The sequence below is a fragment of the Heterodontus francisci genome, chromosome 8 (assembly GCF_036365525.1).
Source record: "Heterodontus francisci isolate sHetFra1 chromosome 8, sHetFra1.hap1, whole genome shotgun sequence".
NCBI classification, from domain to species: Eukaryota; Metazoa; Chordata; class Chondrichthyes; order Heterodontiformes; family Heterodontidae; genus Heterodontus; species Heterodontus francisci.
In genome coordinates, this window is record NC_090378.1 from 8719656 (window position 1) to 8848977 (window position 129322).

The following is a 129322-nucleotide window of genomic DNA, read 5'->3' on the forward strand; positions in this document are numbered from 1 at the left end:
TCGGTGGGCCGAAGGGCCTGTTTCAGTGCTGTATCTCTAAAAAAAAAAAGAACAAGCATTCAGCTGCAAGAGGGGCCCAGCACTAGTGTTACCTAAAGGGTCAGGCATCCAGCTTGCAGGTAAGATAATTTGGAATAGCCTCTGCTATTGCAAAGTCTCTGGAAGTAGTGTGGAGTGTTGTTGGATATGTTGCAGTGAGCTCCTGGATTTTGCAGGGAGTGTTCCTGCATCCTCACTGGGAGGGCAGAGGATTTAATGACCTGTCCAGACAAATACTGCAACAGGTATGGAGGCTGCAGTGTAGTACCTCTGGGTCTGCAGCATAACAGGGAAATGGAGTGGAGGCTGTGGAAAAGACCAGCTCTGTACGATGCACTCTGCCAAGCTGGACTGCTCCAAGCTGTTTGACAGTGACAGGGGGCTGTATAACAGGCCAGCCAATGTACCCAGCATCTTGGTGTGCAATTCTGCTGTATACTGCCCCATCGAGGTCCTTATCTGATTTCCCATGAAGCCGAACTCATCTGAGACCTCACCCTCCAGTGAGTTGGTACATGAACCATCCATTACCTTTGGCCTAGCTGCAGCCCACTCATGCCCAGTGACTGCCAGGTGCTGATCCCAACTCTATATCGGCTTTAAGTTACGTGCAGTTCCAGTATCTGAGCTGGTGGCTACAAGAGTCAGCTCAAGTGATGGGGCTTCTTCATTGCTACAGTTTTTCTCTCTCTTCCTGGGGTTGCTGTGACTGGGCAGGCGGCAGGTCTTGTGTGTCTGAAAGCAGGAAATCAGAAGGGGAAGGTTGGGGTGAGGGAGGGGTGGTGTGGGTGGAAAGTCCATGGTTATACCATCAGCAGCTTGCACATCATGCCAGCTGGCAGGCTGAGGGTGAGCTGCGAGTTGAGAAGGGGCATCAGACAGGAACATAGCGTCATCCTGAATGCTCGCAGCAACGCTGGATGCCACAGGCTCTATTACAGCCGGCCCCATGATGCTGAGAGCCATCTCCTCGATTGGGCTCAGTAGATGCAGGTTCTCTTGTCCCCCTCCAGTTTTGTTCTAATTCCGTTTATTCAGTGCCACTTTGTTCTGCAAGAGAGAAGGCAGAATGTCGGTGATTGTGTAGCACTGTGGCTGGGTGATATGCCTGCCACAGCTGAATAGCCAGAGGTATGTGGAGGCAGCAAGAGGTGGGTGTGAAACTGGCAGCATTGGTAGGTGTGTAACAGTAAGATGGAATATCTGGGTGTTAGGCATGTGTCCTGAGTGCCAGGGGCTGTCGATGGGTGAGTGATGGGGGTGTGGTGCATTGAACTAGTGGAGCAGTGGGTAGAAGATGTCATGTGAAGACCATTAGTGAGGTCTTGTGGCACTGCTGCCAGGACCTTGGGGCCAGAATCCGGGAATTAACCTCCCTGGTCAGCTGCTCCCGATCCCTTCTGATGGTGAACCTTGAGGGCCTCTGGGCCCCACGTGGCACCATGGCACCTCTCCTCTTGTCTAGCTCCACCAATAAGGCCTCCAGTGCCACATCTGTGAACCTGGAGCCCTTGCTAGGCCCTGGTGATCCATTTCTCTTTCATCAGAACTGCAGCAATTCAGCAACAGCCTCACATTTAAGAGGAACAGACTTCCTAAAGAAGCCGAGAGTTCAGGGCCCGCTCAGACCAACGTTACAATCAGATAAATGAGGGAGTAGCACCAAGCTTGTATGCTGCCTACCTCCATGCAATGGACGCGGGCAGGTCACAAATCGCGAGCCCTGTGCCCAGAACATTTTCAGCCCCATGTACTTTCCTTTGCTCCATATCCCTCAATCCACTTGATCACTTAGATAACAAAAATCTATAAATTTTAATCTTGAAATTTTCAATTCACCCAATATGTACAGCCTTTTGGGGGAGAAAATTCCACATTTTCGCTTCTTTTGTGTGAAAATGTGCTTCCTGATTTGAACCCTAAATGGATTCCCTCACCAGTGGAAATGTTTTCCCTGCACCTACTCTTACTGAATTCCTTTATCATTTTAAACATCTCAATTAGATCACTCCTCGACATTCTAAAGTCACAAATTGAGTTTAGGTAGCATGGCCTCGTGATTTAATATTCGTGAATCTGCGATGCACTCTCTCCAAGGCCAAATAATTATTTGCTGCGGCACCCTAAACTGAGCACAGTACTCTAGATAGGGGCTTACCAAGACCCTATACAACTGAAACTTCACTTTTGAATGTCAAACACCTTGGGATAAAGACTATTCTATTAGTCTTTTTAATTACATTTTGTACATGTGTTAGCTGTGGCACAGTTGGTCGCAATCTCAGCTCTGAATCAGAAGGCTTTGGGTTCATAGTCACACTCCAGAGAGTTGAGCAAAAAAATCAAGGCTGATGCTTCAGTGTAGTACAGAGGGAGGGCTGCACTGCCAGAGGTGCTGTATCTTGGATGAGATGTTAAACCAAGGCCCCATCTGCCCTCTCAGGTGGATATAAACGACTCCATGGTAGTATTTTAAGTAGAGCAGGGGAGTTCTCCCCGGTGTCCCGATCAATATTTATCCCTCGATCAACATCACAAAAACAGGTTATCTGGTCATTGTCACATTGCTGTTTGTGGGAGTTTACTGTGTGCAAACTGACTGCTGTGTTTCCTGCATTACGAACAGTGACTATACTTCAAAAAGTACTTCATTGGCAGTAATGTGCTTTGAGATGTTTGGTGGTCATGAAAGGCGCTATATAAATGCAAGTCTTTCTTTCTGCGCACTAGCTTATAATAATTTGTGTGCATCGGCACAGTTGCTCCACAGTTCCTGCTCTCTAACCATTAAGGAAATATTGCGACTTGCCTTTCTCAGACCCAAAGTGGATGGCCTCATGCTTGCCTATATTGAGCTCCATTTGCCACCTGTCTATGTGTTTCTGTTGGTTATTGTTCCCATCTACACAACTCAGTGTGCCTCCTAACAGTGTAATATACCTATTCCTTCATCCAAGTCATTGATATATATGGTGCTGAGCTGCTCCAGTAGAGATCCTTGGAGAAACACCACCGTCACACTCTACCAATCAGAGAATGTTTTCTTTATCCCTATTCTCTGTCTCCTACCTCCCAACCAATTACCAATCCATGTCACAAGGTTACCTCCAATTCCATGTGCTTTCATTTTTCCTAATAATGTCTTGTGTGGAACTTCAGTTAATGCCTTCTGAAATACACATGAATAATATTCATAGACACTCCCCTCTCCACCATGCTAGTGACCTACTCAAAAAAAAAAATCAGCTAAGTTAGTCAGACGTGACCTACCCTTCACAAATTCATGTTGTTCTTTGGTTAGCTCATACTTGTCCAAGTGCTCGGTCAACAACAAAACCTTATTAAACAAAACATGCACCCTATGTCCCAACAAAAACTCCAACCAGGTCACTGTAACCTGTGCGCTTAATCTATGTAAAGTCAATGATCTTTTATATCAAATCATACTGTTTCAGAAAGAATTTGACTTTGGGATCGATAAGAAGTCAATTATTCAACCAAAGAACGTAGTCATGTGGTACTGAATTAACTGCTATATCACTGGCTGGGATTCACCAAGTCTCATTTGATAGTCAACATGAGGGTCATCATTTTCATGTTGATTGTATCCCTTGTGGGTGAGTTCATAAAATTGTTTGTTATTCACATATTCAATGTAATTTTATCCTCATTTTAAAAGGTAGATTTTGATATTCAATATCAAATTATGCTCACTCTTTTTCATTTATTCTTCTAGGCAGTCAAAAGTTAAAGTATGGTAAGTGCCACTTTCTTTAGTTAAACAGAGTAATGTCTTGAACACATGTTTCACTTAGTAGATTTTGCTGCCAGTATCTTACTGTTATTTTAACTTGCCCATAGAACCCAGTTTCACCGAAGGCATGATGCATGTTTACGTATACGAAGGTATTATTCTGACTGGACTTCCAGAAAGTGGTTTAAACAGAGCTGGTGTGAAAATCAGCTGTGGACTGAACATTATTCCACTGGGGCAGAACACCTACCTTCTTAAGGTAAACTAATCTAGAACTATGTTTGGTAACTGTCACATCATTAAAAGAAATGTGTATGGACATTTAGAAGCAGGGAAGGTATTGGGTTTCTAGAGCACAGTTTCTGTGCTGTACAATCGAGTAACTCGATGTGCAATTGGGTGATGATTGATCGGCAGATAAGTTCAATCGCCGCAGAAAACAGATGTGGGGATCGCACTGCGGGATTAACCCACGCCTGTTGCTTTATGATGCAGGGAGCACATCAACTTTGTGCCGCTTTCTAATGAACCTGATTGCAGTTGCAACCAGTGCTGATCGTGCTTTTGAGTGATTGCATGTCTCAGCAGCGGGTCAAGATTGTGACAGACTAGCGACAGCTGAAGGTATCTGGCACCTCTTAAAGGGCAGGTCCATTGTGGCTGAATCAGGTGGTGAAAGTCATTGAAGAAATCATTCTGATGTGGAAAAAGTTATAATAATGGCAGGACATGGGAGATCCAGTAGAGACTTTGGTCAAGGAGGCGCAGAGGAGGACCAGGAGACCCTCTGGACAAACTCTCAGAAGGCGGTAGCACCAGATAGCCATGGCAGTCAATACCCGATATGCAGCCCTGTGGACCTGGATGCAGTGCTCCGAAAAAGTTCTGTGACCTCACTTAAGAAGTCAAGGTCAGTGAATACATCTTCAAATACCATATCCTACCACCTGCACCACTGGCCTCACATACTGCTCAATGTACCACACCCCCATCACTCACCTACCAACAATGTCAATCAATCACGACTCATATCTCACATTCATATGTGTCATGCACGCCCCCACCTGCCAAGAATGAGGAATATTAATTTCACCACATGAACGTTAATTTTAAACTGTTACTGGAGTGAAGAAAGAACTGGTTAAAAAAAACCCACAATGGATCCTTGGCTGGAGAGACATTTTTGCATATTAACAGACAGTTCTTGGAAAGACAAAGGAGCTACTCCCTGCTCCAATTTAATCCACAATAGACTTTTGATTACCAGACATTGAGGGTGGAGGTGCTCGCATTCCAGTTTGACTATTAAGATGGCCGAATACACAAACGGCCGTAGTCACACCCATTAGTCACATGACTAGCCTGCTGGGCAACCTGAGCTTTTTGAATTTGAACTTGCCACAGAGTTTTGAACTGGCCGAAAGCTCCTGGATCCTGGACTGAGAACGTCTCTCTCCTGTCTGCTCTCATCTTTCTCACCAGCTTTGGAATCCATTGAAGACACAGGAACCCCAACAGCGAAAAGTCTCCTACAGTGAACAAGGTTTAAGAAGAATACTAGGCCCCAACGAAAAGCAAGAACTACCTACAAGCAAGGACTCTACCGTGAGCTCGAAGCACAGTAACAAGAAACTCTTCAGATATTGCCTCAAACCTCTCCACTTTACTTTTTCTTCTGCTCTTTTCTGTCTCTATTTGCATGTGCGTATCACGTATGCATGCTAACGTGGTGCATGGCATGTATCCGTAGGCGTTAACTGAATTAGAGTTTAAGTTTAGTAAATTTCACTTTTCATCTTTAAACCTCAGAAACCCTGTTTATGCTCATTTCTTTCCCTTAGAGCCGTAGAGTCATACAGCACAGAAACAGGCCCTTCAGCCCATCGTGTCTGTGCCGGCCATCAAGCACCTAACTATTCTAATCCCATTTTCCAGCACTTGGCCCGTAGCCTTGTATGCTATAGTGTTTCAAGTGCTCATCTAAATGCTTCTTAAATGTTGTGAGGGTTCCTGCCTCTACCATCTCTTCAGGCACTGTGTTCCAGATTCCAACCACCCTCTGGGTGAAATTTTTTTTCCTCAAATCCCCTCTAAACCTCCTGCCCCTTACCTTAAATCTATGCCCCCTGGTTATTGACCCCTCCACTAAGGGAAAAGGTTTCTTCCTATTTAATCTATCAATGCCCCTCATAATTTTGTACACTAGAATCAGGTCCCCCCTCAGCCTTCTCTGCTCTAAGGAAAACAGCCCTAGCATTTTCAGTCTCTCTTCATAGCTGAAACACTCCAGCCCAGGCAACATCCTGGTGAATCTCCTCTGCACCCTCTCCAGTGCAATCACATCCTTCCTATAGTGTGGTGACCGGAACTGTACACAGTACTCCAGCTGTGGCCTAACTAGCATTTTACTTTCACCCCCACCTCCCCATGCCTCAATCTTACTATTGTGCCTTTCTCTATTCAGATACCTAAGAACTGCAAACTGACCAGGCAATTGTGGAAGAGGCAAAAGAGCAGAAGACAGTGATAATGAAAAATCATTGTCACACAATCTCACACTACCAGCCATTGGCTCAGAGGTAGGGCAGGGGGCTGGGATAGCACATGGGCTAGCTCCCTGGAGGGTGAGGTCACACCGAGTTCGAGTACAGAGGACTCAGATGAGCACTTCAATGGAGCAGGCTACAGAAGAAGGCGATTGGGTAAACACAATGAGATAGTTGGTGCATTGGGAAGCCTGCCAGAAAGCCTTTTGTCAATATCAAGAAGCATGGAAGAGTCTAGCACTAACTTTGCACAGGACTTTGCACAGAGCTTGGAGCCCATTCTTTCCATCATGGAAGTAGTGGCCAACTCCATTAGCACACTTGTAGACTGACCATGATAGCCAGTGTCTCAACTTCCATTACAGTACAAGGAGAAGCCACCTTACATCTGAGGGCTGCAGTGGAAGTTCAAACTTCTATCATGCAAGGTCAGTTTGCCACCATGCACGTTCAGATTGCTGCCATCATGGCTACAGATACCAGTTTGAAAGGGGCTTTCAGGGTGTCACAGCAGTCCGCCAATCTGTCCTCCAACAGATTACTAGGATTGCTGAGGCGTCCCCCACCAGGAGAGTGACTGTGGCTCCATGGAGCCCGAGCCTGCTGTCATCTCTCAGAATGACAGCATTTGTGTTCCCAACAGTGCCACGCCAACAGTGCCCTTGCTGTTGCCTGTCAGCCAGCCAGTCCAGACTGCTGCTGCCCATGCTGAGGTGATGCAGTCTGAAGCCAGGCTTTCTAGACCCAGAGCTGCTCGAGGGCATCCTCCAAGGCCATCTGCAGTATTCCTCCCTCTTAAGGTCAGCAGCCTCCCACCAGCCATGCTGCAGCCACTGGGGTAGCACTGCATAGGAGCAGTAGGGCAGGCAAAAGAACACGGAAGACAGGCATGAAGGGAATGCACAAAGATGATGAGTTAACATTTATATGTAATTGGATGGTTTGATTCGTAAATTTGGTTTGGAATGTTTATTTTGTGGTGGCTTTTATTTTTGCATTGTGGTCGCTGCGATGGTCAGTGAGAGAGGGAAGGGAAGGTGTAGGATTTAATGGTAAAGGGGTAATTCTGGTTGGAGTTACCGGTTTTGCAGCCTGATGAGTTGTTCATGCTCAGCCCGGCCAGAAAGGTGCTGTCTAGGTTGTCTCCCACTTTCCTCTTCCTCATGCTCCTGTTCCTCATCTAGCTTCTGATAAGGGCTGTTCCCTCATGATGGTGAGACTGTACAGTATGCAGTAGACCACCACAAATCTAGACACTTGCTCTGCCAAATACTGCAGAGCTCTTCCAGAGCAGTTCAAACAGTGGAAGTGTTTTCATCACACCAATGGTTTACTGTATCACTGTATGTTGTAGCAAGCCTTTCGTGTAGGCATGCTGCTTACATGTGCGTGGGATTTTTTTTATTCATTCGTGGGATGTGGGCCTCGCTGGCAAGGCCAATATTTGTTGCCCATCCCTAATTGCCCTGGACAACTGAGTGTCTTGCTAGGCCATTTCAGAGGGCAGTTAAGAGTCAACCACATTGCTGTGGGTCTGGAGTTACATGTAGACCAGACCAGGTAAAGATGGCAGATTTCCTTCACTAAAGGACATTAGTGAACCAGATGGGTTTTTACAACAATCGACAATGGCTTGACGGTCACCGTTAGACCAGATTTAGAGCAAACCGATGAAAATCTCACCATCTGTCATGGTGGGATTCGAACCCATATCTCCAAAGCATTGGCCTGGGTCCCTGGATTACTAGTCCAGTGACATTACCACTACACCACTGCCCAACTTGTAAAAGGAACCCATCATTTTGAAATCTTCTAAAATCTATCCGTGTCTTCAAAAACCTCCTTAAAACCCTTCTCTGGACACACCTTTGATTATTTCCACTAATTTCTGCTCGGCGTCCATTTCTCTCCACTCCACCCTTTGCAACATGCCTTGGCAGGTTTCACAGCATTGAAAGGTTCTGCGTAAGTTCTTTACTAACACCTTGGCAACCTTTGAGTCTGACAGCGCCACACAGCTTTCGGCATCTATAATAAACACACACTTTCTTCATTTGTTTCTCAGATCACACATGCTCAGACTCTGGAGTACAATGGCATTTGGCCAAGGGACCCCTTCACCTCAGCACGTAAACTGTCGCAGAAACTGGCTGCAGAGCTGATCAAGCCCGTGAAGTTTGAGTACAGCAATGGCCGAGTGGGAAACATCTACGCCCCTGCGGACTTGCTAGAAGATGTCCTGAATATCCACAGAGGAATCCTCAACATTTTTCAAATCACCATGAAGAAGTCACAAAATTTCTATGTGTTGCAAGAGGTACCATTTTTTTAACCTACATCGGCAGCCCTTGCCCTGGTACTACTTCATGTATTACATAATAAATGACATAAGAGCATAAGAAATCAGAGCAGCAGTAGATCATATGCCCCTCGAGTCACTCCGATCCTGGCTGAACCTCTGCTTAACTCCACTTTCCTGCCCACTCCCCATATCCCTCGATTCCCTGATAGACTAAAAACCTATCTATCTCAGCCTTAAATATATTCAATGATGGAGCATCCACAACCCTCTGGAATAGAGAATTCTAAAGATTCACAACCCTTTGAGTGAAGAAATTTCTACTCACCTCTTGTTGTCTACCCTGTCAAGCCTCTTCAGAATCTTGTATGTTGCAATAAGATCTCCTGTCATTCTTATAAACTCCAGTGAGTATAGGCCCAATTTTTTTTTAAGAGAATACAGCACTGAAACAGGCCCTTCGGCCCACCAAGTCTGTGCTGACCAACAACCACCCATTTATACTAATCCTACATTAACCCCATATTCCCTACCACATCCCCACCATTCTTTTACCACCTACCTACACTAGGGGCAATTTGCAATGGCCGATTTACCTATCAACCTACAAGTCTTTGGCTGTGGGAGGAAACCGGAGCACCCGGCGGAAACCCATGCGGTCACAGGGAGAACTTGCAAACTCCGCACAGGCAGTACCCAGAACTGAACCCGGGTTGCTGTAGCTGTGAGGCTGCGGTGCTAACCACTGCGCCACCACTCAGCCTTTTATCATAAGACAACCCATACATCCCAGGGACCAATCTAGTGACCCTTTACTGCACCGTCTCCAATGCAATTATATCATTCCTTAGATATGGAGACCAAAACTGTGCACAGTACTCACGCACCTAAGCCCTATACAGTTGTATTCTTGTACTTATTCTTGTACTCCAATCTCCTTGTAATAAAGACATTTCTTTTCCTACCTATAGGCTGGAATTGAAGGTGTTTGCCTCACAAATTACATCATTCAGGAAAACAAGAAAGCTCAACGAATTACTGTCACCAAATCGAAAGACTTGAACGACTGTCAGGAGAAGGTTATGACGTACACTGGTGTGGCTTACGCAGATCTCTGTCCTACCTGTCAACAGGTAAACCTCATCAATTAAGATTTTTCTTCTCTGTAACTCCAAATGTTATCTACAAAACTCATAATAAAGACCAGGGGTAGAGTTTCCGCTCAGGTGCAGTCGGGAAATTGCGCCCAAAATGCGCTCAAAATTGCGGTGGTTAGGTTAGGCTTCAAGTTCTCTCTAAGATTGCTTTGCCTTCTCACAAATGTAAACTCTTCCATGAAGCGGCACAATTGTGCATCGTAACAGAACATAATTGTTTCTTTTTCGTTTGAAAAGTATTCCTCGATGTATTTAAGAGTGTTAACCTGCTGGAACTGTATAAGATGCTGTTAGGCCACAGCTGGAGTATTGCGTACAGTTCTGGTCACCACATTACAGGAAGGACATAATTGCTCTGGAGAGAGTACAGAGGAGATTTACAAGAATGTTGCCAGGGCTTGAAAATTGCAGCTCTAAGGAAAGATTGGATAGGTTAGGGTTGTTTTCCTTAGAAGAGAGGAGGCTGAGGGGTGACTTAATTGAGGTGTACAAAATTATGAGGGGCCTAGATAGAGTAGACAGGAAGGACCTGTTTCCCCGAGCGGAGAGGTCAATTACCAGAGGGTACAGATTTAAGGTGATTGACAGAAGGATTAGAGGGGACATGAGGAAAAACATTTTCACCCAGAGGATGGTGGGTGTCTGGAATTCACTGCCAGGAATGGTGGTGGAGGCAGAAACCTTCAATTCTTTTAAAAGGTACCTGGACCTGCACCTGAAGTGCTGCAAGCTGCAAGGCTACGGACCAGATGCTGGAAGGTGGGATCAGATTGGGCGGCTAGTTTTTCTTTAGCCGGCGCAGACACAATGGGCTGAATGGCCTCCTTCTATGCTGTAACTTTTCTTTCGTTTCTATGGTGCAGTTTGATTAATACAGCCAAAAATGGATTTACCACCAAAAATAAGTATTTTTAATAAGTGTGTCCAGTCTACAACCTGTGAGTGATCTGTTTTAAAATCGTGGAAAATGACTTTATAAGCACTGTAATGAACTGTTTAATAGTTTCACGGATGTAAACTAGTCAATTTCTTAGTAAATGACATGATTAAATGTTTAAAACATGTTGACTCGTGCCTGCACACCTCAGAAAATGCGCGTACTTCGAAGAGCCTTCCTGCAATCTCAGAATTTCGACAAGGGGACGTGACCAATTTTGTGGGCGGGGCCTGATCTGGGCGAATTGCATCTTGAACGAGCAGAAAGGGTCACAGGAAACATGAGCTTAAGCGGTTTTGGGCGTAATTTATTTAAAGTTAAAAATTCCCTGATCTTTATGCCTGTTTCAGTTGTAAAAATGAGTGGAATCTCTATCCCAAGATGATCATATATTCTGATCCATTTCCCTAGTGAAAACTTCGCTGTTTCATCTCTATGATGGGTTGGGGGAGTTAGGTACTTGACCTTGTTTTCTGACTCCCCACCCCCCCCGCCCCCCCACCCCCATCTCAGCTCATCTTCTGCTGAAACCCTCATCCATACCTTTGATACCTCTGGACCTGACTATTCCAATGCACTCCTGGCTGATCTTCCACATTCTACCCTCTTTAAACTTGAGGTCAATCCAAATTCTGTTGTCTTATCCTATCTCACATCAATTCCTGTTCCCCCATCACCTCTGTGCTCAATGACTTACTTTGGCTCTTGGTCAAACAGCGCCTTGATGTTAAAATTCTCATCCTTGTTTTCAAATCCCTCCATGGCCTCACCCCTCCCTATCTCTGTAAAGTCCTTCAGCCCCACAACCCTCCGAGATCTCTGCACTCCTCTAATTCTGGCCTCTTCAGCATCACTGATTTCAATTGCTCCACCATTGGCGGTCGTGCCTTCAGCTGCCTGGGCCCTAAGTTCTGGAATTCTCTCCCTAAACCTCTCTGCCTCTCCAACTCACTTTCCTCCTTTAAGACTCTCAAGCTTTTGGTCATCTGCCGTTGTATCTCCTTACGTGGCTCAGTGTCAAATTTTCATTTATAATGCTCCTGGGACGTTTTATTACATGAAGGGTGCTATACAATTAGAGGTTGTTGTTATTGAACCTATTAATAAAGGTAGACAGAATGGTAACCATGATGCTGTTTCCATTTTGCAGAGAAGCAGGAATATACGTGCATCTGCTACTTTCACCCATCTCCTAAAACCTACGGCAGCTGGTGCGATCCTTCAAGAAGCCAAAGTTCAAGAAGTGCATCAGTTTACACCATTCCATGAACTTGATGGAGCTGCTATAATGGAAGCTAGGTAGTGTTTTGGATATGGCTCCATTGTACCATTAACTTTAATTTCTTCACTTAAAATTTTAATTTCTCTTGATCTCTGTAACGGAGTTTGCTTTCTTCTGTTTTGCTGCGAAACAAAAGCTTCTTGGTTTTTCTCACTTGTAATAATCTAATCCTGATTTTCTCCTCTGTAATGTTGTTTGAACTTCTCCTGTTGCTCACATTGCCTATAGCTTTTCTACATTCGATTTACAGGCAAATCCTCGTGCTGGTTAATATCAAGGCTGCAGTAATGCATCAGCTGCAAGTTCAGTTTGTAGAACGAGGAACCTTGAAATATAATTTTGACAAGAATGTACTTCACAGACCAATACAATTAATGAAACCCCAAAATGTGGAAAAAGCGGTAAATATCACCAAAATACTATTTGCATCTTACTTCCTCCGGTGAAACTGTAAAGGATGTAATAGGAGCATTAGTAGGCCTTTCGGCCCTTGCCATTCAATAAGATCATGGCTGATCTTCTACATCAACTTCACTTTCCTGCCCTATCCCCATATCCCTTGATTCCTTTAGCACCCAAGAATCTATCAATCTAAGTCTTGAATATACTCAACGACTGAGCATCCACAGCTCTCTGGGTCAGACAATTCCAAAGATTCACAACCGTCTGAGTGAAAAAATTTCTCCTCATCTCAGTCCTAAATGGCTGACCTCTTATTCTGAGACTGTAACCACTAGTTCTAGGCTCTCCAGTCAGGGGAAACATATTCTCAGTATTTACCCAGTCAAGCCCTCTCGGAATTTTATATGTTTCAATGAGATCACCTCTCATTCTTCTAAAATCCAGCTAAAACAGGCCCAATCTACTCAATCTCTCCTCATAGGCCAGCCCTCTCAGGCCAGGAATCAATCTCGTGAATCTTTGCCCCACCTCTAAGGTAAGTATATCCTTCCTTAGGTATGGAGAGCAAAACTGTGCAAAGTTCTCCAGGTGTGGTCTCATCAAAACCCTATATAATTCCAGCAGGACTTCCTTCTCCATTGAAATAAAGGCTAACATTCCATTTACCTTCTTAATTGTTTGCCGTATCTGCATATTAACTTCCTGTGATTCGTGTACAAGGACCCTTTCTAAAAATTTCGGCGCAGGCTTGGAGGGCCGAATGGCCTGTTCCTGTGCTGTACTGTTCTTTGTTCTTTTGACCCCTAAATCCCTCCGAATGCCAACATTTAATAGTCTCTCACCTTTTAAAAATTATTATGCCTTTCTATTCTTCCGACCAAAGTGGATAATTTCACATTTCCCCACATTATACTCCATCTCCCCTCATTATACTCCATCTCCCCTCCTCCTTGTCCAATCCCTTAACCGGATTATATTCCTTTGCAGCTTCCAAACAGCTTAGTTTTCTTAATATCATAGACTTCTGACATGTGATAAATGATAGAGGGATAGAGGTCTTTAATATTATTGAAGCAATTTTATAGGGTAAATGTAGAGATGCGGGGAGATCAAAATTAGGCATTATTGTTATTGTAAGATAGTCCCTAATAATTCCAATGGGGAATTTAGTATCAACCAGAGAGTGTTGAGGATGTGAAACTTGCTACCACATGGAGTAGTTGTGGCGAATAGTACAGAGATACAGTTAAGGGGATGCTAGATAAATACATGAGAGAGAAAGGAATAGAAGGATATGCTGACGGGATGAGCTAAAGAAGGGTGGGAGAAGGCTTGTGTGGAACAGAAACACCCAGCATAGACCTGTTGTGCCGAATCCCTGTTTCTGTGCCATAAAATTCTAATTCTATGTAACTTCCTTACTTTTGTAGATACTTGAAACCCTGAATAACTTGGAACTGCACAACCAAGAGAAGATCCATTCTGACACCCCAGCGAAATTTCTGCAGCTTGTCCAGCTTCTTCGTTCGGCACCAGACGAAACCCTTGCATCCGTGTGGAGAAATACCCACAACAACCAGCTCCGGTAAATAACTCACTTTAACATTGCTAATTTACTGGTTAAAACAGAAAATGGAAAAAATTGTTGAGCAACACCGCTGTTCCGCCATTCAATGAGAGCATGGCTGATTTGTAGCTTAACTCCATTTAACTAATAATCTTGTCGAGCAAAAATGTATCAATCTCAATTTTCAAATTTTTAATTAACCGCAAAGTATTTTTGGCGGAGAGAGTTATAGATTTCCACTGTCCCTTGTGTGAAGAAGTGCTTCCTGAAATCATCCCTGCGTGGCTGAGCTCTTGTGCTTGACTCCCCCACTGGAGCAAATAGTTTCTATCTACACTATAAAATCCTTTAATCATTTTAAATATCTCAATTTGTTCACCCCTTAATCTTCTTTACTCGAGGGAATATGAGCCTAATGTACGCAACCTGTCAATTTGAATCCTTTCAGCCTCGGTAACATTCTGGTGAATCTGAGCTGAACCCACTCCAATATATCCTTCCTGAGCTACGGTGCTCAGAGCTGAATGCAACGCTCTAAATGATGCTGAGCTGGTTCTGATTATAACAAGCACAGCAAGATAGTGGTCAAGGGGGAGAAAGTAGATTAGTTTTAACTTGCTTGAGGAAGAAGCCAACACAGACAGGATGGGACAAGTTGTGTTCATTTCTATGGTTCTACCATTATGTGGGATCCTTGTTTCTACAGGTAGAGTTGAAGTATGTTGCACCAGGTTAGAGGGAGCTCTACTAAATTGAATTGAGAAAATACCTCCCTGGATTTACTGTTTCTTCAGTATGACCATCTCTCACCTTGATCAATGCAACTTTATCAGCAACTTAAAAGTGGTATATTGCCCACACAGGCTGTTGAACAACTGGATGCTAATATAGGACCGTAGGAACAAGAGATGGTCATTCAGTCCCTCGAACCTGTTCAGTTGTTGAAGTAAGATTGTGGCTGCTCTGTATGTGAATGTGAAAGGAAGAAAACCAAAACTAATTCTATAAAAACAAGAAAAAGAGAATGAGACTGGGGAAATAATAATGGGAAACAAGGAAATGATGGAGATTTTGGTGGAGTATTTTGTATCTGTCTTCACAGTAGAAGACATAAAAATCATCCCAAGAATAGCCAAAAGATCAAGAGGTAAAAGGGAGGGAGGAACTTAAAACAATTTTATCAGCGCGTGCAGAGGCGCACTGTGAAGTCGGCAGCCTTTCGACACGGAAGTGCCACTGCTGAGCCCCCGCGATAATTGGGGGAGGCTCATTTAAATGGAGGGGGCAGAGCGGCCTCCGATGACAGAGAGGAGGCAGCCACTAACTCCCTGGCAATGGCATCCGGCAGACGCCAACGCCAATTTTAAAGGCCTTCCATGCCCTTAGATGAAATTTTAATATTTAAAGGGGAATTCATTTACACCTCATCAAAAAGATTTATTGAAACCTGGAGGCCCTTTCAACCCACCCCCAAATGGCTGCTTTAGGGCCACCCCGACCCCGAATAAACTTTATTGACATTGTGAACTTTCCTCTCCAACCTTGTAACATTTGCCCGTCAACCCCTTCCAACCATCCCCACAGCCAACAAAAAATGTTTTCTCCGTTTCCCACCGCCCCCCCCCCGCCAACCCCATCCTGATCATTTTAGTCCTCCCCCCTCCCCACCAGTTTCTCGCCTCAGAACTCTGTTCCGAAGGCACGCGGGTTGCAATGGGCAGCCGTTAAAGCGATGTGGGACGGCCACTGCCAACATGTAAGTTCATTTGCATTTTAAGTAATCTCATTTCCATATTTTAATGAAGGCCCCGCCGCCAAGCGGCCGGAGGGGGGGGGGGGCCGCACCACAGCATCACCACCGCCGCTAATGTCCGGCGGAGCCTTCTTGGTGTTGTGGCGGGTCGCTCCTGTAAGCATTTTACAGGTCTCTCTGCCACGATCCACACGCCGAGGGGCTGGTAAAACCCAGCCCACTGTAGCTACAAGAGCAGGTTAGAGGCTAAGAATCCTGCAGTGAGTAGCTCACCTCCTGACTCCCCAAAGCCTGTCCACCATCTACGAGGCACAAGTCAGGAGTGTGATGGAATACTCTCCACTTGCCTGGATGGGTGCAGCTCCAACAACATTCAAGACGCTTGACACCATCCAGAACAAAGTAGCCGGCTTGATTAGTACCCCATTCACAAACATTCACTCCCTCCACCACCGACGCACAGTGGCAGCTATGTGTACCATCTACAAGATGCACTGCAGCAACTCACCAAGACTCTTTCAACAGCACCTTCCAAACCTGCAATTTCTTCCACCTAGAAGAACAAGGGCAGTAAATGCATGGGAACACCACCACCTGCAAGTTCGCCTCCAAGTCTCACACCATCCTGACTTGGAACGGTACCGCCGTTCCTTCACTGTCACTGGAACTCTCTCCCTAACAGCACTGTGAATTTAGCTGCACCAGACGGACTGCAGTGGTTCAAGAAGGTGGTTCAAAACCACCTTCTCAAAGGCAATTAGGGATGGGCAACAAATGCTGACTTTGCCAGCGACACCCACATCCTATGAAATGAACTAAAAAAAACCTAAAAGCTGACAAGTCCCCTGGACCTGATGGCCTGCATCCTAGGGTCTTAAAAGAAATGGCTGCAGAGATGTTGGATGTGTTGGTTGTAATCTCCCAAAATTTCCAAGATTCTGAAAAGGTCCCAGCAGTTTGGAAAACTGCAAATGTAACACCTCTATGCAAGAAAGTGGTGGGGAGGGGGGGAAGGGGCGACAGAAAACAGGAAACTATGGGTCAGTTAGCCTAACATCTGTCATTGGGAAAATGCTAGAATCCATTATTAAGGATGCAGTAGCAGGACATTTAGAAAATTATAATGCAATCAGGCAGAGTCAACATGTGAAAAGGAAATTGTATTTGACAAATTTGTGGGAAAATGTGAGGTTGTCCACTTTGGCAGGAAGAATAGAAAAGCAGAATATTATTTAAATGGAAAGAGACTGCAGAATGCTGCGGTGCAGAGTGATCTGGTGTCCTTGTACACGAATCACAAAACATTAGCATGCAGCTTCAGCAAATAATTAGGAAGGCAAATAAAATGTTGGCCTTTATTGCAAGGTGGAATATAACTGGAAGACTTGTTATAACTGTACAGGGCATTGGTGAGATCCTATCTAGAGTACTGTGTACAGTTTTGGTCACCTTACTTAAGGAGGGATATACTTGCATTTGAAGCAGTTCAGAGAAGGTTCACTAGGCTGACTTCTGGGTTGAAGGGGTTGTCTTATGAGGAAAGGTTGAGCAGGTTGAGTCTAAACTCATTGGAGTTTAGAAGAATGAGAGATGAGCTTCCTGAAACATATAAGATTCTGAGGGGGCTTGACGGGTAGATGCTGAGAGGATGTTGTCCCTCGTGGGGGTATCTAGAACTAGAGGGCACAGTTTCAAAATAAGGTGTTTCCCTTTTAAGATGAAGATGAGGAGGAATTTCTTCTCTCAGAGGGTCCCACCTCGCAGGAAGATTTGCAAGTGCTGTTGGGGAGGGTTTAAACTAGCTTGTTGGGGGATGGGAACCTGAGGGGTAACTCAAACTGGAAGGAAGTAAAGCTGGTAACAGGCGGTAGAAAAGTAGCAAGTGACATTAGAAGGCAGGCGAAACAAAGGCGAGCATCACCTCGGCTTAGAATGTATAATGTCAAGAAGACAAGGTTAAGGGCACTCTACCTGAATGCACACAGCATTTGCAACAAGGTAGATGATTTAAAGGCCCAAATAGAGGTATGGTTTTCTAGAGCAGTATGTTGAGGAATCGACTACAGAACAGGCTATTTTAAATCTAGTATTATGTAATGAGAAAGGGCTAATTAATAATCTTGTTGTAAAATAACCTTTAGGGATGAGTGACCATAATATGATAGAATTTTACATTATGTTTGGAAGTGAGGTTGTTCAATTTAAAGCCAAGGTGTTAAATTTGAACAAAGGAAATTATGAAGCTATGAGGGACAAATTGGCTGAGGTGGATTGGGAAAATACATTAAAAGGTATGACAGTGCATAGAAAATGGATAGTCTTTAAAGAAATATTACATAGTTTACAGCACAAAAGGCAGGAAAACCCCAAAAGTTAAAGGCATTGAACCATGGCTAACAAAGGAAGTTAAGGATTGTATAAGAGTAAAAGAAAAGCCCTATAAAGTTGCGAGAAATAGTAGTAAACTTGAGGATTGGGAGGATTTTAGAATATAGCAAAGGAGGACCAAGAAACTGATAAAGAAAGGGAGAATAGAATATGAATGTGAACTAGCAAAAAACATAAAACGGACTGTAAAAGCTTCCACAGGTACGTAAAAAGGAAACGTTTGGCTAAGACAAATGTGGGTCCATTACAGGCAGAGTCAGGAGAATTTATAATGGGGAATAGAAAAATGGCAGAGAAGCTAAATGATTACTTTGTGTCTGTCTTCACTGAGGAAGATACAAGAAATCTCCCAGAATTAGAGATCCAAGGGACCCCAGGGAGAATGAGGAATTGAAGGAAATTAGTATTAGTAAAAAGGTTGTATTGGAGAAATTAATGGCGATGAAGGTTGATAAATCCCCAGGACCTGATATTCTACATCCCAGATTATTGAAAGAGGTAGCTATGGAGATAGTGGATGCATTGGTGATCATCTTCCAAAATGCTATGGATTCTGGAACAGTTCCTGCAGGTTGGAAGGTAGCAAATGTCACCCCAATATTTAAGAATGGGGAAGCGATTAACCTGTTGGAGTTTTTTGAGAATGTTACTAACAGAATTGATAAAGGTGGACGTAGTATACTTGGATTTTCAGAGGGCTTTTGATAAAGTCCCCCAGAGGAGGTTGGTTAGCAAAATTAAAGCACATGGGATAGGAGATAATATGCTGGCATGGATTAAGGATTGGTTAACATGCAGAAAGCAGAGAGTAGGAATAAATGGGTCATTCTCGCATTGGCAGGCTGTGACTAGTGGGGTACCGCAGGGATCAGTGCTTGGGCCCCAGCTGTTCACAATATATATCAATGATTTGGATTTGGGGACCAGTTTGAAGATGACCCAAAACTAGGTGGGAATATGTGTTGTGAGGAAGATGCAAAGCAGCTTCAAGGGGATTTGGACAGACTTAATGAGTGGGCAAGAACGTGGCAGATGGAATATAATGTGGAAAAATATGAGGTTATCCATTTTGGTAGGAGGTACAAATGTGCAGAGCATGTCTTAAATGGTAAGAAATTAGAAAGTGTAGATGTACAAAGGGACCTGGGTGTCCTTGTCAATAAGTCACTGAAAGCTATCATGCAGGTGCAGCAAGCAATTAGTAAGGCTAATGATATATTTGAGTACAAGAGTAGCGAAGACTTGCTTCAATTGTATAGAACCTTGGTTAGATTGCACCTGGAGTACTGTGTGCAGTTTTGGTCCCCTTACTTTAGGAAGGATATTATTGCCATAGAAGAAGTGCAACAAAGGTTCACCGGACTTGTTCCCGGGATGGTGGGACTGTCTTATGAAGAGAGAGATTGGGGAAACTGGACCTGTTTTCTCTAGAGTTTTGATGAATGAGAGGCGATCTCATTGAAACCTACAAGATACTTAAAGGGATAGACAGGGTAGATGCAGCTAAGATGTTTCCCCTGGTTGGGGAGTCTAGAACCAGGGCACACAATTTCAAAATAAGGAAGAAGCCACTTAGGACAGAGATGAGGAGAAATTTCTTTACTCAGAGTGTTGTGAATAGAAACATAGAAAATAGGAGCAGGAGTAGGCCAATCGTACTTCGAGCCTGCTCCGCCATTCATTATGATCATGGCTGATCATCCAACTCAGTAGCCTGTTCCGGCTCTCGCCCCATACCCTTTGATCCCTTTAGACCCAAGAGCTATTTCTAACTCCTTTTTGAAAACATTCAATGTTTTGGCCTCAACTGCTTTCTGTGATAACGAATTCCACAGGCTCACCACTCTCTGGGTGAAGCAATTTCTCCTCATCTCAGTCCTGAAAGGTTTACCCCGTATCCTTAGACTATGACCCCTGGTTCTGGACTCCCCCACCAACGGGAACATCCTTCCTGCATCTACCCTGTCAAGTTTTGATGGAATTTTATAGGTTTCTATGAGATCCCCCCTCACTCTTCTGAACTCCAGCGAATATAATCCTAACCGACTCAATCTCTCCTCATATGTCAGTCCTGCCATCCCAGGAATCAGTCTGGTAAACCTTCGCTGCACTCCCTCTATAGCAAGAACATCCTTCCTCAGATAAGGAGACCAAAACTGCACACAATATTCCAGGTGTGGTCTCACCAAGGCCTTGTATAATTGCAGCAAGACATCCCTGCTTCTGTACTCGAATCCTCTCACTATGAAGGCCAACATACCATTTGCTTTTTTTACCGCCTGTTGCACCTGCATGCTTACCTTCAGCGACTGGTGTACGAGAACACCCAGGTCTCGCTACATATTCCCCTCTCTCAGTTTATAGCCATTCAGATAATAATCTGCCTTCCTGTTTTTGCTACCAAAGTGGATAACCTCATATTTATCCACATTATACTGCATCTGCCACGCATTAGCCCACTCACTCAACTTGTCCAAATCACCCTGAAGCCTCTCTGCATTCTCCTCACAACTCACCCTCCCACCCAGCTTTGTCTCATCTGCAAATTTGGAGATATTACATTTAGTTCCCTCATCTAAGTCATTAACGTATATTGTGAATAGCTGGGGTCCTAGCACCGATCCCTGCGGTACCCCACTAGTCACTGCCTGCCATTCGGAAAAAGACCCATTTATCCCTACTCTTTGTTTCCTGTTTACCAGCTAATTTTCTATCCATCGCAATACACTACCCCCAATCCCATGCGCTTTAATTTTTCATGCTAATCTCTTATCTGGGACTTTGTCGAAAGCCTTCTGAAAGTCCAAATAAACCACATCACAGAATCACAGAATAATACAGCGCAGAAGAGGCCATTCGGCCCATCGAGTCTGCACCGATGCATTAAAGACACCTGACCTGTCTACCTAATCCCATTTGCCAGTACTTGGCCCATAGCCTTGAATGTTACGACGTGCCAAGTGCTCAGCCAGGTACTTTTTAAAGGATGTGAGGCAACCCGCCTCTCCCACCCTCCCAGGCAGTGCATTTCAGACCGTCACCACCCTCTGGGTAAAAAGGTTCTTCCTCAAATCCCCCTTAAACCTCCTGCCCCTCACCTTAAACTTGTGTCCCCTAGTAACTGATCCTTCACATCCACTGGCTCCCCCTCATCAACTCTACTAGTTACATCCTCGAAGAATTCTAGGAGATTTGTCAAGCATGATTTCCCTTTTGTAAATCAATGCTGATTCTATCCGATTCTACCACTGTTCTCCAAGTGCTCTGCTATAAAATCTTTGATAATGGACTCTAGAATTTCCCCCACTACTGACATCAAGCTGACTGCTCTATAATTCCCTGCTTTCTCTCTACCTCCCTTTTTAAATAGTGGGGTTACATTCGCTACCCTCTAATCTGCAGGAACTGTTCCAGAGTCTATGGAATCTTGGAAGATGACCACCAATGCATCCACTATTTCTAGGGCCACTTCCTTAAGTACTCTGGGATGCATACCATCAGGCCCTGAGGATTTATCGGCCTTCAATCCCATCAATTTACCCAACACCATTTCTCTACTAATACTGATTTCCTTGAGTTCCTCTCTCTCACTAAGCCCTGTGTTCCCCAACATTTCTGGTATGATATTTGTATCCTCCTTTGTGAAGGCAGAACCAAAGTATGCATTTAGTTGGTCAGCCATTTCTTTATTCCCCATAATAAATTCCCCTGTTTCTGACTGTAAGGGACCTACATTTGTCTTCACCAATCTTTTTCTCTTCACATACCTCTAGAAACTTTTACCGTCAGTTTTTATGTTCCCCGTGCTCTATTTTCCCCTTCTTAATCAATCCCTTGGTCCTCCTTTGCTGAATTCAAAACTGCTCCCAATCCTCAGGTCTGTTGTTTTTCCTGGCAAATTTATATGCCTCTTCCTTGGATCTAATGCTATCTCTAATTTCCCTTGTAAGCCATGGTTTGACTTCCTTTCCCATTTTACTTTTGCGCCAGACAGGGATGAACAATTGTTGCAGTTCATCGATGCGCTCTTTAAATGTTTGCCATTGCCTATCTACCATCATCCCTTTAAGTAACGTTTCCCAATCCGTCATGGCCAACTCGCGCCTCATAGCTTCATAGTTTCCTTTACTAAGATTCAGGACCCTTGTCTCAGAATCAACTACATCACTCTCCACCTTGATGAAGAATTTATTTATTTATTTATTTAGAGATACAGCACTGAAACAGGCCCTTCGGCCGATCGAGTCTGTGCCGACCATCACCCACCCATTTATACTAATCCTACACTAATCCCATATTCCTACCACATCCCCACCTGTCCCTATATTCTCCTACCACCTACCTATACTAGGGGCAATTTATAATGGCCAATTTACCTATCAACCTGCAAGTCTTTGGCTGTGGGAGGAAACTGGAGCACCCGGCGAAAACCCACGCAGACACAGGGAGAACTTGCAAACTCCACACAGGCAGTACCCAGAATTGAACCCGGGTCGCTGGAGTTGTGAGGCTGCGGTGCTAATCACTGCGCCACTGTGCCACCCATATCTATCATATTATGGTCGCTCGTCCCCAAAGGGTCTCGTACCACTAGATTGTCAATTATTCCTCTCTCATTACACAATACCCAGTCTCGGATGGCCTGTTCTCTAGTTGGTTCCTCAACGTATTGGTCCAGAAAACCATCCCTTATAGACTCCAAGTATTGTGACTAATTTGATTTGCCCAATCTATATGCAGATTAATGTCACCCATAATTACAGATGCTCCTTTATCACATGCATCTCTAATCTTTGGAATTCTCTGCCTAAGAGGGCTTTGGAAGCTCAGTCATTGAGCATGTTTAAAGCAGAGATTGACAGACTTCTAAATACCAATGACATAAGGGGATATGGGGACAGTGTGGGAAAAAGGCGTTGAAGTGGATGATCAGCCCTGATCATATAGGTCAGGCGCGATGGGCTGAATGGCCTGCTCCTATGTTCCTATATTCCTCTGTTCATATTCTTTGGAACCAGAGAGCAGTGGAGGCTGTGTCATTGAGTATATTCAAAGCTGAGTTAGACAGATTTTTGATCTACAGTGGAGTCAAGGGTTATGGGGGGGGGGTGGGGGAGCAGGAAAGTGGAGTTAAAGCCATAATCAGATCAGCCATGAGCGTATTGAATGGCGGAGCAGGCTCGAGGGGCCAAATGGCCTACTCCTGTTCCTATTTCTTATGTTCTTATTTCTCAAGAAAATGTTCTCATTTCATTTTGTAGCACTAGGCGCTGGATTATTTTTGCACTTCCTGCTGTTGGAACAACTGGCGCACTGAGATTCCTCAAAAGCAAAATTGATCAGATTGACATCACAATGGGTGATGCAGCTCAGGCTTTAGTTGTTGCAATGCATCAAATCACTGCCGACCTTCAAAGCCTATCAGTAGTCAGAGTGAGTATGAACACATTTTACTCGTAGAATCATCGAATAATACAGCACCAATGGAGACCATTCAGCCCATCATGCCTGTGCTGGCTCTTTGAAAGAGCTATCCAATTAGCCCCACTCCCCTGCTCTTTCCCCAATTTTTTAATCTCAAAGTATTTTTTCCATTCCCTTTTGAAAGTTATTATTGAATCTTCTTCCACTGCCCTTTCACCCTGTGCATTCCAGATCACAACAACTCACATCTCAATTTGGTTCGTTTGCCAGTCGCCTTAAATCTTGTCCTCTGGTTATTGACCCTTCTACCACTGGAAACAGTTTCTCCTTATTTGTTCTATCAAAACCCTTCATGATTTTGAACACAGCTAGCAAGTCTCCTCTTTGTCTTCTCTGCTCTAAGGAGAGCACCCCCAGCTTCTCTACAGATAACTGAAGTCCCTCATCCTTGGTACCATTCTTGCACCTTTCAGAAAACAGGTGACAGAAAGGCAGTTTTGATGTTCACCTTTTCCCTAAGTAGTAATGTCTAACCTGTTTATTTTCTCTGCAGGAACTATTTGTTCTGCCTCAAGTGCAGCAGTACTCCATTCTTCGCCGGATTGTCTACCTTGGATATGGCTCCATGGTTTTCAAATATTGTACAGAGCAGGCAACGTGCCCTGATAATCTGCTTCAGGTGAGCTGATGCGACTTGCTGACTGTCCGTACTGAACTGTGTTGATGTGGACTTCTACATATTGCTCACGGAGGCTCTCTTCTTCCAGCCTCTCCATGACTTGCTCATTAAAGCTACTGCTCAGGCCAATGAGGAGAACATAGCCCTCAGCCTCAAAGCGATTGGCAATGCAGGGCAGCCAGCGAGCATCAAGCCTATCATGAAACTGTTACCTGGATTCGGGACAACGGCTGCAAGACTCCCACTGAAAGTACGGGTTGATGCTGTCATGGCACTGCGTAACATTGCAAGGAAAGACCCAGAAAAGGTAAAGCAAAAAGTCATGCTGTTCTATACAAATTAAGAAGTAACAGTAATGGGGTTGGAGTTTGTGGTGTTCAACTTTTTTAACTCTTCTCAGCACAGACAAATCCGCTGTGTTCTGGCAGCTTTTTCACTTCAAGTCAGACCTGTATAGGTTTGAAATTGTTTTTTTTCCTCTCCATTTTATCACCTATTTTGTTTGTTATTGGTCCTCCTCTATTTGCATGACATTGTCCTTTTTAAATATCGGAACATACAATAGGATGAGGCCATTTAGCCCCTTGAGCCTGTTCTCGCATTCAATTAGGTCATGGTTGATCTGTACCTCAACTTCATTTACCCACCTTGTATCCACATCCTTTACTGAACAAGCATCCACTCCCTTTGAGGGAGAGAATTCCACATTTCTGCTAACCTTTGTGTGAAAAAATGCTTCCTTATTTCACTCCTGAATGGCCTTGGTTTTATTTTATGATTATTGCTGTTGTTCTTCATTCCCTCACTAATTTAATTCTCTATTGAATCCTTTTCACATTTTAAACACTTTAATTAGATCACCCCTCAACTTTCTAAATTGAAGAGAATACAAATCAATTTTATGCAACCTGTCTTAAGCTCCTTAAGCCCTTCTTGAGCCACTCACTAATGATCTTTTGTGTAATATAATCTGAAATATTTCATATGGGCAGTTTGTAGATCATTCAACCCATTATCTCCCTCTGTAATTGGTGCATTTCCCTCTTGCTCTTTACGTTTTCTAACCGCTGGCGTAGTGGTAACATCACTAGGCTAGTAATCCAGAGCCCAGGCTAATGCTCTGGGCACATGGGTTCAAATCCCACCACAGCAGATGGTGAAATTTGAGTTCAATTAATAAATCTGGAATTAAAATCTAGTCTAATGGTGACCATGAAACGATTGCCAATTGTTGTAAAAGTCCATCTGGTTCACTAATGTCCTTTAAGGAAGGAAATCTGCTGTCCTTACCTAGTCTGGCCTACATGTGACTCCAGACCCACAGCAATGTGGTTGACTCTTAACTGCCCTCTGAAATGGCCTAGCAAACCAATCAGTTCAAGGGCAATTAGGGTTGGCAATAAATGATGGTGATGCCCATATCCCACAAAATGAATAAAAGAAATTGCCTGTTTATCTTTTAGTGTTCAATTCTGACAATGAGTACAAACAAAAGTCATGGCCCATTTTTCCTCTTTTGCGATACTGTTTGACTTGTTCTGTATTTTCCAACATTTGCCGTTTGATTTCAGATTTTCAGCTTTCACACTTATTTCCTTTGTTACATGTTTTGTTTACTGTCAGTTGGTTAAATGTAATATCACACATCAGTTTCACAAAATGGGACAAAGACTGTCGTGTGTATGCTGCTATGAGAACACAGTTAGTTCAATGGCTATTTCTTTCTGTTGACACAGGTACAAGCTATCACTATACAGTTATTCATGAATCAAAGGAATCACCCTGAATTGCGAATGTCTGCTTGTGCAATATTCCTGTGCACCAAGCCACCTATGAATTCGTTGTTAGTCCTAGCTAGTTCACTGTTAAAGGAGACCAGTTTGCAAGTGGCAAGTTTTGCTTATTCGCAGTTCAGATCTCTGGCAAGAAGTTCACTCCCTGATCTCAATTCTCTGTAAGTGTAAAGACTTCCCATCAGTTCAGGAATTTCAAATCATTCACAGATTACTGAACGTGATGTTTTTATGGTTGTAATACACCTACTGTTCATTTTAACAGGGCGGCTGGCTGCAATATAGCTGCAAAACTCTTGAGACCCAAGTTTGACCGACTTGGCTTGCGATTCAGCCAGGTTTTTCATCCTGACCTATTCAACTGTAAGTATGCTGCCAAACTGCCAAAAGAAACGTTTATCTTTCCCACTGAAACAGTTATGAGTTTAGTGGAACATCCCGTTTAAAGGAAAGCTCTAATAGGAAGAAAAAAATAGTACAAAGAATAGCAGAGAGAATACAGGGGCCCAGAAATTTCCAATCGAAGGTCTTGTTGCTCTAGATATTTCAGCTTCCATATTTTAGATTACATAGAATTACATTGAAGTCACGACACAGAAACCAGCTCAGCCAGTTCATGTCAGCAATGGCACAGTTGCTGCCTCACTTAGGAAGACTGGAAGTGAATTCCACAGCCTCAAGATGCTTTGTGTAAAGACATTTCACCTGCTCTCTGTTCTAAATCTCTTACATTAAATCTTCCATCTATAGCCCCTTGCTCTTGAACCCCCTGCCAGTCTGCCACTTTCTACCCTGTCCCACCCGTTCATTATTTGAAACACTTCTCATGCAGTGAGTTATTGTGATCTGGAATGCACTGCCTGAAAGGGTGATGGAAGCAGATTCAACAGTAACATTCCAAAGGGAATGGAGACATATTTGAAAGGGAAAAATCTGCATGGCAATGGAACTAATTGGATAGCTCTTTCAAAGAACTGGTACAGACATGATGGGCCGAATGGCCTCCTTTGCTGTGTCATCCTACGCTTCATAATCAGATTACTATCATATGTAAATCTTAATTACTATCATAGGTGAGACTGAACTTTTTGTAACCTCAAGAATATCTTCACTGACCCTGATATGCTGAGAGGTTTTAAGAGCAAGCCCTGGATATGAACAGAGAATCTTTTACTTTACTTGTTAGATTTATCTCATATCTCCACAACATTCCTCCTCATCCTTAACACTAACAATTTAACACTCAGAAAGATTTTTTTTAAATGCTGAAACAAATTCATTAAAACTGTATATCAACAAGTGGATAATGGCAATAATAGTGGTGATGGCACTGGACGAGTAATCCAGAGTGCAGCCGAATGCTCTGGGGACTCGGGTTCAAATCCCATCACGGCAGATGGTGAAATTTGAATTCATTTTAATAAATCTGGAATTAAAAAGCTAGTCTAATGGTGACCATGAAACCATTATCGATTGTTGTAAAAATCCATCCAGTTCACTAATGTGCCTTCAGGAAGGAAATCTGTTGTCCTGACTTGGTCTGGCCTACGTGTGACTCCAGACCCACAGCAACGTGCTTGACTCTTAAATGCCCTTCAAGGGCAATTAGAGATGGGCAATAAATGCTGGCCTAGCCAGTGATGCCCACATCCCATAAAAGAATAACAAAAAAAAATACATAAAGTAGGAATAATAGCCTAATTCCTTATACAAGGAAAATAGTAAATCATTTTCAATCCCTATGTTAAGCTAAATGATCAAATAACTTTCTATTTATTTCTCTTTGTTGTTTCCAGATAAAACTCAAAGAGTTCTGAATGACTCGGAGCTAATAAATGTACCCAAAAGACTTACTGCTGCTTGCAGGATATTGAACAAGAGACTCCTAAATTCAAAAGGAGCTGCCAATCAGTCCAATATCTCAATCAATCACACAACATGTTTATGTCTGAATGTTGTGGCATGGCTCCTACATCAAGCAAGTTTGGTCACAGCCAGATAGCTATCCTTTTAAGAACATAAGAAATACAAGCAGGAGTTGGCCATTTGGCCCCTGGAGCCTGTTCCACCATCGAATAAGATCATGACATGTCACCTCAACTCCACTTTCCTGCCTGCCCCTGTGCAGCCCTTGACTCCCTTGTAGATCAGAAATCTGTCTAACTCAGCCTTGAATATATTCAATGATCCAGCCTCCACTGCTCTCTAAGGAAGAGAATTCCAAAGATTAACGACCCTCTGAGAGGAGAATTTCCTCCTCAGCTTCATCTTTAAAACCAGTTGTTTTGAAACTGTGCCCCCAGTTCTAGATACCCCGAGGGACAATATCCTCTCAGCATCTGTGACCGTATCAAAGTAGCCAATACCATATGCTAAAAATTAACAAAATCCTTAATACTAAGCGCAATTTGGCTCTGAAAGTTGCATCCAGTTTTCTCTTTTAGGCACTGCCTGACTTGCTGTACATTTTCACATTCTCTTTCTTACTGCAATTCAAATCACATTTTTAATTTTCAACCATCCTGAGTATGAAAATCCATCAGTATTTTACACAGAAAGTTGATATAAATTCGAAAGTTAGAGCTAACAAAGTGGTGAGCAGACCCTAGTTTTGGCGGATAGATCATTGAAACCATTGATTCAGCATTTTTGCAGAGAGTGAAGAATTGAAGTGAACAGTTGGAGCTGTATAACCAGGGTTGTGAGTCAGAGTCTAAAGACATGATGGTTAAAGGTGTACCTGGCCTTAGTGAGGCCTTACTGAACACTGAGTCCTCTTTGATCTCCATATTATGGAAGACGTGGAATTATTAGAGGCAGTCCAGAGGACTGACACTGAGGCCTGAATTTGGAATGGTGAGTTAGAACATAGAACAGCACAGCATAGTACAGGCCCTTCGGCCCACGATGTTGTGCCGAACCTTTAACCTACTCTAGGATCAAACTACCTACATACCCTTCATACTACTATCATCCATGTACCTATCCAAGAGTCGCTTAAATGTCCCTAATGTTTCTGCTTCTACTACCACCGCTGGCAGTGCATTCCACGCACCTACCACTCTCTGTGTAAAGAACCTACCTTTGACATCTCCCCGAAACCTTCCTCCAATCACCTTAAAATTATGCCCCCTGGTGATAGCCCTTTCCACCCTGGGAAAAAGTCTCTGGCTATCCACTCTCTCTATGCCTCTCATCATCTTGTACACCTCTATCAAGTCCCCTCTCATCCTTCTTCGCTCCAATGACAAAAGCCCTAGCTCCCTCAACCTTTCTTCATAAGACATGCCCTCCAGTCCAGGCAGCATCCTGGTAAATCTCCTCTGCACCCTCTCTAAAGCTTCCACATCCTTCCTATAATGAGGCGACCAGAACTGAACACAATATTCCAAGTGTGGTCTAACCAGGGCTTTATAGAGCTGCAGCATAACCTCGCGGCTCTTAAACTCAATCCCCCTGTTAATGAAAGCCAACACCCTATACGCCTTCTTAACAACCCTATCAACTTGGGTGGCAACTTTGAGCGATCTATGGACATGGACCCCAAGATCCCTCTGTTCCTCCACACTACCAGGAATCCTGTCTTTAAGCCTGTATTCTGCATTCAAATTTGACCTTCCAAAATGAATCACTTCACACTTTTCCAGGTTGAACTCCATCTGCCACTTCTCAGCCCAGCTCTGCATCCTGTCAATATCCCGTTGCAACCTATAACAGCCTTCCACACTATCCACAACTCCAGCAACCTTCATGTCATCGGCAAACTTGATAACCCAGCCTTCCACTTCCTCATCCAAGTCATTTATAAAAATCACAAAGAGCAGAGGTCCCAGAACAGATCCCTGCGGAACACCACTGGTCACCGAGCTCCATGCTGAATACTTTCCATCTACTACCACCCTCTGTCTTCTATGGGCCAGCCAATTCTGTATCCAGACAGCCAACTTTCCCCTATATCCCATGCCTCCTTACATTCTGAATGAGCCTACCATGGGGAACCTTATCAAACGCCTTGCTAAAATCCATATACACCACATCCACTGCTCTTCCTTCATCAATGTGTTTTGTCACATCTTCAAAGAATTCAGTAAGGCTTGTGAGGCATGACCTGCCCCTCACAAAGCCATGCTGACTGTCTCTAATCAAACTATGCTTTTCCAAATAATCATAAATCCTGTCTCTCAGAATCCTCTCCAATAATTTGCCCACTACCGACGTAAGACAGACTGGTCTATAATTCCCAGGGTTATCGCTATTCCCTTTCTTGAACAAGGGAATAACATTTGCCACCCTCCAATATCTGGTACTACTCCAGCGAATAGTGAGGACGCAAAGATCATCGTCAAAGGCGTGGCCCTCACTTCCCGTAATATCCTTGGGTATATCCCGTCTGGCCCCGGGGACTTATCTGTCCTCATGTCTTTCAAAATTTCCAGCACATCCTTCCTCTTAACATCAACCTGTTCGAGCATATCAGCCTGTTTCACGCTGTCCTCACAAACGACCAGGTCCCTCTCACTAGTGAATACTGAAGCAAAGTATTCATTTTGGACCTCCCCTACCTCCTCCGACTCCAGGCACAAGTTCCCTCCACTATCCCTGATCGGCCCTACCCTCACTCTGGCCATCCTCTTGTTCCTCACAAGTGTGGAACGCCTGGGGACTTTCCTTAATCCTACCCGCCAAGACTTTTTCATGTCCCCTTCTAGCTCTCCTAAGTCCATTCTTCAGTTCCTTCCTGGCTACCTTGTAAGCCTCTAGAGCCCTGTCTGATCCTTGCTTCCTCAACCTCAAGTAAGCTTCCTTCTTCCTCTTGACTAGCTGTTCCACATCTCTTGTCATCTAAGGTTCCTTCACCCTACCATCCATTCCGTGCCTCATTGGGACAAACCTATCCAGCAGTCGCAGCAAGTGCTCCCTAAACAACCTCCACATTTCTGTCGTGCATTTCCCTGAGAACATCTGTTCCCAATTTATGCTCCCCAGTTCCTGTCTAATAGCATTGTAATTTCCCCTCCCCCAATTAAATATTTTCCCATCCCGTCTGCTCCTGTCCCTCTCCATGACTATATTAAAAGTCAGGGTGTTGTGATCACTATCACCGAAATGCTCTCCCACCGAGAGATCTGCCACCTGGCCTGGTTCGTTGCCAAGCACCAAGTCCAACATAGCCTCCCCTCTAGTCGGCCTATCTACATATTGAGTCAGGAAACCTTCCTGGACACACCTGACAAAAACTGCTCCATCCAAACTATTTGCACTAAGGAGGTTCCAATCAATATTATGGAAGTTGAAGTCACCCATGACAACAACCCTATTACTTCTGCACCTTTCCAAAATCTGCCTCCCAATCTGTTCCTCCGTGTCTCTGTTGCTATTGGGGAGTCTATAGAAAACTCCCAACAAAGTGACTGCTCCTTTCCTGTTTCTGACTTCCACCCATAATGACTCAGTGGACAAACCCTCTTCGACCTTCCTTTCTGCAGCTGTGATACTATCCCTGATTAACAATGCCACTCCCCCACCTCTTTTACCTCCCTCCCTATTCCTTTTGAAACATCTAAACCCCGTAACATCCAACATCCATTCCTGCCCCTGTGATATCCAAGTCTCCGTAATGGCCACAACATCGTAGCTCTGAGTACTGTTCCATGCTCTAAGTTCATCACCCTTATTCCTGACACTTCTTGCGTTAAAATAGACACACTTCAACCCATAATACTGGCTGCAGCTTTGCCCTGTCAACTGTCTAACCTTCCTCACAGACTCTCTGCACTCTGTATCTGCCTGTTCAACAGCTACCCCATCCACTGATTCGTAGCTCCGGTTCCCATCCCCCTGCCAAACTAGTTTAAACCCTCCCGAAGAGCTCTAGCAAACCTCCCGCCCAGGATATTGGTGCCCCTCCAGTTCAGATGCAACCCGTCCTTCTTGTTCAGGTCCCACCTTCCCCAGAAGGTATCCCAATGATCCACATATCTGAAGCCCTCCCTCCAACACCAGCTCTGTAGTCACATGTTCAGCTGCACTCGCTCCCCGTTTCTAGCCTCACTAGCACGCGGCACCGGTATCAATCCTGAGATTACTATCCTGCTCGTCCTGCCTTTTAGCTTCCAACCTAACTCCCCATATTCACTTTTCAGGTCCTCATCCCTTTTCCTAGGTCATTGGTACCGATATGTACCACGACTTCTGGCTGCTCCCCCTCCCCCTCAAGAATCCCGTAGACTTGATCCGAGACATCCCTGACCCTGGCACCCAGGAGGCAACATACCATCCGGGAGTCTCGTTCGCGACCACAGAATCTCCTGTCTGTTCCTCTAACCATTGAATCTCCTATCACTATCGCTCTCCTATTCTCCCCCCTTCCCTTCTGAGCCACAGAGCCAGGCTCAGTGCCAGAGACCTGGCTGCTGTGGCTTTCCCCTGGTAGGTCGTCCCCCACCAACTGTATCCAAAACGGTATACTTATTATTGAGGGGAACGGCCACAGGGGAAAAGGTTGTCTGCCTTCAGACTTTAGTTCCTACGGCGAGTAACTCACCTCCTGACTCCCCAAAGCCTGTCCATCATCTACAAGACACAAGTCAGGAGTGTGATGGAATACTCTCCACTTGCCTGGATGGGTGCAGCTCCAACAACACTCAAGAAGCTCGACAACATCCAGAACAAAGCAGCCAACTTGATTGGCACACCATCCATAAACATTCACTCCCTCCATCACTGATGCACAGTGGCAGCAGTGTGTACCATCTACAAGATGCACTGCAGCAACTCACCAAGGCTCCTTAGACAGCACCTTCCAAACCCGCGACCTCTACCACCTCGAAGGACAAGGGCAGCAGACACATGGGAACATCACCACCTGCAAGTTCCCCTCCAAGTCACACACCATCCTGACTTGGAACTATATCGCCGTTCCTTCACTGTTGCTGAGTCAAAATCCTGGAACTCGCTTCCTAACAGCACGGTGGGTGTACTTACCTCACATGGACTGCAGCGGTTCAAGAAGGCAGCTCACCACCACCTTCTCAAGGGCAATTAGGGATGTGCAATAAATGCTGGCCTGGCCAGCGACGCCCACATCCCATGAATGAAATAAAAAAAAGTCTTTCTCTGGAGAATGAGGAGGCAGTCAACAGAGTTCTTAAGATTTTCATGGATGAGGACAAATGGGATCCAGGAAAACTCTTCTGCCAAGTGCAGGATTAATGGACACATTCTCAATTAAGGATGTCAAAAGTGAAGAGGAAATTGGCCCTTTTTTATAGGGTCAATAGAACTGTGGAATAGACTGCCAGTAGAGGTGGTGGAATAGAAAGCAATGACAGATTTTGACAAAGAAATTGATTGTATTCCATTCGGGAAAGGAGATGCAGGGCTACTGGTTCCAGAGACATGGTAAGGAGATTGATGGATGGTAGGTTAGATGGAGCAATGGCCTTTGTCTGCCCAAAACATTATGATGTCATTAATTTTAAAATTATCGCCATAGTTTTCAAATTTCTCCTTGCACCTCCATATGTCTATAATCTCCTTCAGCCCTACAACCCTCTGAGATATCTGCACTCCTCCAATTCGGAGGCCCAAAACTCTGGAATTCCCTCCCTAAACCTCTCTCTCCTCCTTTAAGTCGGTCTTTAACACCTACCATTTTGGTCAAGCTTTTGGTCATCTGTCCTAATATCTCCTCTGTGGCTCAGTGCCACATTTTGTCTGATTATGCTCCTGTAAAATGCCTTTGGCCCAAAGTTCCTTCCAATCTTTATGTGGAGGGTGTGGGCGATTTGCTTAAGCGCGTGGCTCCTTCAAACTTCTTTGCAGGCTGCGCACACATGGTAATTTAAAGGAGCCGACTTGTGCGTGGCCTGCGCAGGGACGTTTTGGGTTGTTGCATGCCCACGCTTAAAGGACATTTTACTCCATTAAAAGCACTAGATAAATGCAAGTTGTTGTTGTAATTATCATTTCTTCTTGATAACACATTCGAGCAACCAGTTAATTTGCTGTCTGTCTTTATGATGTAGATAAGCTGATGGCAGGAGTATCTGTCAAAGCTATTCTAATGAACAATGCGGGCAGCATCATCCCAACAGTAGCAGCAGCCAAAATCACAGGTCATAGTTTGGGATCATCCGCCAATCTTGCAGAGGTAATACACCAGTCAGCTGGAGAAATTATACTGATGTGAAGCTTTGTCTTCTCCATGGATTCATCTTGTATGTGTGGTTCATTCCAGGTTTTATTTCTTTTTAAAATTCATTATTGTTTTAATTCACAAAGGTCGGTTTACGAATGGAAGGTCTCCAAGAGGTCATAATGAAAAGTCGTGCATCAGTCACCGGAGTTCCTGACATGAAACAAATTCAGCGTCTCTTAAATAAGGTACAACCAATGGCAGTAATATCAAAGCAGAAAAATGCTGGAAATATTCAGCAGGTCAGGCAGCATTTGTGGAAAGAGAAACAGAGTTAACGTTTCAGATTAGAATTGGCAGAAGTTAGAGATTTAATCAATTTTAAGCAAGTTCAGACCCAAGGAAAAAAAATAATGGGGGGTAGAATAAAGGGAAGGCTTGTGATAGGGTAGAGGGTGGCAGCGATTAAATAACCAAAGGAAATAAGGTTGGAAGGTAAAAGTGAGTGGTAATGAGACACAAAAGGAACGAAAGATGGCTCCTATGGAGGCCTAAACGGCTCAGCAATGTCACTCATTGGCAGATTCAGTCTAGGCCTTCAGAGGAGAATTGGACAATTATCTAAAGAGAAACATTTTGCAGGGCTATGGGGAAAAGCGGGGGGAGTGGGACTAGGTGAGTTGCTCTTGAAGAGAGCCAGCATGAACACGGCAGGCCGAATGGCCTCCTTCTGTGCTGTAACCATTGTTATGACCGAGGTGGGAGGAGTATACTGTCTTTTCTAGTCCCACTTCTCCACAAGTCACAACATATATTTTAAAATGCTTACCCAGTCAATCATATACTCTTCTCCTATCCCAGAATAAAATACACCAACCAAGTTTCTTTAATAAGCAACAAAATTATCAATTTGTTATAAAAGCAAGACTTATACAGTAACAAAGCAAGCTATTAACACACAGATTAAAATATGAAAGTTCCTTTTGTTAAACCCCCCACACACTAACACACACTGAAGAAAATAAAGAAATTCTCTCTGCAGAGCTCTGTTACAAAAAAAAGACAAAAAAAGAATACTTTGGCCAAATAGTTGCTAATTCTTAAAGAGAAAGATATGGAAAGATGTCACCTGTCCCTTTTTGTCTGGCGTCCGAGTACACATAGACGGGTCACTGGGATTTCCTCTGGATCAGTTCTTTTAGGCCGCGTCGAGAATTAATCTGGCAGGTTTTTTTCCAGCTTCTCAGGAGAAACGTGGTATCAAGGGTTTCGGTTATCACACTGAATACGCAGGGTTTTTCAGCGATGGAGGAAAGAGATGAGTTAGGTTTTTTCCCTTGGCAGGCTGATCTTCAACTGTCTTCAAAAATAGTTCACACACCATCAGAACTGAAAACAATATCCAAACCCCAAACAGAAAGTCAACCTCCTGACCTCCATAAGCCTTGACATGTGGCTTCTCTGTAAACATCTCCCCTTAGTCTCAGGTTCCTGTTGTTTATTTATCTTAAGGCAGGTGATCTCCAGTAGAGGTTGTTTTTAGCATACCTTGATTCTTCCAGTAATTGTTTTCACAGTCGAGTGTCCATTAAAAGACCCCAGTGAGAAAAACAAAATCCAGCATTTCTTCAGACATCCAAATGAATCCATTTCCACAATTTAAATATGAGTCCTTAAAAACATATTAAAAAAAACCAGGAGCACTTTCATAACACCATGCTATGATTCTACAATTCTAAGTGCTGACTATGCATATTATATGCGTCTTGTGAACTATTAACACTGTGTATTCGTACAAAATACATTTTTCTTTTTCAGTTTCCAGATTGGAAATCCTTGCCAGAAAAAGTACCTCTAGCTTCAGCATACATGAAGCTATTTGATCAAGAAATAGCTTTTGTGGAATTCAGAAAGGATGATATTCACAAAGCCATTCAAGTAAGAGTGAAGTATAGCAAATATGTGACTTGTGAAAAAAATGCATTTGACTGAGCTGGTCTGAGGGGAATTCTGCCTGGTATGTGCTGGTCACATGAAATGCTGTATTTTTTCTTCATAGTCAGTCACTGACACAAGTGAAAAACACAATACATTGAGGAAGCTTGTAAACCGACTCCAAAACCCGGTCGAATTGCGCCCTGAAGCGGGTTTACTGACCGCTGAGCTGCGACGTTTTGTACCTACGTGTCTGGGTCTGCCCATGGAGCTGTCCTTCCTTTCAGCCGCTGTGGCAAAAGCCAATTTTTATGGTAAGGGCTTTTGTTACATTTTTCTTTCCCTTTTCAATCCTTAGAAAGTTTTTTTTAACCCTCTGCAACATCCTTGCAGGGCAAGTGGACAACACTCCAACCTCTCAATAAAATCTTTATTGCCGTTAGTACTCTAAACTCTGCCAGCGGGAGGGCATGTCATGTTTTTTGAGTTGAATGCCAGGCATGTTCTGATCCAGCGTTGTCCTTGGGCTGTTAGCATTCCCCATTGCCGCCCTGACCTCTGAAAGGTTTGCTGGGCCACTTCAGAAAACATTAATAACCAACCATGTGCTATGGGTTAGATAGCCCTGGCATGTTGCCTTCTTTAGTGAACCAGTTAGCTTTTCACAACAATCCATTAGTTTGATGGTCTTTCTATCTGGTGTCAGCCCATAAATTACCAGATCTATTGAATTCACTTTCACAATGTGCAATTCTTCACTAACAGCTGGGGACTTGTGCCAAAATTCGGAGAGCTGTCTCACAGACTAGTCAAGCAACAGCCTGAGATAGTCATACTCACAAAATAATATCTTACAGCCATTTTCTCAGACGCCTTCATCTCCATCTCTGGATATGTCCTGTCCAACCAACAGATCAGACCCACCAGGGATGGCGGCACAGTGATCTCGAGTCAGGAAAGAGTGGCCCTGGGAGTTCTCAACATTGACTCTGGACCCCATGAAGTCTCACAGCATCAAGTCAAACAACGGTTGCTGATTGCCACCTCCTGCCGTCCCTCAGCTGTTGAATGAGTAGTCCTCCATGTTGAATACCAATTGGAAGAAGCTCAAGGGTAGCAAGTGCACAGAATGTGTGGCGCAGTGGCTAGCACCGCAGCCTCACAGCTCTAGCGACCTGGGTTTAGTTCTGGGTACTGCCTGTGCGGAGTTTGCAAGTTCTCCCTGTGTCTGCATGGGTTTCCGCTGGATGCTCCGGTTTCCTCCCACAGCCAAAGACTTGCAGGTTGATAGGTAAATTAGTCATTGTAAATTGCCCCTAGTGTAGGTAGGTGGTAGGAGAATGGTGGGGATGTGGTAGAGAATATGGGATTAACGTAGGATTAGTATAAATGGGTGGTTGTTGGTCAGCACAGACTCGGTGGGCCGAAGGGCCTGTTTCAGTGCTGTATCTCTAAATAAAAATAAAATAAAAATGTACTCTGGGTGGGGGGCTTCAATGTCCATTATCAAAAGTGGCTGAGTAGCACCACTACTGACCGAGTCCTAAAGGACATAGCTGCTAGACTGGGTCTGCGGCAGGTGATGAGAGAACCAACAGGAGGGAAAATCCTACTTGACCTCGTCCTCACCAATCTAACTGCCGCAGATGCATCTCTCCATGACAGTATTGGTAGGAGTGACCACCACACAGTCCTTGTGAAGACAAAGTCTCTTCTTCCTCATCTTCATACTGAGGGCACCCTCCATCGTGCTGTGTGGCACTACCACTATGCTAAATGGAATACATTCAGATCAGATATAGCAGCTCAAAACTGGGCATCCAGTAGCAGCAGAATTGCACTCAACCGCAATCTGTAACCATATCCCCCACTCTACCATTACAATCAAGCCGGGGGACCAACCCTGATTCAATGAGAAGTGCAGGAGGGCATGCCAGGAGCAGCACCAGGCATACCTCAAAATGAGGCACCAACCTGGTGAAGCTACAACACAGGACTACATGCATGCTAAACTGCAGAAGCAGCATACAATAGACAGAGCTAAGTGATCCTACAACAAATGGAACAGATCAAAGCTCTGCAGTCCTGCCACATCCAGTCATGAATGGTGCTGGGCAAATAAACCAGAGGAGGAGGCTCCACAAACATCCCCATCCTCAATGGTGGGAGAGCCCTGCACATCAGTGCAAAGGACAAGGTTGAAGCATTTATAATCATCTTCAGCCAGAAGTGCTGAGTGGATGATCCATCTCGGTCTTCTCCTGAGATCCTCAGCATCGCAGATATCAGTCTGCAGCCAATCTGAATCACTCTACGTGATATCAAGAAATAGCTGAGCCCACTGGATACTGCAAAGGAATAGCTGAGCCCACTGGATACTGCAAAGGCTCTGGGCCCTGACAACATTCCGGTAATAGTACTGAAGACCTGTGCTCCAGTACAGCTACAACACTGGCAAGGTGGAAAATTGCCCAGGTATGTCCTGTCCACAAAACTGCAACCCGGCCTATTACCACCCCATCAATCTACTCTCGATCATCAAAGGGACGGATTCATCGACAGCAATAACCTGCTCACCGATGCTCAGTTTGGGTTCCTCCAGGGCCACTCGGCTCCAGACCTCATCACAGCCTTGGTCTAAACATGGACAAGAGAGCTGAAGTTCAGAGGTGAGGTGAGAGGGAATGCCCCTTACATCCAGGAAGCATTCAAATGAGTGTGACACAAAGGAGCCTTGTAAAATTGAAGTCAATGGGAATCAGGGGGGAAACTCTCCGCAGCGCAGTGCCCTGGGCCCAACCATCTTCAGCTGCTTCATCAATGACCTTCCCTCCATCATAATGTCAGAGGGGGATGTTTGCTGATGATTGCACAATGTTCAGTACTATTTGCGACTCCTCAGATACTGAAGCAGTCCATACCCACAAGCAGCAAGACTTGGACAATATTCAGGCTTTGACTCATAAGTGGCAAGTAACATTCATGCCACAAAAGTGCCAGGCAATGATCATCTCCAGCGAGAGAATCTAACCATCTCACATTAACATTCAATGGCATTTCCATCGATGAATCTCCCACTATCTCTGAATTCCTCCAACATCCTAGGGTTACCATTGACTAGAAACTGAACTGGTTCAGCTATATAAATACTGTGGCTACAAGATCAGATCAGAAGCTTGGAATTCTGCAGCGAGTAACTCATCTTCTGTCTCCCCAATGCCTGTCCACCATCTCCAAGACACAAGTCAGGAGTATGATGGAATATTCTGCACTTGCCTGGATAAGTGCAGCTCCAACAACACTCAAGAAGCTCAACACCATCCAGGAAAAGCATTTTGCTTGATTGACACCCCATCCACCACCTTCAACATTCACTCCCTCCACCACCAACGCACAGTGGCAGCAGTGTGTACCATCTACAAGATGCACTGCAGTAACTCACCAAGGTTCCTTCAACAGCAGCTTCCAAACCCATGACCTCTACCATCTAGAAGGACAAGGGCAGCAGCTGCATGGGAACACCATCACCTGCAAGTTCCCCACCAAGCCAGACACCATCCTGAATTGGAACTATATCGCTGTTACTTCACTGTCGCTGGGTAAAATCCTGGAACTCCCTTCCTAACAGCACTGTGAGTGTACCTACCCCACATGGACTACAGCGGTTCAAAAAGGCATATCACCACCACCTTCTCAAGGGCAATTAGGGATGGGCAATAAATGCTGGCTTTGCTAGCAATGCTCACATTCTGTGAATGAAAAGATTGGTGAAGTTTGAACACTTGAGCTCCAACTGCTAGTGCCATAATCACCAAATGTCAAACATTACGAAGGCCATTGGCCAATTGCAGTAGCTACAGCTTGCCTCATACTTTGCACCCTCTGTAAACATGAGGTCATCCTAACTCATCCATCGCCCTTGTTGTGCTTGTTGGCTTACATTGGCTCCCCATCCGGCACTGTCTCAATTTTTTATGCCTCAAATTTCAAATTTTCATATCCCTCCCCAGTCTCACCCCTACCTATCTCTATCACCTCCTACAGCTCTACAATTCTCTGAGATCTCTGTACTCCTCTGATCCTGGCCTCTTGCACATCCCCAATTTTAACCGCTATACCATTGGCGGCCCTGCCATCAGCTGGCTGAGCCCTAATCTCTCTAATTCCTCCTCTCCTCCTCCTCTCTACCTCACTCTTCTCTTTGGAGACACTTCTTAAAATCTTCCTTTCTAATCAAGCTGTTGGCCACTGTCCTAATGTCACCTTATGCGGGTCAGTGTCGAATTCTGAATGATAATGTTCCTGTGAAATGCCTTGAGACATTTTACTTTTTAATGACTAAAATAAAAGCAAAATACTGTGGATGCTGGAAATCTGAAATAAAAACAGAGAGTGCTGGAAATACTCAGCAGTTCTGGCAGCATCTGTGGAGCGAGAAACAGATTTAATGTTTCAGGTCTGTGACCTTTCATCAGAACTGGCAAAGGTTAGAAATGCAACAGGTTTTAAGCAAGTGAAGCTGGTGTGGGGGGGAAAGAGAACAAAAGGGGAGGTGTGTCTTAGGGCAGAGGCAGGAGAGATTCAGAGCTGGAGACAGTCGCTAAGGAAAGAGATGTGGCTGTGAAAACGAGTTTTGGTAGACACCTTATCAAACACCAGGAGGGAAATTGAAAGCAATGAAGGTGAACAGGGTAAAATAGACAAATGGAATTCCCATCGGAGAGAAGAACAGAACATCTCCAAGGTAGGCCCGCTTCTACCTCCTCCCAACATCCACAAACAGGACTGTCCCAGTCGAGCCATCGTTTCAGCCTGTTCCTGCCCCACTGAACTTATTTCTTTCCATCTTGACTCTATCTTTTCTTCTTGGTCCAGTCTCTTCTCACCTACATCCGCGACTCTTCGGACACCCTGAGTCATTTCAACAATTTCCAGTTTCCTGGTTCTAACCACCTCCTCTTCACTATGGACGTCTAATCTCTCTACACCTCCATCCCCTACCAGGTCTGAGGGCTCTCCACTTCTACCTTGAACAGCGGCCCAACCAGTCCCCATCCACCACCACCCTCCTCCGTCAGGCTGAACTTGTTCTCACATTGAAGAACTTCTTCTTCAAATCCTATGGGCTACATAGGATTTAAAAGGTGTTGCTATAGGTACTCGAATGGGTCCTGGTTATGCCTGTCTTTTTGTGGGGTATGTCGAACATTCTTTGTTCCAGTTTTACTGATTCCGGTACATTGATGACTGTATCGGTGCAATTTCCAGCTCTTGCCCTGAACTGGAAAACTTCATCAACTTTACTTCCAATTTCCACCTTTCTCTCACCTGTACATGGTCTACCTCCGACACTTCCCTTCCCGTCCTCGACTTCTCTGTCTCCATCTCTGGGGATAGGCTGTCCACTCGTATTCATTATAAGCCCACCAACCCCCACAGCTACCTCGAATACGCTTCCTCACACCCTGCCTCCTGTAAGGACTCCATTCCATTCTCCCAGTTTCTGCGTCTCTGACGCATCAGCTCTGATGATGCAGCCTTCCACAACAGCACTTCTGATATGACTTCTTTTTTCCTCAACTGAGGATTCAGCCACGCTGTGGTTGACAGGGCCCTCAGCCGTGTCCGGCCCATTTCCCGCACTTCTACCCTCACCCCTCCCCCTCCCTCCCCTTGTCCTCACTTTCCACCCCACCAGCCTCCACATCCAAAGGATCATCCTCCACCAATTCCGTCACCTCCAGCGTGATGCTACTACCAAACACATCTTCCTCTCCTCTCCCTTGTCAGCATTCAGAAGGGATCATTCCCTCCGCAACACCCTAGCCCACTCCTCCATTACCCCCAGCACCTCATCCCCTTCACATGGCACCTTCTCATTGCAATCGCAGGTGTAATACCTGCCCATTTACCTCCTCTCTCCTGACTATCCAAGGCCCCAAACACTCCTTTCAGGTGAAGCAGCGATTTACTTGTACTTCTTTCAGTTTAGTATACTGTATTCGCTGCTCACAGTGTGGTCTCCTCTACATTGGGGAGACCAAACGCAGATTGGGTGACTGCTTTGCGGAACACTTCTGCTCAGTTCACAAGCAGGATCCCGAGCTTCCAGTTGCTTGCCATTGCCTTTTGCTCTCATGCCCACGTTTCTGTCCTTGGCCTGCTGCAGTGTTCCAGTGATTTATATAGCAAGCTTGGAGAACAGCACCTCATTTTCCCATTAGGCACTCTACAGCCTTCTGGACTGAACATAGAGTTCAATAATTTCACAGCATGACTGGACTGCCCTTTTTTATTATTATGTTATTTTATTATGTTTTATCTTTTTTTTAACCATGTGCCTGCCTTAAACTTGTTTTTTCATGTTTGTGATTTTGGACAGAGCTGTTCATTATTCTGTCATTAACACTCTCTGTACTAATGCTTTGTCTTTCACCACATCATTAGCACACTCCCTTTGCCTTTGCCCCATGACCTCCTAGTAAGCTAATTTCTCTGGCCCTTTACCCTATCACGCACCTCCCTTTTTGTTCTCTTCCACCCCGCAGCACCTCACCCCCCACCCCTGCTTCACTTGCTTAAAACCGATTCACGTTAACTCTGCTTCTCTCCCCACAGATGCTGCCAGATTTGCTGAGTATTTACAGCATTTTCTGTTTTTATTAGTTTTTGATGACCTTGTTAAATGATGGAGCAGGCTGAAAGGGCATGGGGCTTACTCCAACTCTGTTTCTTATGCCCTTGTGTTCTTAAAGGCTATATATGAATGCAGTTATTGTTGCTAGAGAAGCATTTGATTATATATCAGGAAATAAAAGATGAAATTGTGACTGACACGTCTCACTCCCTTTTCTCAAATAGTTGATGCACATATCCCTTCTTCCATCTCTTCCTTTTCCCAATTGCTCAATGCCAACATTCAGGTGAAGGCTCAGCTCAAACCAAGGTAAGCATTTCAAAGCTCTTCTTTAAAGATATCTTAGGTTCCAAAGACTAGATGTAATATAATCCAAATTACCTAAAGAATTATTATTCAACAAAGTGATTTCATAATTTCAACAGTCTCTGCAGGTTTCCAATTGAATGTTTTCCTGTTATTTTTTTCAGTGTGGCTTTATATAGTAAAGCTGTCATGGGAATAAATATGCCCTTCATCCAGTCTGGTTTGGAACTCGAGGCAAACATCCATTCAGCTTTTCTTGTAGACATATCTGCGAAGATAAATGTTAAAGAAAGAAATTTGAAGATTGAGAGTGCAGCACCTCAGGAGGAGAATCAAATAATAAATTTCAAGTAACGAATACTACTTTTATATTTCTGTAATTGTCTTCCTTTATCCTTCTTGTTTGGAAAGACTATATCCTAGGATATAGAGGAAACTTTACTTTGCTGTAGCTCCCTGTATCACCCCTGTGCTTGGTGACCTACATTGGCAAAGTAACGACTCAACTTTAAAATTCTCATCCTTGTCTTCAAGTCCCACCATGGCCTCGCCCCACCCTATCTCTGCACCCTCTCCACAACCCTCCAAAGTATCTGCACTCCTCTAATTCTAGTCTCTTCAGTATCCCCGATTTTTATCACTCCACCATTGGCTGCCATGCCTTCAGCTGCCTGGGCCCTAAGCTCTGGAATTCCCTCCCTAAACTTTTCCACCTCTCTACATCTCTTTCCCCCTTAAAGAGGCTCCTTAAGACTTGCCTCTTTGACCAAGCTTTTGGCCATCGCCTTAGGCTCTGTGTCTAATTTTGCTTTATAACGCTCCTGTGAAGTGCCTTGGGAAGTTTTATTGTATTAAAGGTGCTATATAAGTCATGTAGTCATAAAGTCATTTACGGCACAAAAGGAGGCCACTCAGCCCATCAAGTCTATGCTGGCTCTCCAGGGAGCAATCCAGTCAGTCCCACTCCCCCACTTGATCCCCATAGTCCTGCAAGTCTATTTCCTCCAAGTGCCCATCCAATTTCCTTTGGAAATCATTGATTGTTTCCGCTTCCACATCCTCGTGGGCAGCAGGTCATTAGCACCTGCTGCATAAAAAAGTTCTTCCTCATATTCCCCCTGCATTTCTTGCCCGAAACCTTCAATCTGTGTCCCCTAGTCTCACTTATCTAAGTCTGTCATAATCTTGTACACCTCTATTAAATTTCCTCTCAATCGCCTTTGTTCTAAGGAGAACAATCCCAGCTTTTCCAACATAACCTTGTAACTGTCCCTGGAACCGTTCTGGTAAATCTCCTCTGCACCCTCTCAAGGACCTTCACACCCTTCCCAAAGTGTGGTGACTGGAACTGGACGCAATACTCCAGTTGGGACCTAACCAGAGATTTATAAATGTTCAACATAACTTCCCTGGTTTTGTACTCAATGCCTCTATTTATGAAGCACAAGATCCCATATGTTTTGGTAACCACTCTCTCAATATGTCCTGTCACCCTCAAAGATCGATGCACATGCAGCCCCAGGTCCCTCTGTTCCTGACTACTCTTTAGAACTGTGCCATTAAGTATATTTGCCTCTGTTCCTTTTGTAAAAAATGCATCACTTCACACTTGTCAGTATTAAATTCCATCTGCTATCTGTCTGCCCATTCTGCTAGCCTATCTATGTCCTGTTGCAGGCTGTTCATATCATCCTCACTGTTTGCCACACCTCCAAATTTTTTTTTATTATTCGATCGAGAGATGTGGGCATCGCTGGCTATGCCGGCATTTACTGCACATCTATAATTTCCTTTGAGAAGGTGGTGGTGAGCTGCCTTCTTGAACCACTGCAGTCCTTGGGATGTTGGTACACATTGTTAGGAAGGGAGTTCTAGGATTTTGACCCAGCAACAGTGAAGGAATGGGGATACAGTTCCATCAGGATGGTGTGTGGCTTGGAGGGGAACCTGCAGGTGACGGTGTTCCCATGCATCTGTTGCCCTTGTATTTCTAGGTGGTGGAGTTTGCGGGTTTGAAAGGTGCTGTTGAAGGAACCTTGGTGAGTTGCTGCAGTGCATCGTGTAGATGGTACACACTGCTGCCACTGTGCGTCAGTGAAGGAGGGAGTGAATGTTTGTGGATGGGGTGCCAATCAAAGTGCTTTGTCCTGGATGATGTTGAGCCTCTTGAGTGTTGCTGGAGTTGCACCCATCCAGGCAAGTGGAGAGTATTCCATCACACTCCTGACTTGTGCCCAGTAGATGGTGGACAGGCATTGGGGAGTCAGGAGGTGAATTACTCGCTGCAGAATTCCCAGCCTCTGTATTGCTCTTGTAGCCACAGCATTTATGTGGCTGGTCCAGCTCAATTTCTGGTCAATGATAACCTCCAGGATGTTGATAGTGTGGAATTCAGTGATCGTAATGCCATTGAACATCAAGGTGAGATGGTTAGATTCTCTCTTGTTGGAGATGGTCATTGCCTGGCACTTGTGTGGTGCGAATGTTGCTTGCCACTTATCACCCCAAGTTTGATGTCAGTGGAAAATTTTACTCTGTATTCCAAGATCCAAGTCATTTATATCTAGCCAAAAAAGCAGTGGTCCTAGCACTGGTCCTTGGTGAACATCACTGTCTATCATCGTCCAGTCTGAAAAACAACCATTTACCAAGACTCGCTGTTTTCTGCCCTTAAGACAATTTTTTACCCAGTTGCACACTGACCATCCTATTCCATGAGCTTCAATTTTGTCAACCAGCCTTTTATGTGGTACAAGTATACAAGTTGTTGTTGTGGTAGCTCCCCATGTGTAAATGTGGACGTCAAATGTAGGTAGACTATTTGCCAATGAACCTCGTCAAATTCGGACTCTGTCTATCCTTCACAATGTCCGCTTCAGTGCATTTCTACTGGTGATCAGAAAAAGGAAATTGCTAACCAGTTTCTGCCTCACTTTTGCCCGGTTTGGGGGGAGCAGAGGTTGGTCGTTATGAGTAGTCGAAGCCAATGACACTTTCCTCACTCAGCACTGACTGGAGATTAAACGTGAAACTTGCTCGGTCAGTACAGCGCAGTACCAAATCACCAAATGTATTTAATTACCAAGTCTTCAGAGGAGCTTTATTTATTTAACTGATAAAAAACTAAACATAGCATTGACTGGAGAAGCTGGGATTGTTCTCCTTAAAGAAAGGCTAAGGGGAGATTTGGTAGAAGTGTTCAAAATTGTGAGGGGTCTTGAAAGAGTACATAAGGCAAAACTGTTTCCAGTGACAAAAAGTACAGCTTTGCAGGTGGCAGGACAAGTTGAGAAAGCAGTTAAAAATGCAAATGGGATCCTTGGCTTTATAAACAGAAGCATTTAGTACAAAAGTGAGGAAATTATGCTAACCCTTTATAAATCACTGGTTAGGCCCCAGCTGGAGAACTGTGCCAGTTCTGGGCATCATACTTTAGGAAGGATGCCAAGGCTTAGAGAGGGTGCAGAAGAGATTTACTGGAATGGTACCAAGGTTGAAAGACTTCAGTTATAGGGAGATACTGGAGAAATTGTGATTGTTCTCCGTAGAGCAGAGAAGATTAAGAGACAATTTGACAGAGGTGTTCAAAATCATGAAGAGTTTGATAGACTAAATAAGGAAAGACTGCTTGCAGTGGCAGGAGGGTTAGTAACTAGAGGACACAGATTTAACATAATTGTCCAAAAAAACAAAGGCAACATGAGGAAACTCACAGAGAGTCACTATGATCTGCTATGTGTTGCCTGAAAGGGTGGTGGAAGCAGATTTAATAGTACTTTCAAAAATGAATTGAATTAATACTTGAAGTGGTAAAGCGGATCCTGGGGAAAGAGTAGGGGAGTCGGCGTAATTGGATAGCTCTTTCAAAGAGCCAGCACAGGCACGATGGGACAAATGACTTCCTTCTGTTCCTTCTCATTCTGTTGATATATTGTTGATGACCAAAATTATATTTAACCTACAGATCGGAGGTTTTTGCTGTTTCAAGAAATATTGAGAATTTGGCTGCAGCAAAATTGACGCCGATTTTACCTGAAACAAAAGAACCGAGCATTACAAGTCAAAAGTTCAAGTCATCATGGCACAGTCAGATTATTGTAAGTTTACATTAAATAGCATGAACTAAGCCTTAACTGTAGGTGTCTATTGTTGTGGACTTTGCTTGTGTCTTGTCACACAAAGGTTAGTAGAAATCTCCTGCCAAAAGGCTATGGATGCCGAGGGACGAGTGGAGCTTTATAGCCTTGGGGACATTAAATTTCCATTAGGTAGGAGGATTACAAGACAATTTTTATCTGGCAAAATAAATATGGTTGCAATGTAATCCATTTATTGCGTTTGGCCAAATTAACAAAAATGCAGGGCTGAATGTTCTGCTCTTGTTGAAGGCGAGATCATTGGCGTGGGGGTGGGGGGGGAAACATGTTGGGGGCGGGCTGGAGAATCCCCGCAGAGCCGTCCGCCATGGAACCCAGTGTTGTAACGCCCTTTTCCGATTTTGTTGGAGGTGGGAAGGCACCATGGCAGTTTTGTTGCCCCAATGCGATGGCATCATCATTTAAATATTTTACATACTGATTTAAATACATTTGAATGTCATTCTCCGCAATCCAACGAAGCGTTCTCAATTTTATCTTTGATATGCGGCACTCATGTGCCTTCAGTTTCTCGGCTTTCAAAAGCTGGTGCCACCGAGGCGAGAGTATTTGGTGCCTCGAAAGGGAAGGTAACCTCGCCGTGGTTTTTTTCAGGAGAAGTGGGGTTTGCAGCTGACATTGCCATTATGTTGTATCTGCAAGGGGATTGTGTGTGATGTGGGGGAGGGGATCTCTGCATGGGGATTGTGTGTGATGTGGGGGAGGGGATCTCTGCATGGGGATTGTGTGTGATGTGGGGGAGGGGATCTCTGCAAGGGGATTGTGTGTGTTTAGGGGGGATCTCTGAAAATGTATAGGCTATGTTTGACAGAGGGTAATGGGGGCCCATCAGAGGGAAATGTAAATGATGTTGGTATGGTTGTGAAGGCTCACACTTTCGGAAATGTCAGACCAACACTGATCTCAACTATAGAGCTACTGCAGGCATCCTGCAGAGCTAAAATTGACAAACTCAGGGAGGCATCACTGAACAATGGGGCCACCCTTGCTCTGACATCTGACATGGTTGCCTGGTGGCTTTTTAAAAATTCTTAAACGGGATGTGGGCATTGCTGGCTAGACCAGCATTTATTGCCCATCCCTAATTGCCCTTGAGAACATGGTGGTGAGCTACCTTCTTGAACCACTGCAGTCCATGTTTGATAGGTACACCCACAGTGCTGGTAGGAAGGGAGTTCCAGGATATTGATCCAGCGACAGTGAAGGAACGGCGATATAGTTCCAAGTCAGGATGGTGCGTGGCTTGGAGGGGAACGCTGGTGGTGGTGTTCCCATGTGTCTGCTGCCCTTGTCCTTCTAGGTGGTAGAGGTCGCAGGTTTGGAAGGTGCTGTCGAAGGAGCCTTGGTGAGTTGCTGCAGTGCATCTTGTAGATGGTACCTTCTTGTTGATGGAGAGATTTAATTCAAAACACAGGAGTATTGCCTGAATACACGGCTGCTCAATGCTCAGAGAGACTATATGCAGGGCTGGCAACCTTTTAAAGATGGTGCCAACAGCTGCTCCAACATTATTTGACACCATGAATGCTGTCATGCCACATAATTGGGCCGTCTCCATGATGCAAAATGGCCAACTGTGTAATCGTGGCAGCACAGCCACTGACATCACATGTGGGACCTCCGCCGTTTTGCACACCTGCTGCTGCTCCCAATGTCAGGCTCATAATAATCCAGCTCACAATGTCTTCCAGCAGTCTGTATGTAAAGAAATAAATGCAATTATCCCTTTTCTTCCTGGGTAAAGAGATAACCTTCACCAATCCTTTCATTTCAACCTCGGCTCAACAAATTGTAAAGAAAAGTTCAAGATCTTTGTAGGTTCCTAGTCACGCACCCTGTCCCTGCTGATTCATTATGGCATGACAAGTGTTAGGTGAATACCTCCCTGAAATGATGCCAGATACGAATTTGTTTATCATGCTGACCTATTGCCCCACTTCCTGGGCTGGATTTTATAAGCTTGCGGCTGATCTCGGCAGTGAGCTTCAAAGCTGGCAGCCTGCCCGTGTGGGCCGTACTCCAAAGAGTGCGACAGCTCATTTAAATAGCCGGGGCGGGCCCTCCCCCATCTTGTGGAGGGGGGGTGCGGGCTGTCCGTTCCCGGTGATGGTGTCAGCTGTCTGTGCTCAGGCGCTGCCGCCATTTCTAAAGGGCTGTTAGCCCTACTGGCATATTTAAATATTTTAAAATAGATTGAATGAAATTAAATAAATACATTTCTTTTGCCCCTCCCCCACCCCATAACAATTAAATTAATTATTTGCCTTTGCCCCCAAAAACACTTACCTTTACCATCTGACCTTCCCCGCACTCTGCACAAACTTTAAACTACAACCCTTCCCACCATCCCCTACACCCATGATGTTAATTTGACCCTGTCCCCCCCTCAATCCCTCGGACTGATAAACTTACCTCCTTCCGCCTCCCCACCAGCGTTGCGTGTTGCACCTTGTCTGCCAGGTTGTGGATCCAAAGGCGCGGGAGCTCCAGCCGCCAGGCCGACGATCACGGCGGGCCATCTTCAGGTCCCCTCCTGCCATGGATCCCGACGTCGAGGTCTCCTTAAAATCCAGCCCCCTATCTCAAGACTGTCTTGCTATCTCATTTCACAGTGCGGCCACAAAAATAAGTCAATCCGCATGAATCACACATTCTGCAACCTCGGCAGAAACAAAAGAGCAAACAGTCAGCTAAATTGTCCCCCGTCAAATTAAACTTTAAAACAACCTGGGATTGAACTATTTCAACCATTTTCATTATTTTGAGCTACAGTAGAAATCCACAAGCCATTTCTAATCATATGAGATTAAACCAAATTCAAACCCGACATATTTATGTATCCATGAGTAGAGTACCTGACAGCATCAAAAGATATGGAGCAAAGGTAGAACATAGGACCATAGGAAATAGGAGCAGGAGTAGGCCATTCGGCCCCTTGAGCCTGCTCTACCATTCAACTAGAACATGGCTGATCTTCTACCTCAAAGCCATTTTCCTGCACTATCCCCATATCCCTGGATATCTTTAATATCTAGAAATCTGTCGATCTCTGTCTTGAATATACTCAATGACTGAGCCTCCACAGCCCTCTGAGGTAGCGAATTCCAAAGATTCACCACCCTCTGGGTGAAGAAATTCCTCCTCATCCCAGTCCTCAATGGCCTACCTCTTATTCTGAGACTGTGTCCCCTGCTTCTAGACCCCTCCAACCAGGGGAACATCCTTCCTGCAACAACCCTGTCAAGCCCTGTAAGAATTTTGTCTGCTTCAGTGAGATCATCTCTCATTCTTGTAACCTCTAGAGAATAGAGGCCCAATCTCCTCAATCTCTCCTCATAGGACAATCCTGCCATCCCAGGGATCAGTCTAGTAAACCTTTGTTGCATGCCCTCTATGGCAAGTATATCCTTCCTTAGGTAAGGAGACCAAAACTGTACACAATACTCCAGGTATTGTCTCACCGAGGCTCTATACAATTGCAGCAAGACTTCTTTACTGCTGTATTCAAATCCTCTTGTAATAAAGGCCAACATACCATTTGCCTTCCTCATTGCTTGCTGCACCTGCATATTTGCTTTCAATGATTTATGAACATGGACACCCAGGTCCCTTTGAACATCAACACTTCCCAATCTCTCACTGTTTAAGAAATACTCTGCATTTCTGTTTTTCCTACCAAAGTGGATAACTTCACATTTTTCCACATTATATTCCATCTGCCATGTTCTTGTCCACTCACTTAGCCTGTCTAAATCTCCTTGAAGCCTCTTTGTATCCTCCGCACAACTCTCATTCCCACCCAATTTTGTGTCATCAGCAAACTTGGAAATATTACATTTGGTCCCCATATCCAAATCATTGATACAGATTGTGAATAGCTGGGGCCCAAGCACTGATCCTTGTGGTACCCCACTAGTCACAGCCTGCCAACCTGAGAATGACCCGTTCATTCCTACTCTCTGTTTTCTGTCCGTTAACCAATTCTCAATCCATGCCAGTATATTACCCCCAATCCCATGTGCTGTAATTTTTAAAATTATCTCCTGTGTGGGACCTAATTGAAAGCCTTCTGAAAGTCCAAATATGCCACATATTTGGTTTCCCCCTTTCTGTTCTGCTTGTTACTTCCTCAAAAAACTCTAACAGGTTTGTCAAACATGATTTCCCTTTCATATCCATGTTGACTCTGCCCAGTCCTACCGTTATTTTCTAAGTGTCCAGTTATCCCATCCTTTATAATAGATTCTAGCTTTTTACCCATGACTGATGGCAGGAAAATAGAATAGAAGTGTAGATCAGTCATGATCTAATTGAGTGGGGGAGCAGGCTTGAGGGGCTGAATGGCCTCTGCCTGTTCCTATTGTTCCTACTCCTGTTTGTGTTCTTATATATTAGTTGGTGTACAGATAAAATGAGTCAACTTGCATTTGTACAACACCTTTCATATCCTCAGGAATGGCAAGTGGTTCCACTGGCAATGGACTACTTTGGAAAGGTAGTCAGTTGTAGTTATATGCTTTTTTTCCCAAATGCCTGACCAGTTGCGATATAAAATCATGTGACAAGAAAAATAAATCTCCTGCCACTCTCACCAGTGAATTGTTTTTGCTTGTTTATCTACAGCCAGAGCTTTATTCAGGAATAATAGCAGATGGAGTTGAGTTTCATCATGAAGCGCCACGATTGGCACCAAGGCCCACAGTAACTAACGGTTGTACAAGAATGACTACATTTGGCTTTGAGGTGTGTCTGAATGCAAAAATGGCAAGTGCTGTTTTCGTTCGCCATAGTCCACTCTACAGGCTGATCGGAGTCCACCACGCCAAAGTTTTAATCAGACCAGGTGAAGATATGGCAAAAAGATCTTCCACTGTGATCAATGTTACTCATTGCACACAACACACAATTTTTAACAAAACCTTTCTTTTGTTTTCCAGTCCAGCCAGAGACGAAAATTGAAAGGTTGCTGCTCGAAATACAGACAGGCCCCAAAGCAGGATCCAAAATGATTCGACTTCTAGAGAAAGAGGAACAGCTATCTGAAAGAATCCATAGCCACGTGGTCCTGTTGAAGGAAACCCGCTCACAGGTACCACATCAACCTATTATGTCATTAACACATTTGTTGAAGCTTGAAATAACACTTCCAATTTTAACAAACAGTTGCATTTATATAGCAGCTTTCACAACTTCCGGATGATCCAAATCACTTTACAGCCAATTAAATACCATTTTGTGGTGCAAGCACTGGAAGTGAGAATAGGAGAGGGGAGGAAGTGAGTGTTTGTTATATCTTTACAATGCCCTTTGTGGATTGTAAAAAAAGTGTAGGTTGAGGAAAATGGACTTTTCCTCCCTTTCTGGATCACAGTATTATAGCACAGTCTAGGTATTATGGGGGAGGGGATTTTGGTTGCTGGGGCAGTGGGGAAAGTGATGAGTATCCACCTCACCATTATAGACTTCTTACAAAATGATAAACTGATGCCAACTTTGATCTGATTCAATGCCACATTAGAGAAATGAAGCCAATGTTATGTTTCACACCCTCACCATTGTGGAGCTTGTATGTCAGATCTCTTGAAGGAATTCAAATGTCATAGAGTCTATTGGCAAGTCCACTAGGATTTTCAAATCCTCAGTCAATTAAAGGCCAGATGGTGGGCTAGCCATCCAGTTAGGGACGATGGGTGGGCTCCCAATGCTGGAGGGTCAATGGGAGGCCCTCCAGCACTCAATGACCATCAGTCCCATCAGCCAAGGTGGGAGTTACCGATCTGAAGACGGAGAGAGAGAGAAATGGAGAAGGCCAGGTAATTTTTTAAAAGTCACAACTGCCTGGCCATGATCCTGAAGGGGTAACCCCCTCCCAGGAATGGCCAGTGGCCGCACCTGTGGCCTGGCGACCATTATGGGTCCGGGGAGGGTGGTCCCTCACGTGATTCATCCTGCCTCACCCCCCCCCCCCAACCACCTTCCACCCTGAGCCCACCATGTTGGCCAGGACGTGGCCTGCCCGCATTGTCAATTGGAAATTCCAATCGGTGTGGGAACAGCACCTTAATAGCCCCGTATTTGCCAATAATTGTCCTCAATTCGACCCCGAGCCATCCTCATTCAAAATGGCCCGGGGTCAGGATCGTGGTGCTGCTTCAAATTGCACACCTGCCTGCCTCTGATCCAGACCCACAAACGGATTTAAAAATCCAGCCCAGAGAGTCGTAGAAACATTTTGTTTTTTGTTGCTTTAATCTCTGTGATGGGATACGGAAATCTGCCTTATTTCCTGAAATGGTATCTTGTTTACAGGCTAGAATGCAAAACCACACTTGGACTAAAGGTTCCTCGTCCAGTTCGCCTTCCCGACACTCCTCAGGAAACAGGCCCACCTCTCGAAGCTCTTCATTGTCGAGTGACCAATCACTCAATCGGCACCACAACACTCACCATAAGGACAGCCGACCGGGTCAGATATCCAAAAAGCGAAATAACAGCACAGATCATCGTCCCAGCTCCAGCACCAGCGCATACAATAGATGGGTACAGATTCTTTTACTTATCCATTTTCAGAAGCTTCAGTTTTGAAACGGTTGCAGACTTGTAGGGGAGGACTGGGTTATTAACTTCTCTGTGTGTGTGCACTGGGAACAGTATTTAAGATTTGAGGCAGGGTTCGATTGGGTAAAGGAGTGGGGAAGCCTGAATGTTTTAGTCTGTCATCTCAGCAGTTGAGTATGCTTTCCTGGTTTGTTACACTGAGCTGCCTCTGGCTTAACCTCCCCTCCTACTGGGATGTGGTTTCTTCTGATGGGAGGAATGAGGAACAGGCACGGTTGTCCCAATGGGAAAAAGCCAAAACTATGAGCTTCAGTTACAGACAAAAGCCCGAATACCACATCCTTTGATCAACATATGTCTCCTACAAGTTTAATCCGCACGTTAGTTAACGCTTCACCGCACTGAGCACGCACCTTCTTCCTAATTAAACATCTTAAATTGCATCCTGGCTGATTGCTTCCACTCGTAGGTTGAGACAGCACAGAAGGAGGCCATTCGGCCCATCATGCCTGTGACATGCACACATTCTCGTCATGTCCTGCATCCAACCGTGCTGAACAGCAGTACAGGAGCCAACAAAAGAACAAAGAACAAAGAACAGTACAGCACAGGAACAGGCCATTCGGCCCTCCAAGCCTACGCCGATCTTGATGCCTGCCTAAACTAAAACCTTCTGCACTTCCGGGGCCCATATCCCTCTATTCCCTTCCTATTCATGTATTTGTTAAGATGTCTCTTAAACGTCGCTATCGTATCTGCTTCCACCACCTCCCCCGGCAGCAACTTCCAGGCACTCACCACCCACTGTGTAAAACCAAGAATGATCCAGCCATCTAGCCAATCCTTACTTGTGGAGTCTATAAGTAGACTCAGCTAGCATGGTCTATGGCCGCAGACATTGGAAAGTCAGTCACGGTCTTCCTAGACTACCTATACCCACTTGATGCAGCATTCAGGCTTATGTAGATCTTATTGCTAACTGCAAGAAGGTAACTGTGTTAACTGGAAACCATTCTGGCCAATTCAGTACTGCATATGTGCAAACATCTGCACCATACGACAGAGCAATATGTAAATAGGTCTGTAAATGTTGTGAAAGGTTTGTAAGTGGAAAAATAAGATTAAGCTCCCGTGCAGTTTTGTGGATTGTTTAGGTTGCTAGGCAATGAATTGGAATTTTGAGTTGCCAGGCACATAACAGAAATATTCATTTATCTGGTCTGACATTCACTTTTGTGGAATTTGTGGCTCTTCGTTAATCTGCCTGAAATTGTTGGAATTACTGGGTAAATTTAGCAATTCGGGCTGGCAGTGGTGACAGCTGGGTGGGGGGGTGGGGTGAGGGGCATGCTCAAAGGGCAAGCAGGTCAGATATTGCAGCTACAGTGAAAGAATGTCCTGACTGGAGCTGGGTCAGGGGAATTGCTAAATTATCATACCTCTATTATTTAGCCACGCATTGTTAGTTGTGACATATAAATGTATCTTCATCCTTGTTTCAGCGTTTCAAACTGTTCACACTATTCTTGAACCAGAGATCGAATGGTTTTTTCTGAGCCTGGACATTTAAGCCTGAATTTGTTGCGGCCGCCCACTTAATAGAGACAGCAGAAAAATATGCCCTCCCCTTGAACTGAATTGAGGCCTGTTGCCACTTCTCCACCTCGATCTTAAATTTCCTCCAGCCCCCCACTCCCCGCACACCCACACCAGGAAGGCGAATGGCCACCTGGGTTCCCCACAGATTCAATTGAAATTCAAGGTGGGGCCTAGATTTCCTGCCTGGTTTCTTTTATCAATGCTGCTGCCTCTGCCAGCCTTAGGTGACTGTTACTGGTAGACGCCGGGACAGCGAAGGCTAATACTCCCCTCGGTAACTGGAGGGATAGAAAAGGCCCAGTAGTGTCCTCCTCTCCCTTTCCCACATAGGCTACAAGTACTGACTTGCTGAAGGCCTCAATTCAGTTCAAGGGGAGGGCAGGATACAGTAAAAACATTGCCGTGCCCTCGTTAAAGCTATTTCCATTCCCCCAAATTCCAGGATAACAGTGGAGTCGCTCTTGGTGGCGATGGTTTTGCTGACAGCTAATGAGCTCCAACTCAGGAAACTAGGCCAGGATCACGGCTCAGGAGTAACAGACAGGAGTCCGGCCCCAGCCGTATCGGGCAGGATTAAGAAAATCTAGGCCTTGGTCTGTAAGGAAGGCTGTGATTTTTCCATTTATATGTATACCAAAGTGGTGGTGATTACCACATGAGTATAATTTGATGGATTCTGTAGAAACGATTGAGTGATATTATCTTAAAAACATATTTTCACAGGGAATAACCCAGGAGTTCATGGAACTTGAGTTCAAAACAGTTCAAAACAGAGAGGTAAGATAATATTCTGCCTTGATATTTCAAGTTTATAATTTCTTTCCTGTGTATTCCCACTCCAGAGACTTGCAGTTCCGTCTTTCGGATGTTAAATTGAGGCCCTGTCTCCCCCCCCCCCCCCCCCCCCCCGACCACCCCGCCAGCACCACATGTGGTTGTAAAAGATCCCACGTCCACTATTTCAAAGAAGAGCAAGGAGATTATCCCCAGTGTCCTGGGGCCAATATTTGTCCCTCAATTAACATCATAAAAACAGATTATCTGGTCATTATCACATTGCTGTCGATGGGAGTTTGCTGTGTGTAAACTGGTTGCCACATTTCCTGCAATAATGATCATGCTTCAAATGTACTTCTTTGGCTGTAAAATGTCATGATGTCATGAAAGGCGCTATATCAATGCAAGTCCTTTTCTTTGAAAGTAAATTTATGTAACTTTTCAAAAATTGACACACTGTAGCTTGTTTCCCCTAAATTAAAATAATCTCAGTGACTCACAAACCTTTTCAGACTGCATGCACCTTTACTTCATCCCTAATGTTTAAATAGTGTTACGACTAGTCGAGGAAGGGGTCTAAGGGTCCCTCACAGCCTTCACCTGGTCTTACTGTAACAGGGTTTAATTTTAAACACACCATGTTTTTAGCTCCCCCTTGGTGAATCCTTGTTCACTGTTTTCTAATTATAAGGCAAAGAAACCAGCACAAACTGGCTTTCTTAGGTTTAAAGAAGAAAGATGGAAATTTTGTTAAACTTAAACTCTAATTCGGTTAACGGCTACAGATATACGACCCGCCCACACTCGCATGCATATGCAATACACACATGCAGATAGAGATAGAAAAGAGCAGAAGAAAAATAAAGAGGAAAAGTTTGAGGCAATATCTGAAGAGTTTTTGTTACAGTTCTTCGAGCTCACTGTAGAGTCCTTGATTGTAAGGAGATCTTGCTTTTCGTTGGGGCGCAGTATTCTTAAACCTTGTTCGCTGGAGGAGACTTTTTTCTTTTGGGGTTCATGTGACTTCAGTAGATTCAGAGGCTTGTGAGAAAGAGATGGGAGCAGACAGGAGAGATCTTATCAGTCCAGGAGCAAACAGACTGAGTTCAAACTGTTTGTACAATTCAGAAAAACCCAGGTTGCAAGCAGGTTAGTCATGTGACGAACTGTTCTGACCACATTTTGGATTGTATCACCTTAGCAGTCTCTGAAATGCTCCTCTTGCACACAATACCTGGTGATCAAGGTCCATTGTAGGTTGAATGTGTCAAGGAATGGTCCTTTATCCTTCCAAGCACTGGCTGTTAATATGCGAATGCCTTTTCCAGCCACGACTGATCTGTTTAACAAGTCCTTTCTTCACTCCAGTAACAGTTTAAAATCAATGCTTATGACAAAATTAATGTGCCTCATTCTTGACAGATGGGGGCCTAGCATGACAATAGGTTGCTCTGTTGTCCTTTGGCTAGCACAGAAAAAGCCCTGTAAAAGCAGGGTTCCTCTTTCATCCATTATTTCACTGCTGCTGTCTTTTAATTCTGAGTAGCACAAGTAGTTGCACAAACCCTCGAAACCCTCAATCATAGCATCATTGTGTGTGCTATTTTCTGCACTTATGTATTCATTAAAAAACACACCTTTTAAACCTGTTTTAATCATTTATTTTAATTTAAAAAATATGGTGGTGGGTGAACGTGCTAAATTTGAAAGGTTTTTAGGATATTTGCACCTGCATTAATAGAAGCGACCAATCAAAAAAAACGAGAATGGCAAAAGGAAAAATACGCAGCATTAAATAAATGTATCACATACCTTCAGCTTCTTGACAAAGAAAGAAAACAAAGACTTCATTTATATAGCACTTTTCACGACCACTGAACATCTTAAAGTGCTTTGCAGACAATGAAATAATTTTGAAATGTAGTCAATGTTGTAACATAGGAAACGCAGCACTAATTTTACACACAGCAAATTCTCACAAACAGCAATGTGATAATGACCAGATAATCTGTTTTTTGCGATGTTGATTGAGGGATAAATATTGTCCAGGACACTGGGGAAAACGCCCCTGCTTTTCTTCAAAATAGTGCCATGGAATCTTTTACATTCATCAAAGCAGGCAGATGGGGACTCAGTTTAATGTTGCATCTGAAAGACAGCACCTCCAACAGTTCAGCACTCTCTCAGTACTGCATTCGAGTGTCAGCCTTGATTTTTGTGCTCAAGTCACGGAGTGGGACTTGAACCCAGAACCTTATTGATGTTAAGGCAAGAGTGCCACCTGCTGAGCCACGAAAATATTGTGCACTCCTTCACTGGAAAAACATTTAACAAAAACAAAATGCTGTATAATTAATGTAACTTTCAGAGATGTGATGGTGTTTTTTCCTGCTGCATGATCTGTTCTTTCGTGCACCAATCTGTCATTTTTAACTTTGTGAATTCAGCACACAGGTGGAAGGCAATCTGCTGGGACCAGGCCAAGCTCCAAGCGAAGACACAGACAGAGTAGCAGTAGCAGCAGACAATCTTCTGAGCAGGTTAGTCTTGCACTGAACAGCCTTTATCTCTGGCAGGTTAGAATGCAAACGGATATATAAAGTTCTGGTTAGACCACAGTCGGGACTACTGCATTCAGTTGTGGGCTTTGCACCTTGGGAAGGATACATAGTGAAAGCTGTAAATCACAGAAGTCTTAGGAACTGCCAGCAGGGGCCTTATTTTCAAAATGGCCATTGAATATGGTGTAAAAATTTTCAGTAGAATCGGGAGTTCTATATCCAGTACCTGATAAACCACTCGATCCCGAGGACAGAGCACTCCCAAGCATCGATCCCAATGGTAGGGCAGTTTCCCTACCACTATGCATGCTGGGTAAAGAGCTCTCCATTCCAGAAAAGCTGTTTCTTGCACAAATTCCACTGCTGCCTTGTAATGACCGACAAACATCGACCACACAAGGGGCAGAAAGGAAGTAAGCTGCAAGGGGAAGCACCAGTGATCCCGACTCCGTGAAAGAGCTTGATGCATTGAAAGCTGTCCGTAGTTCATTATTTACCAGTATCTGTGGTTCCAGGGTGCCTTGTATATTTACCATGTATGTAATTTGACTCCGTCAATAAGAGTCAGCTGTTTTTTGTAGCAGTGTCCGTTTATACAATTTTAACTGTCTTGGCCTTGGAGAGGGTGCAGTACAGATTCTGTAGAATGTACAAGGGCTGCCGAGGTTAAATTACGAGGATGGGTTCCAGGGACTCAGTTTGTATTTCCTTGTGATTAGGGGATTAAGGGGTTATCTAATTGAAGTATTTAGATAATTAAAGGAGTTGACAGGGTAGATCAAGAGACATTATTTGGGGGATTCCAGAACAAGGGGGAATAACCTTAAGATTAGAGCTAGGCTGTTCAGGGGTGATGTCACACAAAGGGCAGGATTTTTCGGCCGCATTAGGGGCTGGCACGGAGGCAGGTGGGTGCTAACAATAGCGCCTGCGTGCTGGTTCCCCAGTTCCATCCCAGAGGCAGGATGGAGGGGCCGAGGGTGGCATCAGGGCTACCCGTACTTAACCTGCTTAAGGGCCTATTAAGACCAATTGCAGGAGGCCGACTGGGGTTTTCCAGTTGACCTCCAGGTCCCCAAAGGTGGTGGGGGACAGTGCAACTGCCTGGAGGTGGCACCCCAGTGGCAGACTGGGAAGCCAGTGCTCCAGACATGCTTAAAGGCCCTCCCTACCTGCCGGGCTTCAGTTGGAGCTGCAGGCCACCTTGTGGAGGGACTTCCCTCCACCCCACAGTGCTGGCCCAGCTGCAAAGGCCTTTTTAAAATGTTAAATTTGAAACATTTGAAGCGAGGGCGCCTCCATTTTGGGGTTCCCTCTCTCTCTCTCACACTCACCTGCTCCCGAGCTGAAGGGCCTCCTATTGGCCCTCCAACTTTGAGAGCCCCACCCACCGTCCTTAATTGGATGGCGAGCCTGCCCTCTGGGCAGTAATTGGCCAATTCAGGGAAAATCACAGGTGTTTCCCCACACAGTGTCGGCTTCTGAGCCCCATTTGAGCCTGATGGAGGGTTCGGAGCCCACAGGAAAATTCTTCCCATGATGCTTGTTTGGTTGCCTACTAATTCGTTTTATGTTAATGTTTGTTTGCAATTCTAGCGCGATCTCATTGGAGACATAGGTGCTCCGTCACTCATCATCCTTGCTCGAGTTAGAAGGACTGACAGCAAGCAGCAAGGTTATCAGCTCACTGGCTCTGTGGATCGTTCTGATGGCAGGCCTAAAATAAACCTGCGTATTGTTGAGCTGCAGGAAGATAGCAGGTGGAAAATGTGTATCGATGCTGGCATCCCTAAAGCACACAAAGCAATGGTAATGTATAAATCATAGAATGATACAGCACAGAAGGAGGCCATTCGGTCCATCATTCCTGTGCCAGCTCTTTGCGCTATGCAAATAATTCCATTGCCCTGCTCTTTCCCCATAGCCCTGCAAATTATCCAATTCCCTTTTGTAAGTTACGATTGAATCTGTTTCCACCACTGTTTCAGGCAGTGCGTTCCAGATCACAACAGCTCGCTGTTTAAAAAAAATTCTCCTCATCTGCCTCCCCGTTTCTTTTCCTACTTCCAGCCCTCATAGAGTCAGAGTTATTTACGGCACAGAAGGAGGTCATTCGGCCCATCAAGTCCATGCCGGCTCTCCATGGAGCAATCCAGTTGGTTCCATTCCCCTGCACGATCACTGTCACCCTGCAAGTTTATTTCCTTCAAGCGCCCATCCTATTTCCTTTTGAAATCACTGATTGTCTCCACTTCCACCACCTTCGTAGACAGCGAGTTCCAGGTCATTACCACTCGCTGCATAAAAACGTTCTTCCTCATATTCCCCCTGCATCTCTTGTCCAAAACCTTCACTCTGTGTCCCCTAGTCCTTGTACCTTAGTTAATGGGAACAGTTTCTCCTTGTATAACTTGTCGATGCCTGTCATAATCTTGTACACCTCTATCAAATCTCCCCTCAATTTCCTTTGCTCCAAGGAGAACAACCCCAGCTTTTCCAACCTAACCTTGAAACTAAAATCCCTCATTCCTGGAACCATTCTGGTAAATCTCCTCTGCACCCTTTCAAGGATCCTCACATCCTTCCTAAAATGTGATGACCAGGACATACGAATTAGAACCAGGTGTCGGCCACTCAGCCCTTTGAACCTGCTCCACCATTCAATAAGATCATGCATGGCTGATCTGATTGTAATCTCAGCTCCACATTCCCGTGCACCTCCAATAACCTTCTACCCCCTTGCTTGTCAAGAATCTATCTACCTCTGCCTTACAAATATTCACTCTGCTTCCATCACCTTTTGAGGAAGAGAGTTCCAAGACTCACCACCAGAACTGGACACAATACTCCAGTTGGGGCCTAACCAGAGCTTTATAAAGGCTCAGCATAACTTCCCTGCTTTTTTACACAATGCCTCTATTTATGAAGCCCAAGATCCCATATGCTATGCTAACCACTCTCTCAATATGTCCTGCCACCTTCAAAGATCGATGCACATGCACCCCCAGGTCCCTCTGTTCCTGCACACTCTTTAGAACTGTGCCATTACGACTAAATTGCCTCACCTTATCCCTTCTGCCAAAAGGCATCACCTCACACTTACCTGTATTAAATTCCTTCTGCCACCTGTCTGCCCATTCTGCTAGCCTATCTATGTCCTGTTGCAAATGGTTTGTATTATCCTCAATGTTTGTCATACCTCCAAGTTTGGTATCATCAGCAAATTTTGAAATTCTATTCTATATTCCAAGATCCTAGTCATTTACATAGAGCAAAAAAAGCAGTGGTCCCAGCACTGACCCTTGGGGAACACCACTGTCTACCATCCTCCAGTCTGAAAAACAACCATTTACCATGACTTGCTGTTTTCTGTCCTTAAGCCTATTTTTTTATTCAATTGGACACTGACCCTCTTATTCCATGAGCCTCAAATTTTGTTAATCAGCCTTTTATGTGGTACTTTGTCAAATGCTTTCTTAAAATCCAGATAGAGAACATTCACCGCATTTCCTTCATCAACCTTCGGTCCATCTCCTAGGACATCACATAATTTTGTGGGGTTGGGGAGTGTTTCTATTGTGATACACAAGATTTTGCAATTGTGTGAGGCAGGCTGGATCGACCAGGGGGTCTTTACCTGTTTGTCATTGCTTATATGCTTGTATGTAGATTAAATTTGTGTCCTCTAGTTACCAGCCGTCCTGCTAGCCAAGATAATTTCTCCATATTTACCCTTTTCAAAACCCCTTACAAATCCACTACCGTGCATCTGTCCTTTGTACACTATCTGAAGCATTGAACAGGTAATCAGGTAGAAGCTCTATTCCTCCGCGGGTGAAGTTCTGTCATCGGCTTGGCGGAGGAGATCAGGACAATCCCAACCTGGGGCAATGGGTGCTTCTCCCATCTCCACACCCCCACCCCTCCTCTCCCCTCCTCTCCCCAGCCCTGCCTGACAGCAGTTTGGGGTGTACAGATGGGCCCCACCAAGAATAATATCAGCTGGCTCTCTGTGATCAAGGCCAAGGAAGACTGAGGAGCAATTAGCCCCGGGTGAAAACCTGCCTGGATGACTCCTTAAGTCATTTGGCAGATGTTTAGCTTTTTTACCGGACTGGGTTGTGGCACCCCCTCTTTGATGGGTGAGTGCCCCTGTGCAATGCAAATAACACGCACCAGAATTTTTATCCTAAACATGTCTTGCTGACTGTGACAAACAGTGTCTTTTTAAATTTCCTAGGTAATGTACCGTTGGGGTGAAAACTGTCAGAGCTTTAAGATTTCTCATAAAGCATCGATGGGATATCTTGCAAATCACCCAGCTATGAAAATTAAAACTGCGTGGTCGGAAATACCTAATGTGATGATAACCAGCGGAAGAATGTAAGCATTATGTTATATAATTATTCTACTCTTCTGTTTTCAATGTGCACTATATCCAACACTAAGACTATCCTCTTTTTAACCAGGATTGGGTCAGGAGTTGCTTATCTATTAGGATTTTGCAATAGATTTAAAGGTAATCCTTCACATCAGATCACAACGCTGATAGCCTTAACCTCACCACGGACCATCGATACAATTGTTAAATTACCCAGGGTATTGCTTTCTTTATTTACTTTCATTAAAATGTGCTCCAAGTCATGTTTTCTTAATGTTAGACCTGCTATTTCTTTAGTTGCATAATCTTGAATCTTATTGTTTTGGTTCCAGTTTACAATCTATTATCAAGGCTTCGAGCTCCCTTTGCCAGTGCACGTTCGAACAATGGCCCCAATTGTACGGGCACGAGGCTTCAAAAGCATCGCTGAAATTCCAAGACTGCTTCTGACAATGAATCAAAGTAATTATTATTTCTGCTTGTTCTCTCCGAATTTTCTGCGCACGATTTCACCTGATAACCTGTTCTTACTTTGAGTCAAAAAAGCCACGTTGTTATGACCGAGGCAGGAGTAATGCGCTGTCAATTCAGTCCCAATCGTCCACAGGTCGCAGCATATTATTAAAGTTTTTAGGTGGTACCACTATCTGTCCAACAACTGTCCAGTGTTCATCTGCAGATCTATGAGGCAGTCTCTGTTTCCTCCTCAAAACCCCATTTTCCACATAATAGCCTTCTGGAACTCCTTTCGCCTCAGCTTCTGTCAGAGCCATCGGTGCTATTCTGCATATCTCTGGATCAGCTTGCTGTACTGCAATTATAGAAGATCTGTTAAACATCTCATTTGGATTATCTAAATTCCCAAACAAGGTTTCAGATACTTGGCTATCTGTTTGTGGTGCCACTTTTACCTCCAGCAATGGAACTTGTTTAGCCCTTGCTCGGATAACTACACACGTAGGAAATATTCCTGGAACTTGTTCCTGTAATTGTTCCATTTCCCTAACTTCACTTGGTTCCTCTGTAATTCTCGGAGAAACTGATACTTTTGATCCAGCCGAATAATTTTGCTCGGAGTGGATCAATTCCCTCTACTGACAAACTGTGGATAGCACCTACAGTTACCATCCCAGATATTAAGTCACTCTCTAGGTGTATTTTATATAAAGGTTTGGGTATATACTCCCCGCCAATTCCATTAACTAAAACTTTAGTGTTGAGGGCGCTTTCTGGTGAAAACGTTATATCTTTCCCCAGCAAGAGTGTTTTGGTTGCTCCTGTATCCCTGAGTATAATCATAGGTTTTCCTGCCTCACTTAAAGGATATGGAGTTACTTTTCCCATTAACAGGAATTCATTATAACTTTCGGGTATCTTATTCTTAACCTCTACACTCACTTTAGTTTTTGTATCTGGTTTTGCAGCTGCCGTTAAAGCTATAGCCTGATCTACTATACTCTCAGTCAGAGTCTCTTCTCTGCATTAGCTTTGTGGACCCCAACAAATCCTATGGGGTCACCTTGAAATTTCCAGCACTCTGAACGAAGATGACCCGTTTTGTTGCAATGATAACACTTCGGCTTGCGAACCTCACTTCTACCCTCAGCACCTTCCATTCTGGTCTGAGGAGGTGATTTATTTATTTTATTTAGAGATACAGCACTAAAACAGGCCCTTCGGCCCACCGAGTCTGTGCCGACAAACAACCACCTATTTATACTAATCCTACATTAACCCCATATTCTCTACCACATCCCCACCATTCTCCTACCACCTACCTACACTCGGGGCAATTTACAATGGCCAATTTACCTATCCACCTGCAAGTCTTTGGCTGTGGGAGGAAACCGGAGCACTCGGAGGAAACCCACGCAGACACAGGGAGAACTTGCAAACTCCACAGAGGCAGTACCCGGAATTGAACCTAGGTCGCTGGAGCTGTGAGGCTGCGGTGCTAACCACTGCTGGGGCATTCCCAGCTGTTCCTTGAAGTCCCCGGCTACTTGCCTTCCTTTCACTCTCCCACTTACTATCCTTCTCAGGTTTATGGGGTGTCGGATAAAAGGTTTTAGCTTATTCACAAGCTCAAAATAATCAGCAATTTCTGCTGCTTGCCTGGCTTTTAAAACTTTCAGGTTATCTACATGAGTTCTCACTACTGAAGGGATTGAATTTTTAAATCCTTCCAAGAGAATCAATTCTTGAAGGTTCTCATATGTGGTTTCCATCTTTAATGTTTAACGTTTAATCCAACGATCAAAATTAATTTTCTTCACCCTCTCAAATTCTACATACATCTGTCCAGCCAATCTCCGTAAATTCTGAAACTTCTAACAGTAAACTCCAGGGACTAACTCATACGCAGCGAGAAAAGCCTTTTTTTCCATCTCATAATCTGCAGAAGCCTCTTCAGGAAGCATGGCATAAACTTCATGAGCTCTGCCCATCAACCTGCTTTGCATAAGCAGTGTCCAGCTTTCCTTTGGCCATTTCATTTGCTTGGCTATTTTTTCAAAAGAAATGAAAAATACCTCTACGTCCCTTTCCTCAAACGTAGAAAGAGCCTGTATGAATTTAAACAGCTTTTTGCTGGGTCCTGGGCTGAATTCAGATTCTTCCTGACCAGAACTTTCCCTGGATTCAAGACTACCCCTTTGTCTTAGTTCCATCTCTTTTAACCTAAATTTCCTCACTTCTGTTTCTTTCTGGAATTCAAGCATAAGTCTTTCCAATGCTATTGCTGTTTCTTTTTCTTGTTCAAGTTTTCTTAAGTCTTTTTCCGCCTCAAGTTTTTTAGTTTCTAACTGAATCCTAGCCAATACCACTGCATCACTCTCTGACTTACTATCTTCTTGTTCCTCATCTTCTTCTTCCTCTAATTTTAAATCTTGAGCTATTATGTCAATTATATCTGCTTTTTTAGCACCTGATTTCAATTCTAACCCCAGTTGTGCTGCCAGATCATTTAGTTTATTCTTAGTTAAAGTTTTCAAGTCACTGAGGGACACATTCTCCTTTCCCAGAAAAACTGCTGCAACTGCTAATGCCATTCTGATGGTATAGACTACCTTATTACACAAGAAACCTGGTTCCTTTTATTTCTCTCTTTCAAATTATTACTCCCCTTATAATTAACCTAATTGGCATTAGATTTGGATCCTAACAATTGAGTCTTCAATTAAAATGATCCCAGACACGAGACAAATTAATATGATCCCAGGGACAAGAGAAATTAATGTGATCACAGAAGCAAGACCCCAGTTTATATGTTATGATGGAGATGAGCCCCCAATTAATATGTTATGACCGAAGTGGGAGTAATGCACTGTCAATTCAGTCCCAATACGCCACAGGTTATTAAAGTTTCCCACCTACCAGAAATAAGCCAAATTAAACACTTTAGTAACCCCCCAGAATAAAACAGACCAAACCAGGTATCTTTAGACAACAACAATTTAACTATTTATTAATAAATTAAATCTTAAACACTATTAAGATAAATTTATGTCAAAAGACCTTATAACTTATTTATTCTAACTCTCCCACTCACACATATATTTTGAAAAAATCAACGGTTAACCCATTTTAAAAATAGTGTTTTAAAAAATTAGCTGAATAAATAAATAACTGGATTGTAAGTCTTTGTGGGCTACGTTCCCGATGGGTGAGGTATCCTAGTGGAAAAATAATCAGATGTCAGTTGAAGTCTCCAAGCAGATTTGATGAACAGTCTTTACTTGATAGACAGTCAAAGCACTTCGGCTGCAGCAGGTGTTACACAGTTCTTTCAACACGGAGTATAACGACAGGTCTATATTTGGATTTTAAAATTGGTACTCTTTCAGCCGAAACTTTATTGCGAATTCCAAAAAACACAATCGCCCAAGAGAGAGTCAATCTTGAAGCAAAGACTTCTTAGATTGGAAGTAAAGAAAAGGAATTTTGCCACCTCCAGCAATACAAATGTTCTCTTCAAAGGGTTTTTTTTCCTCCTTAGGGAATTAACACAGCCTGTGGCTCATTGTAGAATTTCTGCTGAGAGAATTATCTTCCTTCAAGGCAAGCACGTTTTGCTGTTGTCTCTAGTTCAAACCGGTTGAAGCTGGTTTTTACACACAGTCAAAAGTTACAATACACCATGTGACCTCGCTCTCCTGCTGTGGCCTAGGGAACAGATGCAGCTGGCACACTGTGTCTTTTAGTTTTTAAAGGCACACTGTTTTAAACAGAGGAGGAAAAAAAAGTTCTGTGACAACGTAAAAAAGCATTGCTAGAGTGAACATCAGTTCATGCTGTCATATGTTAACCAAGGAAAAGATTTCTTAGATTGGAAGTAAAGAAAAGTAACTAAAATCCCCCCTCCCTGGAACCATTCTGGTAAATCTCCTCTGCACCCTCCCAAGGACCCTCATATCCTTCCTAAAGTGTGGTGACTGGAACTGGATGCAATACTCCAGTTGGGACCTAACCAGAACTTTATAATGGTTCAGCATAACTTCCCTGCTTTTGTACTCAATGCCCCTATTTATGAAACCCAATATCCCATATGCTTTACTAACCACTCTCTCAATATGTCCTGCCACCTTCAATGATTGATGCACATGCACCCACAAGTCCCGCTGTTTATGCACACTAATAAGAATTGTGCCTTTAAGTATATATTTCTTTATTCGTTCATGGGATGTGGGTGTCGCTGGCAAGGCCAGCATTTAATGCCCATCCCGAATTGCCCTTGAGAAACTGAGTGTCTTGCTAGGCCATTTCAGAGGGCATTTAAGAGTCAACCACATTGCTGTGGATCTGGAGTCACATGTAGGCCAGACCAGGTAAGGACAGCAGATTTCCTTCCCTAAGCAATGTTTTTGGTTCCCTGACCTTTCACCCTTGTTGGAATATACTAGCCTGTACCTGAAACATCTCTTCCTTAAAAATAACCCATTGTTCTGATACTGCTCTTCCTGTCAGTTTTTGGTTCCATTCTACACTGGCTAGATCCCTTCATATCGTGTTGAAATTAGCCTTCTTCCAATATAAAGGTTCTACCATATTTCATTCCTTGCTTTTCTACAATACTAACCCAAACCTTATGACAGGATGATCACTCTTACCCAGTACTCTCCGACAGACACTTGGTCCAATTGGCCCACCTCATTTCCCAGCACCAGATCCAGCAATGCCTCCTTTCTAGTTGGACAGAGAACATACTGATCAAGGAAGTTCTCCTGAACACATTTCAGAAATTCCTCCCCCTTCTCAACCTTTACTCTAAAATTATCCCAATCGATATTTGGGTAATTAAAGTCCCCAAATATCACCACTCTATAGTTCTCGCATATCTCTGTGATTTCCCTGTAGATGTACTCTTCTATCTCTCTCTCTCTCTCTCTCCCTCTCTCACTATTTGCAGGCCTATAGAATACCCCAGTAACATGATCATAACCTTTTTGCTTCTCAACTCTAACCAAATGGAATTTTTTCCTTGCCCCCTCAAGGATATCCCCTCTTTTCAACACTACAATTCCTTAATCAGTACTGCCACCCAGTTCCCTTTTTTTCCTTCCCTATCTTTTCTGAACACTTTATATCCTTGTATATTTAGCACCCAGTCCTTGCCATTTTTAAGCCACATTTCTATTATTGCCACTACACCATATTCCCACATTTCTATTTGTGCTTGTAGCTCACCAACCTTATTCACCATACTTTGTGCATTTACACACATGCATTGTAACCCTGTCTTTGCATTCCTCGTAATGCTTCTCAATCTGCTCCTATCTAATAGGGAACTACTCCCTTCTTTAGTACTGTCTACCACTCTCACTTTAGAGTCATAGTCATAGAGTTATACAGCACAGAAACAGGCCCTTTGGCCCATCCTGTCTGTGCTGGCCATCAAGCACCTAACTATTCTAATCCCATTTTCCAGCACTTGGCCCGTAGCCTTGTATGTTATGGCATTTCAAGTGCTCATCTAAATACTTCTTAAATGTTGTGAGTGTTCCTGCCTCTACCATTCCTTCAGGCAGTGTGTTCCAGATTCCAACCACCCTCTGGGTGAAACATTTTCTCCTCAAATCCCCTCTAAACCTCCTGCGCCTTACCTTAAATCTATGCCCCCTGGTTATTGACCTCTGCGCTAAGGGAAAACATTTTTTCCTATCTATCCTATCAATGCCCCTTACAATTTTGTATATCTCAATCATGTCCCCCCTTAGCCTTCTCTGCTCTAAGGAAAACAACCCGAGCCTTTTCAGTCCGACTTCATAGCTGAAATGCTCCAGCCCAGGCAACATCCTGGTGAATCTCCTCTGCACCCTCTCCAGTGCTATCACATCCTTCCTGTAGTTTGGTGCCCAGAACTGTACAGAGTACTCCAGCTGTGGCCTAACTAGTGTTTTATACAGCTCCATCATAACCTCCCTGCTCTTATATTCTATGCCTCAGCTAATAAAGGCAAGTATCCCATATGCCTTCCGAACCACCTTATCTACTTGTGCTGCTGCCTTTGGTGATCTATGGACAAGTACACCAAGGTCCTTCTGACCCTCTGTACTTCCTAGGGTCCTACCATCCATTGTATATTCCCTTGCCTTGTTAGTCCTCCCAAAATGCATCACCTCACACTTCTCAGGATTAAATTCCATTTGCCACTGCTCCGCCCATCTTACCAGCCTATCTATATCGTCCTGTAATCTAAGGCTTTCCTCCTCACTATTTACGACACCACCAATTTTTGTGTTATCTGCAAACTTACTGATCATACCTCCTGTATTCACGTCGAAATCATTAATGGACACTACAAACAGCAAGGGCCCCAGCACCGATCCCTGCGGTACACCACTGGTCACAGGCTTCCACTCACAAAAACAACCCTCGACTATCACCCTTTGCCTCCTGCCACTAAGCCAATTTTGGATTCAAATTGCCAAATTGCCCTGGATCCCATGGGCTCTTATCTTCTTAACTAATCTCCCATGCGGGACCTTCTCAAAAGCCTTACTGAAGTCCATGTAGACCACATCAACTGCTTTACCCTCATCTGCACATCTAGCCACCTCCTCAAACAATTCAAGCAAGTTAGTGAGACACGATCTCCCCCTGACAAAGCTATGCTGACTATCCCTGATTAATCCCTGCCTCTCCAGGTGGAGATTAATCCTGTCCCTCAGAATTTTTTCCAATAGTGTCTGTACCATTGATGTTAGACTCACCAGCCTGTAATTACCTGGTTTATCCCTGCTACCCTTCTTGAATAATGGTACCACATTTGCTGTCCTCCAGTTGTCTAGTACCTCTCCTGTGGCCAGAGAGGATCTGGAAATTTGTGTCAGAGCCCCTGCTATCTCCTCCTTTGCCTCACATAACAGCCTGGGATACATCTCATCTGAGCCTGAAACAGCTAATACTTCCTCCCTTTCAATGCTAATATGTTCAAGTATATCACAATCCCCCTCCCTGATCACTACACCTACATTGTCCTTCTCCATAGTGAACACAGATGAAAAGTAATCATTTAAAACCTCACCTATGTCCTCCGGCTCCAAACACAGATTGCCATTTTGGTCCCTAATGGGCCCTACTCTTTCCCGAGTTATCCTTTTGCCCTTAATATACTTATAAAATGCCTTGGGATTTTCCTTTATCTTGCCCGCCAGTGTTTTTTCATGTCCCCTCTTCACTCTCCTAATTACTTTTTTAAGTACCTTCCTACACTTTCTATACTCCTCTAGGGCCTCTGCTGTTTTCAGCTCTCAGAATCTGCCATAAGCCTCCTCTTTTTTCCTTACCCAATCCTCTATATCCCTTGACATCCAGGGTTCCCTGGACTTATTGGTCTTACCTGTCACCTTTACGGGAATATGTTGGCCCTGAACTCTCACTATTTCCTCTTTGAATGACTCCCACTGGTCTGATGTAGATTTTCCTACAGGTAGCTGCTCCCAGTCCACTTTGGCCAGATCCTGTTTTATCATATTGAAATCGGCCGTTCCCCAATTCAGTACCTTTATTTCCTCACCTTATTCCTCTTTTCTACTTCTATAGGCTGGAACCCATCCCCTGCCAATTTAGTTTAAACCCTCCCTGACTGCATTAGTGAACCTCCCCACGAGAACATTGGACCCAGTCTTGTTGAGGTGCAACCCGTCTCTTTTGTATCGGTGCATCCTGCCCCAGAACTGGTTCCAATGCCTCAAGAATCTGAAGCCCTCTCTCCTGCACCATGCATCAAGCCATGCATTGATCCTCCCTTTCTTCCTATTTCTACTCTTAGCGGCAAGTGGCATTGGGAGTAATCCAGAGATTACTACCTTTGAGGTCCTACTCTTTAACATCCTCCCTAGCTCCTGAAAATCTGACAGTAGGACTTCAATACCTGCCCTTGCTATGGTATTGGTACCAACATGTACCACACCTTCTGGTTCACTCCCTTCCCCCTGCAGAATATCCTGCACCCTCTCCGTGATATCCTTTACCCTGGCAGCAGGGAGGCAACTCAACATGTGGGACTCATGATAACGGTTACTGAAATGCCTGTCTGTCTTCCTGACTATGGAATCACCTGTAACAACTGCATTTCTGCACTTTGCTTCTCCCATGTCCAATGGTGCCATGGTCTGGACTGCACTCCTTCAAGGTATTGTTACTCCCAGCAGTCTCCAATGCTGAGTACCGATTTGAAAGTGGCACACACCCTGAAGACTCCAGCACCTCCTGCCTCTTCCAAATAGCCACCCACCTACTATCCTGAACTGCTATTGCCTGTGGGGTGACTACCTCCTGGAGCATACAATTCAAGAAACTCTCCTGCTCCCTGATGATCCGCAGTGACTCCAGCTGCTCCTCAAGCTTGGAAATCTTGAGTTCAAGTTGAAGCAGCTGGAGACATGTCCTATACATGTGGTCACCCAAGACACATGAAGTGTCCTGAACTTCCCTCATGGCACAGAAATTGCAAGCAACAGATGCAGCTGCACCTCCTTGATCTATAAAAAATCATCTATTTCCTAATGGTTGGCATGCCAGCCACTACCTTAAACATTCAATCTCTCCACCACCAGAGCTCAGTGGCAGCAGTGTGTACCATTTATAATAAAAGCTAAATACTGCAGATGCTGGAAATCTGAAATAAAAACAAGAAATGCTGGAAATACTCAGCAGGTCTGGCAGCATCTGTGGAGAGAGAAGCAGAGTTAACGTTTCAGGTCAGTGACCCTTCTTCTTCAGAAGAAGTATTTCCAGCATTTCTTGTTTCTTTGTACCATTTATAAGCTTGCTATGACTTCTTTGACAGCACCTTCCAAGGACAAGGTTCGCAAGCACATGGGAACATCACCATCTCCACATTCCCTTCCAAGTCACACACCATCCTGACTTGGAATTATATCACTTTCCTTCACTGTCGCTGGGTGAAAATCCTGGAACTCCCTCCCCAGCAGCACTGTGGGTATACCTACTCCAGACGGATTGCAGCGGTTTAAGAAGGCAGCTCACCACCACCTTCTCTCGGGCAATTAGGAATGGGCAATAAATGGCTGCCTTGCAAGCAATGCTCACATCCCGTGAATGAATTAAAAAAATTAACTCATACAATGCTGGTAACAATGCTAAATATTGACAGCAACTTTATATGACGCGTTCACTAAGAAAGAAGTCAATGGAATTGTTGATTGAAATCTGTCAGGAAAGTAGGAGCAAAGCTTTCTGGAGACCAACATTTCTGTAACTTTTTTCCCGCAGGGGAGTGTATTGCAGAGAATGAGCGAGTTGTCACATTTGATAGCAGCCACCTAAAATATAAAATACCTAATGATTGCCACTACGTCCTGACCAAAGATTGTTCGCCTTCTCCAAAGTTTGTTCTGTTGATGCGACGTGCTGATAATGAGCAGAGAAAGAAAGCAATAAAGTTACTCATATCAGTGCCTAATATGTAAGTAGCCACCACATGTTATTGTCATCTTAAGCAGTAATCAAATGTAAATGTCCTTAATGTAGAAGTGATTTGTAGTATAGGCTGTTGCAGGGGGGTGGTGTTGGATGTTGTACTTAGGAAGATTGAAACTCAACTCATTTTTACATCTTTCCAAGATCAGTAAAAACTAACAGTGAGGATGTGACTGTGTCTGTTTGCTTCTGTGAAATATATTTTGTTTTCTGTGTAATGTGATCCATGGATAAGGTTTTACATGGTCCATGTACATGTTCAGTACAGATTGTACATGGTCTATGCATGTGATTGGTATGGGTTTTACATGGTCAGTGTATATGTTCAGTACAGATTATAGATGTTCCGTGTATGTGATTAGTGCATGGATGGGTACTCACCAAAATTAACGAAAGCAAAATAACAGTAATGAAAAAAAATTGGCACTTAAAAAGTGACAAATCCCCAGGACCCAAGATGGATTCCATGTCAAGGTTTTAAAAGAAGTAGCCAAGGACATTACACATGTTCCAACTATAATCTTCCAAAGTTCTCTTCATTCAGGAACCTTCCTTTACATTGGAAAATTGTGCATGTCACTCTGCTATTTAAGGAAGGTGAGAAAGGAAAACAAGAAATAATGGACCCAGTTCGTCTACCATCTGTTGTCAGGAAATTACTAGAGTCTATAATTAAGGATAGAGAGACTGAACACCTTGAAAATTCTCAGCTGATCAGAGAGAGTCAACTTGGATTTGGAAAGGGTAGGTCATGCTTGACAAAGCTGACTGAATTTTTTGAAGAGTTGATTGAAGTAGTGGACAGGGGAATGTCTATGGATGTTATTTATATGGCCTTCCAGAAGCCATTCAAAAAAGTGGCTAACGCGAGGCTGTTGGCTAAAGCTGAAACTCATGGAATTGAAGGTAAATTATTGAGCTGGTTAGGAAATTGACTGAGTAGCTGGAGGCAGAGTAGGGATAATGGGCAGGTACTGTAATTGGCAGGCTGTGACTAATGGGGCTTGATTTTCAGTCCGGGGTCAGGAACCCAATGTTTGGATAATTTCCGGGTGCTGATCCTGCACCTTCACTGCATTACTCATGTGGCGCTATTTTTAAATGTTAATGGCTTGATTGGACAGGAGGTGAGCTCAGCGCCCAATTAGAGGCATTGATCACCTCCAGGAGACGAGAACTGCCTGCCTGGCACCAGAGGATGAGGCAAGTGGCAGCTATGATGAGACCAGCCACTGTCTTGCTGAGGAGAGCAGGCAGCTCCTCAGAGGGACAGCACCAAATAAAAAATGGAACAGAGGCGAAATGGCCAAAACAAAGGTACTACGCACATCCCTGCACAAGATACCAGGGCTCCCGATAATTTTGAACATAACAATTTCCCTTTGCCCCATAGCAAAGCTGACAGCTGTGCACTAATGTGCATCACATTGTTTGGGTTCACTGGAATCCTCTTCCAATATTGCAGCGCCCACCTCCCCGGCTCATTAACAAGCTCCTATAGGAGCTTCATGGCTTCTTAATTGGAGGCAAAAGGCTTCCCCATTCCCTCCCTCCCGCCCTGACATTGAGAATCACAGACGGTTCCGGAGACGACCACCAGGACTGCAATCTTCAAATCGTATCCACTCCGGCTCCCGACCCCACAGCCCTTTGAAAATCCGGCACATGGTGTCCCACGGGGATTGGTGTTGAGTCTTCAACTATTCACTGTATTTAGTAATGACTTAGATGATGGGATAGAAAGCCACACATCCAAGTTTATCGATGACACAAAGATAGGCGGCATTGTAAATAGTGTAGATTTAGTAATAGCTTAAGTGAATGGGTAAAACGGTGGCAAATGGATTTCAGTATAGTCAAGTGTGACTTTGAATCTAGAAAGGATAATACAGGGTACTTTCTAAATAGTGAAAAGCTAGAAACAGTGGAGGTTCAGAGAGACCTTGAGGTCCATGAATATAGGTCATTAAAATGTCAAATAATCAGAAAAGCTAATGGAATGCTGCCTTTGTTTCTAGGGGACTATATTAGAAGGGGGTAGAAGTCATGCTTCAGCTATACAAAGTCCTGGTTAGACCACACCTGGAGTTACTGTGAGCAGTTCTGGGCACCACACCTTAGGAAGGATACATTGGCCTTGGAGGGAGGGCAGTGTAGATTTACCAGAATGATAGCTGGACTCCAAGGGTTAAATTATGAGGAGAGATTACACAAACTAGGATTATATTTCCTGGAATTTAGAAGGATTAAGGGGTAATTTGATGGAAGTATTCAAGATATTAAGGGGAACTGATGAGGTAGATAGAGAGAAATGATTTTTGTTAGTTGGGGAGTCTAGGTCTAGGGGGCAGAGCCTAAAAATTAGAGCCAGGCCTTTCAGGAGTGAAATTAGGAAATACTTCTTCAAGCAAAGGTTGCTGGAAGTTTGGAATTCTCTTCCGCAAATGGCAATTCATGTTAGATCAATTGTAAACTTTAAATCTGCGGTTGATAGATTTTTGTTAACCAAAGGATTATGGGGCAATGGAGTTAGGTCGCAGCTCAACCATGATCTCATTGAATGGCAGTGGAACAGGCTGGAGTGTGAAATGGCCTCATGATACATGATCCATGTATGTGATATGTACAGATTATACATGGATTAAAATAGACTTGGTGAGCTGTAAGGCCTTGTTTTTTCAATTCCTTCTTGGGATGTGGGTCTTACTGCCAAGGGCCAGCACTTATATTTCCCATCCCTGTTTGAGCCTTTGCCTTTAACCACTGAAGCTTGTTCGGTGAAGGTGAGTTGCTTAATACAAATGAGTAGCTTGCTTAGCCACTTCAGAGGTCAGTTAAAGGTTCAACCACGTTGTTGTAGGGCTAGAGTCACATATAGGCCCAGAACGGGTAAGGACGGCAGGTTTTCTTCTCTAAAGGGCTTTAGTGAACCAGTTTGATTGTTACAACAATCCAACAGCTGGTTTTAAAAACTGAATTCAAATTCTCTAACTGTCATGGTGCGATTTGATCTGACATTCATTGTGTTGTTAATCCAGGTTTTAAGATTACTAGTCTAGTAACTTGGCCAATACCCACTTCTCTTTTGCTCCATCTCTCCTAATTCTGCTAAGCTATTCCAATAAAATTCCTGTTTTATTTTTAACAGTGTAATTGAAGCATATCCTACACGGGATGGAATAAAATTCTTAGTGGACAATGTTGAAACCACTCTGAGTAATCAAGAAAAGGTTATACAAAGTGAGTAAGTCTTTGACAAATGGAGAAAATAGTACATTTCCAAACAGTATCAGTCACAGAGTTGAGCTATGAGGATCATGGAATGCAGAAGTATTTTTGGTTAAAAAAATACAATTTCAAAAAGTGGCCTCAATTTAAAAATTGTTGGAAAATTCCAGAATATAAAACTTAGCCCAGAACACAAAAGAATAAATCGCTGTAAACGGGAAAATATAATTTGGTATAGAAAGTTCAGGAGAAACCTCTATACCCAGACAGTGGTGGGAATGTGGAACTCGCTACCTCAAGGAGTAATTGAGGTGAATAGTGTAGATGCATTTAAAGGGAAGCTGGGTAAACACATGAGGGAGAAAGGAATAGAAGGATATGCTGATAGGGGGAGATGAAGAGGATGGGAGGAGGCTCATGTGGAGCATAAGTGGCAGTATGAACCAATTGGACCAAATGGTCTGTTTGTGTGCTGTACATTCTATGTAATATAAAATGGCTGAAATATCAGGTAATTCTTTGACTAATTACCTTAAGAGTCCTATTTCCAGTATTCATGAAAATGCATTCTATAGTTTGTTCCATGTAAGAGTAGTCAACTTTCAGTAACTGAAAGATTTAGTTGGCCATTTTGTTTCTTAATGTGCCATGAGAATAACTGGTTGGTAAAGGACTCTTCTTTGTGACTGATATCATGGAAGTACACACTGTGAAACTTTGTATAGAATGAACAAAGTTGCAGGGACATAAGAACTTAGGAACATTGAAGCAAGAGGCCTGTTCTGCCACCCAGTTCAATCATGGCTAATCTGTTTCTTAACTGCCACCTACCTGCTTTGCTTTCATGACCTTTAATATCCTTACCCAACAAAAATCTATCAATCTCAGTTTTGAAAATTTCAATTGACCCCCAGCATCCACCGTTTTGGGGGAGAGAGTTCCAAATTTCCAATACCTTTTATGTGAATAAGTGCTTCCTGACATTAGCCCTGTATGGCCTGGCTCTAATTTTAAGCTTATGCCCCCCTTGTTCTGGATTCCCTCCACCAGAGGAAATAGTTTCTCTGTATCTACCCTATCAAATCCCTTAGCTTAAATACCACAATAAGACAAGCTGATTGTGGAACTTGTAACACGTTTGAAAAGCTGTTGCAACTAAATACCTCCAGTAAAGTTTCCCATTTTCAACCAAATTCTTCCATTGACTGAACTTCCTTCAACTTAATGCCAATTTAAGGAATACTGTTTCCTAATGATGAAGATTTGATGAGAAAATAAACTTCGACCACATAGGGTTCCACCATCGTTTAACACATCACTTCAGTCCATGAGCTTTTCCCTCCACATGTTATTCAGTGTACAGCTCAGTCCTTTTACTATCCAGGTTACAATCATCTTGTAGCAGTGGACTTGAAAATTCTTTTCTTTTTACAACATTAACTGAGTAGAAACAAGTGATCTATAAAAATTAACAGAACTGTCTGGTTGGACAAATGGATGTCTGTCTTGTTCTAGATGTTGTAACTATCCGGCAGAATGAGACCGGAATTACTTTAGAAGCACCGTCAATCAATATTGACCTATTGAACTTTGATGGAGACAGAGTGCAGGTACCTCATGCGTATTAACAAATTACAGCTTCAAATATAACTTGGTTGAAGTGTAGTTGGTGTACTAATGTTTTTTGCCTTTGTGTGAAGATTGTACTTGATCAGATGATAAGTAAAACATGTGGTATTTGTGGACTTAATAATGCTGACAGAAAAATGATGATGCCAAATCAAGAGGAAGCCAAAGATGTTGAGGGCCTTTTCCAATCGTGGACATGTCCAGGGCAATCCTGTAAAGATGGTGAGACAATCTCAACTCATTTTAAATCATGCTAATCTCCTCCAGCCCTACGACCCTCTGAGATCTCTGTGCTCCTCTAATTCTGGCCTCTTGATCACTCCGCCATAATAATAATTAACTGGGGGAAGGCCAACTTCAATGGGGTAAGAATGGAGCTGGGATAAATAAATTGGAGTCAAAAGCTGGCAGGAAAGCCGGTAGATGAACAATGGACTACCTTCAAAGAAGAGATAGTTCGGGAACAGTCAATGTATGTTCCCTTGAAGGGGAAACGTAGAGCAAACAAATCCAGAGCCGCCTGGATGACAAAAGAGGTAGAGATTACGATAAAGAAGAAAATGTGTGCTTATGACAGATGCCAGGTAGAAAATACCATTGAGAACCAGGCTGAATAGAGAAGGTCCAGAGAGAAGCAAAGAGAGAGCATGAAAAGAGACTGGCAGCTAGCATTAAAGGAAATCCCAAAGTTTTCTAAGGCATATAAATAGTAAAAAGGAAGTAAAAGGAGGAGTGGGGCCAATTAGGGACCAGTAAGGGGAATTGCACATGGAGGCAGAGGGCATAGATGAGGTATTAAATGAATACATTGCATCGGTCTTTACCAAGGAAGAAGATGCAACCCAGGCAATGTTGAAAGAGGAGGTAAGTCAGACATTAGAGGGGTTTAGAATTGATGAAGAGGAAGTATTAGATAGGCTGTCTGTACTTAAAGTGGATAAAGCACCAGGACAGGATGAGATGCATCCAAGGATACTGAGGGAAGTGAGGGTGGAAATTGCAGAAGCACTGGCCATAATTTTTCAGACTTTCTTAGACTCGGGGGTGGTGCCAGAGGACTGGAGAATTAAAAATGTTACATCCATGTTCAAAAACGGGTGTAAAGATAAGCCCAGCAACTACAAGCCAGTCAGTTTAACTTCGCTGGTGGGAAAACTTCTAGAAAACATAATTCGGGACAAAATCAATCGTCACATTGACAAATGCAAGTTAATTAAGGAAAGCCATGGCTTTCCTTAAGGGAAAATCATGTTTGACTAACTTTCTGGAGTTTTATGAGGAGGTAACAGAGAGGGTTGATGAGGGCAATGCTATTGATGTGGTGTACGTGGACTTTGAAAAGGCATCTGATACAGTACCACACAACAGACTTGTGAGCAAACTTGTACCTCATGGAATAAAAGGGAGAGTAGCAACATGGATAAGAAATGGGCTGAGTGACAGGAAACAAAGAGTAGTGGTTAATGGATGTTTTTCGGGCTAGAGGAAGGTTTGTAGTGGAGTTCCCCAGGAATCAGTGTTGGGACCCTTGCTTTTCCTGATACATATTAATGACCTAGACCTGGCTGTACAGGGCACAATTTCAAAGTTTACAGATGATACAAAACTTGGAAGCATTGTGAACTGTAAGGAGGATAATGTAGAACTGCAAATGGACATAGACAAGTTGGTGGAATGGGCAGACAAGTGGACAACCTCCCACCCCTCACCTTAAACTTGTGACCCCTCGTAACTGACCCTTCAACTAAGGGGAACAGCTGCTCCCTATCCACCCTGTCCATGCCCCTCATAATCTTGTACACCTCGATCAGGTCACCCCTCAGTCTTCTCTGCTCCAGTGAAAACAACCCAAGCCTATCCAATCTCTCTTCATAGCTTAAATGTTCCATCCCAGGCAACATCCTGGTGAATCACCTCTGCACCCCTTCCAATGCAAGGGCAATTAGGGATGGGCAATAAATGCTGGCCTGGCCAGCAATGCCCACATCACATGAATGAATTTAAAAAAGATAAAGTTCAATGCAGAGAAACTTTTGTAGGAAGAACGTGGAGAGACAATATAGAATAAAGGGTACAATTCTAAACGGGGTGCAGGAGCAGAGGGACCTGGGCGTATATGTGCATAAGTCATTGAAGGTGGCAGGACAGGTTGAGAGAGCAGTTAATAAAGCATACAGTATGCTGGGCTTTATTAATAGGGGCATGGAGTATAAGAACAAGGAAGTTATGTTGAACTTGTATAAGACACTAGTACGGCCTCAGCTGGAGGATTGCATCTGGTTTTGGGCGCCGCACCTTCGGAAAGATGTGAGGGCATTGGAGAGAGTACAGAAAAGATTCACAAGAATGGTTCCAGGGATGAGGAATTTCAGTTATGGCATGACCGCTCAAGACAAAGTCCCCAATCAAAATATATGATTCTGATTGTGGTGGGAGCAACACATTGTCAATTTAGTCCTGTCATTCCACAGGTCGAATCAGCCGAATTGAACAATCTAGTAACCCCCGAATGAGGTGAACCAAACCAAGTATCTTTAGATATCAACAAATTATCTATTTATTTAAAAAAAACTAAAATCTTAAACACTAAGATAAACCAATATCTAAAGACCTTATAACTTATTTAAAGAATCTAACTCCCGCGTTCACATACATATACCCAAACTACCGTTAGTTTGGTGTTTAATTAGCCGTCTGAAACATAGAAATGGAATCTTCAATGTAGACACAGTCCAAGGTTACTTGAAGTCTTCACAGTTGTCCGATGGGAAAAAAATCAAGTTCTTCAACGATCGGAAATTCAGTAGTCTAGTTCAGCAGTTGAAGTGTTACTCTCCTATTTCCAGCAGATCAACAATTCGCTACCACTTTCAAAAGAATCAATCTGGCTTGGCTTTTAGAATTTTGAGAGGTAAATAAACAGACTAAATTCCCTTCTTTCAGTTTAAATGGTCTGAGAGCACTCCTTTCAGGTGCTAACACACGGCTGTGTCAACTGTCTCTGCAAAGCCAGTTTTCAAAGTCAACAGCAACTTTGTATGTCCTGTTGTCCCTCTCTGTATGGTTATATCCAGGCAACCAAAATGCACCTTCATTTGGCAACTTCTGAAGTAATGATCTCTTACAGCCTTGAAGGCACACTGCATATTTCCCGAGGAAGAAAAAAACAGGATCATGACAATAGATTGGAGAAGTTGGGACTGTTTTCCTTAGAGAAGAGAAGGCTGAGAGGTGATTTGATAGAGGTATTCAAAATCATGAGGGGTCTGGACAGAGTAGACAGAGAGAAACTGTTCCCACTTGTGAAAGGATCGAGAACTAGAGGGCAAAGATTTAAAGTATTTGGTAAGAGAAGCAAAAGTGACATGAGGAAAAGCTTTTTCACGCAGCGAGTGGTTAAGGCCTGGAATGCGTTGCCTGAGAAAGTGGTGGAGGCAGGTTCAATTGAAGCATTCAAAAGGGAATTAGACAGTTATATGAAAAGGAAGAATGTGCAGGGTTATGGGGAGAAGGCAAGGGAATGGAACTGAGGGAATTGCTCTTTCAGAGAGCCAGTGCAGACACGATGGGCTGAATGGCCTCCTTCTGCGCTGTAACAATTGTGTGATTAGTGGCCATGCCTTCGGCAGTCTGGGGCCTAAGCTCTTGAATTCCCTCCCTAAACCTCTTTGCCTTTCTAGCTTGCTTTCCTGATTTAAGATACTCCTTCAACCCTACCTCTTTGACCAAGTTTTTGGTCACCTGCCCTAATATCTCCTTATATGGCTCGATGTCATACTTTGTTTTATAATGCCTCTGTGAAGCACATTGAGACGTTTTGTTATGTTAAAGACCCTATATAAATACAAGTTGCTGTTATGCTCTGTCCCAAAACCTGCATTTTCTCTGCAACAGTAAACTGTACCTTGCTGAATTTCAGAGTGCAAAGTTAGACGAGAATTTGTGGAATTAGGAAAAATCATCGAATTTGAAGGGCAGGAATCCAAATGTTACTCAGTTGAACCAGTTCAACGGTGCCTGGAAGGATGTTCACCAATTGAAACACTCTCTCGCGCTGTCAATTTCCACTGTGTATCAGCCGGTAAGCCCATATATAACATATATACATTAACCAACAAAAAATAGCATTAAAACAGATTTATTGTGACAAGAACAAGAGAGTTTCAATAATGATTGGGATCTCACCAAGTGCATGGATGAACATGTTCCCGCTACCTATCCAGTTTGATGTTAAAATGTGATTGTACTGATTGGGCTTGCCTTCCAATGCTACACCACTTACTTTTCATCTGAAATTTGCATGGAAATGTGTTTTGAAACCGATTAAAATGAAATGGAGGCTATCATTTCTTAACAACACATGAAACTGGACTTTACATAAAGTGAAGTTATAAAAAAAAGTCATTCTTCTCTGACATTGGAACATGAGACCAAGTGTATTCTTCAAGTCAAACAGGTTAGAGGGCAAAGATTAATTGGATCAAGACAGAGAAAGGAGGGGGATAAGGGAGGAGGGGGTGGGATAGATGAGAAGAGGAAGAGGAAAGATGGAGATGGGAGAAGAGGAGAAGGATGGATATTGGTGAAAGAGGAAGTGGGACGGGGAGAAGGAGAGGAATGGGAGAACGCCAATCAGATCAGGGCAACCAAGAGAAGAAAGCTACCTCAGAGTTCTCTCTTCTGCAGCTTAAAGATCCCTTTTTAATCTGGGAGGGAGCGGGTATGTTGATGGAAACCACATGCTTTCTCTCAAGACCTGCTTTCCTCCTCAATGCAGTGTAGGGTTACCAACTCTGCTTGGACATATTCCCAGATGTTTCATCACATGACCCCTCTGCCTGCAACCATCCTATCCCCACATTCCCACCATTGGTCACTCAACACATCCACCCTCATGGTGCCCCACCTTCCCATGCCAATTGGAAAGTAACAAACTCTTCATTACCTGATTTGATGATTCTTGAGTGCCAGTCTGCCATCCCATTCCCATCTGCAATATTTTCATAACTAATAAACAAAACTGTTCAAAGAAAATTAAAAACAGTAACAACTCCCTGGAATTTTCCTCCTTGATTGTTTGCTGTAAAATAGACTGTTAGCTGTGAGTCCTGCTGTAAGTCACGCCCTGCTTCGAACTCATTGGCTGACACAATGGTGTCAATGAGAGAGCCAACATTTCTATCAGTTTGCTGATGGAAGCTCTTGGAAAGATGTGGCTGCTGCATAGCCATATATGGCCAGTTGTGGGAGTGCAAATCGAGTATCAAAAAGTGACCTGCAATGGTTGGTGATATATATTTTTATATGTATATATACTATATATGTATTAGCTTCTGCTTTTATACCTAACGTCACAATGGCACAGTTACAATAAAAGCAAAATACTGCAGATGCTGGAAATCAGAAATAAAAACAAGAAACGCTGGAAATACTCAGCAGGTCTGGCAGCATCTGTGGAGAGAGAAGCAGAGTTAACGTTTCAGGTCAGTGACCCTTCGTCAGAACGGTGCAAAATTCATTGAGGTGGGGGTGTAAGGGGATAAAATTGAATCCTTTGCTGAGTACAGAACGTTCAGCATCAGAGAGGGGAAGGTGAGAGGGTATAGTGAATACACGGTAAGGGGTCAGATCAGAAGGGGTGGGGTCAAGAGCGGCAGCGGGCTATTAAAATCCAGCTCCATGTGTGGAATGGTCTCCTGTGAAAACAGTGACAATGAGAAGTCAAGTGCTGCAGACATTTTAATATGTTATAGATTATGTACGCACATGGAAGCAAGTATTTCCTTTAAACTCGTTCTAATATTACCCAAGCATGTTTTAATATATTAATAGATCGCGCCGTGGATACAGCTGCCATATTCAATTTCCGTAAGAAGTCCGTGGACGTGAGTTACCCTGTGGATTCCCACACTGACTGTTCCTGTCGCTGTTGAGAACTATGAACCCTATCCAAACGGAGAATGACAGTGTTCACCATTCTTCAATGTTATCAATTCCTCAACTGTAAAGGTTATGAATGGGAAACTCTTAGGTTCTTATGTTCATTGTTAAACTAATTCTTCTAAAAACATGAATTGCAATCTTAATTTTTATAATAACTGTGAGTTCGTTATTCTGGAGTATTAATATTTTCCAATAAAACCTTCCTTTCTTGGAAAGTGGAATTAACAAATGTGTGTGGATTATTCACTCACGTGGTTTATTATTTACTCCCATTGCACTCCAGGACTTGAGCACAAAAATTGAGTCTGACACTCCAGCGCAGTACTGACAGAGTGCTGCACTGCTGGAGGTACCGTTTTTTGGATTAGACGTTAAACCGAGGGCTGGATTTTCAGAGCCGGCGAGCTGATAAAATGGCGGCTCCCTGTGAGGGCCGCACATCAAAGAACGGTCGTGATCTTAAGCGCAGTGGCTCATTTAATTAGCCAGGGTGGCCCGCGCCCCCCCAATCTCAGCAGCAGCTGCCTGTGCACAGGCACGGCCGCCATTTTTCAAGGGGAGACTGCCCTGCCACCCAATTTAAATGTTTAAAGACAGACCTCCCAAAATTAAATAAATACATTTTTAACGCCCCTTTTCCATCCTCCAATAACAGTTACAATAACTATTTTCCCTTGCCCCCCCCCCACCAAACATTTACCTTTTACATCTGACCTACCCCTACCAAACAGCACAAAGTTTAAGGTTCCCACCATCCCCTACACCCACTACGTTTATATGATCCCGTTTCTCAACCCTCCCCCACATTGATAAACATACCTCCTGCCCCCTCCCCACCAGTGTGGCGCCGCGTTTCCCCGGACGGGATTCTGAAGAAATGGGAGTGCTGGGCGCCGTCCCGAAGATCGCGACGGGCCCTCAGACCGCAGGTAAAATTTTTAAATTTTATTCATTTGAATATTTAAATTGTGGTCCTGTTGCCCAGCGGTGGGGAGGGGGGAGCACCATGGAGCCTCACTGAAACCAGGAGGATCGGGCCGGTCCGTCCAGGCGTCGAGTTCTGTGGTGGGCCTCATCCGGAGCCATCTTCAGGCCGCCCCCTCCCCCCCCGCCACGGAACCCGACGCCTGGGGGAGAACAAAGACCAGCCCTGAGGCCCCTCTGCCTTCTTATGTGGCTGCAAAAGATCCCATTGCACTATTTTGAAGAAGAGCAGGGGAGCTCTCCCCGGTGTCCTGGCCAATACTTTTATTCCTTAATCAACATCACAAAACAAAATTATCTGCTCATTATCACCTTGCTGTTTGTGGGAGCTTGCTGTGCCCAAATTGGCTGTCGTGTTTCCTACGTTGCAACAGTGACTACACTTCAAAAGTACTTCACAGTATCACAAAATTGTTGCAGCACAGAAGGAGTCCATTCGGCCCATCATGTCTGCACCAGCTCTCTAAATGACCAATTCACCTAGTGCCATTCCCCTGCCTTCTCCCCGTAACCCCATAATTTCATTACCTGTGAAGTGATTTAAGACATCTGGTGGTCATGAAAGGCACTATATAAATGCAAGTCTTTATTTCTTTGGTGATGACAATCACTGAAATTATTCTGATGGTGACTGAGGCCGGAATCTTATGTGGCGACGGAGTCCCTGCCCATCAGCTACAAAGTTGGGGGTGAGCTCACCTCCTCTGGACTTGGAAGCCGAGCAGCAATTCAACGTGGCCCAGGCCCTTAATTGTCCCAGAATGGGACTTCCGCCCCTCTGAGGCAGGAAATCCCGCCTCTAGGAGCAGCGACCAATCAGGGAGCCAGCAGCTCCTCAGTCCCAGCAGCGCTACCGGAAGCAGTGGCCACTGCTGGGACTGCACCCAGCCAGAGGAGCACCATGGATGCCGGCACTAACAGCGAGTGGGGTTTCGGGCCTCACCTGGGAAAATCACCTGGGCCCTGGGCAGGCGGGGGTAGGGGTCCTTTAGGTGGGCGGGTGGAGCTGCTTCAGCAGGGGTGGCTTCTGCCTCGGAGGTGGGGGGTGGGGAGTTCCATGGGGCACAGGGTACCCGATCAGGAGCCCCACCCCCCACCCAGCCTGCAATTTGGCTGCCTGGTTTTACCGCGTGGCCTCCCCAGGTGGCGAAGTGCCCGGCCACCATTGGTAAGGTACCAGCGGCAGTGGGAGGAGACCCTTAAAAAGCAATTAATGGGCCACTTAAGGGCCTCAATTGGCCTGGGATTAGCGGGCTGTCACAATCACCCCTATTGCTGGTAAAATAGCAGCAGGGCAGGTTGGCGATGGGAACAGCACCCCCCACCTCTCACTCAATTTTACACCCCACCCCACCTCCAGTCTGCTCCCTGGGGTCATAAAATTCCAGCCTGAATCTATAAGGAAATTGGCTGATTACTCTTTAATCAGGAATATTGTTCTGTGGCTATTCCTGGTGCTTTCAAAGAGCAAAGAACAGTACAGCACAGGAACAGGCCATTCGGCCCTCCAAGCCTGTGCCGATCTTGAAGCCTGCCTAAACTAAAACCTTCTGCACTTCCGGGGACCGTATCCCTCTATTCCCATCCTATTCATGTATTTGTCAAGATGCCTCTTAAACGTCGCTATCGTACCTGCTTCCACCACCTCCCCCGGCAGCAAGTTCCAGGCACTCACCACCCTCTGTGTAAAGAACTTGCCTCGCACATCCCCTCTAAACTTTGCCCCTCTCACCTTAAACCTATGTCCCCTAATAATTGACTCTTCCACCCTGGGATAAAGCTTCTGACTATCCACTCTGTCCATGCCACTCATAACTTTGTAAACCTCTATCATGTCACCCCTCCACCCCCGTCGTTCCAGTGAAAACAATCCGAGTTTATCCAACCTCTCCTCATAGCTAATGCCCTCCAGACCAGGCAACATCCTGGTAAACCTCTTCTGTACCCTCTCCAAAGTCTCCACGTCCTTCTGGTAGTGTGGCGACCAGAATTGCACGCAATATTCTAAGTGTGGCCTAACTAAAGTTCTGTACAACTGCAGCATGACTTGCCAATTTTTATACTCTATGTCCCGACCGATGAAGGCAAGCATGCTGTATGCCTTCTTGACTACCTTATCCACCTGCGTTGCCACTTTCAGTGACCTGTGGACCTGTACGCCCAGATCTCTCTGCCTGTCAATACTCCTAAGGGTTCTGCCATTTACTGTATACTTCCCACCTGCTTTAGACCTTCCAAAATGCATTACCTCACATTTGTCCGGATTAAACTCCATCTGCCATTTCTCCGCCCAAGTCTCCAACCGATCTATATCCTACTGTATCCTCTGACAATCCTCATCACTATCTGCAACTCCACCAACCTTTGTGTCGTCCGCAAACTTACTAATCAGACCAGCTACATTTTCCTCCAAATCATTTATATATACCACAAAGAGCAAAGGTCCCAGCACTGATCCCTGTGGAACACCACTCGTCACATCCCTCCATTCAGAAAAGCACCCTTCCACTGCTACCCTCTGTCTTCTATGACAGAGCCAGTTCTGTATCCATCTTGCCAGCTCACCTCTGATCCCATGTGACTTCACCTTTTGTACCAGTCTGCCATGAGGGACCTTGTCAAAGGCTTTACTAAAGTCCATATAGATAACATCCACTGCCCTTCCTTCATCAATCATCTTTGTCACTTCCTCAAAAAACTCAATCAAATTAGTGAGACACGACCTCCCCTTCAATCTATTTTAGTGAGAAATGTCTCCAGTTAAAATAATAGCAATAAATAACATCTTGCATTGATATAGTGCCTTTAACATCATAAAACATCCCAGAACACTTCACAGGAGCGATTATCAAAAAAAAATTGACACTGAGCTACATAAGGAGATGTTAGAAAGAATACAAAAAAGTGTTGGAAATACTCAGCGGGTCTGGTAGCGTCTGCGGAGAGAGAAGCAAAGTTAACATTTCAGGTCTGTGACCCTTCATCAGAACTGGCAAAGGTTAGAAAAGAATTGGGTTTTAAGCAAGTGAAGGGGAGGGGAGTGGAGGAGAGAACAAAGGGGAAGGTGTTTGATAGGGCAGAGAGAGATTAAATAACAAAGCTGTCCTGGACCCTAAACACTCCTTTCAGGTGAAGCAGCGATTTACTTGTACTTCATTCAATTTAGTACACTGTATTTGCTGCTCACAATGCGGTCTCCTCTACATTGGGGAGACCAAACGCAGATTGGGTGACCTCTTTGCTGAACACCTCCGCTCAGTCCGAAAGCATGACCCCGAGTTTCCAGTTGCTGGCCATTTCAACATTCTCCCCCCTCCGCTCTCATGCCCACATTTCTGACTTTGGCCTGCACCAGTGCTCTAGTGAACATTAACGAAAGCTCGAGGAGCAGCAGCTGATCTTTCAATTAGGGCATAACTGGCATTTTAAAAATATTTTATTTTTTAACCATGTGCCTGCTTTTCACGTCATCAGAGCTGCTCATTATTCCACTATTAACACTCAGTCTGGACTAATGCTTTGTGTTTCAACACAAGCTCTTTGCCTTTGTCCCAGAACAGCTTTGTTATTTAATCTCTCTCTGCCCTATCAAACACCTTCCCCTTTGTTCTTTCCTCCATTCCCCTCCCCTTCACTTGCTGAAAACCCAATTCATTTCTAACCTTTGCCAGTTCTGATGAAAGGTCACTGACCTGAAACATTAACTTTGCTTCTCTCTCCACAGATGCTGCCAGACCTGCTGAATATTTCCAGCATTTCTTATTTTTAAGGCATCTCTCCTGTTTAATACAGTCTAGCTTTGCCTATACTACCTTCTTAATTCCTTCTATCCCAAATTCCAAGGGTCTAATTTATCTATTAAATAGGGGTGAAATTATGCTGCCTGAGGCCGTAACGTCATGTCAATCATCACTAATACCACTACCTCTTCATCCCACCCACAAATCTACAGGTCAGAAGAGGAGCCATTTTTACAATGCTAATTTAAAGTTTGTCACTGATTTTTTCTTTCCATATATGTATATATAGAGAGCTTTGAATCTTATAGGCATCCAATGCTTCATTTCCTTGCCATTGTGAGCACTCAGTAAATTTCCCTGATACTAATATCTGCTGCCCATTTATCCCTCGATGTTTCCTGCCCTCCCCTTTAAGGTACTGCAGTACGCAGTGTCTTGAGCATAGTTGTTGGATCCCAACGCCCCCACCCCCCGCCCCTGGAAATGGTGAGTGGGCTAAATAATAAGAGCAACTAATCTTTATCTAGCAACTTTAATGTAATAAAATGTCCCAAGGTGCTTCAGAGGAGCATTACAAAGCAAATGATTTTTTTTATTAGTTTGCGGGAGTCACTGGTAAGGCCAGCATTTCTGGCCCATCCATAATTGCCCTTGAACTGAGCAACTCGTTAAGCCTCATTTCAGAGGGCATTTAAGAGTCAACCAGATTGCTGTGGTTCTGGGATCACACGTAGGCCAGACCAGGTAAGGACAGCAGATTTCCTTCCTTAAAGGACATTAGTGAACCAGATGGGTTTTTACGACAATTGACAATGGTTTTATGGTTACCATTAGACTAGCTTTCAAATTCAGATTTATTAATTGAATTCAAATTTCACCATCTGCCTTGGTGGGATTTGAACCTGTGACCCCGAAGCATTAGCCTGGGCTCTAGATTACTAGCCCAGTGTTATTAACACTACGCCACTGCCTTCCCCAAGTCACATAAGGCGACATTAGATGTGGAAAGCTTGGTGAAAGAGGTAGGTTTTAAGGTACGTCTTCAAGGAGGAGCGAGGGATTCAGACACAGAGTGGTTTCGGGAGGGAATTCGAGAGCTTAGGGCCCAGGCGGCTGAAGGCACGGATGCCAATGGTGGAGCGATGGAAATCAGGGATGATCAAGGGGGCAAAATTAGATGAAACCAGATATCTCAGAGGGTTGTGGGGTGGAGGAGATTACAGAGATAAGGAGGGACGAGGCCATGGAGGGATTTGAAATCACGGACAAGAATTTTAAAATCAAGATTTTGCTTAAGTGGGAGCTAATGTAGCAGTAATAAAAACAAGAAATGCTGGAAATACTCAGCAGGTCTGGCAGCATCTGTGGAGAGAGAAGCAGAGTTAACGTTTCGGGTCAGTGACCCTTCTTCGGAACTGCCTTTAACTGACGTTAACTCTTAATGTAGCAGTGATGGATGAATGGGATTTGGTGCGAGTAAGGACATAGGCAGAAAAGTTTTGAGTGACCTCAAGTTTATGGAGGGTAGAATGTGGGAGACAAAGCAGGAGTGTGTTGGAATAGTCAAGTCTAGAAGTAACCAAGGCATGAATGAAGATTTCTGCAGCAGGAGTGGAATCAATTGATGTTACAGGGGTGGAAATAGATGGTCTTAGTGAAGGCAAGAATATGAGGTTGGAAACTCATCACGAGGTCAAGTGTGACACCAAAGTTGCCAACAGTCTGGTTCAGCCTGTGACAGTTGCCAGGGAGAGCAATGGAGTTGGTGGCTAGGGCACGGAGTTTGGAGCGGGAACAGAAAACAATGGCTTCAGTCTTCCCAATATTTCATTGGAGGAAATTAATGCTCATTGAGTACTAGTTGTCAGATAAACTGTCTGATAATTTAGATATAGCAAAGGAGTCGAGAGAGCTGGTGATGAGGTAGAACTAATCAGTGTACGTGTCAAAACTAACGCTGTGCTTTCAGATATGTCGCCGAGGGGCAGCATGTAGATGAGAAATAGGAGGGGGCCAAGGATAGATCCTTGGGGGCATCAGAGGTAATGGTGTGGGAATGGGAAGAGAAGCCATTGAAGGTTATTCTCTGACTGTTCACATTGGATGCCCCCCTCTACAATTGAAACAAATCCATATTGCTAAAATCAGTTGGATCTTGCATGGACGCCAGGGTGGTGGGGGGAGAGTGATTGTGCTGTCCATTGCCTGCTCGACATGCGCTCCACACCAAATTAAACCAGAGATTCCAGCAACCAAAGCAGATATGCACTATCTATAGACATTTGAACAAACAGATAGTTTCAACAAATTTTGGAGGGCAACCTGATTTTCATAATGTCACTAACCTTGAGTTTTTTTATTCATTAATTCTGAAGTATTGTTGCCAGAGCCTACTTACTAATGCCATTTGTCAATTGGTGACCATAAAACTAATGTCAACTCACCATTAGCTTTCAAAAGCGGTGGTCAATGAACTCATGGTAAATATGTTTTCCTGAAAGATATGAAACAAAGGCCCAAATCGTCTTTGGAAAAATAACAGCAAGTGCACACCACATGCATTATTAACCTGCAAATCACCCAGCAAGTTCAGGGGACGAAGAAATAAGCCGTGAGGTGTGAATCTCCAGAACTTGCTGGTCAATTTACGTTGCTCTGCCATTTGCCTAACACAACCAGCATCTCACACTTAGCCTCCCTGGTATTTTTAAGAACTTGCTGGGTTTTTACACTTAACTCAAATTAAGCTCACCGCAGAAAGTTACAGCTCATATTTACCAGTATAAGTAGCTTCTAAACATCATACTAAAAGTTAATATACCCCCAATCCACCTCTCCAGCCCAGCAAGAGAACTATTGTTGAGTCTAATTCCTGCAGTCAACTTTTCAAACAGATTTAAAAGATATTACATTTGATTTTTTTTAAACTTCTCCTTTCTGTCTCTTTTATCTCTCTTAATCCGATCTTTCTTCCCCTCTCTTTATTTCTCTTTCTATACCTGAATTTACTCTAATTGACCCTCCTTCTCCATTATTCCACTGTTTCCCAATCATTAAATCACATTGGTTAAGGAAAGACACTATTAGTCCTGTCAGTCACTAAGGTCCTAGATGATCCATCGTCATTCCTGTGCTGTTACCAGCTCACACTTCCAGCAATTTACATCTCAAATTCTTTCAAGCTGAAGATTGCAGAATAATGTCTGACAAGGCATGTCACAAGATGCTCCTCCACCAAGTATTAAGCCAATAAATTAATTTATGTTGGAACATATAATTGAATGAGAAATATCCACAAGTATGTCAGCCCCCAGTGCCATGACATCTCTAGTAACACTATTTGCATATAGTGCCCACTATCACTACACAAACCCAACTGTTAGTGCACAATGTACACTGTAAGAACACAACACAGTACATAATTCCCAGTGTGAGTACACAACTCCCATTTTCAGCACATAATTTCCACTATAAAAGGGGTTCACATGCGGAGTTGGAAACACAGCTTGCAAAATATTATAAAGTGAACCCTGTGCTCATTAAGATCAGAAGACAGAACATTTTCCCACTAGATGCACCCTTTGTAACCTGAAACACTCATAGGCCAGCATGTACCATAGATTAGATCCACAATAAAGTTCTCTCTAAAATGCCTAACCTGTGAATACCCTTACATGAGAACAACTTGTTCAATCCATCCCAGAACACCATATCGCATGAGCAGTCTTTCGTCCTACATGTTACCAGTTTGCACTTTTGGAAAATTGAAACATTTTGCAGTTGAAAGGTGCAGGAAAAAGGTCTAACTAATGCTTCACACTACGACATGCCCCAATCCAGCAAAATCCGGCCCATAAATGTCTTGAACAGATGTCAGTGGGCAGAAGATTAGTATAGAGCAATAAAGACCGCTAAATCTGGCTCTGTAGAGCCTATAGTTCCGGCACTAACGGTGCTGTTCTGGTCCCAAAATGGTGCCCGCACCATGTGTGTACACTTCCGGTCTGGCTCGCACTGAATGCCGTTTTGGCAAAGTCAGTAGCACAGGCATTATGATTGTGCACCTTCTTCTTTGGCCTCCTTGTCTCGAAAGACATTGGGTAAGCGCCTGGAGGGGGTCAGTGGTTTGTGGAGCAGCGCCTGGATTATGCACCAAAGATATGGAAAGTAGACAGATTGTGAAGCCAGTCAGTGTTTAATGCTAATTTGATGCCAGCACTGCAATTTTTTCCAGCTAACGCCCCTCTCCTAAATACTCCTGCGTTCAGCAGCAGGAGGAACCCCCTCACCATGCTACTTAAAAGGATCATAAACTACTTTCAAATGAGTTGCTGATTAATTTCTCCTGGCTCTGTCTGAGTTTGTGGAAGTGATGGGTGGTTTGCAGAGTCGGTTAAACTTGGTGAAATTGACAGGGAATGGAGATACCACTTGGGTCAGACCACTTGCTCTCAGTCATGGCTGCTGGAGTTAGCAACCCTCTTGGGCTGCAGCATGAGAGGGAGATGGAGCAGAGGCAGCACAGGGAAGGACAGGCTACTTATAGAGGGAGAAGGGTAAAGGGAGAGAAGGGCTCTCCGCAGGAGGCCTTATCCGCCCAGGATGTTCAGGGAGTAATTATCTTACCTCGACCTCAGGCAGCAGCAGTGTGTGCGTCAACTCTGTTTTAGGAAGAAGTTGCTCAGAGAAATCTGCCAACTCTGGCAGGTAGACATGTGACCTCACAGCAGAGCAAGGAGGATGCTGCCAATGGCTGTAAAGGCGACTGTGGCCCTGAATTATTTTGCGTCGGGATCCTTCCAGAGTGGAACAGGCGATACCTGTAACATCTCCCAGTTCACCGTCCACTGCTGTATAATAGAGTCAGAGTCAGAGTCATCGGAAAGGAGAAAGGCACAAGGGGCGGGGTTGTGGTGAGGGAAAGGAGGGGAAAGCAAAATATGCAAGCTTACACCATTTCCAGTTTGTAAATCAGAAGACATTGTGAGATGAGGGGGTAGGTGGGATGTGAGAGGGTGGATTAGGTACGTACATACTGTCACCTCCAATGGTTTCAGCCCTGCTACTGGCCACGGCCTCAGTCATGGCCACTCCAGTGATGACAGGCATGGTCTCCTCCATGGGGGTAAGGACATGCAATCACCCCTGTCCCCCACCACCACCACCCACCCACCCCCGTACCACCCCCTCCCCCCACCACCGCCCCCCCTTGCCGGTGAGCTGCTGTTGCTGCGTGCGGTTATGCGCCGCCTTGTCCTGCAAGAGAGAGGGGAGTCAGTGAGCGTGGTGCAATATGTTTGGGTGATGTGCCTGTCATAGTTGAATAGCTGGCAGGGTGTGCTATCTGTAAATTGTGGGTGTGAGGCTCGTGGCAGTGCTAAGTGAGGTGAAGCTATGAATATAAGGTATGAGTCGTGGTTGATGGAGATTGTTGATAGGTGAGTGAAGTGGGTGTGGTGAATGGGGCAATGTGTGAGGCTGGTAGGTCATTTATAAGGATTTGGCGTTTGAAGATGAATTCACTGACCTTGACCACTCATGTGAGTTCATTAATCTTCTTTTGGCCCTGCACCCAGGTACTCAGGGCTAGTTCCCTGGCATTGACCACCACAGCTTTCTGCTCCCACTGTCTTCTCAGTGTCTGTTTGGAGGGTCTCCTGGCTCCCTTAGGGAAGAGAACCTCTCCTCTTATCCACCTCCTAATCAAGGTCTCCAGTGCTGAATCAGAGAATCTTGGAGAAGCCTTTCATCGCTGTTGTGCCATTTTCTCTGTTCTTGCAGGTCAGACACTCCTCCATGGGAACTTCCAACCCTTGCTGCAGCCAGAATGCACCTCCCTTTTAAGAGGTGGAGTCTGGCTTTAAGTGGTGCTAGCCTTACACAAACGTGGGCCCTGCTGAGGTGTGCAGCCCCTCAGCAGTGCACTTAGCACCAGGCTGGATGCTACTATCAGTTAAATTAGCAAGCAGCATGAAGTTTGCGTGCTGCCTGCATCGCAAAGGACAGGTGTGTGTTAATCATCCATCACAATCCCCAAGTCTGTTAACATGAACTTATCCAATCATGTTGTGTGGCACTATCATCATGCTAAATGGGATAGATTTCGAACAGATCTAGCAATGCAAAACTGGGCATCCATGAGGCGCTGTGGGCCATCAGCAGCAGCAGAATTGTACTCAACCACAATCTGTAACCTCATGGCCCGGTATATTCCCACTCTACCATTACCATCAAGCCAGGAGACCAACCCTGGTTCAATGAAGAGTGCAGGAGGGCATGCCAGGAGCAGCACCAGGCATACCTCAAAATGAGGTGTCAACCTGGTGAAGCTACAACCCAGGACTACTTGCATGCCAAACTGCATAAGCAGCATGCGACAGAAAGAGCTAAGCGATCCCATAACCAACGGATCAGATCAAAGCTCTGCAGTCCTGTCACATCCAGTCGTGAATGGTGCTGGACAATTAAACAACTAACTGGAGGAGGTGACTCCACAAATATCCCCATCCTCAATGATGGGGGAGCCCAGCACATCAGTGTGAAAGATAAGGCCGAAGCATTTGCAACAATCTTCAGCCAGAAGTGCTGAGTTGATGATCCATCTCAGCCTCATCCTGAAGTCCCCAGCATCACAGATGCCAGACTTCAGCCAATTCAATTCACTCCGCGTGATATCAAGAAATGACTGAAGGCACTGGATACTGCAAAGGCTATGGGCCCTGACAATATTCCGGCAATAGTACTGAAGACCTGTGCTCCAGAACTTGTCGCGCCCCTAGCCAAGCTGTTCCAGTACAGCTACAACACTGGCATCTACCCTGCAATGTGGAAAATTGCCCAGGTATGTCCTGTACACAAAAAGCAGGACAAGTCCAACCAAGCCGATTACCGCCCCATCAGTCTACTCACAATCATCAGTAAAGTGATGGAAGGTGTCATAAATAATGCCATCAAGCGGCACTTGCTTAGCAATAACCTGCTCAGTGATGCTCAGTTTGGGTTCCGCCAGGGCCACTCAGCTCCTGACTTCATTACAGCCTTGGTTCTCACATGGACAAAAGAGCTGAACTCCAGAGGTGAGGTGAGAGTGACTGCCCTTGACATCAAGACAGCATTTGACCAAGTATGGCATCAAGGAGCCCTAGCAAAACTGGAATCAATGGGAATCAGGGGGAAAACCCTCCGCTGGTTGGAGTCATACCTAGCGCAAAGGAAGATAGCTGTGGTTGTTGGAGGTCAATCAACTGAGCTCCAGGACATCACTGCAGGTGTTCCTCAGGGCAGTGTCCTAGGCCCAGCCATCTTCAGCTGCTTCATCAATGACCTTCCTTCAATCATAAGGGCAGATGTGGGGATGTTCGCTGATGATTGCACAATGTTCAGCACCATTCGCAACTCCTCAGATACTGAAGCAGTCCGTGTAGAAAAGCAGCAAGACCTGGACAATATCCAGGCTTGGGCTGATAAGTGGCAAGTAACATTCGCGCCACACAAGTGCCAGGCAATGACCATCTCCAACAAGAGAGAATCGAACCATCTCCCCTTGACATTCAATGGCATTACCATCGCTGAATCCCCTACTATCAACATCCTAGGGGCTACCATTGACCAGAAACTGAGCTGGAGTAGCCATATAAATACCGTGGCTACAACAGCAGGTCAGAGGCTAGGAATCCTGAGGCAAGTAAATCACCCCCTGACTCCCCAAAGCCTGTCTACCATCTACAAGGCACAAGTCAGGAGTGTGATGGAATACTCTCCACTTGCCTGGATGGGTGCAGCTCCAACAACACTCAAGAAGCTCGACACCATCCAGAACAAAGCAGCCCGCTTGATTGGCACCCCATCCATAAACATTCACTCCCTCCACCACTGATGCACAGTGGCAGCAGTGTGTGCCATCTACAAGATGCACTGTAGCAATGCACCAAGGCTCCTTAGACAGCACCTTCCAAAACTGCGACCTCTACCACCTTGAAGGACAAGAGCAGCAGATGCATGGGAACACCACCACCTGCAAGTTCCCCTCCAAGTCACACACCATCCTCACTTGGAACTATATCGCCGTTTCTTCACTGTCGCTGGGTCAAAATCCTGGAACTCGCTTCCTAACAGCACTGTGGGTGTACCTACCTCACATGGACTGCAGCGGTTCAAGAAGGCAGCTCTCCACCACCTTCTCAAGGGCAATTAGGGATGGGCCGAAGGGCCTGTTTGAGTGCTGTATCTGTCTATGACTCTATGGCAATAAGTGCTGGCATAGCCAGTGACGCCCACATCCCATGAATGAATAAAGAAAAAATTCCCTCAGTGACTTTTGCATTTCATCCTCAGCTCTGAATGAGATTGTTGATGTGGTATCAAGTTTTAGGTATAGGTAGCAATACAGGTATAGGTAGTTTCCATTCATTAATTTTGTCTGCTCTGAGTTAGAAATTGAAGAAATGAGAAAGACCAATGTGATAAGGTGCATAACCAAACTCAAGTAAAAACATTACCCAAACTTGGTGGCCTTGATTTGAACCATTGGGGCTGTTGGGCGGTGGGTGAGTTAGAAAGACAGAAATGCTAGATTTTAACTCCAGGCTGCTAGTCCATTTCTCATCCATTCTTTACTGGAAAATCTGGCAGCTCCCTACCCACCAGCAGGTTGGGGTGGGCAACAGGGGTTTGGGAGGATGTGAAGGAAGGAAATGGCAGTGGGGGAGGCCCGCCGCAGTGGGTGGTCATGACTTGCCATGTGGAGCCCGAAAGAGTACTCCTGCACTTCCTACACCCATGAAGAAAAGCCTAAAACCTAGCTTCTTTGCCTTTTGGCCTACACCTGACAGCGAGACCATGGGGCTGGAGTTAAAATTGCTGTCAGGGCTTGATGACATCATTGGACCCCAATGTGCAGATTTATGGAAGGACCTCACTGAGTGAAATAATATTCAGTGGGAACTGAGCAGCTTTCCGGCAAGTAACTAAACCAAGACATTTTAACTGGCCAGTTTCCACCGAGTTGGGTGTTATTGGGTTAAAATCACCATATCACTCAATAACTGAATGTTAGAAGTGTAGCAGGTTTTAGTGTAACTTGCTTTCGATTTAGTAGAGGTCAAACTGTTTTGACGTCAATATTTCACTTTTAGGCCTGCAGTTTTGTAAATACATTTTACAGCAGCGTTCTCTCCTGCTGCTTCAGCAACAACATCAAAAACAGGAACCTGCATTTATCTAGCACCTTCAACATAGTAAACCATCCCAAAGTGCTTCAAGGGAGCACTTATCAAACAATACTTGACACCGAGCCATGCAAGGAGATATTAGGGCAGATGACCAAATGTTCGGTCAAGGAGGTTGGTTTTAAGGAGCGTATTAATGGAGGAAAGAGATGTAGAGGGGCAGAGAAGTTTAGAGAGAGAATTCTAGAGCTTACGGCCCAGGCAGCTGAAGGCACGAGCACCAATGGTGGTGCAATGAAAATGTGCAAGAGGCCGATATTGGAGGAGCACAGAGATCTCAGAGGATTGTAGCACTGGAAAAGGGGTCAGAGATAGGAAGGGTGGTGGGGGCCAAGGAGGGATGAGAATTTTACAGTTGAGGCATTGCTGGACGAGGAGCCATAGTTTTCACAGAATTACAGAATCGTTACAGTGCAGAAGGAGGCCATTCGGCCCATCGTGTCCGCACTGGCTCTCTGAAAGAGCAATTCCCTCAGTTTCATTCCACTGCCTTCTCCCTATACCCTGCACATTCTTCCTTTTCATAGAACTGTCTAATTCCCTTTTAAATGCTTCAATTGAACCTGTCTCCACCACATTCTCAGGCAGCACTTTCCAAAACTTAAGCACTCGCTGCATGAAAGCGTTTTTCCTCATGTCACATTTGCTTCCCTTAACCATTACTTTAAATCTGTGCCCTCTCGTTCTCGATCTGTGGGAACAGTTTCTGTCTATCTGCTCTGTCCAGACCCCTCATGATTTTGAATACCTCTATCGAATCATCTCTCAGCTTTCTCTTCTCCAAGGAAAACAGTCCCAACTTCTTCACAACTGAAATTCCTCATCCCTGGAACCATTCTCGTGAATCTTTTCTGTACTTTCTCCAATGCCCTCCCATCCTTCCTAAAGTGCGGCGCCCAGAACTGGACGTAATACTCCAGCTGAGGCCGAGCTAAAGCACAGGATACTGTATGCTTTATTAACCGCTCTCTCAACCTGTCTTGTCACCTTCAATGACTTAGGCACAGATACACCTTGATCCCTCTGCTCCTGCACCCTCTTTAGAATTGTACCCTTTATTCTATATTGTCTCTCCTTGTTCTTCCTACCAAAATGAATCACTTCACATTTGCATTGAACTTCATCTGCCACCTGTCTGCCCAATCCACCAACTTGTCTATGTCCTTTTGAAGTTCTACACTATCCTCTTCACAGTTCACAATGCTTCAAAGTTTTGTATCATCTGCAAACTTCGAAATTATGCCCTGTACACCAAGGTCTCGGTCATTAACATACATCAGGAAAAGCAAGGGTCCCAACACTGATCCCTGGGGATCCACTACAAACCTTCCTCCAACCAAAAAAACATCCATTAACCACTCCTCTTTGTTTCTTGTCACTCAGCCAAATTTGTATCCATGTTGCTAGTGTCCCTTTTATTCCATGAGCTACAGTGTGGCACTGTATCAAAAAAGCCATTTGAAAGTCCATGTACACCACATCAACAGCATTGCCCTCATCAACCCTCTGTGTTACCTCCTCAAAAACACTAGAAAGTTAGTTCAACATGATTTTCCCCTGAGAAATCCATGCTGGTTTTTCTTAATTAACTTGCATTCGTCCGTGTGATGATTGATTTTGTCCCGTATTATTTTTTCGAGAAGTTTTCCCACCACTGAAGTTAAACTGATTGGCCCCGTAGTTGCTGGGCTTATCTTTACACCCTGTTTTGAACAAGGGTGTAACGTTTACAATTCTCCAGTCCTCTGGCACCACCCCCGAGTCTAAGGAAGACTAAAAACTTATGGCCAGTGCCTCTGCGATTTCCACCCTCACTTCCCTCAGTATCCTTGGATGCATCTCATCTGGTCCTGGTGTTTTATCCACTTTAAGTACAGACAGCCTATCTAATACTTCCTCTTTATCAATTTTAAACCCCTCGAATGTCTGATTTACCTCCTCTTTCAACATCGCCTTGGTTGCATCTTCTTCCTTGGTAAAGACAGATGCAAGGTATTCATTTAATACCTCAGCTATGCCCTCTGCCTCCATGTGTAAATCTCCTTTCTGGTCCCTAATTGGCCCCACTCCTCCTTTTACCACCCTTTTACTATTTATATGCCTATAGAAAACTTTGGGATTTCCTTTAATGCTAGCTGCCAGACTCTTTTCATGCTCTCTCTTTGCTTCTCTGATTTTCTTTTTCACTTCCCCTCTGGCCCTTCTATATTCAGTTTGGTTCTCAATAGCATTTTCTACCTGGCATTTATCATAAGCACACTCTTTCTTCTTTATCTTAATCTCTACCTCTTTAGACATCCAGAGAGCTCTGGATTTGTTTGCCCTCCTTTTCCCCTTCAAGGGAACATTCCATGGGCTATCTCTTCTTTGAAGGTAGCCTTATATATTGGTTCATATATTGGTTTTCCTGCCTGCTTTTGACTCCAATTTATTCGCCCCAGCTCCATTCTTACCCCATTGAAGTTGGCCTTCCCCCAGTTAATTATTCTTACCCTGGATTGCGCTTTGTCCTTTTCCATCGTCAGCCTAAACCTTATGATACAATGATCACTATTCCCTAAATCCTCTCCTACTGATACTTGATCCACTTGGCCCACCTCATTCCCAAGAACCAGGTCTAGCAGTGCCTCCTTTCTCATTGGACTAGCAACATACTGTTGTAGAAAATTTTCCTGAACACACTCTAGGAACCCTTGCCCCTCACTGCCCTTTACACTACTATTATCCCAGTCTATGTTTGGATAATTAAAATCCCCCATTATAACTACCCTATAATTTTTCCACCTCTCTGTAATTTCCTTGCAAATTTGTTCCTCCACGTCCTTCTCACTAGCTGGTGGTCTCTAGATAACACCGAGCAATGTAACTGCATTTTTATTGTTCCTAAGTGCTAGCCAACTTGATTCTGTCCTCGACCCCTCTGGGACATCCTTTTTCTCCAGCATTGCAATGCTCTCTTTAATCAATACTGCCATCCCTCCCCCCTTTTTCCGTTTCCTATCTTTCTTGAACACCTTGCATCCAGGAATATTTAACACCCAGTCCTGCCCTTCTTTGAGCCAGGTCTCTGTTATAGCCACATCATCATATTTCCACATGGCAATCTGTGCCTGTACCTCACCAGTCTTATTAACCACACTCCATGCATTCACATACATGCACATTAACCCTGATTCAGACTTTATTACTTTCTCCTTTACTCTGACCCAACCTAATAACTTACTATTTCATTAGCAATTGCTAAAGGAGCAGAGCACAGGCATGTATTTGTGCATTAATATTTCTTTGTTGTTATTATTGCCATAAACAGACTAATGTAAGTTAGAGTTCTGCTTTAGACAGATGATATTCTTTTTGCACATCCTATGACATTCATTGCCAGGAGTCAGCAACATGTCCATACACGGACAGCTGTGTCTGTGGTAAAAGATTTTGAGGTCCGTGACTGGTAATTTCAGGGATAGCTGTGAAACTGACAGCTGTGATTCTTTTTTTAAATGGGCCAACCACAAAGCTGCTGTTTGGAGATTTCCCACTCTCTGCAACTGTCAGAAAGAGAGAGGGAGCAGAGAGAGAGGGGTAGGAGAGAGAGAGAGAGAGAGAGGGTTAGAGAGAAGGGTGAGAGATGGATACAGAGAGGGGATAGGGATTGACACAGAGAGGGTGAGATAAAGCGAGAGGGGAGAGAAAGATTAAGGTCACTCCTGACAGATGGACAGCTATCCAGATTCTCTGCATCGTTATATCAAGTGTGCAGGCAGACATTGACTACTTTTGTCATTTATATAAACGACATAGATGACTATGTGGGGGGTAGGATCAGTAAGTTCGCAGATGACACAAAGATTGGCCGAGTGGTTAACAGTGAGGTGGAGTGTCTTAGGTTACAGGAAGATATAGACGGGATGGTCAAATGGGCAGAAAAGTGGCAGATGGAATTATTCTGTGATTCCGTGATTCTGTGACACTTGTGCTGGCAAAATCAATGCCAGGTATCTCACTAAATAGGAATAAATGCGTTTTAAATTGGACTGTGTTTTGATGGCATTAGATTGGCTATACACTTTATATACACATTAATTGCCCCCATGTTCGTGGCTGAGTTAATAATTTTGTCAAATGTCCATGGTGCAACATGTTGGTGCCTATCCCTACTCATTGCTTTACCATTGATGGTTGTGCCTTCAGCCTGTTCGCCCAAAGTTCTGGAATTCCCTTCCTGTCAATTTTTCTAAATAATATCTCCTCGGAACTATATTACTATATTAGATGAACTATATAAATGCAAGTTGTTGGTGTGGCCCAACAGACACAAAAGGAGAGAAAGGTGCCAAAAACGCATATGGGTGAAAGGAAGCCATATTTTCCAAACTGGTTGCTTGCAGTAATGCTGGTGCCTTTGTTCCGAAGTTAACTGGATCAGGCACGACCTGATGTTCTTTAAATGTTACAATCAGCAAGATTGCTGAGAGTGAGAAAAGACAGAACTCGTTACTTTTGACTGCTCAATCAGCTGAAGGGTTTCCTCCCAGTTGACTGTGGATGACAGTTTTGTTCACTGTGCAAGGTCCCAGTCTCTCACTATTTCGAAGGACGGCTCCTTAACTTCTGGCTCTATTTCAGTATCATGTTCCTGAACTTTGGATATACTTTTGGCAAATTCTGTTCTGTGTTGTGCATCATTTAGTTACATTTTATTTCACTGGGACAACCTTGGTCATCCTTATTGTTTCATTATAAAAAGACGTATCAGTTGGCCTTCAGGGATGAACAAACAATTTATTAGACGGCCAATAGTATGCTATTCACACACTATCTACTGGTTAATATTCTAAGGGTCTGTCTATTTAGAAAGAAACTCACTGATCTTGTGTGCTGGAACTTGCCAGAAGAATTGCAAGTGTTGTGAGTTTTCCCGGTATTTCGTGTTGCATTTCAGGGGAAGCTTTATAAACACGAGGGAGAAAAGAGAAAGATATGTTAACAGGGTTAGATGATGCGGGGTAGGAGGAGGCTCGTGTGGCGCATAATCAGTAGCATGGACTAGTTGGGCTGAATAGCCTGTTTCTGTGCTGTAAATTTTACATAAGTCTTTGAAAGTCTTATACATGTCTTTTTAAACATATATTCTGAAGATGAGATCATTGTTGGCAAGGTCAGCATTTGTTGTTTAACATAAGAAATAATATAGGAAACAGGAGCAGGAAATAGGAGCAGAAGTTGGCCATTTGGCTCCTTGAGCCCTCTCCGCCATTCAATAAGATCATGGTTGGTCTGATCTTGGCCTCAAATCCACTTTCCTGCCTGTCCCACATAACTCTTGACTCCCCTGTAGTTCAAGAATCTGTCTATCTCAGCCTTGACTATATTCAATGACTCAGCTTCCACAGCGCTCTGAGGTAGAGACTTCCAAAGATTCATGACCCTCAGAGAAGAAATTCATAGAATCATAGAATGGTTACAGTGCAGAAGGAGGCCATTCAGCCCATTGCGTCTGTGCTGACACTCTGTGAGAGCAACCCAGCTAGTCCCACTCCCCGCCTTTTCCCCATAACACTGTAAATTCTTTTTCTCATCAGATAATTATCCAATTCCCTTTTTAAAACCTCTACAACATTCTTGCCCATCCCTAATTTCCATTGAGAAGGTGGTGGTGAGCAGTCCATGTGGTTTAGGTACACCCACAGTGGTGTTAGGGAGGGAGTTCCAGGATTTTAACACAGTAAAAATAAATATATAACTGTGGCCACACTGAGGCAATCTGTAAGATGCTCCAGAGAATACGTTTGCGATGTAACACACGATTGAAGGCAGTTTAAAAATTCTGGAATAAACTACTAAGGTTTGGGACTTGATTGTTTTCAGAAGAACTTAAATAGGTCAGGGGTTCTACTGTTGGTCATTTGCTGAATCCTATTCATTCTATATAACTATTTTCTCCTAAATAATTGCAACTATTAGTTTTACCCTGAACATCACTGGCTGGTGGTGAGGTGTTTTTCAAAGTGGATGGGTGAATTGGTGAGCAATCTCTGCTGTAAAATACCAAGGCAAAAAGTAATCATTAGCTTTGAGAAACATTATCCCTTTCACCTCACACATTATGGGGGACTAGATGTTTCAGCTGATAGAAAACAGGGAGCTATTTAAGCCTTTCCTTAAACAGTGTTGGAAGGGAGAATGAATTGTATCAGTATTTAATGTATTTGTTTCAGTAAGGGTTTGTAAATTGAGTAAAATGGTAGTTATCCTTGTCGAGAGATCAGAAATCAATCTCTTCTCTCTCTCTTTGGCCTCCTTGTCTTGACAGACAATGGGTAAGCGCCTGGAGGTGGTCAGTGGTTTGTGAAGCAGTGCCTGGAGTGGCTAAAAAGGCCAATTCTAGAGTGACAGACTCTTCCACAGGCGCTGCAGATAAAATTGGTTGTCAGGGCTGTTACACAGTTGGCTCTCTCCTTGCGCTTCTGTCTTTTTTCCTGCCAACTGCTAAGTCTCTTCGACTCGTCACTCTTTAGCCCCGCCTTTATGGCTGTCCACCAGCTCTGGCGAACGCTGGCAACTGACTCCCATGACTTGTGATCAATGTCACAGGACTTCATGTCACGTTTGCAGATGTCTTTAAAGCGGAGACATGGACGACCGATGGGTCTGATACCAGTGACTGGTATGTGTCCTTGGGGATCCTGCCATCTTCCATGCGGCTCACATGGCCAAGCCAAGCACCGCTGGCTCAGTATGAAGCTGAGAGAAGGTGTATATGCTGGGGATGTTGGCCGCCTCGAGGACTTCTGCGTTGGAGATACGGTCCTGTCACTTGATGCCAAGGATTCTCCGGAGGCAGCAAAGATGGAATCAATGGTGTCTAATTATTCAACATCTTAGAGCATTTGCATTGCACAAGTATGAAATGCAAAGTAACTCAATTTATTATGGAAATGTTTAACTGGCATTAAAATATTTAAAGCATACACATAAGGGAGGTATTCTGAATTATATTCTATCTACTACCATTTATTGTACCATCCCTGTATCATTTCCTTTTCTTTACTATTAGTTCGACCACTAGGCAATTTCGGCCAATCCCCCACTTCGTGGCTTTGACCTTTCCCCATTACTTGCAGCCCACAATGCAGGATGCCACCAACTTTGATTTTTTTTCAAACAGGCATTATGGGCTTCAACCCTTTGGCACAGTCTCTCGATTTAAAATCAATGGAAAGAACACAGATCAAATGATACTGGCACAATGGGCAAGCAACATAAAACATGGATTAGCACCTTCTCTCAGCTTCATACTTTCAACAAAAGTTAAAAGCCTAATAAAGTACATTTTTTGTCTTGCTTAATCTTCCCAGAAGTTTCATGAAGTTGCTGCATTTGTGCATTCACTACCCATTAAACTCACCACAGTGCAAGTATGCTCTTAACAACATGCTAATTGTTACTGACCACCAATTAACATCTCTTGTCCATAAAGTGAACGATTATAAATGTGGAGTCTCATTCCTTCAGGTTATGTATTGTTTCAGAAAATTTTAAAAATGTCAAAATTTTGATTTAACTTTTTTCCTTACTTTTCATTTTCTTAATTTTCCTTTTCAGTTTCTTTTTTTTTTCTCTCTCTAAATTCAATCTTTTGTTCCCTCTCATTAATTTCTCTTTCTGTATCTGTTTTGACATTGAATTCACCCACTCCAATTTATTCTGCTTCTTAGTCTGTTTATTTCTCAATTCCTGTTGGTCCTATTGTTCACCAAACTCTCAGATACCCCATTGCTGTCGCCGTGCCATTATCAGCTCACATGTTCATCAGCTTTGTGGGCAACACTTTTTCAAACATAAATGTGCAATTGTAAGTCTAACTAATAGGGCGTGCTGTGAGATGCCCACTCCAGCAAATAAACAGGCCCAGAATGCTTAAGAACAATTCCTTCCCTATAAACAATCTTCGTTGAAGGTTCAGAGATCCAGTCTCCATTTTGAAGGAGATATTAGGCTAGACAATTCTATATCTGGTAATTTTAAAGGAGAGAATCGCTAGGTCCCCATAGTGATCAGAATCTTGTGAATACGGCAGTGATCATAGGATTGAGCATCCAATATCAATTTGCTTCATTCATTGTTTTTCCATTTGTTCTCCTCCCTAAAACAGCAATGGAGCCAATATTTGAAGTTCAGAATCCAAATCCAGCTACAGTGCGTACCAGCTACAAGATGCACTGCAGCAATTCACCAAGGCTTCTTCGACAGAACCTTCCAAACCTACAACCTCTACCACCGAGAAGGACAAGGGCAGCAGACGCATGGGAACACCACCACCTGCAAGTTCCCCTCCAAGCCACACACCATCCTGACTTGGAACTATATCGCTGTTCCTTCAATGTTGCTGGGTCAAAGTCCTGGAACTGCCTCCCGAACAGCAGATGACACAAAACTGGGTGGGAGGGTGAGTTGTGAGGAGGATGCAGAGAGGCTTCAGGGTGATTTGGACAAGTTGAGTGAGTGGGCAAATGCATGGCGGATGTAGTATAATGTGGATAAATGTGAGGTTATCCACTTTGGCAGCAAAAACAGGAAGGCAGATTATTATCTGAACGGCCATAAACTGAGAGAGGGGAATATGCAGCGAGAGCTGGGTGTTCTCGTACACCACTCGCTGAAGGTAAGCATGCAGGTGCAATAGGCGGTAAAAAAGGCAAACGATATGTTGGCCTTCATAGCGAGAGGATTCGAGTACAGAAGCAGGGATGACTTGCTGCAAACCCAAAAGGGATTGAAGGATATGGGGCGAAAGCGGGAACAGGTTACTAAGTTGGATGATCAGCCATGATCATAATGAATGGCGGAGCAGGTTCAAAGGGCTGAATGGCCTACTCCTGCTCCTACTTTCTATGTTTCTATAGTACATTCAGCACGCAGATTGCTGTGGTTCAGGAATGCAGCAGCTCACCACCTTTTCAGGGGCAATTAGAGATTGACAATAAATACCATCTTTGCCAGAGCTGTTAACATCCCGTGAATGAATGAATAAGAAAAACATTCCATTTAAAAATTGTAGTCAGTTGATGCCAGCGTCTAGTTCTCTTTGAGTGCAGCTACATTATCACAGTGCATTTTTCATTTTGCAGTGTGAAATGCGAGGAAATGATCTCTGTTGCATAATTAAACAACTAACAAGAGGAGCAGACTCCACAAATATCCCCATCCTCAATGATGGGGGAGCCAGGCACATCAGTGCGAAAGATAAGGCTGAAGCATTTGCAACAATTTTCAGCCAGAAGTGCCGAGTCGATGATCCACCTCGGCCTCCTCCTGCAGTCCCCAGCATCACAGATGCCAGACTTCAGCCAATTCGATTCACTCCTCATGATATCAAGAGACGTCTGAAGGCACAGGATACTGCAAAAGCTATGGGCCCTGACAATATTCCGGCAATAGTACTGAAGACCTGTGCTCCAGAACTTGCCGCACCCCTAGCCAAGCTATTCCAGTACAGCTACAACACTGGCATTTACCCAGCAATGTGGAAAATTGCCCAGGTATGTCCTGTACACAAAAAGCAGGACAAATCCAACCCGGCCAATTACCACGCCATCAGTCTACTCTCGATCATCAGTAAAGTGATGGAATGTGTTGTCGACAGTGCTATCAAGCGGCAATAGCTCAGCAATAATCTGTTCAGTGACACTCTGTTTGGGTTCCGCCAGGGCCACTCAGCTCTTGACCTCATTACAGCCTTGGTTCAAACATGGACAAAAGAGCTGAACTCAAGAGACGAGGAGAGAATGACTGCCCTTGACATCAAGGCAGAATTTGATCGAGTATGGCATCAAGGAGCCCGAGCAAATCTGTAGTGAGTGGGAATCAGGGGGAAAACCCTCCGCTGGTTGGAGTCATACCTAGCGCAAAGGATGATTGTTGTGGTTGTTGGAGGTCAATCATCTTGGCTCCAGGACATCACTGGAGGAGAGTCCTAGGCCCAACCATCTTCAGCTGCTTCATCAATAAGCTTCCCTCCATCATAAGGTCAGAAGTGGGAATGTTCGCTGATGATTGCACAATGTTCAGCACCATTCGTGACTCCTCAGATACTGAAGCAGCCAATGTAGAAATTCAGCAAGACCTGGACAATATCCGGTTTTGGGCTTATAAGTGGCAAGTAACATTCACGTCACACAAGTGCCAAGCAATGACTATCTCCAACAAGAGAGAATCTAACCATCTCCCCTTGACATTCAATGACATTACCATTGCAGAATCCCCCACTATCAACATCCTGGGGGATACCATTGACCAGAAACTGAACTGGAGTAGCCATATAAATACCGTGGCTACAAGGGCAGGTCAGAGACTAGGAATCCTGTGGCAAGTAACTCACCTCTGACTCCCCAAAGTCTGTTCACATCTACAAGGTGCAAGTGTGGAGTGTGATGGAATACTCTCCACTTGCCTGGATGGGTGCAGCTCCAACAACACTCAAGAAGCTCGACACCATCCAGGACAAAGCAGCCCACTGATTGGCACCCCATTCACAAACATTCACTCCCTCCACCACCGATGCACAGTGGCAGCAGTGTGTACCATCTACAAGTTGCACCGCAGCAATGCACCAAGGCTTCGTAGACAGCACCTTCCAAACCCGCGACCTCTACCACCTAGAAGGACAAGGGTTGCAGTTGCATGGGAACACCACCACCTGCAAGTTCCCCTCCAAGCCACACACCATCCTGACTTGGAACTATATTGCTTTTCCTTCACAGTCACTGGGTTAAAATCCTGGAGCTCCCTTCCTAACAGCATATGGACTGCAACGGTTCAAGATGGTGTTTCACCACCACCTTCTCAAGGGCAATTATTGATGGGCAATAAATGCTGTCCTAGCCAGCAATGCTCACATCCCATGAATGAATTTTTAAAAATGTGCTGACTCTACAGAAGATCTGCATGCAGTTTAGCTGGTAAGTGTGTAAAATGTGAAACGCCTGTGGGATTAGCAAGTTGCATATCACAATCATGGGTTGCTGTCATTTGGCACCATTTCAATTCTAGACTTTCAGTAACAGCGCACCAGATATTGGGGTAGAGATTTGTGTTGGGAGATAATGCTATACGAACAATATCAAATCGCCCACTTCTAATATGGTTACTCCACTGAAATCAATGGAATGGAATATCGAGCGGGAAGTATAAAGGGCAACCAGTTTGATACCATCCATTTTAAGCTACTTAAACCAAGATGAATCTCTACTTCCTGACGGAAAGCAAGGGCTTGCGTGTATTTAGCACCTGGAAGTCACAAAGCACCTGACAATCAATCTAGTCACTGCCGTAATATAGGCGACTTGATAATTGGCAACCAGGCACCATTCAGAGGCTGTGCACTGCAAATTACTTTTAAATAGTTTAAAAGTCTAGTTTTTAAACACTATTTTAAAATAGAGTCTCTACAGCATAGAAAGAGGCCATTTGACCCATCGAGTCCATACTGGCTCCATGGAGCAATCCAGTCAGTACCACTCCCCGGCTCGATCCTTGTAGCCCTGCAAGTTTATTTCCCTCAAGTGCCCATCCAATTTCCTTTTCAAATCATTGATTGTCTCCACTTCTACCTCCCTCATAGGCAGCGAGTTCCAGGTCGTTACCACTCGCTGTGTAAAAAAGTTTATCCTCACGTTCCCCCTGCATCTCTTGCCCAAAACCTTCAATCTATGTCCCCTAGTCCTTGTACCATCAGTGAATGGGAACAGTTTTTCCCTGTCTACCTTATCTAAACCTGTCATAATCTTGTACACCTCTATCAAATCTCCCCTCAATCTCCTTTGACAAGTTGAAAACCCTAGCTTCTCCAACACTAACCTTGCAACTAAAATCCCACATCCCTGGAAACATTCTGGTAAATCTCCTCTCAAGTACTGTCACATCCTGCTTTTGTACTCAATGCCCCTATTTATGAAGCCTAAGATCCCATATGCTTTACTAACCACTCTCTCAATATGTCCTGCCACCTTCAATCATCGCTGCACATGCATCCCCAGGTCCCTCTCTGCTCCTGCACATTCTTTAGAACTGTGCCATTAGGTATATGTTGCCTCTCCCTATTCCTTCTGCCAAAATGCATCACCTCACACTTGTCTGCATTACTTTCCATCTGCCACTTGTCTGCCCATTCTGCTAGCTTATCTATTTCCTGTTGCAGGTGGTTCATATCATCCTCACTGTTTGCCACTCCTCATAGTTCGTTATCATCGACAAATTTTGAAATTCTACTCTGCATTCATTTATATAAAGCAAAAAAATAGCAGTGGTCCTAGCACTGACCCTTGGGGAACACCACTGTCTACCATCCTCCAGTCTGAAAAACCACCATTTACTATGATTCACTGTTTTCTGTCCTTAAGCCAATTTTTATTGAAATGGACACTGACCTTCCTATTACATGAGCCTCAATTTTGTTAACCAGCCTTTTAGGTGGCACTTTATCAAACACTTTCTTAAAATCTATATAGACAACATCTACTGCATTGCCTTCATCAAACGTCTCTGTTATTTTATCGAAAAATTCGGTTATATATATTTATGATACGGGGGTGTCCCTAATCTCTGGGTGGACTTGTGAAAAGGGCATATCAGCTTGTTCGCAGCTAGATTCCTGGTAATTACATCTTCTTTAATCTATATCTGTCTCTTAATTATAAAAGTGCTGATGAAAGAACCGCTTTTAACAATAATTTCTCAATGAATGAGCGATTGAATGTCAGTTGACTGATGCTGTGCCCTCATGGTCTAAGTGGCCTGCAGTGGTCAAGTTAGCATCAATTCAGCAAACTTGTGATCACCATTGATTTTTATGGTGAAGAGGTGATTGCGTGCAGAGCTATTATAATTAATTTTCAACTGTCCCAGCAAGATGGAACAGTGAGAAATTCCGAGGAAATTATGGTGTGATGTGACTAATAATGTGAGTCAGAGGATCAGAGAATCAAAGAATTGTTACAGCACAGAAGGAGGCCATTCTGTTCATCATGTCTGCGCCGGCTATCCGAAAGAGCAATTCACCTAGTACCACTCTCCCACCTTCTCCCCAAAGCCCTGCACGTTCTTCCTATTCCGAAAACAATCCAGTTCTCTCTTGAATGCCTCTATTGAACCTGCCTCCACCACACTCTCAGGCAGTGCATTCCAGATCCTAATTACTTGCTGCATGAGATAATTTTTCTTCAAGTCACCATTGCTTCTCTTGCCAATTACCTAAAATCTGTGTCCTCGTGTTCTCAATCCTTCCACCACGGGAACACTTTTTTCACGCTGTCCAGACCCCTCATGATTTTGAACACCTCTATCAAATCTCCTCTCAACCTTCTGTTCTCCAAGGAAAACAGTCCCAACTTCCCCAAAATACCTAAGTAACTGAAGTTCCTCATCCCTGCAACCACTCTCATTAATATTTTCTGTTCTCTCTCTAATGCTTTCACATGTTTCCTAACTTGTGACACCCAGAACTGGACACAATACTCCAGCTGAGTCTGAACCAATGTTTTATACAAGTATAACATAACAGCACAGTGGCGCAGTGGTTAGCACCGCCGCCTCACAGCTCCAGCGACCCGGGTTCAATTCTGGGCACTGCCTGTGTGGAGTTTGCAAGCTCTCCCTGTGTCTGCGTGGGTTTCCTCTGGGTGCTCCGGTTTCCTCCCACAAGCCAAAAGACTTGCAGGTTGGTAGGTAAATTGGCCATTATAAATTGCCCCTAGTATAGGTAGGTGGTAGGGAAATATAGGGACAGGTGGGGATGTGGTAGGAATATGGGATTAGTGTAGGATTAGTATAAATGGGTGGTTGATGGTCGGCACAGACTCGGTGGGCCGAAGGGCCTGTTTCAGTGCTGTATCTCGAAACTAAAAAACTAAACTAACCTTCTTGCACTTAAATTAATAAATTAATAAAGCCTAGGATACTGTAAATTTTATTAACTGCTCTCTGAACCTGCCATGCCACCTTCAATGATTTATGCACATATACACCCAGGTCCCTCTGCTCCTGGCCCCCTTCAGAATTGTACCCATGTTCTTTTTACCAAAATAAATCACTTCACACTTTTCCGCATTAAATTTCATCTGCTACTTGGCCGGCCATACAGTCCACAATGTGCTCTGTACTCCAAGGTCTAGGTCATTAATATATTAATATATATCCCCATAAGGGGGTGGCGGTGGTGTAGTGGTATTATCACTGGACGAGTAACCCAGAGACCCAGGGTATTTCTCTGGGGACATGGGTTCAAATTCCACCTTCTGCTGTGGTGGGAGACGGTGGAATTTGAATTCGATTAATAAATCTGGAATTAAAAGCTAGTCTAATGGCCATGAAACCATTGTCGATTGTTGTAAAAACCCATCTGGTTCACTAATGTCCTTTAGGGAAGGAAATCTGCTGTCCTTACCTGGTCTGGCCTACATGTGACTCTAGACCCACAGCAATGTGGTTGACTCTTACATGCCCTCTGAAATGGCCTAGCAAGACACTCAGTTGTATCTAACCACTACAAAGTCAATAAAAAGGAATGAAACCGGACGGACCACCCGGAATCGACCTAGGCACCGGAAACGACAATGGCAAATCCAGTCGTGTCGACCCTGCAAAGTCCTCTTTACTAGCATCTGGGGGCTTGTGCCAAAGTTGGGAGAGCAGTCCCACAGACTAGTCGAGCAACAGCCTGACATAGTCATACTCACGGAATCAGACAATGTCCCAGACACTGCCATTACCATCCCTGGGTATGTCGTGTCCCACCGGCAGGATAGACCCAGCAGAGGTGGCGGCACAGTGAGTCGGGAGGGAGTTGCCCTGGGAGTCCTCAACATTGACTCCGGACCCCATGAAGTCTCATGGCATCAGGTCAAACATGCACAAAACATCCTGCTGATTACCACCTACTACCCTCCCTCAGCTGATGAACCAGTACTCCTCCATGTTGAAAAGCACTTGGAGGAAGCACTGAGGGTGGCAAGGGCACAGAATGTACTCTGGGTGGGGGACTTCAATGTCCATCACCAAGAGTGGCTCGGTAGCACCACGACTGACTGAGCTGGCCGAGTCCTAAAGGACATATCTGCTAGACTGGGTATGCGGCAGGTGCTGAGGGAACCAACAAGAAGGAAAAACATACTTGACCTCGTCCTCACCAATCTGCCTGCCGCAGATACATCTGTCCATGATAATATTGGTAAGGGTGACCACCGCACAGTCCTTGTGGAGACAAAGTCCCGCCTTCACATTGAGGATTCCCTCCATCGTGCTAAATGGGATAGATTTCGAACAGATCTAGCAATGCAAAACTGGGCATCCATGAGGCGCTGCGGCCCATCAGCAGCAGCAGAATTGTACTCAACCACAATCTGTAACCTCATGGCCCAGCATATCCCCCACTCTACCATTACCATCAAGCCAAGAGGCCAATCCTGGTTCAATGAAGAGTGCAGGAGGGCATGCCAGGAGCAGCACCAGGCATACCTCAAAATGAGATGTCAACCTGGTGAAGCTACAACCCAGGACTATCCGCGTGCCAAACTGCGTAAGCAGCATGCGATAGACAGAGCTAAGCGATCCCATAACCAACGGATCAGATCTAAGCTCTGCAGTCCTGCCACATCCAGCCGAGAATGGTGGTGGACAATTAAACAACTAACTGGAGGAGGTGGCTCCACAAAGATGTCCACCTTGAATGAGGGGGAGCCCAGCACATCAGTGCGAAAGATAAGGCCGAAGCATTTGCAACAATCTTCAGCCAGAAGTGCCGAGTTGATGATCCATCTCAGCCTCATCCTGCAGTCCCCAGCATCACAAATGCCAGACTTCAGCCAATTCTATTCACTCCGCGTGATATCAATAAGCGACTGAAGGCACTGGATACTGCAAAGGCTATGGGTCCTGACAACATTCTGACAATGGTACTGAAGACCTGTGCTCCAGAACTTGCCGCGCCCCTAGCCAAGCTGTTCCAGTACAGCTACAACACTGGCATCTACCTGGCAATGTGGAAAATTGCCCAGGTATGTCCTGCACACAAAAAGCAGGACAAGTTCAACACGGCCAATTACTGCCCCATCAGGCGACTCTCAATCATCAGTAAAGTGATGGAAAGTGTCATCAAGCGGCACTTGCTGAGCAATAACCTGCTCAGTGATGCTCAGTTTGGGTTCCGCCAGGGCCACTCAGCTCCTGACCTCGTTACACCTTGGTTCAAACATGAACAAAAGAGCTGAACTCAAGAGGTGAGGTGAGAGTGACTGCCCTTGACATCAAGGCAGCATCTGACCGAGTATGGCATCAAGGAGCCCTGGCAAAACTGAAGTCAATGGGAATAAGGGGGAAAACTCTCTGCTGGTTGGAGTCATACCTCGAGCAAAGGAAGATGGTTGTGGTTGTTGCAGGACATCACTGCAGGAGTTCCTCAGAGTAGTGCCCTAGGCCCAACCATCTTTAGCTGTGACATCAATGACCTTCCTTCAATCATAAGGTCAGAAGTGGGGATGTTCGCTGATGATTGCACAATGTTCAGCACCATTCACAACTCCTCAGATACTGAAGTAGTCCCTGTAGAAATGCAGCAAGACCTGGACAATATCCAGGCTTGGACTGATAAGTGGCAAGTAACATTTGCGCCACAAAAGTGCCAGGCAATGACCATCTCCAATAAGAGAGAATCTAACCATCTCCCCTTGACATTCAATGGCATTACCATCGCTGAATCATCCCCCATTATCAACACCCTAGGGGCTACCACTGACCAGAAACTGAACTGGAGTAGCCATATAAATACCATGGCTATAAGAGCAGGTCCAAGGCTAGGAATCCTGTGGCGAGTAACTCACCTCCTGACTCCCCAAAGCCTGTCTACCATCTACAAAGGTACAAGTTGGGAGTGCGATGGAATACTTTCCACTTGCCTGGATGGGTGCAGCTTCAACAACACTCAAGAAGCTCGACACCATTCAGGACAAAGCAGCCCACTTGATTTGCACCCCATCAACAAACATTCACTCCCTCCACCACCGACAGCAGTGTGTACCATCTACAAGATGCAACGCACCAAGGCTCCTTCGACAGCAGCTTCCAAACCCGTGACCTCTACCAACTAGGAGGACCAGGGCAGCAAATGCATGGGAACACCAGAACCTGCAAGTTCCCCTCCAAGTCACACACCATCCTGACTTGGAACTATATTGCCGTTCCTTCACTGTCGCTGGGTCAAAATCCTGGAACTCCCTTCCTAACAGCACTGTGAGTGTACCTACCTCACATGGACTGCAGCAGTTCAAGAAGGCAGCTCACCACCACCTTCTCAAGGGCAATTAGGGATGGGCAATAAATGCTGGCCTGCCCAGCAACGCCCACATCCCATGAATGAATAAAAACAAAAGAGCAAGGGTCCTAACACCGACCCTAAGGAATTCCACGATAAACCTTCCTTGAGTCTGAAAAACATCCATTAACCATTACTCTCTGTTTCCTGTCACTCAGCCAATTTCGTATCCATGTTGCTACTGTCCTTTTTATTCCATGAACTATAATTTTGGTCAGAAGTCTGTTTGCAGCACTTTATCAAATGCCTTCTGGAAGTCCATGTCCACCACATCAACAGCATCACCCTCATCAACCCTCTCTGTTACCTCATGAAAAACTCCAGCAAGTTAGTGAAACAAGATTTGCCCTCAACAATTCCATGTTGGTTTTCCTTAATTAACCCGCATTTGTCCAAATGATTATTACGTTTGTCTTGCATTATCATTTCTAGAAGCTTCCCACCACTGAGGTTTATCTGACTGGCCTGTAGTTGCTGGGCTTATCTTTACACCCTTTTTTGAACAAGGGTGTAACATTTGCAATTCTGCAGTCCTCTAGCACCACCCCGAGTCTACAGAGGACTGGAAAATTATGGCCAGTGTCTCTGCAATTTCCACTCTCAATTCAGTATCCTTGGATGCATCTCATCCAGTCCCGGTGCCTTATCAACTTTAAGTACAGATAGCCCATCCAGTGACTCCTTCTCAATTTTAAACCCTTCAAGTATCTGAATTACCTCCTCTTTCACCATAACCTGTGCGGCATCTTCTTCCTTGGGAAGACAGATGCAAAGTATTTATTTAATACCTCAGCCATGCCTCCTGTCTACATGTGTAAATCCCCTTTTTACATATGAACATACAAATTAGGAGCAGAAGTAGGCCATTCCACGCATCGAGCCTGCTCCACCATTCAATAAGATCATGGCTGATCTGTTTGTGTTTCGAATTCCACACTCACATCTACCGCTGATAATATTTGATTCCCTTGCCTAACAAGATCTTTAAAATGCCACAAGCAAGTGCAGAAAGTAATCAATAAGGCTAATGGAATGCTAGCCTTTCTATTTAGAGGATTGGAGTATAAAGACACAGAGGTTATGCTGCAGCTGTACAAAACCCTGGTTAGACCCCACTTGGAGTACTGTGAACAGTTCTGGGCACCACACCTTAGGAAGGATATATTGGCCTTGGAGGGAGTGCAACGTAGGTTTACAAGAATGATACCTGGACTACAGGGGTTAAGTTATGAGAAGAGATTACACAAATTAAGCCTGTTTTCGCTAGAATTTAGAAGGTTAAGGGGTGATCTGATCGAAGTCTTCAAGATATTAATGGGAAAAGACAGGCTAGATAAAGATAAACTATTTCCACTGGCTGGAGATTCTAAAACTAGGGGGCATAGTCTAAAATTTAGGACCAGACCATTCAGGAGAGATGTTCGGAAGCACTTCTTCATGCAACGGGTGGTAGAGGTTTGGAACTCTCTCCCACAAACAGCAGTTGAAGCTAGAACAGTTGTTAATTTTAAATCTGAGATAGATAGATTATTGTTAAACAAAGATATTAAGGGATATGGGCCAAAGGCCGCGGATCAGCCATGATCTCATTGAATGGCGGGACAGGCTCGAGGAGCTGAATGGCCTACTCCTGTTCCTATCTTCCTATGTTCCTATGTAAGAATCTATCTACCTCCGCCTTAAAAATATTCAATGACCCCATCTCCAACACCTTCTGAAGCAGAGAGTTCCAAAGTTGCACAACCCTCTGAGAAATTTTTTTCCCCTCATCTCTGTCCTAAACGGGCGACCCCTAATTTTAAAACAGTGTCCCCTAGTTCCAGAATCACCCATAAGAGGAATCATCCTTTCCACATGCACCTTGTCAAGACTGTTCAGGATCTTATATACTTCAATCAAGTCTCCCTTCACTCTTCTATTCTCCAGAGAAAACAAGCCCAGTCTGTCCAACCTTTCCTCATAAGACAACCCGCTCATTCCAGGTATCAATCTAGTAAACGACCTCTGAACCGCCTCCAATGCATTTACATCCTTCCTTAAATAAGGAGACCAAAACTGCACACAGTGGTCTCACCAATGCCCTGTATAACTGAAGCATAACATCCTTACTTTTATTTTTGATTCCTCTCGCAATAAAAGATAGCATTCCATTAGCCTTCTTTATTACTTGCTGCCAGGTTTTTTCCCACTCACTCAACCTATCTATATCAGTCTGCAACCTCCTTATGTCCTCTTCACAACATACTTTCCTATGTATCTTTGTGTCATTTGCAAATTTAGCTACCATCCCATCGCTCCCCTCATCTAAGTCATTGATATAAATTGTAAAAAGTTGAGGCCCCAGCACAGACCCCTGCAGGACTCCATTCGCTACATCCTTCCAATCAGAAAAGGACCCATTTCTGCATACTGTCTGTTTTCTGCCAGCCAGCCAATCTTCTATCCATGCTAATATGTTACCCCCTACACCATGAACTCCTACTTTGCACAATAACCTTTTATGTGGCACCTTGTCAAATGCCTTCTGGAAATCCAAGTACAGTACGTCAACAGGCTCCCCTTTATCCACAACACATGTTACTTCTTCAAAGAACTCATATAAATTGGTTAATTTGGATTTCCCTTTCATGAAATCATGCTGACTGTTCCCGATTACCTTGAGTTTTTCTAAGTGCCCACCTTCTTAATGATCGATTCTAACCCCTTCCCCGTGACAGATGTCAAGCTAACTGTCCTTTGGTTACCTGCTTTCTGCCTCCCCCCCTCTCTTCTTAAATAGAGGGGTTATATTTGTTACTTTCCAGTCTGATGGAACCTTTCCAGAATCTAGCGAATTTTGAAAAATTAACACCAACACATCTACTACCTCATTAGCCACCTCTTTTAACACCCTAGGATGAAGCCCATCAGGACCCGGGGACATGTTAGCCCGCAGCTCAATCAGTTTGCTCAGTACTGTTTCCCTGGTGATTGTAATTTCAGCAAGTTCCTCTCTTCCTTCCCCACCTCCTGATTTACAGCTATTACTGGAATGTTTTTTGTATCCTCCCTAGTGAAGACAGAAGCAAAATATTTGTTCATTTCATCCACTATTTCCTTTATATCTACTATTAACTCCCCATTCTCACTCTCTTGAGGACCAACACTCACTTTACTTTTCCTTTTTAAATACCGTTTTACATTTCTAGCTAGCTTCCTCTCATACGCTAATTTCTTTCTCCTGATTAACCATTTAGTCATTCTCTGCCATTCTTTATATTCTGACCAGTCATTTGACCTGACACTCACCTTTGTGCAGTTATATCCTTTTTCTTTAAGTTTGATGCTTTCCTTAACTTCTTTAGATAACCACAGATGGTGAGTCCTCCCCTTAGAATTTTTCTTTATAATAGGAATATACTTATTCTGAGTATTCTGAAATATCCCCTTAAATGTCTGCCACTGTTTCTCTATTGATCTATCTCCAAGCCTAGTAACCCAGTTCACTTCAGTTAGCTCAGCTTTCATGCCCACATAGTTGCCCTTATTTAAGTTTAAAATAATAGTCTTAGATCCACTCCTCTCTCTTTCAAACTGGATGTAAAATTCAATCACATTGTGGTCACTGCTACCTAGAGGTGCCTTTACTCTGAGGTCATTAATTAATCCTGTCACATTACACAATACCAAGTCTAATATAACCTGCTCTCTGATAGTGTCTTAGAGCAGCACCTTCTGGAACCAATCTCGAAAGCATTCTATGAACTCCTCATCCAGGCTACTATTGCCAATCTGATTTTCCCAGTTTATATGTAATTTAAAATCACCCATGATTATGCCCATCGCTTTATCACAAGCACACAATATTTCTTCCTGTATACTTTGTCCTACATTGTGGTTACTGTTAGGGGGCCTGTAGACCACTCCCACCAGTGACTTCTTTCCCCTACTATTCCTCATCTCCACCCAAATCAATTCTACAGCCTGATCTCCTGAACCAAGGTCATCTCTAACTAATGTACCAATGCCATCCTTGATTAACAGTGCTACCCCTCCACCTTTACTTAGCTTCCTATTCTTTTGAATGTCATATACCCCTCAGTATTCATGACCCAATCCTTGTTATTCTGCAGCCACGTCTCCATAATGGCTATCAGATCATATTTATTTACTTCAATGTGCGCCTACCTTGTTATGAATACTACGTGCATTCAGATGCAGAGCCTTAAGTTTTGTCTTCTTGTTATCTTTGTAACATCTAGTCTTGACTGTTGGTGTGTTCTTAGGTTTTTTCTCTCTGTCCTTTCCTGCCATTCTCTGACCCTCATTTCCCATATTACTATTCTGCTCTCCTGCCTTGACTCTATCCCTTGGTTTGCTACATCTATCCAAGCTTGATCCCTAATCAGTCCCTAATCAGCCCCGTTCCTCCTTTTACCACCCTTTTACTATTTATATGCCTATAGAAGACTTGGATTCCTTTTATGTTAGCTGCCAGTCTCTTTTCATACTCTCTCTTTGCTTCCCTTATTTGCTTTTGCACATCCCCTCTGAACCCTCTATAGTCAACCTGGTTCTTGGTTGTATTATCCACCTGACATCTGTCATAAGCACACTTTTTCTTCTTCATCTTACTCTCTATCTCTTTCGTCATCCAGGGAGCTCTGGGTTTGTTTGCCTTACCTTTCCCCTTCATGGCAATATATCTTGACTGTGCCCAAATGATCTTTTCTTTAAAGGCAGCCCATTGTTCAGTTACCATTTTGTCTGTCAACCTTTGATTCTAATTTATCTGGTCAGATCCATTCTTATCACATTGAAGTTGGCTTTCCCCCAGTTAACTATTCTTACTTTGGATTGTTCCTTGTCTTTTTCCACAGCCAACCTAAACCTTATGATACAATGATGACTGTTCCCTAAATGTTCCCCTACTTGGCCCACCTCATTCCCAAGAACCAAGTCCAGCAGTGCCTCATTTATCATCGGACTGTAAACATAGTGTATTCAGGAAAAATTTCTGCAGCACTAAGAACTCTTGCCCCTCTACCCTTTACACTACTACTATGTCTGTATAAGAAAAATTAAAGTCTCCCATTATAACTACCCTACAATTATAGCACCTATCTGTAATTTCCTTTCAAATTTGTTCCTCTGCATCTTTCCCACTAGTTGGTGGTCTAGAGACTACAAGGAACAATACAACTGCACCTTTTTTGTTCCTTAGCTCTAGCCTAATAGATTCAGTCCTTAACCCTTCTGGGACATCCTCTTTCTCCAGCAGTGCAAGGTTCTTCTTAATCAATACTGGCCGTGCTCCTAGTTCCCCTCCAAGCCACACACCATCCTGACTTAGAACTATATTGGTGTTCCTTCACTGTCGCTGGGTCAAAATCCTGGAACTCCCTTCCTTACAGCACTGTGGGTACACCCATACCGCAAGGACTGCAGTGGCTCAAGAAGGCAGTTCACCACCACCTTCTCAAGGGCAATAAGGGATAGGAAATAAATTCTGGCCTGGCCAGCAATGCACACATATCCCGAATGAATGAGAAGAAAAAGAAAAAAAAAACCTGTTCCAGTACACCTACAACACTGGCATCTACCGATAATGTGGAAAATTGCCCAGGTGTGTTCCGTACACAAAAAAGCAGGACAAATCCAATCCAGCCAATTACCACCCTATGAGTCTACTCCTGATGATCAGCAAAGTGATGGAAGGTGGCGTCTACAGTGCTATTAAGCTGCACTTTCTCAACAATAACTTGCTGATGTTTGGGTTCCGCCAGGGCCACTCAGCTCCTGACCTCATTACAGCCTTGGTCCAAACATGGACAAAAGAGCTGGAGAGGTGACGTGAGAGTGACTGCCCTTGACATCAAGGCAGCATTTGACTGAACACGGCATCAAGGAGGCCTAGCAAAACTGGAGTCAATGGGAATCAGGGGGAACATTCTTCACTAGTTGGAGTCATACCTAGCACAAGGGAAGATGATTGTGGTTGTTGTAGGTCAATCATCTCAGTGCCAGGACATCACTGCAGAAGTTCCTCAGGGTAGTGTCTTTGGCACAAATATCTTCAGTTACTTCATCAATGGTCTTCCCTGCACCATAAGGTCAGAAGTGGGGATGTTTGCTGACGATTGATCAATGTTCAGCACCATTCGCAAATCCTCTGATGTGTCTATATGCAGCAAGACCTGGACAACATTCAGGCTTGGGCTGATAAGTGGCCAGTTACATTCGTGCCACACAAGTGCCAGGCAATAACCATCTCCAAAAAGAGAGAATCCAACCATCTCCCCTCGACATTCAATGGCATAATAATTGCTGAATCCCCCACTATCAACATTCTGGGGGTTACCATTGACTAGAAGCTGAACTGGGCCAGCCACTTAAATACTGTGGCTGCAAGAGCAAGTCAGAGGCTGGGAATTCTGCAGTGAGTAACTCACCTCCTGACTCCACAATGCCTGTCCATCATCTGCAAGGCACAAGTCAGGAGTGTGATGAAATACTCTTCACTTGTCTGGATGAGTGCAGCTCCAACAACACTCAAGATACTCGACACCATCCAGAATGAAGCAGCCTGCTTGATTGGCACCCATCCACCACCTTCAACATTCACTCTCTCCACTACCGACACACAGTGGCAGCAGTGTGTACCATCTACAAGATGCACTGCAGCAACTCACCAAGGCTCCTTCGAGAGCACCTTCCAAACCTGCAACCTCTACCACCTAAAAGGACAAGGACAGCAGGTGCATGAGAGCACCACCACCTGCAAGATTCCCTCCAAGCCACACACCATCCTGACTTGGAATTATATCGCCGTTCCTTCACCGTTGCTGCGTCAAAATCCTGGAACTCCCTTCCCAACAGCACTATTGGTGTGCCTACACCAAATGGACTGCAGCAGTTCAAGGAGGCAGCTCATCACCACCTTCTCAAGGGCAATTAGGGATGGGCAATAAATGCTGGCCTAGCCAGCAACACCCACATGCCATGAAAGAATAAAAAATAATACTGCCTTTTCCTTCCTTTCCTATCTTTCCTGAACACCATGTACATATGAACATACAAACATATGAATTAGGAGGAGTAGGCCACTCGACCCTTCAAGCCTGCTCCACCATTCAATAAGATCATGGTTGATCTGATTGTAACCTCAACTCCACATTCCCGCCTACCAATAACCTTACACCCCCTTGCTTATCAAGAATCTATCTACCTCTGCCTTAAAAATATTCAATGACTCTGCTTCCACTGCCTTTTGAGGAAGAGAGTTCCAAAGACTCACGACCCTCTGAGAGAAAAAATTTCTCCTCATCTCTTTTAAATGGGCGACCCCTTATTTTTAACCAGTGACCCCTAGTTCTAGATTCTCCCACAAGAGGAAACATCCTTTCCATATCCACCCTATCATGACCCCTCAGGATCTTATATGCTCCAATCAAGTCACCTCTTACTCTTCTAAACTCCAGCAAATACAAGCCTAGCGTGTCCAACCTTTCCTCATAAGACAGCCCGTCCATTCCAGGTATTAGTCTAGTAAGCCTTCTCTGAACTGCCTCCAATACATTTACATCCTTCCTTAAATAAGGAGACCAGTACTGTACACAGTACTCCAGGTGTGGTCTTACCAATACTCTGTATAACTGAAGCATAACCTCCCTACTTTTATATTCAATTCCCCTCCCAATAAACGATAACATTCTATTATATTTCCTGATTACTTGCTGTAACTGCATACTAACCTTTAGCGAATCATGCACTAGGTCACCTAGATCCCTCTGGCATCTCAGAGCTTTGCAATCTTTCATCATTTAGATAATATGGGCTGAATTTTTATTCTTCCTGTTAAACTGGACATTTTCACATTTTCCCACATTATACTCCATTTGCCAGATCTTTGCCCACTCACTTAACCTATCTATATCCCTGTGTAACCTCCTTATGTCCTCTTCACAACATGCTTTCCTACCTATCTTTGTGTCATCAGCAAATTTAGCAACCATACCTTTGGTCCCTTCATCCAAGTCATTTATATAAATTGTAAAAAGTTGAGGCCCCAGAGCAGATCCCTGTGGCACATCACTCATTACATCTTGCCAAACAAAAAAATTACCCATTTATGCCTACTTTCTCTTTCCTGTTAGCTAGCCAATCTTCTATCCATGCCAATATGTTACCCCCTACACCATGAGCTTTTATTTTCCACCTTATCAAATGCTTTCTGGAAAACAAAGTACAATACATCCACCGGTTCCCCTTTATCCACAGCACATGTTACTTCTTCAAAGAATTCCAATAAATTGGTTAAACATGATTTCCCTTTTACAAAACCATGTTGACTCTGCCTGATTACCTTGAACTTTTTTTGAGTTCCCTGCCATAATGTCTTTAATAATAGCTTTCAATAATTTCCCTGACAGATGTTAAGCAACTGGCCTGTAGATTCCTGCTTTCTGTCTCCCTCCCTTTTTGAATAAAGGAGTTACATTCGCTATTTTCCAATCTAATGGAATCTTCCCCAAATCTAGGGAATTTAGGAAAATTAAAACCAACGCATCAACTATCTCGCTAGCCACTTCTTTTAAGATCCTAGGATGAAGTCCATCAGGACCCGGGGACTTGTCAGCCTGCAGCTCCAACAATTTGTTCAGTACCACTTCCCTGGTGATTGTAATTTTCTTGAGTTCCTCCCTCCCTTCCATTTCCTGATTTGCAGCTATTTCTGGAATGTTACTTGTATCCTCTATGGTGAAGACCGATGCAAAATACCTGTTCAATTCATCTGCCATCTCCTTATTATCCATTATTAATTTCCCAGACTCGCTTTCCATGGGACCAACGCTCACTTTATTAACTCTTTTTTTAAAATATCTATAGAAACACTTACTATCTGTTTTCATATTTCTAGCTCACTTTCTCTCATACTCTAATTTTTCCCTCTTTATCAATCTTTTAGTCATTCTTTACTGTTTTTTATATTCTGTCCAATCTTCTGACCTGCCTCCCATCTTTGCGCAATTATATGCTTTTTGTTTGAGTTTGATACTATCTTTAACTTTTTGAGTAAACCACGGATGGTGAGTCCTCCCCTTGGAATTTTTCTTTCTCATTGGAATGTATCTATTCTGTATTTTCTGAACTATCCCCTTAAATGTCTGCCACTGCATTTCTATTGACCTATCCCTTAACCTAGTTTGCCAGTTCACTTTAGCTAGATCTACTTTCATGCCCTCATAATTTCCCTTATTTAAGTTTAAAACATTCTTCCGTTGCTGAAACTGAATGTAAAATTCAATCATATTATGATCGCTGCTGCCTCGGGGTGTTTTCACTATGATGTCTTGATTAATTCTATCTCGTTGCACAATATCTGGTCCAGCATATCCTGCTCTCCGTTGGCTCCAGAATATGCTGTTCTAAGAAACTAGCAAGGAATATTTAATACCCAGTCCTGCCCTTCTTTGAGCCAGTTCTCTGTTCTCTGCCACAATATCATATTTCCACATGTCAATCTGTGCCTGTAACTCAGCAATCTTATTTACCACACTCTGCACATACATACACAGTAATACTAATTTAGGCTTTATTACTTTCTCCATTTCTCTGAACCTACCTAATAACTTGCTATCTCCTGCTGTAGTGCTAGCTGTCTCTCCCAGTATGCTGCGCACTTTGGTATTGCTCTCTGAAAATACCTCCTAGTTCCCACACCCCTACCAAGTTAGTTTAACCCCTATCCAATAGCACTAGCAAATCGCCCCAAAAGGAAATTGGTCCCAGCTCTGTTACACTATACACTATAATTTTGCAGAGCATCTGTGCTACAATAACAGCATACACTGTAAATACACCATTACCATGGTGCAAGTGTTCTGGTATCAACATTATATCTCAGAGAAGCTACCCGTTATTTTGTTCTTCCAAAGCGAAACCCAAATACCATGAAAGATTAAAGAAAAATTCATTTTATTGCAGCATTTAATGTTCTCCCAGGTGTATGACCTATCAGGAAGCATTTTTGACTTCCTCCCATGCTGGCTCATATAGCTTTGCATATTGTAATCCAACCTTGAACTATTAAGGCCTCTCTATCTTTTCGGGCATGTTGACCAGCTTGTGCCCCAGTTGTGTCACTTGACTCTTCCTATCTTCCAAAGTCATTTATCTACAATTATTATTGCCAAAGTGTCAACGCTTATCATATCTTGACGTCTCTGATTTAGCTCCCAGTATCAACAATTGATGTTAGTTTTTCAAGTTCATTCTTGCTACACCTTCTAGCTAATCAGAATCTTTATTCCGAACCTTCCTGGAACCCCTATGTCATGCGTACATTTGCTGCACTATTTTTCCACAGTTCCTACATTTCACCAATCGTTATTCTCTATGAAGTCTATCTGAGCATTAGATACAGTTCATGCAGAATTAAAACTTGTATGAATTGTGATCTCGAATTGCTTTCAAAATATTTTCTCCAGTATGTATATTTTCTCAAGTTTTTGCCTCAGTTACCTCTAGACACAACTATTCCAATGCTCTGCTGACTGGCCTCTGACACTGCATGCTCCGTAACCTTGAGGTCATCCAAAATGCTGCTGCTGCCAACCGTATCCTAACTCGCACCAAGCCCCATTCACCCAAAACCCCTGTGCTCAATGACCTACATTGGTTCAAGGTTCAGCAGCGCATCGATTTTAAAATTCTTGTTATTGTTTTCAAATTCTTCCGTGGCCTCAGCCCTCCATCTCTCTGTAACTTCCTCCAGCTCTATACCCCTCTGAGATCTCTGTGCTCCTCCAATTCTGGCCTCTTGCACATCCCTAATTTTGATCACCCCACCACTGGCAGTTGTACTTTCAGCTCTAACCTCCAACCTCCAGAGCTCCCCCCCCACCGCCACCCCCCACCCCCCCCCCCCCCCCCCCCACCGCAAAACTTCTCTGCTTCTCTACTTCCCACTTCTCCTTTAAAGCACTTCTTGAAACCTACTTCCAAACAGTCCTAATATCTCCTTATGTGGCTCAGTGTCAAACTTTGATAATCACTCATGTGATGTTCCTTTGGATATTTTATGACATCAAAGGTGCTATAGAAATACAAGTGGTTGTTGTTGTTGCTGCATTGGATTCTTCCTTTGTTTCACAACAGCAAAATAAATGTTTCCATTTGGTTGCTGAACAAAATTATTTGTAAAGCACAAAGGAGCTCTTGCCAGAGCAGAATCACTTGAGTTGTACCAATGTGTTGTCCATAACCCAGTTCCTTATCTTTCTTGTCTTTCTATTCACTCAAAGTGTGTTCTATAAATATGCCCTGTCCAATTGTATTCTCAGGACCTTTTCCCCTTAGGGAAGCCTTTCCAGGTCTTCTGAAGTTTGCAGCAGCTACCCACCAATCCACATCAAAAAAATTATTGGATTGGCCAACTATTTTACTATGATTTTGAAGATTTCCAATCAGCCAACCAGATTCTGTTTCATTTCATTCTGCTGTGGTAACATGTCACATACAAACTGAGCAATCAGAAAACTGAATGTGATCTGAAGGTGTTACACAAGGATCCATCTGTCTGATTTTGTGAAGAACTATTAAAATTTTATAATTATTTTTCAGGAGACTTTAATTGAGATGCATAAAATTATGAAGGGGCTAGGTAGACTAAATTGGTAGGACCTATTTCCATTAGCTGATGGTTCAGTAACCAGGGGGCATATATTTAAAGTAATTGGGCAGAATGATTCGAGGGGAGTTGAAAAATGTTTTTCACCCAGAGGGTCTGGAACTCACTGCCTGAAAGGGTGGTAGATCCAGCAGCCCTCATCCCATTTAAAGAATACTTGAATTTGCTCTTGACGTGCTGTAGCCTACAGGGCAATGGAGCAGGAGATATAAAGGGGGATTATGCTCGCTAGCTATTTTCCAGCCAGCACAGACATCATGGGCTAAATGTCTTCCTTCTGTGTCATAAATTTTCTATGTTTCTATGAGATATTCCACTAACATTACCACAAATAGTCAGAATCTACTAAAGGTATATTTGCAGAGCTAAGAAGATCTGCATTTCCATAGCACCTTTCACAACCTCAGGATCAAAGCAGTTTACAACCTATAAAGTACTTTTTGAAATATAGTCACTGCTGTAATGTAGGAAATAGGAGAGACAAATTGCACACAGCATACTCTCACCAACAGGTTTCAGATAATGGCCAGATAATCTGTTCTTTTGATGTTAGCTGAGGGATAAATATTGGCCAGTTCACCAGGGAGAATTTCCTTACTCTTCTTTGAAATAGTGTCATTGGATCTTTTACAACCAGCTGAGAGGGGAGATGGGGATTCGGTTTAATGTTTCATCTGAAAGATGGCACCTCCGACACTGCAGAACTCCCTCAGTAATACACTGGGTGTGTCAATCCAGATTTTGTGTTCAAGTCTCTGGAGTGGGACTATGAACCCACAGGTTTCTGACTTCGAGGTGACACTTCCAGCATTCCGGGCGACTACATCTGCAGGAAATGTACCCAGTTGCAGCTCCTCACAGACCGCATGGATCGCTTGGAGCGGCAACTGGATGCACTTAGGAGCATGCAGGTGGCGGAAAGCATCATAGACAGGAGTTTTAGAGAAGTGGTTACATCCAAGGTGCAGGCAGATAGATGGGTGACCGCTAGAAGGGGCAGGCAATCAGTGCAGGAATCCCCTGTGGCTATCCCCCTCTCTAACAAGTATACCATTTTGGATACTGTTGGGGGGGATGGCCTATCAGGGGAAAACAACAGCAGCCAGAGCAGTGGCACCACGGCTGGCACTGTTGTTCAGCAGGGAGGGACAAAGCGTAGAAGAGCAATAGTTATAGGGGACTCTATAGTCAGGGGCACAGATAGGCGCTTCTGTGGACGTGAAAGAGATTCCAGGATGGTATGTTGCCTCCCTGGTGCCAGGGTCAAGGATGTCTCTGAACGGACAGGGGGCATTCTGAAGGGGGAGGGTGAACAGCCAGAGGTTGTGGTACACATTGGTACCAATGACATAGGCAGGAAGAGTGACGAGGTCCTGCAGGGGGAGTTTAGGGAGTTAGGTAGAAAGTTAAAAGACAGGACCTCTAGGGTTGTAATCTCGGGATTACTCCCTGTGCCACGTGCCAATGAGGCTAGAAATAGGAAGATAGTGCAGCTAAACACATGGCTGAGCAGCTGGTGTAGAAGGGAGGGTTTCAGATATCTGGACCATTGGGATCTCTTCAGGGACAGATGGGACCTGTACAAGAAGGACAGGTTGCATCTAAACTGGAGGGGCACAAATATCCTGGCTGCGAGGTTTGCTACCGTCACTCGAGAGGGTTTAAACTAGTGTGGCAGAGGGGTGGGAACCAGAGCAGTAGTATAGCAAGTGAAATAAATGAGATTGAACTAGTAAATAAGGCCAGTAGGACTAAGAGGAAGAGCAGGCAGGGAGATGTTGCGGAGCACAGCGGGACTGGTGGCATTTGTTTCAATGCGAGATGTATAACAGGTAAGGCAGATGAACTTAGAGCTTGGATTAGTACATGGAAGTATGATGTTGTTGCTATTACAGAGACTTGGTTGAGGGAAGGACAGGATTGGCAGCTAAATGTTCCAGGATTTAGAAGCTACAGGCGGGATAGAGGGGGATGTAAAAGGGGTGGGGGAGTTGCATTATTTGTTAAGGAGAATATCACAGCTGTACTGCGGGAGGACACCTCGGAGGGGTCGTGCAGCGAGGCAATATGGGTGGAGCTCAGGAATAGGAAGAGTGCAGTCACAGTGTTGAGGGTTTTCTACAGGCCTCCCGACAGCCAGCGGGAGGTAGAGGAGCAGATATGTAGACAGATTTTGGAAAGATGTAAAGGTAACAGGGTTGTTGTGGTGGGTGATTTTAACTTCCCCTATATTGACTGGGACTCACTTAGTGCTAGGGGCTTGGATGGGGCAGAATTTGTAAGGAGCATCCAGGAGGGCTTCTTGAAACAATATGTAGATAGTCCAACTAGGGATGGGGCCATACTGGACCTGGTATTGGGGAATGAGCCCAGCCAGGTGGTCGAAGTTTCAGTAGGGGAGCATTTTGGGAACAGTGACCATAATTCCATAAGTTTTAAGGTACTTGTGGATAAGGATAGAGTAGTCCTCGGGTGAAGGTGCTAAATTGGGGGAAGGCTAATTATAACAATATTAGGCAGGAACT

The 129322-nt window shown here is 44.2% G+C and overlaps 1 protein-coding gene across 1 annotated transcript; it reads left to right on the top strand.

Moving 5' to 3' along the window:
- Nucleotides 1-3592: 3592 nt before the first annotated feature.
- Nucleotides 3593-83984, top strand: LOC137372639 (vitellogenin-like). The gene is made up of 35 exons (XM_068036611.1): nucleotides 3593-3656; nucleotides 3776-3796; nucleotides 3901-4052; nucleotides 8405-8656; nucleotides 9610-9771; nucleotides 11883-12031; nucleotides 12265-12415; nucleotides 13847-14001; nucleotides 23386-23557; nucleotides 24102-24227; nucleotides 24316-24534; nucleotides 25964-26181; nucleotides 26286-26383; nucleotides 34048-34172; nucleotides 34304-34405; nucleotides 35976-36095; nucleotides 36217-36406; nucleotides 42954-43038; nucleotides 43200-43385; nucleotides 47000-47132; nucleotides 51816-52035; nucleotides 52130-52281; nucleotides 53502-53732; nucleotides 56073-56126; nucleotides 58574-58666; nucleotides 60284-60496; nucleotides 62928-63070; nucleotides 63157-63286; nucleotides 63401-63530; nucleotides 72807-72999; nucleotides 76162-76253; nucleotides 77757-77851; nucleotides 77942-78092; nucleotides 81790-81951; nucleotides 83703-83984. Exons 1-35 carry the CDS (start codon nucleotides 3617-3619, stop codon nucleotides 83801-83803), a joined length of 5016 nt encoding a protein of 1671 aa, XP_067892712.1. The 5' UTR covers nucleotides 3593-3616; the 3' UTR covers nucleotides 83804-83984.
- Nucleotides 83985-129322: the final 45338 nt, after the last annotated feature.

Bases quoted from the DNA above. Each gene is read 5' to 3' on its own strand.
- LOC137372639 (XM_068036611.1), top strand. From the start codon at position 3,617: ATGAGGGTCATCATTTTCATGTTGATTGTATCCCTTGTGG. The intron at 60,497-62,927 runs GTAATGTATAAA...TAAATTTCCTAG, and splicing joins CTAAAGCACACAAAGCAATG to GTAATGTACCGTTGGGGTGA. The intron at 73,000-76,161 runs GTAAGTAGCCAC...TATTTTTAACAG, and splicing joins CTCATATCAGTGCCTAATAT to TGTAATTGAAGCATATCCTA.